Below are 140,681 nucleotides of genomic sequence, written 5' to 3'. Positions count from 1 at the left end.
TCTTCATCGAACCCTTTCGCCAACGAACGGAGGCCTCGTACCATTTAGCCCGATTTTCTCTCCCCGTGATTGATTGTACGACGCGCAATTTTCCACACCCGATCTCGATCCGAGGGAAAATCGAATCACATGCATCGTCGAATGTAGCGTTGGAGATGCCTTCCGACGGCGATGATGATCGTGATGATGATCAACATCATCACCTCCAGCATGATATAATGAGACGGTAGTAGCGGGGCAGCAGGAGATCGATCCGTTTCGGTTGTCATTTGTATCGATTGAATAAAGGTCAGATTATTTCTTTTCCCTTAAGGGTTTGGGGGAAAGAAAAGCGGTGGCACACCTGTGTCTTCCCGGGAAGGGGGGAGAGAATCGGCTTGACTGAAGCGAAAAATAAGGGTAAAAAGAAGACAATGAACTTCTCGACGAATGAACCGATTTGTGATGGGAATGTTTTTCCATCAATCTCTTTACCACGAACTCCACCACAAAGTGAGCAGCACCAGGAGGTAGGGGGGGAATCGGGGAACTTCCTGAACGGAGTAATTAGACACAGAAGGTAGGCGAGTGATACAACCAGCAAACCGCCATGGGAACATTCCTTTCCTCAAGGCAGCGTCCGCCCTTATTTGTCATTCGAAGAATGGGGAGATCTACAATAGAGGGTGTGTTGTGTTGACGAGACAAGAGCCAAAGGGTGAGTTCCCGAAATCCATTCTTCGTCGTTCTTCTGTGAAGGAAATGTAGTACTTCAATGATCAATGAACGAACGTCTTTAAATTGAAACAAGGTCCGGGAGGGAAAAAACCGCTCTCGACAAAGCAGAAACCAATAAAGACAACATTAAAAAGGCTTCGCTGGACAATAAATGGAGCCAATCAATAAGCAAGAGCGAAAAACAAAACACGGAAAAGGTTTATCGCGGTGATTAGGTAAAGAAAGTAAAACTTTTTAACCGACCACTCGGGAACTCTGAAATGCGGCATCCGAGCCCGGAGTTGATTCGGGGGGGTTCCTCCTTCGGAACAGATATAGGAAGATTTGATTTTAAATATCACATAAACCTTCGCACCGTGGGTGCCGCCGGCCGGGCGCTTGCCCGTCTTCATTAGTGCGGCGGCGGTCCAATGTGCTCCTATCCCTATCGTAATCGATGCCCGTCCAAGGTCTGACACGCGGCTTGGGTGGCACATCCAGACCGACGGAGACTAGGGCGCCATTCCGGTCACTGCTTTGTGATGTTTTTGTGATGTGTATGTTTAGTTTACGGACCAGAGCGGAAACCGTACCCCAAGGGGGATTACGGGAGTCCGGCCCGAGAATCGAAACGAGATTCGAGCGAGTGGAGTTATGTTTACGTTGTCGGAAGCAAAAACGATCGAATGAGCGTTCTTCCGCGGCTCACCAGCCTCCCTTTCCCCATTCCGGTAGGACGTGGGTCGATTCCTTCCCAACGTTCAAGCCACAAATTATAATCCAACAACCTGGTGAAGAGGCTTCCTCAAGCATTTCGGCTACTTCCGTCTCTTTGGCGAGTGAGAAAAAGCTAGACCCACGTTGTTGGTGGTGGTTCTTCTCCAATGGATGGGAGAGGGATTGATTCGCGGGTTACGGCGGGTGTTGCGTTTCGTTAATGTGTTTGCAAGCGTTTTCTTCTGAGCTCCCAAAACCTTACACGCGACATAATTAACTTCTCCTTTGAGTTAATACTACAGCTAGTCGAGGCGATCCGTCCCTCGATCATTCGTTCCTTTCATCACCAATGTCCTTCCAGAGTGATCACACGAAAATGCACACGGCAAACGGCTTAACTAACTTCTAATTTTGCTCCGATCAATAATTATACCGCCCCGGAGCGGAAAGATCAAGGTTCATTTAACCTTGGGCAGGGCTTGGAATTACATTTAAATACTTTCAATACATCCATCCTTCGTCCCCGCGTGAGGTGATTCGGAACCGAACGTGTAAGAGACAAATGCTACCTAACTTATGACCTAAGAATAGTTCCGTGTTTTGGGGTTTTACGGGACGGTCGTCCCGTTTATGCTGCCTTATACCAGGCGATCCTGAATCTTTCGATTCCGACGCTTACCGGTGACGAGTAGGTGGTTCAACTGGTGCAAAATCTCCGCCCGATTTGCCGCAGCAGGCCCGGGGGTTGCTGACTCGGCCGCCTTGCGCACCGCACGCGGTCACACGCTCGTCTCGGAGTTGAGCTTTAGGACGAACTTGTTCGACTTCGGATCGACCACCTCCTCGCTGACGGTGAAGTGTGGTATGCGGTGGATGGCGACGGTGAGCGAGACGTCGTTCTGGATCAGCTGGAAGGTGCAGCCGTCGGAGATTGGCCGCGATAGCAGCTCGTCGCAGATGAGCGACCAGTTGTGGTTGTGCCGCCGTTCCTTGTCGTTCTGCAGCACCGGTGCCTCGACGAGGTACGGCTCGAGGAAGGCCCGGGGGGACATGTCGTGCTTGAGGCAGTGCCCGAGGTGCTTCAGGATCGACTCGACCGTGTGCCGGGGCTGCTGGCGGGTGACGCGCAGGTACTTTTGCAATGCGCGCGCCATCGAGGGAAAGATTGCTTGGGCCGCTTCCTGCGGATCGAGCGGGATGGCGGGCGGTGGAACGCCACCACCCTGTCCTACGCCGCCGCCACCATCCTGCTGGGAGCCGCTGACCACATCCTGTGGCTGCTGCATGCGCTTGATGTGCGTGAACGCTTCCTCGGCCGCCGTTACCAATCGCGCCCGGCGCTTCTTGACTCGTCGCTCGTACTCGTGCTCCTCGTAGAACCGCTCATTGTGGGACGAGTCACGGCGGCGAGCATGTGCCGCCAAGACGGCACGTGATTGACTATGCTGCTGAGCCGGCGTAGCGCCGTCCACGTCGTAGTACTTGAAGGAGGACACGGCTGCCGCCTTGCGCTGCGCCTTCGACACCGGGAGCCGCTCGAGGTACGGGTTGTAGATGGTGAACTCGGTGTAGTACCGCTGCAGCACCCACACGGCCGCTCGCTGGATACTCAGCTGACCGATGCTGTAGTTGTGCGACTCCCCATCCGGACTGCGTATGACCTTCACGTGATAGATCGGCTGCAGGTGGCGGATCTCGAGCAGCACAACCGCCACGTAGTGAATGAACAGCAGCGTGTCACAGTAGCTGGTCGCGTACGCCACCAGTGTGCGATAGTCAACCACCGACGAGCCGGACACGATGGCCCGGGCGCCCTCGTTCACCTGCACGATGTAGAACAGCCAGTAGGCGAAGGACGCGATCAGCACGAGCGCTAGGGCCGACGAGCGGAACAAGAAGATCCGCGGCATAGTGGCGATCGGTTTGCGGAAGAACAGCGCCCACAGGCCGATGGCAAGCAGCAACAGCCGGGCGGCCAGCGACACCAGCATACCCTTGCACTCCGCATTGCATGCCAGCAACTGCAGGCGCTCCGTTTGTGTCAGCTCGAGGCTTTCGAAGGCGGACGGGAAGAGACCGACTTTCGGCAGCACCACCATCACCAGCGGGCTCACGAATGCGATCAGACACAGGAGCACCGAGAGACCGCGCTCGAGGTACCGCTGGCAGGCAAACCCGACCCCCCGATCGTCCGCCATCTGAAAGTAGCTCACGTCCTCCATCGAGATGCTCTGCTCGGACGTGTTGCCCGTGATAGCCGTCGTATTGTCGCCCCACGTTTCGTCCTGCGGCAGGATCGACACCTCAATGATCTCCTGCCCGTCCCGCCCATCCTCGCCGAGGTTAACACTGGTCTGAAACGGCGCCATATCGGGGCGCTTGTTGTTGCTCCGCGAATGGTTGTTACTCCGATGCGAGTGTCGTGTCCGGTGCGATCCAAGTGTGCTGTGCTGCTGTTGCTGCGTAAGATTCGGCTGCCCACTACCACCGCCACCTCTCGATCTTCGACTTTTGCTTCCCGGTTCCGATTTGATCGACTCCGTTTCCATCATCGTCGTCGTGCCCATCGAGATGATCGAGGTGCTGCCGGTGGATTTTGCAGACGCCGTTCCGTCAACGTCATGGAAGGATGCGATGCACACAGAAACACGCGAAACAAAGTAGCCACTGTTGTGTCGGGGTAAAAATTGATTTATTTTCGGTGCTACTCCATCGAATACCCCGCAGCTAATGGCAATTTTCCGCACACACACACAACCCGCCGGGTTGCTCCTTTACATCATTCTAGACATTCCTTTCTTCTCCGGTCGGTGAATGTTTTTTTTCTACAGTTGCATATCCACGCGAATGACGGATTGCCGCCTCGCGCTGCTGCAGCATACACTGCGTGAGACGCGCGGTTGTATTAGTGGACGGTGAAACAAACGAAGAAAAAACCGGCTCTTACAGTTAGCTATTTTGCGCTGGAGAAATGGACTGTCGTGGGGCTGCAAATATGTCGGTCAGATTTTTTTCACCGTCCGTTCTTTCACAGTTCGTTCAAAAACAAGCTCCTTTCTTTTCCATTGATGGCGCTTCTTCTACGCATACGCCGTACCGTAGTGTCACGGGCAAAACGAATCCAAAGACAGGTGAATGAGATTCTTCACTACACAATCGCCGCGAGACGCGGAGCGCAAGCAATAGACCATTCACAGCGTTGTCTTACAAACGCTTCTTCCACTTTAATTCCTAACACGGTACGCACTAGACACAATTGCACAATGCGCGAAGCGAACCAACATCAAAACGGCAGAATGCCGTCGTTGGGCTGGCTTTCTTGCTCGCTCGCACACGCTCGCAAGCTGCCCGCACACCGCACAGTGCCTCTCTTTCCGAGGCAAGTTGAATGACTTCGACAAACGCGTCTTCGACGAGCGACGGTGAAAGAATCGATTCAAAAGGCACGCGATTTCGTTTTTTAAACAACTCCAATTACAGATGTAAACTACTGCGAACCACCGTGCGTGGTTTCTTCCGCGAAGCTAATTGTGTATCACCGCGTAGAACGAACACTTTGCTCGTGCACCACCATGTTTGATTCTACACCTTTCCTTGCGAAGCAGTTGCTTTTACGAGGGGCGGAGGGCACGTATGACGCGAGGGGAAACGCAACGTAAACCGCACGACCGCTTCGACCGGATTCGTCGACAAGAATGCGCTTGAAAAGCGTCATGCGAGTCAAGTGAATGGCCAAGTCAAGGTGTATATACACAAAGGTCTAATTCGCTTCGCTGTCATCGATCTGTCACGCAAGATGCCAACATTATGGAGCAACCTGTATGATTATACAAGCCGTAACTACCAAGGTAGGTACGACTGATTCTCTAAACTATTTGAATTTATCAAGTGTGTCGTGTTGTCTTGTTTGGATTGCAGTAACAGAGTTGTTTGTGTACCGGCATATTGCCTGCATCCGCTGGATTGCATGTAATTGCAGTGCGATAACGTTGAAGTGAGGATGATTCACTGGAGCAGCGCTAGTTTTCTTCCTCTTCGTTCGTGTCGATTCGTAATAGTCTGAAATATATACAGGGCCAGCAACAAAGTTGTTTGTTTATATCGCACTAGCTTGAAGTCTCGTTTTGCTATATTGTGCATTCGGTCACGTCAGCTATATTCAATTATCGACTTTGTAGTTTGCTGATCGTAGTAGTCGCAGTAGTTTCTGGCGTCACCAAGCCACTCGAAACAATTGGAAAAGCTGATGCAATAGCAGTAATCGCACAACGCCGCCAACATGTTACCAACGGTACGTATTTTTGCGGGACCACATTTTGCAAATTATCTATACTAATTGTTTCGTTGTGTAATAGGACAAGCCACCGACGGAAGAATTCGTCCCGAGGGACTACCAGGTTGAGATGAAAAATATCTGCCTGACGAAAAACACCATCATCTTTCTACCAACGGGTGCCGGCAAGACCCACATCGGCCTGATGGTGATGAAAGAGAAGAGCTACCAATTGCAGTCGTCGGTCGAGGAAGGTGGAAAGCGCATGTTTTTTGTTGCAAACACGATCGCCCTGGCCAAGCAGCAAGCGCAGTTCTTCTCCCGGCATATGCCGTTCAACGTACGGCTCTACACGAGCGAGGTGAACGTGGACGCTTGGAAGGAAGACCGCTGGAAGAAGGAGTTCGCTGATGTTCAGGTAGGGTACACCCAGAACCGTTCCTTCCCGATATCATGTACTTCAATCCTGGCTCGTTTGGTCTCCGGTAGATTTTCGTCAGCACAGCGCAGATTCTACTCGATGTGCTTCGGCACGGTTACCTCAGCCCGGTTAACATTAACCTAATCGTGTTCGACGAATGCCACCGTGCCGTAGGGCAACATCCCATGCACGCGATCATGAAAGAGATGATAACGGTATCGAGCGACATGCGGCCGCGAATTATCGGACTTTCCGGGACCCTACTGTTCAAGGAGCTTAAGATGGCAAGCTTGGTACCGGATGAACTAGAGCGCCTTGAAAACACCTTCAATTCGACCATAGCAACGGTGGGGGACTACGAAAAGTATGAGCATGTGCGAAGTTTCTCGACGGACCCGAATGAAGTCGTCAGCTTTTACCCGCTGCCTACTATGTTGTCAGTGGGAAGGTTTTGCGGCGAACTTGTTATTAACTATCTGAAAGACCTTGAAGGGGTCCATTTGCCCAACTACAAAACGATATCCCTTACCACGTTACGGCGGGGCTATGCAAAACCGGTCAAAGAGGTACAAAAAGCCCTTAAGGCTTTTTTGACACAGCTCACCGAGCTCGGTGTGTTTCCGGCATCCCTAGCCATTCTGGGTGTGATCGTGCAGCTGGAGCTCAGCAAACGTTCTTCGGAGTGCGATAAGGCACGCTTATTGATGCGCGATGCAATCCGCTGTAGGTATCATATTTTAATAAGATGGATTTTTTTCCGCAAGAAGTTGTAGTCTCAGTTAAATTGTGATTCGTTCTCATTGCTTGCTTCAATGCAATGCAGTTTGCGAGACTATTCGGCAGGTACTGGTATCCGCTATGGAGGGCTACAGTGTGCAACAGCAAGCGCTACAATTTTCCAGCAATCGCGTCCGACAACTAATTCTGTTTCTCGAGGCCGAGTACAAACAAACGGATGATCAGCAAAAGCAATCCTTGGTGTTTGTGGAACAGCGCTTCACCGCAAAAGTTTTGTACCACGTGATAAAGGTGTACTTCACTGGTATGATGAAAGACCAATCATTAAATCCTATCATTACACCCGAGTTTATCGTGGGGCGGAATGCGGCGATGGAAGAATCGATTGAGGAAATCATCACTCAAAAAATGGATCGGAAGGTAAGGGAATGCTAACATTACAATACTTGTTTTGGAGTTTACGTTTACATTTTTAACGTTTAATGGTTCCATCGTAGGTCATCGAAAACTTTCGCAAGCATAAGTTGAATGTGCTAGTTGCAACGAACGTGCTTGAGGAAGGCATCGACTTGCAGATGTGCAACACGGTGATCATGTTCGATATGCCCAAAACGTACGTTTCCTACATGCAATCGAAAGGGCGTGCACGCATGAAAACCAGCAAGTATCTTATGCTGGTGCCGGAAACGCAAAAGTCTGACTTTTTAAAGCGTGTTAAACTTTACGCAGAGATAACCAAAGAACTCCAAAAGGTAAATCCAGCTGTTTGGTTTCCCCGTGAGTCCCCGCAGTAAAGGCTCTTTTTTTTCCTTAGCAATTGGTCGGCAAAACGATTGATCGCCCATTGCCTTTGGAGCAAGACGTTCGGAACGAACTCCTGGACGACATCATTCCGCCCTTCTACACCCCGATCGGTGCTAAACTGGACGCACTGTCTTCGCTACAGCTCCTCAATCGCTATTGCATGAGTATGCCCCGGGATCTGTTCACGGGATCGAACGCCACATGGGAACGGCACGATGGGTTTGATAAAAAGATGCACGTCAGTGTTAAGCTGCCGTTGCAATCTTCCGTTCGCGAAACGATCCACGGCCAGACGATGGTGAATCTGAAGCTTGCCAGACAGTCCGCCGCGTTCAACGCGTGCAAGAAGCTCTACGAAGCCGGCGAGCTGAACGACCATTTGCTTCCCATCAGTAACGCGCACAAGGTGGAGGAATTGAGTGAAAAGTACTTCCAGCACTGGCAACAGTACCCAGGTGAGAGTCATTTTGCGTCAAGACGGTAGTCAAGAATCAAATGGTCATCCTGCTGTTTTTTGCTGTTTTTAGAGCAAAACCCCCGTATAGCCGGGACGGCCAAGAATGTTCGTGCGCATAAAATTTGCTATCCACGCGAAACCATTGGCTGCACACCTCGAGCAGACGGGGAAGAATGCCTCGTGTACGTGCTACGCGTTAAGGCCCACTTTGCCGCCGGTGTCCGCTACCCGCATGTGAAGGTGCTGGAGGATTTGTTTGCATCGCCGAATAACTTTGGGATACTGACACGCAAACCGTTACCCCCGTTGGCGCAGATGAAGTTGTTCGTTACGCTCGGCGGTATCGAGGTGGAGCTTGTGCCGGAACCGCTGCATGTCACACTCGCTTCCGACTCGGGGCAGCTGGCATTGCTGAAGCGCTTCCATCTCCTGGTGTTCCGTGATATGTTGAAAGTCTGGAAAGGGTTCACCGTGCTGGACACTGATCCGGAGGAGAACGGTTTCCTCATCGTACCGCTGCTCGGTTCGGAGACTATCGACTGGAAGCTGATCGAACAGTTCCCCTACCTTCGGCCGGCGACTGAAGCAAGCCCACGGGTACGTCAGCAGTTGCGCTTCGAACCGGAACGTTACCTGCACCGCATCATTCATCCGTGGTACAAACACGATGCGGACCAGCACTATGTGGTGGTGCGTGTGCGGGAGGATATGCGCCCGTCCACCCCGTTCCCAAACGAGCGGTATGCGTCCTTCGAAGACTACTTTGCCACCGAGCACCATCAGACGATATTTCGCCACGACGATCAGTTCCTGATCGAGGTGAAAGGCGTCTCGACCAGCTTAAACCGATTGCACCCGGGCAAGGAGGCGGATGGAGGGAGTAGCTCGAGATCGAAGCATCTGGAGTTCCAGGAGATTCTCATCCCGGAGCTGGTGCACAACTACGAGTTCCCGGCGGACTACTGGCTGAAGGCGACGCTTTTGCCGAGCACGCTGCATCGTATCCACTATCTGCTGCTTGCCGAAAGTATCAGGGTGGATCTGGCCACGAACGCGGACATCGGACAGCGCGAATACACCGGGCGACCGCAGGAGCTGCGGTGCGATCTACTGCTAAACAAGGTGGATCAAAAGCTGGCCGCAAAAGGTGGTGACTATGATGACGAAGAAGACGACGACGATGACGGGGAGGAGGACGATGAAGATAAAAAACAGAATAAGATTAACACCGAGGCGTTTCGAGAGCTGCTGGTGCAAATACACAGCGAATCGTCGGTGTACGATCGGATCGAGTTTCCTTGGCAGGAGAGCGAGGAACCGATCGATCTGGAGCGTCACTGGGATGATGTCAGCCGGATCGACATCGATTACTACTGCAGCTTCCTGAACAAGTACGGTGGCGAGGCGAAGAGTCTTGTCATCAAAAGTAATCATTCGCTAACGGAGACAAACCTCGAGAAGGAGCTCGGACAGCTGGAGCTCGACGAATCAGTAACAGTAGAGACCGCGTCGGACAGGGTGGAATCGTCCGCACCGTCAGTACCGTCAACGCCGCCAGCAATAGAGGATGGGTTCGGGAAGCCCGGAGTAATCCGCGTGCTGCAACTCAAGCCGGAAAGTACCGTTAACGTGTGCTTGCAGCAGGCGGACATTCTGGAGGCACTCACTACCAAGTCCTCCAGCGACGTGTTCAATCTGGAGCGCTTCGAGCTGCTTGGGGACGCGTTTCTGAAGTTTGCCGTCTCGGTGTACATCCTGGCGAGCCACGGTACCTGGCACGAGGGCTACCTGACGACCTGCAAGGGACGTATCGTGAGCAACCGCAATCTGCTCTACTGCGCCATGCAGCACGGGCTGCCGGGTATGATCAAGGTGTACCCGTTCGATCCGAAGAACGACTGGGTGCCACCGCTCTCGGTCGTCCCAGCGCCGGTCCGACAGCCCATGGTCGAGGCGAATGAATCACCGGCTTTGCTCTACAAGCTGGAGTTGAGTGAGGAGGAGATCCGCTCGGGTGTGGTACAGCCCTCCACCATCGAGCGCTTTTTGCCGCTGATCGAGAAAAACGAAAAACCGTACGGCTCGACGCTGCAGAGTGTGCTGCAGCAGGTGAACATTTCCGACAAGGCGGTGGCCGACGTGATGGAGGCCTTGCTGGGGGTGTGCGTGAAGACCGTCGGGTACGAGCGCTCGTTCCGGGTGCTGGCCCACTTTGGCATCATTCCGAAGGGGGCGGACGTGGCGAAGCTGCTGCGCAACCACCAGTATCCTATCGTCGACTACCATGGACCGCACCGGCTCCGGATCGATCAGATGCTGTGCGCACCGGGCAAAATTGAGCGGGTGTTGGACTACGAGTTCCGCAACCGGACCTACCTGCTGCAGGCGTTCACGCACGCCACCTACTCCGGCAATCTGCTAACCGGCTCCTACCAGCAGCTGGAGTTCCTTGGAGACGCCGTACTCGACTTTCTCGTCACGCTGTACATCTACGAGCGCAACCCATCGATGTCGCCCGGCCAGCTGACCGACCTCCGGTCCGCACTGGTCAACAACGTCAATCTCGCATGCGTACTCGTACGCTACGAACTGCACCGCTACATTCTTTCCGAGTCACCGATGTTGACCGCCGCGATCGACCGCTTCGTGGAGGTGCAGGTACGCAAGAACAATCAGATCGGTGACTGGGTGCGGTTGCTGTGCGAGGAGGGCGACACGCCGCTGGTCGAGTACGTCGACGTGCCGAAGGTGCTGGGTGACGTGTTCGAGGCACTGATCGGCGCGGTTTATCTCGACTGCGGCAAGGACCTCGACGTGGTTTGGCGCGTCTGCTACCGGTTGCTGCGGAACGAAATAAACAACTTCACACGTGACACCCCGATTCAGGTGGTGCGCCAGCTGCATGAACATCCGGATGCGAAACCACACTTTAGTGCACCGCACGTGGAGGACGAGGTGGTGATGGTGAAGCTCACCTACTCGCTACGGAACCAGCGCCTCAAAGTGTACGGCTTCGGGAAGAACAAGGAAGACGCGAAAAGGGCCGCCGCCAAGATTGCCTTAAGCAGGCTTAAAGAGTAGACTTAGAAGCCTTTTGTTTCCCTGGACTGCTTATCGTTGCATGCTCTCTTTTTCGCTTTTTTTCTGTTTTACCTAATACTACATCCACAAATGCTTTAAAATCATTAAATCAATCGCGCATGCCTTATTAAACAATGTATTGAATATCGTAATGTGAAACGCGAAAGGTGCTTTCGCGTCTACCATGCTTTAACCTGGGGACTGTCCTGTAGAAATGCCATCCGGTTAGATCCAGGCGAGGAATCAGGGGCCAATAGACGTCGGGGGTTTTGGCCGGTAAAAATCCGGCACTAACCGTGGACCCTTGACAGGAGGGGACCGGTTGTCTATCAAAGATTTCCTCCTTATCCAAAAAAAAAAATATATATCTAGGTGTCGACATAGGTATTTGATTGCGCTGTAAGTGCGCAAACGTATCATCCGCATTTTGGCAAATTGTCGGAGATGTTTTGCCAATTCAATATTTGCTTACACTATTGTAGTTGTAGTAGAAGGCATGTTTATGTCTTGAAGAGTTTAACGATACTTTACCGGGTATCGAACACGACACAATGCTTTTAAGGATAAAAACCTGCAATAAATATTAGTTGTGATAGTTTTTACCAACCGATAATATTATTTCTTCAATAAATCATTTATTATCTTTAAATTTTGTTTGTAAACTTAATAACAAGATGCATCTCTTACATACACTATCTCCACCAGTAGCCTTAATGACTTATTCTATGTTCGAATGCGGTCTTTGCACAAGAGGGAAAAATCGATTCTTATGAGTGAGAAAATAAATAATATTTTTATTCAAGTTTAACTTTTTATAATTTGCGTTTGTTATTAGTTAGCCAAGTCGAACAGTTTATGGGCGGACGATCAGATCTTCTCCGGTACGATCGAACGTTAACGTTATACAGATACACAGAAAAAGTCTTTGATCAGTCAAACGCGACTCCTTTCGGCTTGAAAAAGCTAAACGTAAACGAGATAAGTGCACTTTGTCAATTGTAGAAATCAATCAATCATACTTCTAGCGTCCAGCTACTATCTACAGTTCGGTTTCTGTTGTTTGTGTTGCTTAAACTCGACGCGCTGTGATGACGTTTTTATCGATCTAATTATCTTCCTAACTAGTTTTCTACACTCTACCTTTAGCAGCATTTTTTTTATCGTTGAAACATTGTTTCATTTAACATAGTGTACCTTATTGCCACGGATTGTTACCCTTCCATGTTAGATATATTTCAACTACGATCTTTACCGTACGGTACGTTGTATAAATACTAAATTGAGTATTTCCTTCCCCTTGCAACGAAGCTCCGAACGTTGGCGAAGCTGGACGGTGTTAGGTTTTATTCCGATTCATATACGATCGGTAGAACGCTACTAGAAACTAAGATGTAGACATTGTTACGGGGTAATGTTGTATGTGTTGGGGGATGGGGACACCCCCCCCATATCTGAACCGTATCGTCAACGTCTTTTCTAAGCTTTTAAAATAATTTCGTCAACTTTTTCTTCGTGAATCATTCCCAACCCGACCATGACTTTCGGATTGGAATTCTCTCTAGGGTCGATCATCCTATATCACAGAGTCCCTGCCGATGCCAGTGCGGTGGCGCCTATTTCCATCGCCCACTGCCTCGCCATCGTTGTCGTCACAGTTGAGTGTGATAATGCTCGAGTCGCCGATAGGCGCCGCCGCCAGGACGAGATTCTCCATCGAGTGCCCCCGGCGCAGCAGAGTGTTCCGTAAGGTTTGCGTAAAGCCTGCGGCAGTCGCCGGAGCCAGTGGTGGTGGTGCCGTAGCCCCACCGATGGTGGCCGGTCGTAGAATTTGGCGCACATCCGATGCCGTTAGGGGTTGGATCTGCTGTTGCTCGTGTGAAGCATTTGCGTCCGCGTTTGCGATCAGCGAACGATACCGTCGTCCGCTGCCGAGTGTTGAAGAGTTGTACAGGGCTCGGGGTGGCCTTGCGAGCTCGAGTGCGGTTATCGCTCCTTCCAGCACCGGCGGCCCACCACCAAGCTGTTGGAGCACGGAGCAATAGTCCGGTGGTGGTAGTTCCCCACCGGACGAAGGGTTCGCACCCTGCGACAGATCGCAATGTTCCATGGTCGTTTGTGGCAGAGCTGCCCGCTGTCGGCTATACCCCATTGCACCACTGGTAGCACCGGTCCCACTGGATTCTCCCATTATCCGACGAACGCTACGGCGGATACTGTTCCGTAGCATCTTCGCAATGCGAGCTCCTGTTGCCGTCGTGTAGGAGGGTGGTGGTGTGTACTTTGGCGGTGCATCCTCTGCATCCCGAGGCCCGCGAGAGTCCAGCGAAAGAGAAACAGCTCGATCGGATGATGAACCGTCGCGCTGGCCAGCTGATGAAGTGTTTCTAGTTCCATTAGCTGCGGTTTGCTGCGCGGCGCTTGAAACGGCAGGACGACGGGAGTGAATCGCTCGGATTGGATTGCTCGTATCACCATCCACCGGTGGCCGAAGTAGGAGATCGACACGCTGTGGGAAAAATGGAAGGTTTTCGATCAACCTCTCGTACAAAACTTCTCGCTAGGGCGGTTTACTTACATCCAATATATCCGGTGGACCACTGCACAGGTAGCGATAGATTTGCACCACCATCACGATCGGCACTAGCAGGAGGAAGCTCACCTGCACGAACCCACCGACCTGGCGGGCCCATAGAGGCCAGTAGCTGCCTACTTGCCCCGGGCCGTTCGAACTGGGCGTCGATGGCCAGTTGAAGAGGGCGGCACTATTCGACAGCCGGTACTGGATGATGCACAGGAAGATGAGCCCGATCGGAAGTAGAAAGTTCCATGCGAATGCTATGAACGCCGAACACGACTGAAGGAGCTGCAGGTCGTTGACTAGAATGTCACCTGCAAACGAAGGGAAATGCTGTGAGTTATGCGTCTTTTTGCACTATAATCCAAATAGCAATCACTTTGATCGCTACGCATTTTTCATTTTTAATCTGTCGAAAACGGATGATTTTTTTTTTCAAAAGATAAAAGGCTTTTCTTAACAGTAGTGTTCAGAACGGAACGGCTGGTTTGAATTGTGTAAATTTGTAACGAGTAGATTCGAGTAGGCGTTTCTTGAGTGCGTTTCAAGGGTGCAATTTTTGACCACCGCAGCAGGCTAGATTAAGTTTTTTTCTGTATCGTAGCACTCTCTTGCGTTTACCATTTTTGAAAATAGAACACAACGTAGGAATTAGAGGAAACTAATAGCGATAGTTTCAAGAGGTAGTTTCGAACAAAACAACTAGAATACATTATTTTATGGCCGCTCTTATCAACACGCTATAATTTCGTCATTTTTGGTAATTTTTCTGATCCGCAAATGCCTACTTTTTGGGTATATTGACTTTTTTTGGCGCATTTGCTTTTTGATTCACCATACATAAATTCAAAAAGACCGTTAAACACGATCAACTCCTACTCACTTGTAAACGGTCGACCGCGGACGAGAAACAGCGCCAATATGTGGCCGATCCAGAGCAACAGCAACCACCAGGCCGCACCGAGGATCGTGTCGAGGTAGTGCACAACATTGATGCCACCCTCGGTCGCGAGCGGCATTCCGAGCAGCAGACCGGTCACGCAGCTCAGCAGAATGGAGGACGGTGCGTCACCGATGGCACCGGCGATCGGTTTCCACATGACGCACAGCTGACCAACGCCGAACAGCAGCAGCGCCAGGTAGGCCAGCAGGCCCCAGATCGGTTGGATGCGCTCGGGCGACGCGACGGCCAGCGCGGCTGGCAGTAGCTCCGTTACGAGCCGCAGCACCTGGTAGCCCGACTCGGATTCTTCTCTCGTACGCCGGAAACTTTCACCGACGACGGTCGAGTAGCGGACAAACCACCGGCTCGGGTTCATGGTGCTATGCTGCGATGGAATCGGTTGGTTACCTCCGCTCCGTAGGAAAACATTCGTGCCAAGATGCTCTGGAAATGCGAAAGGAAGTGATAAAATGGTTCCAAAGTGTTTCGTGAAGTTCGTAATGATTTGTGTTCGAAGCTGGAGAGCTTACCATAAGATCCAGGCGAATAGTAGTACCCCCGACTGCTGAGTATCTGCACGCAGGCACTTCCGAGTACCGCAGCCAGCAGGAGACCGACGAGCGTGACGAAAGCAACCACAAACGCGTCCCGGCGCAGTTCCCGTCGGGTGCGTATGTTGCAGCTACCCTTCCGGTTGCTTCTGCAGTTGAGCGCATAGATCGACACTCCCAGCAGGCCCCAGGTGAGGAACGCTTCCTGTGCCGCGCATGTCCAGCTGATCGGGTTGAGGAAAAACTCCTGCCAGTTCGTGGCCGGAAAGATGCTCTGCACGCTGTCGTAGTTGATGAACGTGAGTAGCTTCGCACAGGCGGCCACCAGGGCGGGCAGTGCCACTATAAACAGTCCAATGACGACCTTCCCGAGCGACCGGATGCCTCGGCACAGCGCGATGAACACCAGCGTCCACACGATGGCCATGTTGAAGGCAAGTTGGAACCGAATTGCACCAATACCGGAGATCGCTCGCGGAAGCACACGACCGCCGGTGTCGAAGGCGGGACTAGCCGGTCCCGGCTGGTAGATCAGATGATACCGCTGCAGCACCACGCCGTTGAAGTAGTCCGCAACCGTGTCCGGCAGGCGGTAGGATTGATTGCCCCCCTGCCCGATCCCCCGGTACGCTTCGAACCGTTCCTGCCAGCGATACTTTTCGTTGTGCGTGATGAACGCGTCCCGGAAGTACACGAGCACCCAGGCGAGCGAGATGGCCGAGTAGAGCGTAATGAGGGCCTGGGCCAACAGGAGCGCTATCCCGATGCCCTTGCAGATCGGGCTGACGCGCCACATCGTCACTGGGCCGCCGCGTATGCGCGCTCCCAGCACCATCTGCAGCCACATCATCGGAATGCCGAAGAAGAGCGAAAATATCAGAAACTGCACGACAAAGTTGGCGCCGAAGTGCACGCTGAACACGGCGAACCGGGAGATGTTGAACAGGCCGAGCGTGCAGAAGGTGGTCGCGAGGGGACGCGAAATGGCATGCGGCCACCGTGCCTTCGGTCTTCCATCGTTCCGCCGGCTACTGCGCCGTGCCGTCTCCAGTTCCGACTCGTCCTCCAGCTGGTCGTCCGTGCTGGTGGACGAACTGCCAACGGGTACGCTTGCATCCGTCGCCCGACCGGAGACTACCGCGGAGCCACTCCGTCGTTGACCTTCCGTTGCAGTGGACATTCGGTTCCTCCGGCTGTTGGCAGAGCTGGCACTAGTGATGGTAGCCACTTCCTGCGCCGATCCTCCCGCCGATGAACCCGGGTTTTCTCCTCCTTCGCGAGTGTTTTCCATCGATTGATGGTGACTCCTGCAATTTACCAGAAAAACCAACCATAATTAATCGTCTTCCACAATACTCACTACATAAAAGCGTATCCATTACGTATCGAAAAGTAACGAAGAAAACGGATTCTTCACACCATTATAGAACATCTTCAACTACGCCAATGTCAAGGACTAGGTCAGGTTCAGATGGTAAAGTTTTGGGTAGAGGCCACTATTAGGCCACACGCCAACCGACAAAAAAAAAACAAAAATGCGCACACGGACACGGACACCGACGACTAGCTAACCAGACTGCCGAGATACACCAAGGTGCAGTAAGGAAAATGTCAATATGCACCAGAAAAGTGTGCCACGACTTTCTATGGAAGTTTGTTGATAGCGGTTGCCATCGAAACCTGATACCATGCAGGGTTATTCCAAAGGGAGGGAGAAAAATCTATGGTACCTTGCAAAGGACTCTGTAAAGTCGCTTGGGGTCATATAGACCAGTGTCTGTTCTAAATTATTCATACCTTACGAGCGCATGGGTTGTTGTGAGATAAGTCATATGTTTTTAAATGTGTTTCCAGTTAAAATCACAGGTAAAAATTCAGTCTGGAATATGAAAAATGGTGATAAGGGGAAAATTTGCTAACAACTGTTTATGTCTGTGCGAAAATGATTGCTTTCATTGTGTAGTTTTTTTAAATAGATAAAATAATTACATCCAAAAACGTTATGCTTGCTGGAGAGGAACTGCGGATTACATCACCCTCCAAGCGGTTCATATGTTATCCATTATTCATCAAGGGCTTCATTTTTTCCCGGTTTTGTTATTGTCAATTCTGACGAAATACTTCCTGCTATAAAATGCCATTTTCGTCAAAAAGCTAGCGATATTGATGCTGTTATCGAAAAAGATAAGATAAGTACGTATGTGGTATGTATGCTTCGATATGAAGGAAGAAAACTAGTGACAAATAAAATCCAAAGAATATTGTCGAATAAAATATTATGGTTGCAATTGTGATGTAATATTGCGTTATTCGGTTTCCCTTTTCCAGCGGAGTCTGTTAGGAAAATTCACATTTTACATTTAACTGAGTCCGGTAGTTTTGTTTTTGATAGTGCTAACCTATCGAAATATTGCGTCCATTTTTGCAACATCAAGTTTGCAAGTCATCAGTCAACAAGAAAGAAAATGATACTTTCGCATCAGGTCCCTGTTACCAACGACAGATGCCATTTCCAAACGATTCAAAATGTGCTAACCATCGCTTCCTCTAGTGGAAAGCTTTGTTTGAACGATATTTTGCCCGTCATTCCCGTTGCCAAAAAATAAATCCCGGTACATGTGATTGCACTCAAACATGCAAATGCTTGAACCACGGTTTTTGGGAGATCAATCACAAAAAGAAGCGTCAAGGTGCGTGACTCATCTGCGGCAAACACGTACCGGTCTTCGGCATTTTCGGCCGCCGACGCGATCGAGCTGTAGGTGGTGGTGGTGGACAGCAGCGAAACCGGGCTCGGATTTCGCGAGCTGCCCAACGAACTGCCCTCCTCCGACTCCGGCGCCCCGCCGTAACGATGGTGACGTTGGTGCGTCTGGGACGCTGGCGTTTGCTGCTGATGCCGGGTTGACTCGGTGGAGTAGTGTGCTCTGGCGTCCTCACGAGGTGGCGTTTCGGTGACGCCACTTGTGCGGATGATGAGCTCGTTTGTGGCCTCGTCCCGCTCGACGGTAATGGATCCGATGCGGGGTTGCGATAGCGCTCGTCGACCTGTTTGTCGCGGTCTAGCCTGCACCAATTCTTCCTCCCGGTCTAGATCCGTCTCTAGAGGGGGTGGCAGGGCCGGAGTGTGATGGACGATCGGTTCCACATCCACCGGGGGTACCGGTGATGGTGGTAGGGCGACAACCAGGGCTGAATGCCTTTCGATGAACATATCCTCAGAAGGAGTCGAAACTGCAGGTATTTCCCCGACCGGAAGTGTGCTGATGGAGGTGTATTCGTTCGTCTCATCGCTCAAGTTTCCCAACGAACCGCCACTGGCCTGATCGTCGTGAACAGCAGATTGTGGGCCTGCCTCCAACGGGCCCTCGGTAAGCTCTTCAACCTGTTCCGGCAGTTCAATCAGGTGCTGTTTACGCATCGAATTCCGATGCCAACTAGGATGGTGACGTCGAAGCCGCTCATGATGCTGCTGCTGATTATCAAGTGCAGGAGCATCGTTCCCGGATTGACCATATAGGGACACATTGGCCGGGACGTTGTTGTCTGGAGGACCGGTTTCAGCTGCAATGAGAGAAAGAAAAGTTATAAATTAGGAAAAAATGAATAAAACTCAATCTAACTTCAATCAAACGTACACGCACACACGGAGCAAGGTTTGTGTTTACACATGTACGAAAAAGAAGATAAGTAAATAAACGTAGCATACAAAAAAGTACATCCTCCAACGTTCGTTCCAGCACCAATCGGTTTCAACGCGCGTTAGACCCTTTTCCCTTCCCGTGCCCTTGTTTCGTTATCTTATTCCCAATTCATGTCCACCAACGATGGCTGGTAGTGTTTGTGCTGGCGGTGTAGCTTTTTGAATGAATTGTTTGCGAATGTTTCGCTGACCGGCTGGAGTCACTTATAAGGTTTAACATCTACGTTCCGGCAACGCAGTACGTTTTTAACCACGAAGCAGCGCACATCTCACCAGCAGTGTTTTCCGGGGGACAAGGAAATAATCAAAGTAACCGACTTCAGGGCGGTCAGAAGATAGTCTCGAAACTCAACGTTCTTTAGCTGTGTGTTTACGTGTAGGAATAAAAAAAAAGTTAGCCGGGATGGAGATAAGTCTGCTAACGTTGGCGCTGGTGGTCGGGTTGTTCGTGCTAGCGTATCGGTATTTCACGAAGAACTACTTCTACTTTGCCGACAAACCCATTCCGTCGATGAAGCCCTCGTTCCCGTTCGGCAATTCGGGCCCGTTGGTCATGAAGAAGGTGGATCTTTTCGAGCACTTTAAAAACATCTACAATGCCTTTCCAAACTCAAGGTAAGACATCCACGTAGCCGCGATACATGTTATTTGCACAACCGATTTCTCCGTGGATAGAATTAATTTAATTTTCTTCTTTATTTATCTTTTTTTTTGTGGTGAAGCATTTTTGGAATGTTCAACTTGCGCCAACCGGCGTACATCGTTCGCGATCCGGCCGTTGTCAAGCTGATCACGGTAAAAGACTTTGATCACTTTGCCGACCATATGATTACTGGTTTTGAGCAGGACGATAACAACCACAACGATCTGCTATTCTCCAACTCGCTCGTGTCACTGCGGGGACAAAAGTGGCGCGACATGCGGGCCACACTTAGCCCAGCCTTCACTGGCAGCAAGATGCGGCTCATGTTTTCCCTTATTGCCGAGTGTGGCCAGTCGATGCTGGAGCACTTCCGGGCGGAGGAAAAGAAGGCCATCAGTGGGGGCGCGTCCGGATTGCAGTTGGAAATGAAGGACGTGATGCAGCGCTTTGCCAACGATGTGATCGGAACGGCCGCCTTCGGTATCAAAGTGGACTCGTACCGGGATCCAAATAATGAGTTTATCACCATGGGCCGTTCGGTAACTGACCGGTCGTCACCGATGAAGGCGCTGAAGATGCTAGGATTCGCTTTCGCACCGAAGCTGATGACGCGGCTGAAGATCGACTTCCTGTCGCTAGAAGAGGATCAGTTCTTCCGCCAGACGATCCTGGAGACGATGCGCATGCGCGAAGAGAAGGGTATCTTCCGACCGGACATGATTGAGCTGCTGATGCAGGCAAAGAAGGGCAGTCTGCGACATGCACAGAAGGCGGAAGAGGCAAGCCAATCGGCATCGGAAGGGTTTGCGACGGTGGACGAGTCGCAGGTTGGTCGCCGTGCGCATGACCGCGTGTGGACCGATACCGAACTGGTCTCGCAAGCATTTATCTTCTTCTTTGCCGGATTTGAGACCATCTCCTGGACGCTCTCGTTTGCGCTCCATGAGCTAGCAGTCGCAGAAAACATTCAGCAGCGACTGTATGAGGAAGTCCGTGATGCCGAGGAGGCATTAGAGGAAGGTAAGAGCCTCACCTATGAACAGCTCCAATCCCTTCCCTACCTGGACAATGTAATCTCTGAGACGCTCCGGAAGTGGCCGATCGGCACTGTATTGAATCGAGAGTGCATTCGGGATTACCATTACGATGATGGCAAGGGAACATCGTTCACCATGGAGAAGGGAGCGAATGTATTCATACCTATTATCGGATTCCACTTTGATCCGAAGTACTTCCCCAACCCGGATCGATTCGATCCGGACCGGTTCAACGAGGAAAACCGCAAGAACATCCAGAACGGCACCTATCTTCCATTCGGTGCAGGGCCTCGAAATTGCATTGGTAAGTATCACTCTCCCCGAAGAGGCCACTCGAAACTCCAGTGCATGACCACAACATCTATGACCATTTCTTTTCTTTCCCCCAGGTTCCCGATTTGCACTGATGGAAGCGAAGGCGGTGCTATACTATCTCTTGCTACACTTCCGTGTACTACCGTGCGAAAAAACACAAATTCCCCTAAAGCTGAAGAAATCGTCTACAGAGTTCGCGACAGAAAAGGGCGTCTGGCTGGAGTTCCAATCACGCAAAAAGTGATCGACCAGCACAGCGGAGAGAATTTAGTTTATAGCAAACCAGTCTAGTGTAGACCATAGTAAATAAGAATAAACATTATTTATTTACTAAGTCCGCTGGGCCTCGATGATTCCTTCCTAAAACTGACCTCAGCAAGGGTGGAGATTCTTTGATCTTCCGCTTCTACTGTTTCCTGTCGAAAGAAAATTGCCCGGAGTTAGTTAACCATGATACGCTTAAGACGACATTACCTGAATTTTACGGTTGGGTTTAACTACATGATGCCGGCACTTTGTAATTAACATATGACATCTGGCCAAATTTTAACGTATGCGGATGAGCGATAGCCGTGATAAATAAGACGGTATTCGAAAATATGCTGAGTCAGTTTTGAACCCTCAGCGCTCTGGTTCTTCTTTTTTGTCATCCCAGAGTAAAGGCCGGTCCACACGCTCCGTTTTGCACAACGTTTTACCTGCGCAGTTCAAAACGTTGCAGGTAAAACTTTGCGTGTGGACAGGAAAACTGCACAGTTTTGAGCTTCGCGCGAGAACTGCGCAGTTGCAGCGATATCTGAGCAAAATTGCTTTGAAAACTGCGCAAACTTCATGACTCAACCGGGCTGTACGAACATGTCGATGGATATTGATGCTTTGTTCAATGTGTTCGATGGAAATTTGTTCAATTTTTGACAGTTTTTGCTAATAACGCGACAATGGCTGACCTTTGACAATGTTCTCAAGAATTTCTAACGGAATTTATTGCTCTTTACTAAAGCTTTCCACATGTTTGGCGTGTAAAACCGAAGGATTACAGAAACAGGGAGAAAATAGGAGAAGCCTACGAACAATAAGTGGACAAATACAGGGAAATTGATGGAACTGCCAATAGGAAATAATTGTGAAAAAGTCCATTCTCCAAGTAATTTTACCAGTCATTAGGTTCATCGTGTAATTCACGCAATAATCTAGTATGGGAAAAGTTCCGCCGGTTCTTCTGAGATATTCCAATCTTTTTTTTCAACAAGACAACCCGCAAAAGCTGACCACAGGAGAACCTCCTCCATTGCGATGTCACCAAAAACTGAGTAACAGCACGGATAAGACTGTGCCGTCTGGACGCTCACTATTGCAACGTTTTCATTCCGTCTTAAAACTGCGCAAACTTAAAACGTGGTGCAAAACGGAGCGTGTGGACCGGCCTTAACTAATGAAACCCGAAAAATTAACTCCCACCTAAAAAAAAAACCGCGGTTCCCCCCCACGGCTGGAATACGCGGTTGAAGGTCACATCAATACAAGCCGGTTAATGTGAGCGTGTTTGGATGGCGACGCACATAATGACGACCATGAATATAATGTTTCCATCGTTTGGCGTTCCCGTGGATATATTCATTGAAGCGAGGATAGAAAACTTGTCCGGCAGCTCATTCAGTGCTCGGTAACACTTGGCACGGGACGGTCGCACATCAGTTCGTTCAGCAGCAACGAGATCGATTTTTCCCTTCATCCAGCAAGCTGTTAATCAATTGCGCATCACAAATCCAGGTAAGCACTGAGAAGTGTTGTAATTTTCTCGAGAGTTTTGAGTATTTGGGGAGCGCTTTATTTGCCGAACGTGAACGTGATATTGCAACATTTGTGACGCGCATTTAAAAATTGACCAACGTTTGCTTGGTACATGTGTATGTGTATGTTACCATTAGTGCTGTCATTGTTTGTCCAAAAGTGAGATCATCGACGGGAAGCGGCGTCAGATGGCCCAACAGCTCGGTGTTCCATGGGTTCTTTTCGCTACATGTTCCAAAAATAAATCATAATGTATGCTGTCGATTGATAGAGGAACCACACTGTAAACGACTCGTCTTTTCGTATGTTTGTGTGTATTCATCTGACGGTAAATTTGTGAAAAATTTAGCTCATTAGTTGTACAGAATATCTAGCTTTTTGGTACTGTAGTGAAGCTCAGAAAAAAATGTCTCTGCTCACTTTGGTAGAACACAAAAAAGCCAGATTTTAAATTGTCCATGTCCAGCTTTACAGTGTGACTATTCCAGTGTGACTTCCAAAAAAGGCCTTGTAAACACCTCGTAGCGTCCATCACAGCTAAAACAGAGAACATACGCTCTCTTATAAATTTGATAACGTTATCTGTAGACCACCCGGGGAATCGCTGGTCTTGGTGGTAAATAAAATTCTTCGGCCGGTTGTTTTAACTTTCCATGCTCAGTTTCGATTCGCAAGCAGCCAAACGAGCAAACGAACAGAAAGGAACTGAAGCTTCATCATGGCGGTTGACATGGTAACGGTGGCGGCGTTGCTCGCCATAGTGGCGTTGGTGTACTACTATGTGCAGAAAAAGTACCAGTACTTCCTCGACAAGCCGTATCCGCATCTAAAGCCGACCTTCTTGGTGGGCAATTCAGGTCCCATGCTTTTCCGACGGCGCGACATGATAGAGCACATTAACGTGCTGTACAACAGCTTTCCAGATGCCAAGTAAGTGCTATCTTGAGTTCAAAGCTCAGGTGTGGAAGGATTGAAGTGGTTTTCAATAAAGTATTTTGTTTACTTGCTTAAATATAAGGTTACTTGGTGCGTACGACTGCCTCACGCCGAACCTGATGATACGTGATCCGGAAACGCTAAAGCAGATTGCGGTCAAAGATTTTGACTACTTCACCGACCACACACCGTTCGTACCTAATGAGAAGGATACGCTGCAGAGTGACAACATGTTCCTCAACTCGCTGTTCATGCTGCGAGGACAAAAGTGGCGCGACATGCGGGCCACCCTCAGCCCGGCCTTCACCGGAAGCAAGATGCGGCAGATGTTCGAGCTGGTGTCGGAAAGTGGACAGGGTATGGTGCAGCATCTTCTCGCCGAAGCCCGCCGAGACGGAGCAACGCAGCAGTACGAAATGAAGGACATTTTCTCCCGTTTCGCAAACGATGTGATCGCTTCCGTGGCGTTTGGCATTAAGGTGAACTCTTTCACCGACCGGGAGAACGATTTCTACACCAAGGGTAAAAAGCTGCTGGATTTTAACTCGTTCATATCGAGCATTAAGTTCCTGCTGTTCATAACCATGCCACGATTAATGCTGAAGCTGAACATCGAGCTTATGGATGCGGTCTTATGTAAGCACTTCCACGAGATGATTCTCGATAACATGCGGGTGCGTGACGAGAAAGGCATCGTGCGGAACGATATGATCAACATTTTGATGCAAGTGAAAAAGGGAGCCCTACGGCATCAGAAGGACGAAGTCGACACAAAGGATGCCGGGTTTGCGACGGTAGAGGAATCGACCGTGGGCAAATCGGCGATCACACGTCAGTGGTCCGACAAGGAATTGGTGGCTCAGTGCTTCCTGTTTTTCTTGGCCGGGTTCGACACCGTTTCTACCGCACTTGGGTTCATGTGCTACGAACTAATGATGCATCCCGAGGTGCAGGACCAACTCTATCGGGAGATTTGCGAGGTGGACCAGTCTCTAGAGGGTAAACCACTAACCTACGATGCTGTCCAGGCGATGCGCTACATGGACATGGTAGTGTCGGAGACACTCCGCATCTGGCCACCGGCGCCGGCGGTCGACCGGTACTGCAACCGAGACTACACCTTCGACGATGGCGAGGGACTTCGGTTTAAGATCGAAAAGGGTCGTACCGTTTTTGTTCCGATTTCAGGATTACATAGCGATCCGAAGTACTTCCCCAATCCGAAACAGTTCGACCCGGAGCGATTCAGCGAGGAAAACCGGCATAACATTAACCCGGGAGCGTACCTGCCGTTCGGAATTGGTCCACGGAATTGCATCGGGTCACGCTTTGCTCTGATGGAGGTGAAATCGATTGTGTACTATATGCTGAAGAGCTTCACCTTCGAGCGATGCGAGAAAACGCAAGTGCCGCTGAAGCTGAAGAAAAATCCGGCCGCGATAAGCACCGAGAAGGGTATCTGGATTCGTCTGAAGCCGAGAGAGGTCAACAACTGATTGCAACAGTTTTGCCTGATAAGAATGTGACGTAAAGTTTATACTTGTTTATACTAATACATGAATAAATCGACTCAACTACGATAACCTGATATTAGATGTCTAATTTTCATTTAAAGATCCATTTTTATTTTAATTATGTTTGAGCAGTAACTTACGAATGAGTATATAGATTAGGAATCAAATCCTGAAATTGCAAGAAACACGCTTTATTCTGTAACAGCTTGCAACATCCAAGAAGTTAAGTCCGTAAAAGGAGCTGACAGGGAACATTAGGGTACGCCAGATCTCGCCAGAGATAAGCACCGTCTAGGGTTTATGGAGACGATTTAATTCAAGGAAGTCTGATAAGATTAACTCGAATCGTAATCCCTCACCCAACCCTACACCAGATGTTTTGATCGAGTGGTATACGCTAAAACATATTGACTAAGGTCAAATAGAAAAAAAAACAAAACGGAAGAACTGAAAGACAGTTGCTTATTTTTCTATTTTATCAGCAAGTGGAAGCAAGGCAGATGATTCATACTTTTCCTTTTATGGCGCTAAGGGTCCTAGACTGCATACCGGTTTTTACTGGTTCTAGTTTCTGCCGCAACCCCACTCAAACGAGCGCCAAATTAGTCCACTTCCTTATCCCGGCTTCAGTAGCAGCAACGCTTTCCTTATCTGCCGTAGATTCCAACCATGGAAGAAGCTTATCACCGACACCATTCCAAGCGTATATGGCTATCAAGGAAATCAATTAAAAAGCTCGGTAGCAAGTCATCGCTAGCATGGAAGCAACAACTCGATCAATTCTAGTTACTGACACACGACAAATTGAAGACATCTTCATGCAAAGGTTGCAAGTCATCGCTGGTAGATGTTATAGTTCGTAGGGGGTTTTTGTACTATAAAGTGTACGCAGTAGGCATCGGAAAGCACGTTCCACTTATCTCTAATATCAACAGCAAGGTAAAGGGTGAGCATTTAATAGCATATGCCAGATAGTGAAAATAAACAATGCAGGGAAGCACTTACATCTCATCTGCACTCTGCCCGGTTATTCAGCCATCGGTTCACAGTACCCGACACTATCGCATCGGATATGAGCTGGGCTGGGTTAGTTATCAACACTTAATTGGATAGAGTACACCAAGGGTCAAATTGAGCTGCCTACTATGACTGCTGATGCAATTAACAAAGTGGGCGTAGAACTTCACCGCGAGAGTAGTCGTAGTGCAAAAGCCGCAAAAGTTTGTTATTGTATGACGTATGGCCCATACCAACGTATGATTTAATTAAATGTTTAGACATGTAGCTTCTCTTCTCGTCTTGTTCATAAAAACTAACAAGAGTTAATCGAGATACGCTATTTCAATGTTATTTCATCTACACAGAACTGAAGTATAAAACCTATAGGCGCCAAACGAGGAGAATAGTGTTCGGGGAGCAGCCACGCTCTCGTCATTGTTAGGAAATGGAATTGAATCCGCTGTACGTGATAGCGTTTGTGTCGGTACTGCTGGCGCTGTACCTTTACCTTACAAAGAACAACGGATTTTTCAAGAACCACCCGATACCATGTCTTCCGGTGGAGCCCCTGTTTGGCAGCACGCGTCGGTTGATTCTGAAACGGACGTCATTTCAAGATTTTGTTCGCGCAAGCTACGACCGCTTTCCGCACGCGAAGTAAGTAAGGTACTCCTCCTTGGAGCCAGCGTTACTGTTTATCGTGAATTTAACTGATTGTTATATTTAACTTGATCTAGGATTTTCGGCATGTTTGAAATGCTAACACCCATGTTCGTACCGCGCGATGCCGAACTCATCAAGCGAATCTTGGTAAAGGACTTTGACCACTTCGTGAACCATCGGTCAATGTTCCCGTCGAACGATGATCCAGATTCGACCATGCTGCTTCCGAAGACTCTCTTCGTGATGAAGGATCAGCGGTGGCGCAATATGCGCACAACGCTAAGTCCCACGTTCACTGGGAGTAAAATGCGCCAGATGTTCGAGCTGATCGTGGAGTGTAGCGAGCGCATGGTGCAACACTATCGCCGGGAGGCGGAGACTACTGGGCCGCAGGAGTACGAGCTAAAGGATGTGTTCATCCGCTTCACCAACGACGCCATCGCTTCATGTGCGTTCGGTGTGCAAGTTGACTCGTTTGAAGATGAGAAAAATGTGTTCTTCCAGTACGGCAAGGAGCTCACCAACTTTGCCCGACCGCACGTGTTCCTGAAGATGATGGGCTACCAAGTGTTTCCGGCACTGATGGCCCGTATGCAGATAGATCTCTTCGATCGTAAGCACAGCCAGTTCTTTACGGAACTGTTTCACCAGTCCGTGGAAACTCGGGAGAAGCATGGTATCTTGCGGCCCGATATGGTCCACCTGCTGATGCAAGCCAGGAAGGGCACGCTACAGCGGCACACGGAAAAGGAAGCGAATGAAAGCTTTGCAACCGCATACGAATCTGAATGTGTGCAGAATACGGAGGTTCCCTCGGAAACACTCGACGAGACGGCAATGGTTGCGCAATGTATTATCTTCTTTGTGGCCGGGTTCGACGCGGTTGCAAACGCCATGACGTTTGTCGCCTACGAGCTGGCCATTGCACCGACAATTCAGCAAACCCTGTACGACGAGATTCTTGCGACGCACGACGCGCTCGATGGGAAGTCGGTCACCTACGACGCACTCCAGAAAATGCACTACCTGGATATGGTTGTTTCGGAGACGCTGCGTAAGTGGCCTCCAAATCCTGCCAGCGATCGAATGTGCACCAAAGAATACAAGATAGTCGGTGAAGACGGAGAGCCAGACGTTACCATTCCGCAGGGTGCTACCGTGTCTATACCCATTGCGGGACTCCACTACGACCCCCGCTACTATCCGGAGCCAGAACGTTTCGATCCGGAGCGGTTCAACGAGGAGAACAAACACAAGATCCCGCAAGGAGCGTACCTTCCGTTCGGACTTGGCCCAAGGAACTGTATCGCTTCCCGGTTCGCCCTGATGGAGGTGAAAGCCATCATATACCATCTGCTGCTGAACTTCAAGTTTGAGCCCACGAACCGGACACCGATTCCGATGCGGCTGGCCAAAGGATTCTCGACGCTGAGAGCGGAAAAGGGAATGCACATGAAGTTGATACCACGAAAGTAGAATACGGATAAAAATCTACGTTCTTTGATTTAAGTGAACCATAATAAATATTCTCTTGGTCAACGCATGACTGTTGTCTCATTAAACGCACTTAAATATCGCTAACGCACATAATATTTGCAAACAAAATGTACCCTTGCATTGTAAAATTACGTTTAAAATAAACATGTTTAAAATGTTCTGTGGAAATTGTCTATGTTCATCCCCTTTTTGATTCATTTTCCAATGCTCAATTATCCTCCAGGTGTTAGTTATTCAACATGGCATTCCTGCTGCTGACTTCCGTGCTCGTCCTACTTCTGGCTTATACCTTCTACGGCTATGTCACTAAGAACAACAAATACTTCGAGGGAAAGCCAATACCTTGTCTACCGATCGAACCACTATTTGGAAGCACGAGGCAACTGCTCACGAGAAAAATTTCATCGCACGACTTCATGCGGCAAATTTATGATCAATTTAGTAACGTGAAGTAAGTGATGCACGCCGCTTATGAGCTGGCCTTCTTTAAATTTCATCCTATTTTCTCTCTCTTCGTAAGAATTTTCGGCATGTTTGACCTGGTCACTCCGGTGTTTCTGGTGCGTGATCCCGAGCTGATCAAGCAAATCGCCGTGAAGGACTTTGACCACTTCGTGAACCATCGGCGCATTTTTGGAAGCAACGTGGATCCCGATTCGGTTGCGCTATTTGCGAAATCCCTCTTCGCCCTCACGGACCAACAGTGGCGGGATATGCGGGCGACCCTTAGCCCTGCATTCACCGGGAGCAAAATGCGTCAGATGTTTGAGCTGGTCGGAGATTGTAGCGCCCAGATGGTCGAGTTCTATCGTGAACAGGCGGCGACGGCTTCTTCCAAACTCCCATTGGTTTACAATGTTAAAGAAGTGTTCTCACGCTTCGGCACGGACGTAATAGCGACCTGTGCGTTCGGATTGAAGGTGGACTCGTTCCGTAATCCAACCAACTCGTTCTACATCAATGGCAAAAAGATGGTTCATTTCGAACGGTTCAGTGTGCTGCTGAAGATGCTCTTCCACCGGGTGTTCCCGTGGCTTATGGAGAAACTGCAGATCGACCTGTTCGATCGGGAGCAGAACCGTTTCTTCATCGACACCATCCGCGAGACGTTACGGGCGCGCGAGGCACAAGGGATCGTACGGCCCGACATGGTCCATCTGCTGATGCAGGCCAGGAAGGGCACACTGAAGCACCACAAACAGCAGGAGGAACCGGTCGGCGAAGGTTTCGCGACGGCGCAGGAGTCGGACGTGGGCAAGGCGGAGCTAAAGGACCGACGTCCGATGAGCGAAATGGAGCTGGTAGCACAATGTTTGGTCTTTTTCCTGGCAGGTTTCGACACGGTCTCCAATTGCCTTACGTTTCTCGCCTACGAGCTGGCACTTAATCCGGGCGTTCAAGAGCGACTTCACGCGGAAATCCTCGCCGCACAGGCATCCCTCCAGGGTAAACCACTGTCCTACGATATCATCCAGCGGATGAAATACATGGACATGGTGGTGTCCGAATCGCTCCGGAAGTGGCCACCGGTCCCATCGACCGACCGCCTATGCACCCGCGACTATGTAGTTAATGTCGACGGGCTGGAGTTTACCATCGACAAGGGCACGTCCATCTTCATTACGACCTCCGGACTCCACCACGATCCGCAGTACTATCCCGAGCCGGAAAAGTTTGACCCGGAGCGGTTCAGCGAGGAAAACAAGCATCGCATCAATCTGGACACCTACATTCCGTTCGGTGTTGGGCCGCGCAATTGCATCGGGTCGCGCTTTGCCCTGATGGAAGTGAAGGCGGTCATCTATCACCTGCTGCTGGTGTTTTCCCTCGAACGGGTCGAGCAAACGGAGGTTCCGGTGCGGCTGAAGAAAGGATTCGTGGCGCTTACCACCGAAAATGGTGTTCATCTTGGGTTTAAGCTGAGAGATGCTTCACCATAAATGGAGACGGCTGGCAATTGATAAAAACTGAACCCTCAACCTCTATCAGTTCTTTGTGATCCTTTTATGGATCGAAAATATCTTATCAGATGACCATATAAGTGTCTAGGTTCAAGCCTTTTTGACTCGTTATGTTGGCAAAAACTCTTATCTGTAACCAGACTGCAATCACTGTGAACAGCAATAACCATGTATGGTTAGTAGGGTAACGATGCTTTGATAAGGAATTTGGTTTTGCTATCTAGGTTTGAAGCGTAAACTGGTTTAATTAATCCTCGAACTGATAACATAGGCATTGTTTAATAAAAATAATTTACAGTAGATTAAAGATTCTATAAAAAGGTTTCATTAGAGAAGATTTCATATTATTTCGCACTTAACTTTGACTGTGATGAATTAGCCTTTCATTATAGCCTTCACTCAGGAAATTTACATCTCGAACGGGATTTATTATTTATATTTTTTTTTCGAGTCATCGCAAAGCACACAACATATCAGCCCATCGCTTCCATCAAAGGATCTAATAAAAGAATCATAAGAACATCAAACAACCGCTACCGGTAATACGCAAATAAAGTTTTTTGACAACCAATACTACTGTTACTATTACTTTCCATATCACTTAGCACCGATTATCAAATGGAGAGTGGTTTGTGTTTCTCGTTGAAAGGAGATCAAGCACATTATTTTAAGCACACAAGCGGTGCACAACTTCCCACCACCGGAGCTCGATATCCGCGCCTTATGACTCATTGTGTTTGCGAGACTTATTTCGTTAGTGTGGAGAATGTGACCGATTTGCCCTTCTCTTCTAGAAAGGGACCCTATGTCACCGAGCCAGTATCGAATTTACTCGGACCGACTAAGGGCGGGCGCATAAACGTCTGATTCTTGAGCTTTGTTAACGAGACCTACATTAACATCGTTACGCTTTCGCAACATTCTTAAGACCGTATGCCTCCCATTGCCTAACGCTCGTCTGTTTGTTCAAGTAACAAGTTCAAAGATTAAACACATCGCACCGCCGGGCTCGCTGTTGTCTCAGCAGTGTGGGTGGCTGTTAACCGGCCATATTCCACGACTCGTTAGCGAATTGCAACTGGCAGACTCGCATAACACGAGCCGCGTGACAAACGGGCGCGTGCGTTCAACATGAATCCCATTGTTGCTCCCATTATGTGGTGGATGAATGTTTCAATTTATTGAATTTGTTAGGTTGCCCTGGTCACGTAGGTTCATAGTCTTGGCATAAAACGATTAATTTGGGTCAATTGAGTTTAACCAAATTATCTTATCAATTGGGCGATTCTCTGTACGACGAAGAACGTATTTAGTTTTTACCATTGGACTTTATAGTGAACGGATCAAATGTTTCGTCTTTTTTTAAGTGTGTAGTACGGATTTCTTTAAACTATTTTTAGCCTCTTCATCCTGCGGACCAGCTCCACAATATTCGGAGCCCGATATTGACCCAACCGGGACCGAAGTGCTGCGTTCTCCTGCTCGAGCAATACCACCACCCGCTTAGCTCGTTCAATTTTTGATCGTAGGATAGCCAAATCGATCGTTTTTCGTTCAACTTTTCGGCGCTCCCGATCGTTGCGGGCGGTCGCTTCGAAGAGTGCCATCTTTTCGTGTAACATTTCCCGCTTCACTACGGCCCCGAGCCGCCGAAGCTCGTAATCTGTGGCCTGCGCCATGACGAGATCCCGTTCGCCCAGTCGTTGCTCGAGTTGGAACGCTTCCAGGTTTACGCGCAGCGCATCGCTGTCGAGACTTTGACGCTTCTGGTCCAACAGCTTCCGCTGCTCGGCGTTCGCGCGCACAATGGTCCGTGTTTGATGGCGAACCCGCTCGGTTGCCGTTTCACAACGCCGTACCCATGCGAGGCAGAACGCACGGAACTGTTCAAAGGGGAAGGGTGGTGCGGGCCCTGGATGGTGCAGCTGCTTTCGGCGATCAATCAGAGCCTCGAGAGCGGCGACAGCCTTATCGGATTCCTCGATCGAAAGATGAAGGTCTTCCAGCTCTGCGAGCCGTTTGAACAGTGTCTCGAATTCGGCGGACGTGGACGTATCCATTTTCTATCTCGTCCCGCCGCATTCATACACGTTCATCACAGATCACTACGATTTTTACGGTTCATCAGAGTAGACGGTTTATTTCGATGTCAAAACAACCGCTGTCTTTGATATCATAATATTACATCGCATTCTCTGGTTTGAAACAATCCCTAAAAAAAAAAATGTTCTAGTAATTCAAACAGAACACTCACCATTAGCAATCCGATTGACATCCGCTGAACACCCACCACCAACGGCGACTTCTGGAACGTTCATAGCACCTAACTGACGCTCACTTTCAGTATCAACGACGACAGTCCTTCGCAGGGAGGTACCTCGTTTAAATGCGTTCAGAAATTGCGTACGCTTCTGCTTGGGTAGCGTACAGAAGTGCTTGATATCACCGTATCGAATGCGATCGTCCTGATAATCGCCCGCGAGAAACCCGTGCCGTTCACTTCCCCGCTCGTCCGCGCATCCTTGGGCCGACGGTGTCGGGTGATAATACTGTAAACTTTGACTGCAAGGGTCAACTGGCGCTGGATCAACCACCACCGAGTTTAGTCCCTCCTCCTCCTTTCCCTCCCGGTCGTTCTCGTCCGGAGTGGAGTGAATGTCACTGGCGTCACTTTCACCACTCTCGTCGTCCACACCGTCCATCTCGTCCAGGTACGCGTCCAGCTCGGACAGATAATCCGCCACCTGGGCGTTGGGATCTTCCAGAAAACTTTCCACAAACTTCCGATTGAGCTGGAACTTTTTCTTCTTCAGCGTACAGTAATCCCCCGCGAGGGCTTGATGGGGTCCTTCCGGGCGTTTTCCATTGTTCCCCTCGGTGACACTTCGCCAACCCCTACGTCCGTTACGTAGTGTGCAGAAGTTACCGAGCCCATCCCCCCCGGTGTCACCCGCGATGCTGGTGTCAGGATCACTTTCCGCCGCCCGCTGCAGTCTCTGTTCACTGTTGCGTCGCTCGCAAAAGTTCTCAAACGTACACATGTTCTGTTCGTACAGCAGCCTTTGCGTCGATTCCGGTTGCTCTTCGCCGGACGACGCATTGCCGGTGGCTTTCGCCATCCTCTGTCCCATCGCTACTGCGTCCGTGGGAGATTGTGGCGTGCGCCGATCACCAACCCGTCCAAGGGTGTAATACTGCCCGTGGTGTAGAACTCCGGCCCGTTCGGTTTCATCGCTTCTCGACGACAATCTGGCCGGTCGCGGTAACGTGCAGTACGAACTGCTTAGGGGCGCCTCATCCGCCATCGTTTTAGCTGTTGATTGTGAACTTGCTAGCTGATTTACAACGTGCTCCCCGCGTTCTTCTTTGCTCCGGTCACGACTACCCTCCTCTTTCCCTGTTGCTAGTTCACAACTAGCTCGGTCCGGGCCGATGGCAGCCATCAGCACTCTGTTGTCTCGTTAGCAGCGACGGAAAACCGCAAAAACCGACGAACTTTTGCAGCAGACCACTAAGCAGCTTCACGTGCCGGTGTGATGTTGGCCCCGCGCTGCTCCGATCCGAACGCTTCCTTCTTGCCGGCTTGGGATTTCACTGTGCCGTACATCGTTCTTTGCGCTGCACTGAAATGGAGAGATGGAATGAGAAAACGACATCAGTAAACGGCACATTTCACGCTTGTTTTGCTAAAATAGGTTTTATGTGGGATTTATTCCCATGCAACAAATGTTTATTTATATCGGTTGTAAGTTTTAACGGACTTATCTTCTTTATCGTACTTATTTAAATTTGAATTTTGTACTTTACAATGTATCATTTTAAGACCATGACTAAACAGATGATTTGTATGACGGACGCTTATTGCTTTATTGCTTCGACTTCATAATTTCATATTATAAAAAAAAAGTTTTCTAAACCCGACGAAAGGTTATGAAATACCAATTTTAAATGCTAGCCTTTTTGCACTTTGGATCAGAGCTCTAAATTCTGCTGTACATCTGAAAAAATAATGATGTTGAATAAGTTGAAGATCGTTCTAAAAATGGGATTAACGATTACTTTCAAATCAAATGATCCTTAAGCAGGTTTATACCACGATCGGATCAAATTGAGGAAGTTTTCAGATCATTCCCTCCTCATTGCACACCACAACCACAGAAAACGAAGCACTTTGAAATGTTGCCGCGTTAGAAAGGTAGGTTAGAGTTGCAGAAAAACTAAACCCATCGACCCACGACTCGCAAATTGACCCTCAATTTCGACTCCACTTTGCGGAAACGTTGAATATTTTGCCCAAAATCAAAGCAAGCCCGAAACCGATCGACCGCAGCAGGTGAACGAGCGGGCGATCACTTACATCAAACGGTCGGAGGATTGAAGTCGAAGTTTCGATTGTTTATGACACCCACGAGAAGAAAAAAAACGCTCGCTTTTCCACGCCATACCGGGTGCGCATTGGGTGGAAAAAATATGCACGAAGAAAAATGGCGATGTACAATTTTAATGTGCCGCACCGGTCGGAGAGAAACCTTCGCCACACAACATGTCATGAACTATTGGAAACTGATTCGGGCAATAGGGTACGTTAAGCGAAAGGCCGCCGATGGGTACGGTTTACGAAAAATTAAAATTCGAAATCGAAATTCGATCGTAATTGGCAAGATTGGTTTGAAAAGTGGTGATCCAAGATGCGGAGAGGAGTATGTTTTTGCTTTTTTAGTAATTGCATTTTTTTTGTTGTCTTCTATCCGATCGTCAGAATAATGGACGATTGTGTTGTGGTTGTGCAGCCAGCGGAGCTTGGAGAGTTTCCCCAACCGCAGCAAAAAGCCAGCAGCTGCAACATTACCATTTGCCGTTGCCTCACCTCGTCCAATCTCGTGGCACCATCAACCATCAACCAACGCCAGCGTGAAGCCATCTTTCCGCCATCAAAGCCCGCCGGAATGGGTCGGTCGGATGGGGGCGCACTGTTTGTTGCAAACCGATATAACCCACGGGCCGAAAGGAAGAGAAACTCCTAGCGAGTCTGTGGGGAGTGGAGGAAAAAAAAGGCAACATTCACTAATAACAACCCGCGCCGAAACTCGCTGAACCGTAACAGGAAACAACACCGAACGGGGCGCGATGGTTTATGGTTTACATTACCAGGTTTACCTTTGCCCGTGGCAGAGACGTTCTTGCCGCTGGGTGGAGCAATCGTGTCTGTAAACACCGACGGCGGCAAGCGGCCCCTATGCGGCGGGGGAATCCATACGAGGGCGCATTGTATTTATTCTGCGTTGGTCATGTCTGCGGCGTGGGTTGACAAGTTTTACGATGCTTTCATTTGTCGAAAACATTAAAAGGTAATTTAAAATATCAAACGGAGCACAATAGTTAATGACATTTACAAAAAAAAACTTGTCTTGAAAGAAGGGATGAGAAGATGCAAGCCCACTTAGGAATCGATCCGACCGATACAGATCCTACCTGCAATCCATAGCAATTTCCATTGAATCCGAATCACGGACTTTGAGAATAAAAGATCCTAATCCCAAGGAATCTGAATCTGGATCCTAGAAGATCTGACTCAGGACTCTGGAACTGCATCCCAGGAGAACTGAATTAAGACTCTAAATGTGGATCTCAAATAATTTGATTCTGAATTATGGATCCCAATCCTGGATTCAGATTCTGAGTATCTCAGATTGTGAATCTCGGATCAGTCCCAAATATAGCAATGAGGAAACCCCTTCATGAACCTTATTCTATGCACGTATCAATGCAGGCGCGACTTGTAATTAATCAAGAACGGACACGGCGCCCTGTTGGTTTTGGAAAAAAAAAAACACAATAACAGACAACTACCAACTTTCAACAAGGGGATGTTACACGAACCCTCACGAACCCACGAAAATTGTCCCCGGCACGTACCGGCACGAGAACGATTTCATTCGTGCGCAAGCGACGAACCCCTTTTTTCGACATACCACGCAACCAGAGACTAAATGCACGGGAAATGGACGGTTCGAAAACACCCGTTGGCCGGATATGAGTATTTCGGTAAATTCTAACGCCTTACCCAACATGCGCGCGTCACATTCCCTTTGCGTTACGGAACACGCGCTCGTGCGATGGGGCTAATGAAGGCGGAAATTGGCCAGAACATCGCGGTGTCGCAAACGCAAAAATGAAGATGGCTGGATGGAAAGAAATAGAACGGCGGCAAAACGGTAAGCCCACCAAAGGTATTACGACTTATAGATTATGGCACACGGTGGGGCCCAAAAGGCAATCCCCTTGGCCAGAGAACCCGAACCTGCACCTTCAGGGCTCATACATATGGCGTTGTTTCTCCAGATCGCAGCCGCGGCGCGTCGTAAACAGGCCAAGAAGTGAAAAGAAACCCCATTTCTGCGGCTTGCGAAGGAAAGGTGCAAAAAAAAGGGAAAAATAATGCTATAAGACAGTGGCCAGAAAACCCGCACAAGACATCACACACCGCCACCATCACACTACTACTACAACGGAAACCCGTAACGGTTCCTTGTTGAAAACAGATTTCACTCGAGTGTGATGTTTCGCTTTTCCACACTCGTAGCCGTTTTTCCCCGAGCGGTTCCCCGAGCAAAGGCCGCGGTGGAAGCAATTTTACTATCGTATATTGGCGTTTATTTTTACATTTCTTACGAACCTCCACCGGTCGCTTCTTATGCCTTCACCGGGCTAAAAAGCGGCTCGAGACCATCTTTCCCATTCCCATTGTGGTGGCCAGTGTTAATCACTTTGACGCTCTCTTTGGCCTTGTTCCACAAAAGGCACACACAACGTGTCTTGCACACCGTCCTGGAGTCCAGGGGCCTAGTTTTCCTTCCTGCGCACACAAACACCGGCACAAAAAAACCCGGATAATTAATGAAGAAAAGAATTTCTCCTCTAGCTGAAGATTTTGTGTCGGATTGTTTTAGCCTCCTCCGACGGCTCTTCTCCAAGCGGAGGGAACCCCATTCATCTGGACATCGATTATCTCCTTCCTGTCGGCAGAAATAATTTGGCTCAATTTTGCCACAGAATCTCCTGCCGAAACTATTGCGAAAAGAAAGAAGGAAGGAGGAAAGTTTAGATGAGTTTCCACCTTAATTAGTTGCTCCTCATCCCGAATCGATTATTCGGCCGTGGTATAAATTAAAATGGGAACCTTTCCGAAATGGGGAACGTTTTCGAGGGGAAATTGGAGAAACCAATAGCAGAATGTCGATGTTGCGTGATTTGAATTCTATCCCGTTAAATAAGATAATCATGCTGGTGTTTTTACGAAGTACTAAAATTAAATAAAAATAAACAGAGGGACATTGCGTGCAAAGAAGACTCTCTATTCGGAAAACAATCTACCAAATATTAGGGTGTAAGGAAAGTCGTCTTAGTGGAAAAAAAGGATATAGAAATTACATAAGTGTATGACAAATGAAAATTAGTCATTTGACAAGGAGAAAGCAATAAAAAACGATGACGATTAACATTACAAACTCACCAAAGTAACGGATATTCCATCATATGATTCACAACCGACTGCCTTCCCTTCAAGATGCGTCACCGAACATTTGCTCGTAACGCAATCCAAATCCCACCCCACTAAACCGCCCCCACCCCCTCCTCCTTCTACCTGTGCACAAAATGCAATTCGATGCACCGAAACCGAAAGCGTGCTCGATTGCGCGGAAACCATCATCATTGCTCATTGAAACAAGAGCCATTCCGTCTTTCTGTCGATCGCTAATGTTGCCATTCATCGCGGACGGTTGAATGCCAGAACGTGTGTACCATTGGCACCTTCCATGGCCCACCCCACACCACCCCCACCATAAATTGCACTTTCCGCCATCCAAATGGACAAATTTGTGTGTTGCGTTCCGTTGTTTGAATCTTTTTCTGTTCGTTATTTTTCTTCTGTCCGCATGGACGTGGTGGTACAAGGGGACACCCCACGAACGACAATGTGCATAAAGAGACAATAACATAATAGTGCCAAAGATAAGATGCATTGCTGACCCGGAGAGCCGGTTCGGGAACGCCCGGTGACAATGGAGTGTTGATGAAAACTGTAGCAGAAGGCGCTACCCGAATTGCAATTACGTAAAACCTACGACGAATGGTTGGAGGTGAGAGTGTTGTAACCGAACAAGTAGACAGTCAAAAAAAAGAGACAGAAAGACACAAGAACCTTGAATTAAATTTCGACAAAAACAGCAACAGTGGTCGCGGAGCCACGCGTTTCTATTTTTTGCACAATTTACATTGCCTTCATCGTTCCTAAAAATAAATGGACACCGAAAAAGAAAAACGACGCCTTTTTGTGCAGGGGAGGTCGGAGGGGGGGGGGGGGGGGATTAGTGCAGCCAATTTTCATCACGAAAAAGCGTCCGAGCGGCGGGTGTGTGGTCAACGGGCTGCAAGCCACGTTTTGTTTTCGCGTTTCACGCCGTTGTTTATGGGACGGCTTGGTACGACGGGGAAAGAAAAAGGGAAAATGCAACCAACAAGCAACTAACCCACCGTGAAGACGAGTTGGTCACAAATAAAGAATGAATTTTAATTTTCCAAATGCCTTAAATGTTTTGGTGCTCTTTCTCTTCTCGGAGTAGCAAATTTATAAGTGGATAAACGACTAAGTAAACAAAGAGTAAAATCGTTCGTCTGTATTGTAATATTTACAAATCATACTGAAACATAATATAAATTTGCATTAAACAGTTATGAAATCGACGAGCTTGCAAATTGTGTACATTGCACAAACAAAAATGCCAGATCCCTCTTTTCTTTCGAAGTTCCTTCGAAACATGATTGAACACGATGCAGCAAACTCAGTTGTGTTCCGATTTACTTGACACCAAGTAAAAAATGAATATAATTTACTTTGCAGCACACACTGCAGCTGAGTTTTATTGTCATTATGATGCGATGATGCATTCACAATTAAATAGAAAGGAAAGCAATAAAAGAATACTTGCAAGATCGTGCGTGTCCCAGCTTGGGGTAAGCGCGTGCGTAGGCTTACAAAGAAACAAGAAGCAACGTTTGGATCTGACCTAGTACAGACGAGTGTGTAGTTGGAAGGAAATGGTCTTATCAGCTTCCAGCATACCATGACCAACCCGTTCCCTCGGCACTCCGCATTAGTCACACAAACTTCTCGCGCTAGAGGTTTTATGCTCGCCGCGCGCATCATAAAGCTGGTTCCGCGTGGCCTAGTTTCACGTGCCGAATCACGAGAGGGCAAACGGACGGGCGCGGATGCCACTAAATAGAAGCCTCCTCCTCCTCCTCCCTTCCCATCGCCCTTATCTACCAAACAGCAGACCCGGAGGAAAAACCTACACGCGCACACATCCAATCTCGCGGGACGGGCAAGATTTATGCCGAAGTTTGCGTTGGGTTGCTTTTTGTTTGGACATGTTGGTGTTTTTTGGGGTATTTTTTCTATCCATTTCTTTTTATTTCTTTATGCGTTTTCAAACCATTTTTTTTTTCTTTATTATACCTTTGTGAATTTTCTTTTTGTTACTTTCTGTAAGAAGTGTTGATCATTGCCAAACCCATCGGTGCGTGAGGAAAGTATTGCTTTTTCCACTTTCTTTCAATTTTTAATGACGTTTATTTGATGGGGCAAGATTGTCCGCACATGCGGATGATGATGGTTCCGAGGACGGAAGTTTTCTATAAGGAAAGGTACCGGCCTCACCAGCATCACATACAGAGTTTGGCAGGAAACACGGAATTGGCTGGAATTTCTACATCCTTCACCAACCGCGGGGCGATGAATTGTAATGCTTATCTTTTACTTTCTTACTCTCTCTCTCTCTGTCGCGGTCGATTAGGTCGAGCTGGTTGTGTTAAGTACTACTCGTGGCCTTCGCGAACTACGAGTAAACCACGAGATGAGGCAGCAAGGAGGACAATAATAGAGCCCGGTGATGATCACGATCAAGATGATGACGGTGATTGCAGTATGTTGAACTATCAGAGATCAGAGAAGCTAGAGAGAGAGTGATTTCCCCGCGACCCTGGCGACCCATCGATAGTGACAAGATCACGATCTCCGATGGATGACGGTACCGATGGTAGCCCCAGGAACGTGTGACTCATAACGGGTTTGCACAGCAGCGCCACGATGACCTTATTAGAACACGGAAATAGGCAATAAAAAGAATCAGAGGTGTAATTTGTATCCAACGAGAAGTAGCTCTGCGTGAGGATTAATGGTTTTCCTATTTTATCACTTTGGCCTGAATAATGTGCATTATCCGCATAGGACTAACTTCCTCATTCGAAGCAAATATGCTTAGAGGTATTTAAGGAGATTTCCCATATTGCTTGCATGTGTATTTAATTGTAGATATTTAGTTGCTCTTGTTTATTCCCTCCAATGTTGCACTTCAAACCATATTTTAACCGTACATTGAATAGAACTAAAAACTGAAACTAATTTAAAATTCATACAGATCGAAGTAGGCGTTACTTATGACCAAAGAACTTCTACTCCTTGAATCTACGGTATTTCCCTGATTTACGAAACACGTGTGCCTCTTGAGGTGTTGTATGGTTTATGGTCCGTGACAGTAAAGCTTGCATGGGAAGAGAAGTTTCCGTTACCTTCTCGTCGCTCGGCGTACTCAGGTAGAACCGGGTGGAAATTACAAACAAAATTCCATCCGATTTTCCGCACAAAACTGTACGCGGTATATGGAAATCGGTACAGAACGTGGCAACCACTGTTTCCGAAGCATGAAGCATTGAATGAAACAAATGAGGCAACGTTCCCTTTGGAAGGAATCGGCTTCCCATGGGCCTGCGAGGAACTTGCAAGCGGACTAATCTGTGCCTTCTTACGTTCGCCCAGAAGACGATCGGGGTATGGTAGAATGATGGAGAAAAACAACCTCCCGGTTCTCTTGGCTCGCTGAAACCGGTGGGAAGTAGTGAGAAGTGATTGTTCGCGTAAACCGCGTCTTTGCTCCGACGTTGCCCGAATCGCCGTATAACCAGTCTTCTGGCAGAGACCGACAAGCAGAGTTGGCCGGGTTTTATTGGCTATATAATAATTGACCAAATCGGGTTTGCTTGTTGGGAGTTGGAAGAATTTGGCAGGAGCGGCAAGAGAGGAAGGCCCCAAGGCAGGTAGGTAGGTGGTACTTGTTCCCGCGGTAAGAGTCGACATAAACCCAAATCCAGAGGAACCACAAGCATTCGTCAGGATTCAGCTTTGGATCGTGGCCGTTTCTCTTTTACCTTCGAGAGGGAAATAAAATTGAACATAAACCGGTTCATTTCGGGGTTTTGTTTTATGCGATTACCCGGCGATAACGAAACCGGCGATGGTTCTCGGTGACAGATCACCACCGGGACTTACCGAACGGCGTTGAACGGCGCAGGTTACGAGCTAAGGTTAACTGCCTTCAGCTGAACAAACAACACTCCGGGGCTCTGGTAGAAACTTCTCCGCGCTTTCTGCCCATCGGCCGGATAATGACGAGAAGGCGCGATGTGATGACGATGATCCCGTTAAACCGTGATGAGCTCACAAAGACTACGGACGATGCACACACCACTCAATCGCTGGTGCAATCGCACTTGCAATCTACAAACCCTTTCGAGCAAGACTGGACGCTTAAAACGCACCCTTGTGACGCTGGCTCAGCGCATTCTGAGATGAATCTTCAAGATAAGGACGATTCGCTTCGCACAGACGGATGCACTACACAGACGCATACAGGCTCACTAGCGCGCACGGTGGAAAACGGTTTCCATGGGGATCGTCGTAGCAGCTCAACGTTATTCGAACCGCTGAACAACAACGCATTTATTCTTGAGATGTGGAGTATATTAACTTATGAATTTCATCACATTATGCCCACTAGCATAAGAACACAAACACAAACTCACGCGAACTCTCTTTCTGGAAACTGTACCAGCGGGAACGATTTCTATTCGAACCATATATAGAGTGAGGACACTTGATACACACAGCACAGATGCTGGGCCACCTTATTCCCTTTTAGCTGCCCATCACCAGCATCGTCAGCATCATCATCTTCATCATCATCGCGCACTTGCTGCACAAACTTGCATGTGTGCTACACTCCGACGGACGGATAACCCGGGACAGATGCTACGCAACGCACGAACGACGGCGCGTTCACCGGAAAAAAGATCGTGTTGAGGCAAAGAGAGGTCATTGAATCTTTCCTTGATCGCTCGACGGGGAATTATGGAGTCGAGGAGTCGACGCAAAGCGGCGTGTCACGATCGCTGGAACCGTGTTTTCGATCTGGGGTGGTTCGAGAACTAACCTTCTGATTCGGGATAGGTCACGACAGGGATGTTTGTTTCTTAGGCACAACTCCGACGGAGAAGTTTGTCACTTGGTCACAGCGAACGGGTAATCATGAATGCCAGAAGAACTGGCCCCGGATGGCTATTTCCTCATCGATGATAACTTTAAACACTTTCTGAATGTTAATTCGGTCTTCAGCGAAGCCACTCGCTCGTCGCCGTGTACCGCGTGGACGTGCTTTTGTCCAAAACCAGCTACCAGGCTGTAGCTACACCACCACGTCGCGCAAACTGACTCTGACTGCCACACGAAGGCTACACGCGAGACGCGATCGCACCCGCACGCGGAACGGAACGGAACGGTCGGACGGACTGGTTGCGACTGGCCGCGGCTGTGTTTGTTTGCCCTTTTACCATTTCCTAGGCAGCGCAGTTTTTGGTTTCTTCAGGTTTGCTGCTGTTGCTTCGCGGTGGTTTCCAACCTACCTCTTCTTTGCGCCGCAGCTACTCCACCACCAACACAGAGATAGCGAACCGTGCATAGAGCGATGGCTCTCTGCAGACTGTGTCGAAGACGCCCGAGCGATCGAGTGTTGGTGGTTGCTCTTTTTCTCAAGACATCTGACATTGTCGCGGATTCCGCGATCTTCGCGTTGATCGAGTTGATTGATGTATAACGTTTAGCCTCAATACTTGGAAGATTGAAAAAGGTTGTTCACTCTATAAGTAAGGTTCAAATGATCTATAGAAGGTGTGATTTGTTTTACTTATCGATCGTTCGAAGCATAAATTACAAGGTTTCCGTTGTAGGACTTCGAAAGATTTGTAATTTCTTCGAGCAATTATTTATTTTTTAATTGAATTGGTAGCATAATGCATCATGCATCTATCCGTCAAGCAGCTGCAGCATATTTTATGCTACTGCGGAAATCGATTGAGTTTGACACCCCTGCGTCGGACGGCGGATTTACACACACTGTACCAATTTATGCACGCTCTCTGGCTCTCTGTTTTTTCTCTTCATTACATTTCTTCTCTTCTATGCATAGGTAGGTTTTTTTTCTAACATAAGAAGTTGCGGAGAGAGCGTACGCACGATCGACTGAACTCGTATGTAATTGCAGTTTGCAGTATGTTGGTACTTTGTGTTTGTGTTCTGTCTGGGCACCGTGTCACGGAAATCCGGTGAGTTCATCAATACCACACAAGTGCACAACGTGCTGTAAGTATCGCGCCGGTTTTCTATTTTATTTACTTTATGCTACGATGGGGGGCTTTTCACCCCTTCAGGTGAATTTAGTTGTGGGGATTATGTTAGTGCTCAATACGTCCTTTTTTAAACGATTGTTGTCATGCGATTATAAGTAAAAGCCCTTCAATAGCAGAAAACTTTATTTAATGGCTTCAGTACACATAACAAATATTTTAATTTACTCTATGAGGGGTAGGCAATTGCATTGTTGAGAACACGATAACCGTGCTGATAAAGGCTTTGATATGATAACTGAATATCTTCGTCGTTCAACTAAAAACCAATAAGAAAAACATATTTAGATAAGAACTCGCGACCAGTAGTGATGATTGCAAATCGTATTTATTGGTTTTAGTTCTAGTGTATTTTTGAATTTGAGTTTCATGTAGTATAATTTAATGCTATTGCAGATATTTTAAAACGGGGGGAATAACATTGCACGAACGGGTAACAAATAAATAGTCTTACGATTGGTTTTGCGATTCCTGATATACGTAAAACACTTTGGTAATTGTTTGATCATAATTCTACAAAAAAAAAAAACACCCTTTGAATATAAGTGAATTTTTCTTAAATGTTATTTTCCGAGTTTAACTAAAACTTACTAACGGGAGCAAAGGACTAAAACTTCTTAAACGGCTTCAAAGGAAAAATTGCGGTACACCCCCCGCAAACCAGTTTTTTGTTATGAATTGTGGAACATCTTGTTCCTTTTCTTCAACCTTTTGCCCCATCAGAGTGTATTCTTCCTACATGCTTGGTGACTTATCTCACCCATACATGAACGTACGAAGAGTAAAAACTGGTTCGCGGTCCAACAACCTATAAAAAGCCAATACTGGGCACAACACCGCTTCAGTTAAGAATTTGAAAAGACTAGTGCTGTTCCAGTGTCTCGCGTATCTCTGGTAGGTAAATAGCAAAAGTACACGATAAGAGTACCTAAGGCTGTTGCGCGAGGCTGCGGTGTCGGTGGTAAAAACGAGGTCAATGTTAAGTTCATCGTAGAAACCATTACCAGAGCCAAAAGTGAAAGTGTTTAGAGCAGAAGAAAGGTGCCGTAAATTTGAAAAAAAATGGGGATCGATCTGTTGTATCTCGTACCGTTGGTGATGATCCTTTACGCCCTCTACTGCTACATCACAAAGGATAATAAATACTTCCACGATAAGCCGATACCTTCCATGGCAGTGGAGCCTCTGTTTGGAAGCTCCGGTCGGTTGATGAAGAAAAAGACCTCGTTCCATGAATGGATCGTCGAAATCTACAACAAGTATCCGCTGGTGAAGTAAGTGCTAAGTGAAAACCATATCATCTCCGATCAATGATGTGCATAAATTGCAACTGAAATGTCTCCTCAATATTCTTGATTGTTTTATCAGAGTCTTTGGGATGCACGATCTTACAACCCCCATTTTCGTCGTTCGCGATCCGGAGCTGATCAAGCGCATTGGCGTCAAGGATTTCGATTACTTCGTCAACCACCGACAGGTATTCGGTAATACCGAAAACAGCAACCCTCAAGCCCTGTTTGGTAGAACGCTTCTTGCGCTGAAAGATCAAAAATGGCGTGATATGAGGGCCACCCTTAGTCCTGCTTTTACCGGAAGTAAGATGCGGCAGATGTTCGAACTGGTTGGTCAATGTTGTGAGAATATGGTGAAGTTTTATAAGGACGAAATGCGCACTAAAGGTGGCCCACAGGAATACGAGATGAAAGATATGTTTACGCGATACGCCAATGACGTAATTGCTACGTGTGCGTTCGGGATTCAGGTTGATAGCTTACGTAATGCCGAAAACAATTTTTACATGATGGCCAAGAAGATGATGATGTTGCAGCGACCGATCGTTATGGTGAAACTGATCTGTTTCCGGCTGGTGCCGAAGCTGATGGCCTGGTTAGGTCTTGATCTATTCGATCGCGAACAGAACAGCTTCTTTATGCAGATCATCCGGGAGACGGTGCAAACGAGAGACGCCCAAGGTATAGTCCGACCGGACATGGTGAACCTTTTGATGCAGGCCCGCAAGGGAGCCTTGAAACATCAGAAGGAAGGTAAAGATGAGGATGAAGTCAAAGGATTCGCCACCGTCGAGGAATCGGAAGTGGGCCAAGTTCAAGTTGGTAAAGGATTGGAGATGTCAGAGACGGAGATGGTGGCCCAATGTCTCATCTTTTTCCTCGCTGGATTCGATACCGTTTCCACCTGTTTGACATTCCTGGCGTACGAGTTGACTCTAAATCGTGATGTGCAGGATAAGCTGTACGAGGAGATACGCGAAACAAAAGTCTCCCTCGGAGGTGGTCCACTGACCTACGATGCCGTGCAAAAGATGCAATACATGGACATGGTCATCTCAGAAGCCCTACGTATGTGGGCACCGGCTCCTTCTACCGATCGGGAGTGCGTGCGGGACTACGTGGTAGATGATGGGGAGCGCTTACGGTTCACCATCGACAAGGGAACCTGTGTGTTCATTCCCATCGCCGGCCTTCATCACGATCCACAATATTTCCCGAACCCGGAAAAGTTTGATCCGGAGCGTTTCAGTCCGGAAAATCGCGATAAAATTAATCCTAGCACGTACCTTCCATTCGGAATCGGACCGAGAAATTGTATTGGATCTCGCTTTGCCCTCATGGAGGTTAAAGCGATCATCTACTACATGCTGATGGATTTCACGTTCGAGAAAACATCAAACACTCAGGTGCCACTACAGTTGGCCAAAGGTTTTGCAGGGATGCGCAGTGAGAAGGGAGTGCATGTAGAACTGCGGCCACGAAAACATTAAAGTATTGTTATGCAATCAGTTTCCTATTATAGTTTTAAACAAAATAAATTATGAAATGATATTAGAATGATGAAAAATGATGTGTATGTTTCCTTCTCTTTGACGAATGAAAAGTTTGAAGCAGTTACAATTTATCATACGGTATCGGGACAACCTTGAACTATTATAAAAATTGAAAACGATAGAAGTAGCAAAAAACTCAGAACTGGTAAGGAAGCATTTTGCGTGCAAAATACGACGCTCTGTGCTGATAAGTTGATTGTGGTTCTTGTGACTTCCATCAGCTAAGATAAGGACAACAATTGCCTTATCGCTTACTTTGAGAAACTCAACAAAAGTAGAAGCAATCTATTTGAAGAAGTGCATCGAATAGATTGAACGACTTTCTTTTACGTTTTATTTATTCCCAAATTTCAATTTCAATACGTGCCACTAATTTTGCAGCTTTACGAATAAGCTTCCATATAATATTTGCTTTTAATAACGGTTTTGCTAGATGCTGCGTCATGTGCGCCGTTGTATTAATTTACCAACACCATCGGATGGACAAATCTGCTTGTCATCATCGCATTTTTATACTCTATTTAAATTGGTTAGGCAGAGGTTCACAACCTCTTTTTGTTTCTTTCATGGCAGATAAGTCAAGTAAGATGTTGTTAAATATGGATGATTGTTTCTACGGTTGTCGAATTATGGTGAGGTTCTAGTGTTTCCTTTGAATTGATGGCGTAGTAAATTTGGCACAGGTTGAGAATCGCTGGCATTCAATTTTGGCTCTCTCACTTCCCATCATGCAAAATTCTTGCCACTCTCTGTCCGAATTGTGTGGAACATTAACACGTTGGCCCCGGTTGAAATGCGCTATAAAAGACCTCTCCCGTTATCAACACCATTCAGTTGGGTTGTAAACTTTGCCAGAGTGAGTGGAATCAGTAACTAACAACAGAGCAATAGAGGAAAGAGCTTGTACATTGAAATAATTGGTCATATACACACATTTGAAACATGGAGATCGATTTGGTGTACCTGTTGTCATTATTGACGATCCTGTACACCGTCTACTATTACCTTACAAAGGATAATAAATACTTCCACGATAAGCCGATACCTTCCATGGCAGTGGAGCCTCTGTTTGGGAGCTCCGGTCGGTTGATGAAGAAAAAGACTTCGTTCCATGAATGGATGATCGAAATCTACAACAAGTATCCGCTGGTGAAGTAAGTATTGTGTTAAAAAAGTCCTTTTCTCAGAATGCTATAAGATTAAGATAATTTGTTTTCAATTTATCTCCGTACAGAGTGTTTGGAATGCACGATCTAACGACACCGGTGTTCGTCGTTCGCGATCCAGAGCTGATCAAGCGAATCGGCGTCAAGGATTTTGAATACTTTATCAACCATCGTCCGATTTTCGGTAGTTCCGAAAACAACAACTCGCACTCGCTCTTCAGTAAAACATTGGTTTCCCTTAACGATCAAAAGTGGCGTGACATGAGGGCCACTCTTAGTCCTGCCTTCACCGGAAGTAAGATGCGGCAGATGTTCGAACTGGTTGGTGAATGTTGTGAGAATATGGTGAAGTTTTATAAGGACGAAGTGCGCACTAAAGGTGGCCCACAGGAGTATGAGATGAAGAATGTGTTTACTCGGTTCGCGAATGATGTTATCGCAACGTGTGCATTTGGCATCAAAGTGGACTCTCTGCGTAACGCTGATAATGACTTCTACGAGAACGGTAGGAAAATGATGATGTTCCAGAGGCCGATTGTGCTGGTAAAAGTATTTGGCTTCCGACTGGCACCGAAATTGATGGCATGGTTGGGACTAGATTTGTTTGATCGTGAACAGAACAAGTATTTCACCGAGATTATCAAGGATACGGTGCGAACGCGAGATGCTCATGGAATCGTCCGACACGACATGGTGAATCTGTTGATGCAGGCCCGTAAGGGAGCATTGAAAAATCAAAAGGATACCAAGGAGGAAGAGGAAGTTAAAGGGTTCGCAACTGTCGAAGAATCTGAAGTGGGCCGGGTTCAAGTCAGCAAAGGAATGGAGATGTCAGAGGCGGAGATGGTGGCCCAATGTGTTATCTTTTTCCTAGCCGGATTCGATACCGTTTCTACCTGTTTGACGTTTTTGACGTACGAGTTGACACTCAACCGGGAGGTACAAGATAAGCTGTACGATGAGATACGTCAGACAAAGGCATCGCTTGGAGGGGGTCCACTGACTTACGATGCCGTCCAAAAGATGCAATACATGGACATGGTTGTCTCGGAATCCTTGCGTATGTGGTCACCAGCTCCATCTACGGATCGATTGTGTGTCCGGGACTATGTGGTAGATGATGGAGAGAATCTGAAATTCACCATCGACAAAGGCACGGCTGTGTTCTTCCCCATCGCTGGCCTACACCACGATCCGAAATATTATCCAAATCCTTATAAGTTTGACCCGGAGCGTTTCAGTCCGGAAAATCGAGATAAAATTGATCCTTGTACGTACCTTCCATTCGGAATCGGACCCAGAAATTGTATTGGATCTCGCTTTGCCCTCATGGAAGTTAAAGCTATCATCTACTACATGCTGATGGAGTTCACGTTCGAGAAAACATCAAACACTCAGGTGCCACTCCAGTTGGGTAAAGGCTTTGCAGGGATGCGCAGTGAGAAGGGAGTCTATGTAGAACTGCGGCCACGAAAACATTGAAGTGTTGTTGTACAATCGGCACAATCTTATTGTAAATATAAATGGTAAATAAAACAAATTATGAAATGATAATGCAAAAATGAAAAAGCTTGAGTTAGTTACCTTTTCTTTGACCTCTGATATTTAAAAAAAAATCAATTTGTCATAAGCTATCGGGACAACCTTTAACTGTTCTAAAAGATATAAATGCAGCTGGTTGGGAAGCATTTGTCCTGCCAAGTACGACATTTCTTGGTGCCTTCCTACATTTTTGCTTATACATTGAAATTTCAAAGATTTAGAAATATTTTTCTATTAAATTTTACGTTTTGGAAATGTTCATGTTCCTCTGTAAATCCAGTGGCATATCTGGAGGAAAGTTTTCATTATGCATAGTTACATCTTAAATTTAAGCCTTAGCAATTTAAAGCTTAGCTCATGTACATAAATTCGATCATTTTGTTTCACACAATAACAAATTCCTTTGTGTTTAATTGCAACCCGTTGCATCGTGGTTTTCTTGCAATTGATAAATTATTAGGTATTTTGTGTAGCAAATGTTGAAAGTTCACCTAGTATGCTTGGATGCCGCAATGCAATCATTACTAATTGTTCGGGGAGTTGTTGCAAAACAGTCTTTTATAGTGTGTCTCAGTTAAATTAGGATTGTTTTCAATGAATTTTGAAAGCTGCGTTGAAGGAAAAACCGAGTGGCACCTCCTTTCACCTGCTGGTGGTTTGTCTTGGTACAGCAAAATGTAAACTCTCGTACAAAACATATGACTTACCCGGGTAGGCGGTTGTAGATTTATGGGGTAAAAATCGAAAAATGGTGTAAAAAAAAACTTAGAATAAAAATAAAAAGTCTGTTTTCGGCAGAACGATAGCAAACATGTTGCTAGAGGCATTCCAGGAATTTCGAGTCGATACAACTGTTCAATTCGAAGTAATTGCAAAATAAAAGGGCAAAACTTACCCAGGTAGGCGGTTGTAAATCTAACCAGTTAAAGGTTAAAACTTCTTCAACGGTTTCAAAGGAAAAATTGCGGTACACCCCCCGCAAACCAGTTTTTTGTTGTGAACTGTGGAACATCTTGTCCCTTTTCTTCAACCTTTTGCCCCAACAGAGTAAATTCTTCCTACATGCTTGGTGACTTATCTCACCCATACATGAACCTACGAAGAGTAAAAATTGGCTCGTGGTCCAAACCTATAAAAAGTCAATACTGGGTACAACACCGCTTCAGTTAAGAATTTTCTAAGAGGCGAATGTAGCCGAAAGGCTCAAAGTCTCTATAAAAATCATCCAACAACAACAGTTAAAAATGTGAAAAGACTAGTGCTGTTCCAGTGTCTCGCGTATCTCTGGTAGATAAATAGCAAAAGTACACGATAAGAGTACCTAAGGCTGTTGCGCGAGGCTGCGGTGTCGGTAGTAAAAACGAGATCAATGTTAAGTTCATCGTAGAAACCTTTACCAGAAACAAAAGTGAAAGTGTTTCGAGCAGAAGAAAGGTGCCGTAAATTTGAAAAAAATGGGGGTCGATCTGTTGTATCTCGTACCGTTGGTGATGATCCTTTACGCCGTCTACTGCTACATCACAAAGGATAATAAATACTTCCATGATAAGCCGATACCTTCCATGGCGGTGGAGCCTCTGTTTGGGAGCTCCGGTCGGTTGATGAAGAAAAAGACCTCGTTACATGAGTGGATCATCGAAATCTACAACAAGTATCCGCTGGTGAAGTAAGTGCTAAGTGAAAACCATATCATCTCCGATCAATGATGTGCATACATTGCAACTGAAATGTCTCCTCAATTTTCGTGATTGTTTCATCAGAGTCTTTGGGATGCACGATCTTACAACCCCCGTTTTTGTCGTTCGCGATCCAGAGCTGATCAAGCGCATTGGCGTCAAGGATTTCGATTACTTCGTCAACCACCGACAGATTGCCGGTAATACCGAAAACAGCAACCCTCAAGCCCTGTTTGGTAGAATGCTTGTTGCGCTGAAAGATCAAAAGTGGCGCGATATGAGGGCCACCCTTAGTCCTGCTTTTACCGGAAGTAAGATGCGGCAGATGTTCGAACTGGTTGGCGAATGTTGTGAGAATATGGTGAAGTTCTATAAGGACGAAGTGCGTACTAAAGGTGGTCCACAGGAATACGAGATGAAAGATATGTTTACGCGATACGCCAATGACGTAATTGCTACGTGTGCGTTCGGGATTCAGGTTGATAGCTTACGTAATGCCGAAAACAATTTTTACATGATGGCCAACAAGATGATGATGTTGCAGCGACCGATCGTTATTGTGAAACTGATCTGTTTCCGGTTGGTGCCGAAGCTGATGGCATGGTTAGGTCTTGATCTAATCGATCGCGAACAGAACAGCTTCTTTATGCAGATCATCCGGGAGACGGTGCAAACGCGAGACGCCCAAGGCATAGTCCGACCGGACATGGTGAACCTTTTGATGCAGGCCCGTAAGGGAGCATTGAAACATCAGAAGGAAGGTAAAGATGAGGATGAAGTCAAAGGATTCGCCACCGTCGAGGAATCGGAAGTGGGCCAAGTTCAAGTCGGTAAAGGAATGGAGATGTCAGAGACGGAGATGGTGGCCCAATGTCTTATCTTTTTCCTCGCTGGATTCGATACCGTTTCCACCTGTTTGACATTCCTGGCGTACGAGTTGACTCTAAATCGTGATGTGCAGGATAAACTGTACGAGGAGATAAGCGAAACAAAAGTCTCCCTCGGAGGTGGTCCACTGACCTACGATGCCGTGCAAAAGATGCAGTACATGGACATGGTCATATCAGAAGCCCTGCGTATGTGGTCACCAGTTCCTTCTACCGATCGGGAGTGTGTGCGGGACTACGTGGTAGATGATGGGGAGCGCTTGCGGTTCACCATCGACAAGGGAACGTGTGTGTTCATTCCCATCGCTGGCCTTCACCACGATCCTCAATATTTCCCGAACCCAGAAAAGTTTGATCCGGAGCGTTTCAGTCCAGAAAATCGTGATAAAATTAATCCTAGCACGTACCTTCCATTCGGAATCGGACCGAGAAATTGTATTGGATCTCGCTTTGCCCTCATGGAAGTTAAGGCTATCATCTACTACATGCTGATGGAGTTTACGTTCGAGAAAACACCAAACACTCAGGTGCCATTACAGTTGGGCAAAGGCTTTGCAGGAATGCGCAGTGAGAAGGGAGTCTATGTAGAACTGCGGCCACGAAAACATTGAAGTGTTGTACAATCGGTACAATGTTATTGTAAATATAAACGGTAAATAAAACAAATTATGAAATGATAATGCAAAAATGAAAAAGCTTGAGTTAGTAACCTTCTAATTGATCCCTGATATTTTGAAAAAAAATATCAATTTGTCATAAGCTATCGGGACAACCTTTAACTGTTCTAAAAGATGTAAACGTAGCTGGTAGGGAATCATTTGGCCTGTCAAGTGCGACATTGGTGTTGATAAGTTATTTTTTCTTCTTGTGACTACTATCAGCTAAGATAAGAACACAAATTGCGTTATCTTTTATTTTGAGGAATCTACCAATTTAAAGAAGTACATCGAAAAGATTGAAGGGATTTCTTCAATTTTTTACATACTCCCACATTTCAACACGTGCTACTTATATCACAAACACGAATACGCATCCGTAGCGGTTGTAATAAATATAAGCACAGGCTTGAGTGGGGGCATCAAAGATTGCTGATTGACTGTTCAATATTCGCTTTTCGACCGGCTTTGCTAGTTGCTGCATCGTGTGCGTCGTTGTATGAATTTACCAGCTTCATCGGATGGACTAATCTGCTTGTCATCATCGCAAACCCCTTTTTTAACTTTACATTGTTTGGTCGTTAGACTGCGGCAGTGGTTCACAAAATCTTTTTGGTTTCACTCGTTTGCTAAGTGAGAAGATAAGGAAAATAAGATGTTATCTAGAAATTGTTGTTGAACGTTGTTCAGGTTATAATAGTTCATTGAGCGCAGTGAGGTAATTTATTTCGTGTAGGTTGAGAATCACTGACATTAAATTTTTGCTTATTCACTCCCCTCTATGAAAAATTCTTATCACTCTATGCCCGAATTGTGTGGAACATTAACACGATGGCCCCGGTTGAAATTGCGCTATAAAAGACCTCTCCCGTGATCAACACCATTCAGTTGGATTGTAACATTTGCCAGAGTGAGTGAGATCAGTAACTAACAACAGAGCAATAGAGGAAGCACCTTTTACTTTGAAATAATATTGGTCATATCCATACATTTGCAATATGGAGATCGATCTGGTGTACCTTTTGTCATTTTTGACGATCCTGTACACCGTCTACTATTACCTTACAAAGGATAATAAATACTTCCACGATAAGCCGATACCTTCCATGGCGGTGCAGCCTCTCTTCGGAAGCTCTGGTCGGTTGATGACGAAAAAAACATCTTTTCATGAGTGGATCATCGAAATCTATAACAAGTATCCGCTGGTGAAGTAAGTGTTGCGTAAAAAAGGTCCTTTTAATTGCAGAATGCTATTATATGATCCAATTTGTTTTCAATTTATCTCCGTACAGAGTGTTTGGAATGCACGATCTAACGAAACCGGTGTTCGTCGTTCGCGATCCAGAGCTGATCAAGCGAATCGGCGTCAAGGATTTTGATTACTTTGTCAACCATCGACCGATTTTCGGCGATTCCGAAGTCACCAACTCGCACTCGTTGTTCAATAAAACACTGATCGCCCTCAACGATCAAAAGTGGCGTGATATGAGGGCCACCCTTAGTCCTGCTTTCACCGGAAGTAAGATGCGGCAGATGTTCGAACTGGTTGGTGAATGTTGTGAGAATATGGTGAAGTTTTATAAGGACGAAGTGCGCACTAAAGGTGGTTCACAGGAGCACGAAATGAAAGATGTGTTTACTCGGTTCGCGAATGATGTTATCGCAACGTGTGCATTTGGCATAAAAGTGGACTCTCTGCGTAATGCCGATAATGACTTTTACGAGAACGGTAGGAAAATGATGATGTTCCAGAGGCCGATTGTCATGGTGAAAGTATTTGGCTTCCGACTGGCACCGAAGTTGATGGCATGGTTGGGACTGGATTTGTTTGATCGTGAACAGAACAAGTATTTTACCGAGATTATCAAGGATACGGTGCGAACGCGAGATGCTCATGGAATCGTCCGACACGACATGGTGAATCTGTTGATGCAGGCCCGTAAGGGAGCATTGAAAAATCAAAAGGATACCAAGGAGGAAGAGGAAGTCAAAGGATTCGCAACTGTCGAAGAATCTGAAGTGGGCCAAGTTCAAGTCGGCAAAGGAATGGGTATGTCAGAGGCGGAGATGGTGGCCCAATGTCTCATCTTTTTCCTCGCCGGATTCGATACCATTTCTACCTGTTTGACGTTCTTGGCGTACGAGTTGACAATCAACCGGGAGGTACAAGATAAGCTGTACGAGGAGATACGTCAGACAAAGGCTTTGCTAGGAGGAGGTCCACTGACCTACGATGCCGTCCAAAAGATGCAATACATGGACATGGTCATATCAGAATCCTTGCGTATGTGGTCACCGGCTCCTTCCACCGATCGATTGTGCGTCCGGGACTACGTGGTAGATGATGGGGAGAATCTGAAATTCACCATCGACAAAGGCACGGCTGTGTTCTTTCCCATCGCTGGCCTACACCACGATCCGAAATACTATCCAAATCCGTATAAGTTTGATCCGGAGCGTTTCAGTCCGGAAAATCGAGACAAAATTAATCCCAGCACTTACCTTCCATTCGGAATCGGACCCAGAAATTGTATTGGATCCCGCTTTGCCCTCATGGAAGTTAAGGCTATCATCTACTACATGCTGATAGAGTTCACGTTCGAGAAAACATCAAACACTCAGGTGCCACTCCAGTTGGGCAAAGGGTTTGCAGGAATGCGCAGTGAGAAGGGAGTGCATGTAGAACTGCGGCCACGAAAACATTGAAGAATTGTTTTCAAAAATAATATTAAACATGTCTATAGTGAATACTGCTGCATACCGCCGTATGCACCAATGATGTTAATACCAATGTATTAACAGTGATGCAGTGAATGTACATTGAACTGTAAAACTTTTATAAATATGTTGTAAAATAAAACACCACGTTCACCTCAGCCTCCGTCTTTTACTGTGTAACGATTTTCTGCAACAATTCCTGGTTCTAGTAAGAAATATCGTCTGTTTAGATCAGGAGTCGGCAATTTCCAAGCCAAGAGGAACACTTGGATGCGACGAAATATGAAAGGTTGAATATGCTCATAAAAGATTGGCGATATTACGTTTCTTCCCAATACAGATTATTTAAGTCATTGAATATCGTCTGGAGTATCTAGCCCCTTAAGGTTTTTATGCTTTGATTAATAATTCGGCCCCTTTTGCGAAATTGTGTCGACCCCTGAGTAAGAGTAATTTAATCAATTGGATTATTTGCTAGTCATTTTGGTCAAACTCTGTTGGCTTGATGCTGGTTGCGAGCGGTTTATTTAGTCGAGCTGTATGTCAATATAAAAACGACACAGCAGGCCTCGTTTTATTTCGCTAAGTCTGTGTGAGGCCAAAACAAGTACCATCGTTTTCAGCGATTAGCGGGCAAGTTTAGCAATAATTGGTGAGTTACTATTTTCTATTTTAATACACACCCTCAGAACATCCATTGGAAAGTAGCTGTAGCTGATATTAGTTGCAATTATATGGAGGACAACTAAGTATAGATGATTTAAGGTTCACGGGATTGTTAAATAAAAAGTTCTCAACTGACAGCTGAACAATAAGATGTTCTTTACTAAGTCCTAAGTGCAGTTATAACCAATTCGTAGGTTGCGTCAATGAATAACATAGTGGTAAAGGCAAAACAACAGTCGCATAGTAATCGATTCCCGTAAAATAACATCAGATTCACAAATACAGACTCAAATGATAGCCATTAGTAAAAATTTTCATTAAATATAAAAGAACAAAACAAATGCATTACCAAACATTCTTGTCTGATCTATTGTCGGAAAGTTCGAAGTGGGTCTGGTTCAAGGTAAATTATGAATGGGTTACGTAATGTGTTATTCATCTCCTCTCCGCATTCACCACGGTTTCCTCCAGTCTAAAGTTCGTGGCTTATGAGTTGGCTCCCAATCGAGATGTATGGCACAGACTGATATGATTCAATTTGCAAATCGAAGGAACAGGCTCGGCGGAGGGTCATTGACTTATGGTAAAATAAAAAGATGCAATGGACAGTTGATGGAAATAGTTCTATGATAGATCAACATCATAATGAATCATTCCGGATTAGAAAACATCAATAAATCACAAAATTTTCGAAGACAATTTTGTCTCAATATGTGATCGGTTTCTATTTGTGTTTGAATATCAGCATCAGCACGGCTCATCCCCACAGTCAACATTGGCGACCACCCCCCAACACCCACTCCGTTTCTACGCCATCTAACGATCTTTTATAAAATATGCATGTCATGTTGGGTGCCTGTATGAGTCATAAGGTGGGTTGTTTTCCGCACAAACGCCTGCAATTCCATATTTGGGCTATCTAATCTCACTACCACAGAAAAGCCCGCGTTACATACCTCCCGGGGCCACTATAAAAAGTATTTCGCGAGGGCGTCGCCGTTTCAGTGTCAACGTGAAGCCACAACCGGTTCCGACGGTCCTGCGAAGTGATTGATGTGATTCGCCGCTAAAGTGAAGCGACTCTCAGCTAAAGCTCTAAAATGAGTGTTCTGGTGTATCTGGTGCCGCTGCTGGCGATTGTGTACTACGTCTACCGAATTGTGACAAAGTATAGCAACTACTTCAACGATAAGCCCATACCGGTGCTGAAGGGAAAGGAGTTGTTTAAGAGTTCGTTCCGTTTGATGACGAAAAAAATATCATTCAATGATTGGATTATCGACAACTATAAAAAGTACCCGACGGCGAAGTAAGTTTTGCATCGTTACTGATTTGTTGTACAAATTTTATGAAGATAATTTAGTTTCATGATCACACGCAACGATAAGTTGAAAGACGCCACTCGGACTAATTCAATGCTTTTCTGGTGATCTCGTTTATGTTAGAGTTTTCGGCGTGCAGGACATGGCGAGGCCGACATTCTTTATTCGCGATCCGGAACTGATCAAGCGGATTGGCGTAAAGGATTTCGATTACTTCGTCAACCACCGGCCTTCGTTTGGAAATATAGAAAACAGCCACCCTGAAGCTTTGTTTAGCAAGACTCTGATCGCCCTCAACGATCAAAAGTGGCGTGACATGAGGGCCACTCTTAGTCCTGCCTTCACCGGAAGTAAGATGCGGCAGATGTTCGACCTGGTCGGTGAATGTTGCGAGAATATGGTGAAGTTTTATCAGAACGAAGTGCGCAACAAAGGCGGACCACAGGAGCACGAGATGAAGGATGTGTTTACCCGCTTTGCGAACGATGTTATAGCGACTTGTGCGTTCGGCATTAAGGTGGACTCGCTGAGCAACACGGAGAACGACTTCTACCAGAACGGCAAGAAGTTAATGGACTTCCAGCGTCCGAGCGTCGCGTTCAAAATATTCGGGTTTCAGATAGTACCGAAGTTGATGGGTTGGTTGGGAGCGGATCTGTTTGAACGTGAACCAAGGGAGTACTTCACGGAGATCATCCGGGAGACGGTGCGGACGCGAGATGCTCATGGAATCGTTCGCCCTGACATGGTGCACCTGTTAATGCAGGCCCGTAAGGGAGCACTGAAGCATCAGACGGAAAAGCACGAAGAGGAAGAAGTGAAAGGCTTTGCGACCGTCGAGGAGTCAGAAGTGGGTCGGGTGCAAGTCGGCAAGGGTATGCAGTTGTCCGAGATTGACATGGTGGCGCAGTGTGTGATCTTTTTCCTTGCCGGCTTCGATGCCGTATCTACCAGCTTGATGTTTCTGATGCACGAGTTGACCGTCAACCGTGATGTACAGGATAAACTGTACGAGGAGATCCGTCAAACGCAAGAATCGCTCGGTGGAGGGCCACTGACGTACGATGCCGTGCAGAAGATGCAGTACATGGACATGGTGGTGTCAGAGACGTTACGCCTGTGGCCTCCTGCTCCCGGTACGGATCGCATGTGCGTCCGGAATTACGTGCTGGATGATGGCGAGGGTCTACGGTTCACCATGGACAAGGGTACTATCGCATTCATTCCAATCTTTGGTCTTCATCGCGATCCACAGTACTTCCCCAATCCGGATAAGTTCAACCCGGAACGGTTCAGTCCGGAAAATCGTGATAAAATCCATCCTGGGGCCTACCTTCCTTTCGGGATCGGTCCAAGAAACTGCATAGGATCTCGGTTTGCTCTCATGGAGGTTAAGGCCATCATCTACCACATGCTGATGCAGTTTACGTTCGAAAAAACACCAAACACCCAAGTGCCGCTGCGGTTGGCAAAGCAAATGGTTGGAATAAACAGCGAAAAGGGTGTGTTTGTGGAATTCCGGCCTCGATAACAGTGGGCGCGTATGGGTTTGGTTATCTTATCGCGGCCAGTGTAACATTTGGAGCAACAGACTTGATAGAAAGCTATTTATAGTTAAAGCTAAACATAATAATATTATTACACATTAAAATAAGGAAAGCTTTAACAAATTGTTTATTTAAGATGAAGTTGATAATTGGGTTCTAATAAAATGAAATTCTAAATATTAATTTGCACAGGTATTATATTAGGTTCCTTTCGTGTGGGAAGACAACTTTAAATTTTTCCAATCAACCGAATGATGCTATTTTACAATATTTTGCCGTTCCAGCTGTGATTCAAAACGCTTGGTTGTCAGAACCGTTTAATCAATTGGACCTTGAATACCGCAAGTCATTTTGGACGAGCGCTGTTTGCCAACGAGTAATTTATTTAAATTCACAGCTGGTCGACCAGTATAAGAGCGACATTGAAGGCGTGACTCTGTTTCAGTATTCCTGAGAAAGCAAACCATCTCAGTTGGTAAACTGTAGTTGGTCTTGAAGTAGTGTCATAGAAGATGGAGATCTATCTGATTTACCTTTTGCCGCTTGTGGCCATCGTGTACATCGTCTACCACCACATTACAAAGGATATTAACTACTTCCACGATAAGCCGATACCTTCCATCGCCGCTAAACCACTGTTCGGAAGTACGTGGCGGTTGGTTATGAAGAAGATTGCGCTGCATGAGTTTATCATCGAAATTTACAACAAGTATCCCTTAGTGAAGTAAGTGTTAGCTTGGGTACTGGTTCGTGCTTATTTAATTCAATGCTCGGATTGTTTACTTGTATGTAGAGTTTTCGGAATGTTCGACATGACGACACCGGTGTTCGTCGTGCGTGATCCGGAACTGATTAAACGGATTGGCGTGAAGGATTTCGACTATTTCGTGAACCATCGATCCATTTTCGGCAACACGGACAACAACCACCCTCGGGCTTTGTTCAGCAAAACACTGGTCGCCCTTAACGATCAGAAATGGCGGAATATGCGGGCCACCATTAGCCCTGCCTTTACCGGAAGTAAGATGCGGCAGATGTTCGACCTGGTTCGTGAATGTTGCGAGAATATGGTGAAGTTTTATAAGGACGAAGTGCGCGCTAAAGGTGGTTCACAGGAGCACGAGATGAAGAATGTGTTTACGCGCTTCTCGAATGACGTGATAGCGACATGCGCCTTCGGTCTGAAGGTGGACTCGATGGGCAATGCCAACAACGATTTCTACACCAACGGAAAGAAGATGGTAGCCTTCGACCGGCCGATTGTGATTCTTAAAATGTTCGGTTTCCAAATGGCACCAAGATTGATGGGTTGGTTGGGTTTGGATCTGTTCGATCGTGAACAGAATGATTTCTTTACGGAGATCATTCGGGAGACCGTTCGTACACGAGAATCAGATGGTATCGTCCGTCCCGATATCGTGCACCTGTTGATGGAAGCACGGAAGGGAATGCTCAAACATCAGAAGGAAACCAAGGAGGAAGAGGAAGTCAAAGGATTCGCCACCGTCGAGGAATCGGAAGTGAGCCAAGTTCAAGTCGGTAAAGAAATGGAAATGTCAGAAGCGGAGATGGTTGCGCAGTGTCTTATTTTTTTCCTCGCCGGCTTCGATACCGTTTCCACTTGTTTGACATTCCTGGCGTACGAGTTGACCCTTAATCGCGATGTACAGGATAAACTGTACAAGGAGATACGCGAAACAAAAGCCTCCCTCGGAGGTGGTCCACTGACGTACGATGCCGTGCAGAAGATGCAGTACATGGACATGGTCGTCTCGGAAGTCCTGCGAAAGTGGGCACCGGCTCCTTCTACCGATCGCGTGTGCGTACGGGACTACGTGGTGGACGATGGGGAGAGACTAAAATTCACCATTGAAAAAGATACGGTTGTGTTCTTTCCCATCGCTGGCCTTCACCACGATCCACAGTACTACCCCAACCCGGGAAAGTTCGATCCGGAACGGTTCAGTCCCCAAAATCGTGATAAAATTAATCCTAGTACGTATCTTCCTTTTGGAATCGGACCCAGAAATTGTATTGGATCCCGCTTCGCCCTCATGGAGGTGAAAGCGATCTTCTACTACATGCTGATGGAGTTCACGTTCGAGAAAACTCCCAATACACCGGTTCCATTGCAATTGGCAAAAACTATTTTCGGTATATCAAGCGAAAAGGGAATGTACGTGGAATTTCGACCTAGAGTGTAAGAAAATGTATCGAAAAAAAACAACTGCCTCGTTATAATTTAACTTACTTTTACTTGATGAAATAAAGAAAACAAAAAATGGAAATATTACACCGGGTAGTTCAAAGAACAAGTCTTTCTAGTCCAAAATAAATAATTCATCTCAAGAAAACATGGAGAAACATACTTAATTCAACAACAAGAGATCACGACTTTGCTCACATCTGCCCGTGCATGGTGCGGGAAGCTTCATAAGCTAACCTGCAACCCTACGTTTGCTACCGTTTTGGCAATTAGTCAATAGTTCTACCTACGTTTAGTCCTTTTTATCTACTTTCAGCTAACTGATGCGAGGTGATGCGTGGATCTTTGATATTCCTCACCGCTACAAGGATGAGGAAAACAAGATCAACGATTCAGCTGCGAGAGATACTCTTCTGCCTGTTCGCGTAGTGCATCAACTTGTTCCATAAGTTTCGCCTAAAAGTAACAACAAGTAGTAAGAAAATTGTAAGGTTGTAAAGGAGAAATGTAGAATCAGCCTCGACTGTATGCATGCGTTACCTTCGCGCTCAGTATCAAATGGTTCGCCGTGCGGTAGTTCATGTATTCGATGGTTTCTACCAGCTCCTTCGATTTGGCACGGGCTATCGAGGCGAGCGTGGTGTATCCGGCCCGGTACAACTGTTTGGCACGACCCTAGAAAAAAACAAACGCAACGAGATTAATTTCGCCACAAACAACACGCGAACGAGATCGCCACTTACCAGCTTCACCGAGGGCAGCTCCATCAGTGGCATCAGCTCGAGCTTACAGTAGTGCGTCAACCGTTCGGTCATGCCCGTCAGCAAATGCTTGAACGCCCACAGTTCCGGAATTTCCTCGCACATCCGCAGCAAACTGTACGCCGTCCCGGCTGTGCTGGTCATGAGGCTCTGAATCGCACCCGCGTTCACGCGGTACTTGAGGGCAACTTCCTGGAGACCCATTTGCCTCCATAGGTCGTGCACGATCAGCACACGGAAGAAACGCTGCACCCGGAACATTGCCTCTTCGGGTACGGTGCGGCGCGCAAGAATTTTAGCTATTAGCACGTTATTGATGTTGTACCGTGCGGCGATTTTCAGCAGTTCATCCGAGAGTTTAGTGGTCTGGAAAAAGATTTGCAGTCAGTAAATGGGCGTATTGCATTGTACCACTTTTTAATGCAAGAAATCAGGAGTATAATCAATCTGCACGATTTTTTATCCATCATCTTTAGGGCTTATTCCGAACGAAGTCGTCAACGCTAATCGATCGTATAGCAAATAGACGGTCATCTAATAAACGGCTCGAAAAAGGTTTCCCGAACGAATTTCATGAACGATCGTTAATATGATATACGATCGATAATACAATAAGCTCGAGCAGTTTTAATTTCCCTCAATGCTCACACATAGCTTTTTGGCGACTGTGTTGCAACTAGAATAGCGACTATTTCATCTCCTTCTTTTCTCGCCGGGCCGTGACATCCAACACTGGGCAAAAATATCGGTTAGCACTAGTGTGTATTCTTTAGATTCATCGTCGCGCTATTGAACATGTTCGTCGTGGGTAGATCAATGATCAAATCGGACGCTTTCTCATGGACAGGTTGGCGTTATCGATTGCTTTTTAGTCATCGACAACTTAACGGTCGTCATTGCTGTAAATTAAGCTTATGTGATACCTATAACGATCGTTAACTCAACTGCTCGACAAATTTACTCACAGATGGCAGAGCTCAAAGGATTTTATTGACGATTATTTCGACGATCGTCTGTTTGAACGGATGTGATAGGTTTGCAACCGATTTAACTCAAAACGATCGTTTATTTATGGTTTAACGATAGTTTACCTTTGACGATTTCGTTCGGAATAGGCCCTTTTGTTGCACTGAACCAAACGATTTTCAATCAAGATCTTTAAAAAGAGCGGTTGAGGAAGACCGTTGCACTTGATTTCGGCAACATCCAAAATATGCTGAGTCACAACTGGCACACTTTGATCCAGTATTTCCGATGACCTGAATTGTTTAAAAGATCGTTGCTTTGATTTCCCACAAACGATTAATTCTTTTCCTCCAAAAAAGCAATCGAGGTGACAGCGTAGTCTTCCGTAATTCGCTTCTAGTAGAAGCAACTCTAAAATCTAATCAAATATTATTTGATCCATCACGAACCTTTTTTGAACATACGATACAACAACAAAACAGTTGCTTTATAAGAAATTTAAAAAAAGAAAGCTATCGTACGGTTTGCTCCATTGAGCTATGAAAACTAAAAGTGGCAGATTATGCAATACAAGAAGGCAAAGAAGCACTACATATACATTTCAAATTTACAGGAACTTGTGGTTCAACGTGCAGTGTTTTACGTTTAAGGATATTTGCTATCCTTTACAATGGGCTACTTACCAGAACGATCAAATCATCCATTTTGAGATATACTTCCCGTCCGTCCTCCAGCAGAATGAGGAAGAACAGATCGAACTCATCGAGCACACACAGTCGTTTGCCTAGTTCCTGCATCTCGTCGTAGAACCGGACCGCTCGCTCCATGTCGAACCCGGCACGGATGGCCGCCTTGCCCAGTCGGTTCACTTCCAGCGGGCTCGTTCGATCGATCGTTTTGATAACCTTACCCGGACGGGACGGTGTCTTGTGTACTCGAATGAACGCCTGTCCCACCGCTACCTCCGATCGTTCATCCCCGGGCATAGGGGCCGTACCGGTGACAGGGATGTTATGGGCACCACCTGCGCCACTGATTTCCACTACCATGTTCGGTGGATTGCGCAGACAGCTATCGTGCGTTGCCTTGATCGCATTGCCCTGGTACAGCTGCACGATCGTTTCGTCGGTGATGGCCTCGAGATCGATTCCGCGTCGCTTCGCTTGCTGCGCAAGCAGCGTACTTCCAACCATCGCTTGCAGCGCATCCCGTGTCACACTAAGATCGAGCCCGATCGAGCTGAGTACGAGCGATTTGAAGCAGGCCCGATCGTCTTCGATGAGCGACGACTCGGCGACGTCCATCGGTGAGCAGAGCATCTCGCAAACCTGCGGTATATCGCGCTGAGCGCAAATAAGTATGGAATCGCCGGTCTCGCCGAAACCCGCACGCCCGGCCCGGCCAACCATTTGTTTGTAGCGACTGAGCGTTAGAAAACCCGTCCCAATGTAGGGCGACCGGATGATCACTCGCTTCGCCGGAAGGTTCACACCGGCGGCCAGCGTTGAAGTGCACACGATCAGCGAAAGGATGCCGGCCCGGAATGCATCCTCGATCGTGCGCCGCTCGTCCTGCGTCAACCCAGCATGATGGTAAGCGACTCCGACACGGAACGACTGCGGTAGGATGGGTGCAACGGACCCATCGTCTTGGAGGGACTTTATAATCTGTGCTTTTTCCTCTGCCCGGTGCTCGGCAAACGAACCCGGCAACTTGTTCGCCAACATGGCGCACAAACTTTCACACTTGTTTTTGGTAGGACAAAACACCAAACACGAACTCTCAGGAATTACCTCCATGATCAGACCGATCACATGGTCCTGATCGATCCGTCGCAGTTCCTCACTGTAGTTAAACTCCAACCGTCGCTTCTCCCCGAACACGTCATCCATACGTTCGGCCTGGCCGCGCACCTCGAACAGATCGTCCCCACACTTGACGTACTCCTTCAACTCTACCGGCCGGAAGTCGCGACAGTAAACGTCGGCCAACATGAAACGTGCCACTTCACCCAAGTTCCCGATAGTGGCACTCATTCCCACGATCTGAATTCCGGCCCGCAGCGACTGCACCTTTGTGATCAGCATCTCTAGACTGGCCCCGCGTCGCTGCTCTCCGATCATGTGCAGTTCGTCGATCACGATCAGCCCGATCTCGTTCGCCCGATCCGCCTCGATGAGTGAGTCCATGAGGAGAAGCGATTTTTCGATCGTACAAACAAAAATCGTGTTTTTCTTGCGCCGTTTCCGTGGTGGACATTGTCCCCTTCCGCCGGTGTACTCCTCCAACAGAAACTGCAGCTCGATTGAGAACGGACTGAGCGCGATCACCTTCTCCTGAGCGAGTGAAACGTACGGCACGATGAACATGACGTTCCGCAGCCGGCAAATAATCTCCCGTAGCATAAGAATCTCCGCCACCAGCGTCTTTCCGCCGCTCGTGGGCAATGCGTAGATCAAATTACGTCTCTCGGGGATCGCCGGCAGCGCCAGGCACTCCTGTTGCCAATCGTACAGCTCGCCAATCCCACGAAAGTCTCGCAGGATTCGCTGAACGTTGCTCGGTAGCCCAAAGAACGGACCCTTCTCGAGGAAAAGCGACGATACGCGGGGTGCGGTAGATTTTGGCTTGGTAGTCTGGTCTGAAATTTCCTCATCCCAATTAATGGCCGCTAGGGTCGAGTTGCTGGCCCTCATCCGCGGGCTTCCCTCATCGATCGCCACCGCCATCGGCTCGATGTTGGTCATGTCGTGCAGTGTACGTTCACAGTTTTCGAAAATCCGCTGCACTTCGCTCACCTGTTGCAGCTCGAAGGCCCGTTCGGCTTCGTCGGCTACCTGTTGGATCTGTGACGGACGCTCCGGATGACCCATTTGTGATGCACCGATCGCGTCGATTCGCTCCACACCTTCGTCCACGAGGGACTGGTCTAGCCGCATGTACTGCGAACAGATGTCCCGGTTCGTGTACACCTCGAACCCGTTGCCCTCACGCAGCAGGTCACCGACATGCGTTACTGGTTTGGACGACCCGATCCGCCTCAGTTTATCCTTGATTATTTCGTCCGTATCAACTTGATCATGACTGGCGATCTGTTCCTGCCCGCATGGTAGCATCTCTCGGAGGAATTCATCATCGTCGTCTTCCAGCCCGGACCACAGATGATGAACCGATGGAATTTCCTCGTTCACAACGTTTGATCGATTCGATGGCTGATTTTCATTACAACCACTGTCCCTCTCCTCATCACTCACCTCGCCTCCGTCCATGCTCATTTGTAGCACATAAATCTGGCGGCTACTAGCAGCTGATTTTCGCCGTTTCGGTGTACTGGCCACAATTCTACTCTCAATGGCTGTAACAGAAAAGCAGTTATGAAATGGAGCAAACAGTATCTCACAGCCTACGTTGTTATCAATCGTCGAAAGCGTGCACCTACCTCCTAATGAGTTGGAACGTTTATGAAACGATCTGATCGATTGATCCGCTGCGCCGCGTTTCATATTGCCATCCGATGAGGTACGTGGCTTCGAAGGTTCGATCTGTTGCTCAATGCTGGCCAAATCGACCGCATTCAGCAGCGTGTTGTCTAACTCCATCAGTTTCGTACTTAATTCATCATTGCGTTTGCTGGTACGAACTGCGACCGGTGCCCGGAAATTTGCCGGGTTTGTTGCCGGCGCTGCTGGTGCTACGCCACCAGCTGCCGGTCGTTGATCCGGTGAGATCAAGCATTTCCTCGCCTTTGTGGGAAGGTTCTGTGGAATGCGGAAACTTCGATTTCCCGACATGGCTGTTGCTTTAATTACAATAAGTAATGTAAAGCTTTAATCTAAATAAAGCCGCATGTACTGTACACTGAATTTTATTGTTGTGTCTAAACAATCTGCACCAGATTGATCAATTGACAAACCAGTTGATCACCAATGAGTTAGAAGATAGAGGTATGTTCTTACCTAATTTGACAATCATTGATCGGATATGTCGCATCGACTATGTGCTTTCTTTTTGGGGAAAATGATAGTTTCTGATAGAACGGAAATAATTTGAGGACTTTAGTTAGTGTAATCAGATTTTAAATATTTTTTACGTGTACAGCGTTCGTAAACGCCATCTTTTATCACACCATTTTGAAATGAAAAGAGCCCACCTCTTTGTTGTGCGCCTTGGTTGGTGCGGCGAAGTTTTTGCCCGTGTGTCTCTGCTACAATGGTGCTACGATTCATGTCTTTGCTTACTTTATGGTAAGCATAAGGCGATGTTTCTTATGTTCCTTCTTCAAGATTAAGTAAAAATAATTCTTTGTCAATAAATTACTTTTTAAAAACTGAGGAGAATTCAGTAACCATAATCTATGAAAATATTGTAAAACTCTTGCAGTGGAACAGACGTGTTCTCTTCAAATACATATTCTTTCAATAATACGACAAGTACAGAAGAATGTTTTATTTTAAATTATTTATTTTGACCATTTTAGTTTTATGAACAGAGTAAGAATAAGTTGACGATAAATAACTGCGTCGTTTAGTAGAAGCTCCTCAGACGAGCCTAACCATGCCAAGGGGTCATTGCATGGCGATCATTTTCCCCCCTGCCTTGTGGAAAACGCCCAACGTGACCACATAAAAAAACATGCGTAATTGCTACCAATTAGTCCTTTCTTTGCTGATCCCTGACTATAACATGCTTCCGCTTGCCTGAACCGGTTGCGCATTAAAACGGTGAACTAACATTAAACGCTCATTAACATTAAACGAAAGTGCACCAACAAAAGCTTAACTTAGTAGAAACGAAGATAAGTCGAACACCGTACGCCGGGGGAAAACGGTACAATATTTCTAAAACTAAGCGTTGTAGTATTAGGTTGGGAGAAGTAGTGTGCGGCGTGGCACTATCAATACAAACTTTACATAACCGTTGACGAGAGTTCGTTGTAGGAATTCTTTTTTATTTGTTATCCGTACACTTATTCTAGTAGTAGTACTAGTAGTAGAAGTAGTAGTAGTTCTGTGCATTTTCCGCGTTTATGGTATAGTACAACAATATAATCCTATTTTTTACCATCGAAATCCATTGAAATCCTGTGTTTCACACTAACAAAAACTGCATGTGTGTTCACTTGCTCTATTCAGCATTGTTTTGTTTCCGTTTTCTTTTCGTGTTTTGAGCGCCTACTTTTCAACAGTCTGAATTTTCCGTTCGTTTATGGTATAAAACTCGATGTATTTTTTCATAACTTCTTCCTACCCACAGAAGATTTCACTTTGCACGCATTTCTTTTTCCTTATCTTCATCCAAAACGGGTTCTTTCCCTCTTATGTCTCGTTTTTTCCACTTCCTTCCTACCCCCGCAAACTCTTGCTGATAATTTTGGTATTCGTTTGTATGTTCGTATAAATAAAATATAAATTCTCTTATTTAAGACTAGATTAACAAAAAAAAAAAAAAGATGGAAAGTACCATAAAGAACAACCCTACACTCCTCCCCATGTGTGTGTGTGTGTGTCTCGTCGGTTCAATCAAATGCGCCAAAAGAATGCAATTCAATTACCAGAAGAATATCTTTCCTATATTAGTTCATTTCTGTTTTCTTTTTTTTTTAAGTAGGTAGTGCGCGCTTCATTTTCGTTGAAGATTGTCAAAAATGCTCCCCTTTTTCTCTCGCTTTCTATCGTTTGCATCATTTATGAACAATTCTTCCTCTCGTTTAACTGCCCCTAAGAAGTTCTCCCCTTCCTAGTTGGTTTAAATGCCTATTTCCTTCTATTAAACTGTATGTACATGAAAATAGTTACAAAAAGATTATATCCACGCTATTCACATCTCTCTCTCCTATTCTGCCTTGTGGCTTCCTCCTCCGCTTCCGGTGTGTAGTATTTTTCTCCTAACACCATATAACTCACTGCTAGTTGTTTGATAGTTTCCTTAGCTCCTGCTACTGGTTGAGATCGGACTGCCCTAAAATTTAAATCTCGTGCTGTGTTCCACGTGTGTATCTGTGTGTGAAAAAGGTGCATTGATGGTGGTGGTATAGACCGAGAATCGAGGATCGTTCATGGCAAAACACCGGAAAAGTTACCACCTTCATTCAACGAACGCCACAACTGTGTGTGCTTGCTTAACTAAGATACAGTTCTCCTATAACCTACTTCCCATTGCTTCTCCAAAGGCGAAAAGACGGAGAGAGACCGAGAGGGTGGGTGTTGCTGGGTGCCTAGCATAGAACTAATTACATTGTCGGCCCGCGATGACGACTCTACTACTCTCGGCGCTCGAGAGATGGCTCTTTTAGTAAATCCAATGCAAATGCAGCTTAGCAGCTTCTGAATTCTAAACCTATGTTTGTGTTGTAATGGCATTGCTCGAGCGTTTTCTTTTCCTTTTCTTCATAACTGCGCTGTTTGTTATTTGCTTTGATAAGTGTATAAATCCCGGCAGCTAGTTGGGCTGTTTGTGCGTGAAATGTTCCGTTTGTATTTGTTGTGGAGTTGTAAATGGTCTGTATTTTAGTAGTCTCTCTTTTCTCTTCATCCTAATGTTGTGGGAGGGAGAATGTGTCCCTCCTCTTCCCGCCATCTCTTCTAATATCATTCTATATCTACTTCAATTTTTCACAAACAGTCCCCTTTCTCCTTTTTCCCTCCATCTTTTCCTTCCTATTATGCTTACATTCGACTTACTACATTTTCTTTGGCAATAAACGGCTACACTCTAAAAAAAAAACAACTTAACGCACAACTGTCCATTGGTTATGTTACAGGGTCCATAACCAGAACGACACTAATCTTGCTTCCTCGAGGGCGTAAAGTTTTCCGGCTGCCGCATCCTATTTAACCTTTCCACATTTGTTATGCATTGGGCACCTTCTTCCTTCTTACTATTTGTACAAGCGTAACTTTTCTTTAACAGTATATCCTACATTTTTTTTATTTCAGTTAGATTTTTTTTTGCTTTTCATTTTTCGTTGTTGTTGTTGTTGAAAATTATCTTAAATTTTAAACAGTACATAGGCTGTGTAACGGCGTGCACAGGGTGAGCACCTGAATATTCAGTTCTTTTAGGAAAAAAAACCCTCTCCAGTATCTAGACAAATGCAATTGCATCGTTGTATCTTCGACGTTGGTGTGCAAGAGGAGGGAGGGAGGCGTACATATCTGAGAGGAAATCAGCTGGAAGCAAAGTGCCACCTTTAGAGCTAACGAACAACTCTACCAACAAACATCTTTCCTCCTCCAAACCCCCCCTCCTACTACAACACACCAATGTTTTGCTCGAAAGAACATGCTTTGACACTTTTCATTTGCTTTCTTTTCCCTTCTTCTCTCCATCTGTGTTCTCTCTCTCTCTCTCTTTCTCTTTCCCTATTAACTATTGTGTAGAATTCAACGCGCACGGTGGCGCACCGCATTTACTACTTATCATCAAAAGCGTATGTAGTTTCCGATTGTTTCTTATATTTTTTTTTATTATTATTTTGTGAATGTTCCTACTTCGTTGTTGTTTCATTCAGTGTGTGTTCTTGTTTCTTTTTCTCCCTCTCTCTTTTTCGTTTGTAAAAAAATCTATGATTTTATATCAAATTTCAGAGACTTTCATCATCTCTTTTCTTTTGTTTTAACTTTACAAACAAATTTATCAAACTTTTAGTTTTTTTTTTTTATAGAAAATCCCCAATGAATTAGAAACGAACAAGAACATTTTAAATGAGGAAAACAGTCGAGTATAGAGGAATGAATGAAAAAAACACAACAGTAACAGTTGTTTTATAAGAAAAAAGAAAATAAATTGCTCGCAAACAAACTAGAATGAAAAATGAAATCTAAACTGTGGCCACACCGCTGAACTACGGAACCTGAATAAGACTGACGGTGACGGTGACGACGTCAAGCTTGCGCTTACAAGCAACATTGTTCTCCTACCGAAAGGATGGCCCTAACACTATTTACAACAAACGGCCGGAGAACAGCGCGGCGATAGAAGAGCGCAGCCCCATGGAACTTGCTTGCGATCTCGTCACGGATATCCGCAATAACACCTTCGGTCCGTTGAGGGTAGTGGGTCATGTTTTTCTTTTTCAGCGTGTGTTTTGCTTTTTCTTCGAAAGCCGATAAAGAAAATTGTGTTCCCAACCAGAAAGCTTCTATCGCCAGAGAGGTACGATACATGTATGCCGTCAAAAGAGTTGGTTGTGGTGGTGGTGTGGTGGGCTTTCCTCGTCGTTCGCTCACTTTTCTTATCGTGTGGCCCGGGGCGTTCTTTTGCACTTTCTGCGCGCGCCGCCGAAAGGTTGGATAACGAGAGACCCAAGAGGAGGAGGTGGTTGGTAAGGTAGAAAGTGAGGAACGTGAGGGGGGGTTCATTCAGTCGTCTCGGGGTCTCTTTAAATGCTATCAGTGTGGCTCCTTTTCATCATCGACGTGTTGCGCTTGTTTACTTTCTCCCCCGGGGGCCCTCCCTTCCTCCTCGTTCTCTATGGTTAATTTTCTTTTCCTTCTCTCTCTCCCTGCCCCCTCCTTTCCATCCAGCAGCATGCAAGCAAACAAACATATCGTTTTGTACATTGTCGCGTCGTCGTCGTCGTCGGCGTTATCGCAGTATCACGACCCATTGGCGCGAGCTGCTCGTGAGTGGCCAACACGCCGCCGTCGTCGCCACCGAGCAGTTATTATTAAGAGGATGCAAGCAAACAGAGCAAAAAAAAAACCCCGATAATAAACTGTACCATTGATGGTGGACGTGTGGTGGTGTGGCTTCTCCACCCTTCTCTCTCTCTCCCCCCCCATACAACAACGTAACAACAAGAAAATGTGTGAAAATTTCAAAACGCTGCTAAATCGTGTTTTTCCTCTCCCATCAAAATGTATCAACAGTTTCATAGAATCGAACACAAAATGCAAAAAAAAAAAATTAATGGAAAATTCTCATAACTCTCTCTCAGTAAGAATAAGACCGAATGATAATATAAGCTAATGGGGATGCGGTGTTGCGCGGATCCTGAATGAATGGGCTTGGGGAATTCCTAGTAACTTCTAATATGTACAAAACGGGCGCGCGGAAAGCGTTCTTCTACCCCCCATTGCGCCGCCGGATATGGGGGGAAAAGCGGAATGAAGCTTATCCAGAGCTATGTATAGCTATAGTAATGAAGTAAACCAACTTAAGACCTATGAACCGCACACGTACACGGTGTGCGCCAAGCGCAGTTTGTTTGAGTGAAATCCTTCAATTTGTGCGTGTGTTGTGGGTTTTTATCTTCGATGTGTTTTTTTGGTGATCAAACTCTTTCCCCTCCCCGGTGCAACCCGTGTTCCTGGTTTTTTTTTTTCATTTCGTATGAAAAACTTCGCCGTCTTCATCTCTTTACAGTCCGGCGTCTTCGGCCCTTTTTCCGACGCAGGTGATGATGGATGGGGAAGCGAATGCACGTCGTTCTTATCAATGGGCTGACCTCAAACAACTCCATCGCTGCCGGTAGGAGGTGGTAAATCGGGGCCATTTGCTTGACCTATTAATGATCACACTCTCTTGCAAGGGGGGGGAAAAGAATCTGATATTGGGAACTGCGGAGCGCCAAATCTCGTTTAGAAGTAGATGAACTGCACGTCGGTTGGCGTTTCCGGTTGCTGCTGCTGGGGCGGCCCGCTGCTACTGTTGGCGGTGGAGGCGGACAGCTTCTGGGGTGCCTGCTGGTACTGCTCCTTGCAACTGCTGCCGGCCGCTGCGAGCTGTGCCTGCTGCTGGCACTGCTTGTCGGCGATTTCGCGCGCTACGATCTCCTCGATGATCTTGACGATGAAGTCGATCTTGTCCAGGGCGTGCATCGTCACCCGGCACAGGTCGTAGCCGACGGCCAGCTTCGTCGAAACGTTGAGACCGCGGGTGGCCGATGCGATGCACGACACGGCCAGCAGGGAGGGTTCTACTTGCATGAAGATGGTTTCTGTAAACGAGAAAGGGAAAAATAACAACGTTAGAATTGCGTGTAGTAACAAAAATGATTTTTATGACAAAACTTTCCTAAAATCAAAAACTATTCTCATGTAGTTTGTGAAACGAAACGAATGGGAAACAGAAAGAAATGAAACAGCGATTTTTTTTATTGCACTATGCTGTTTTCTTTTCTAGACCTTTCCCAAGCACTCTCAATGATTTCAAGAACGCAGGTAAAATTTTAAAAGTTCTCACAAAACTAATCGTCGGTGCAAAAAGGATACTCAAAACGCACAGAAGAAAGTCCAAACTTTCCGTTTCTCCAGCGCTTGTGTGCGTGTGTCAACGCCGCCAGAGAACAGGAAGAGATGAGCAAAGATCGGACACCATGTACAGATTTTTCCTTTTTGCTTTTCGTCCTTTCATTTTGATGTTTTTCTTTACTCAAATTTCCGCCCTGTCCTTCACACAGTTTGCTTGCTTCGAAGTTTTCTTTTGCAACATTTCTTTATACACAAAAAAAGGATGACATTGTCTTGCTTCTCAGTAGAAGGATAATAAATAGTGTATTGCATATCTTTTCGTGAGGCTGTGTGTAGCAATGCATCTTTTCGTGAGTCTGTGTATTTCTCCCTCTTTTTCGTACTGGAAATCAAAACAAAACTCGGTAAACAAAACTCGAACCCAGCTCGGACACAGGATGTAATGAAGGAATTTTCGTCCGGCCACGAAAGGAGCGTAACAAGACTCTTCCAAACAGCCTTTCCTCTACATAAAGGCAGGCTTTTATTTAAATAGCACTCATTCCGTACCAACAAACCATCGTTAAAATATAAATATCCTTCCCAGCCCTTGATGTTTTCCTTATCTTTATCGTACAAGAACTCATATGAGAAGGGAAAGAAACGACCAACATTCGGCGTGCAAAGGAATTATAGAAGAGAAAAAAGAATTATTGCCTCGAAAACATCGCCGATAAATAGGTAACAAAAGCCGCCCTAAATAGAACCATAATTTTAGAGGCAAAATAAACAATAAACCGAAGAAGAAGCGTAATGCCCATGGGCAGGACGGGAACGTTTCCCTGTTCGAGAGAGCCGTGTGCTGTCAACGCAAGGATCGTGTGGCAAGCGTTTCATCTAACAATCGATTGATCAATTCGAGTTGTTTGCGTTTTCGTTACGGTTTCCTGCGTAATCTGGGTAAATTTGCAGTTTTTTTACGACCATAAGACTGGGCAGGAATTCCCCTTCCACAAAAAAGGTCCCTAAAAGACTAAAATCGTTTGATTTAAGAAAACGAACGAAGAAAAACGCATCGGCAAAACAACTTTTTCCCTTTTGGTCCTTTTTCTCTTAAAGGCTGTCGGCTTCGATAGTGCAATTTAACTGTTTAAATTGCCCATACTTTTATTGCAACAGGGATGCGATGCAGCAAAGGCATGGAGGACCATAACGCAAAACAAATCCTCCCGCCGAAAGGCAGTTTACAAAAAAAAGCGTTTTGCTAGAGTTAACGGTTCTTGCGCGGCTCATTAGAAAATCAATCGAATATGGTCCCGGGGGAGCCTGGGGTTTATGATCTTTTCTGCCATTTGACGAACAAACAACACTCGGGGGGAATAAATCTTTATTTACTTCCACAAAGCGAACGAAAATAATTCCGAAGCTAACGGAAGAAGATGCAACACACAAAAAAAGAAACGCCAGTAGTAAATTGGCATCCATTTACAAAGGAATGTTACATATTGCATGTCTTTAAAGGTTCCGTCGAGACGCCTGGCTCAAGTTAACCGCTTATAGCGCTAGAAGTCGACGGGACTACGCCCAGTCGAGACTTTGCCCACAGCTGGATGAGGAAAACCCCTTATCCAGCTCGTTCGCATATGCAGCTCAACAACAACAACAACAACGACGAGGCCGCCCGACAGCAAAGGAGCGGAAGTGTATCGGATTTCGGAGGTGGCACACCACCACATGCACTAATAAAAATGCAGCGAGCGAAGAATAAACCAACGGGCTTAACGTGGAATGTCTAAACAGCTCACCCAGTACACTCCCCTCTCCCCTCCTGTGTTGTGTTGCATCACATCGAGAGCGCGAATTTATTTTTGCTATCTTATCCTGCCTGCATAGGAAGGGAATAAGTGTCACAGATAATGTCCACGCGCTTGTATGTAGCAATTAATAATAAAAAAAAAGAAAGCCGGTCGCACCATCAAAGCTGCAGCTGGAGAGGTCTATGATGGACATCAGGGCACGTCAGAGATACTAGGTGCCGATTGCAAAACAACTGGCATTTAAACGATATCCGGCTGTCGGAATCCGCCAGATGGTTGCTGCAGCGGGCTTGGAGGAGATCCTCCAAAAGGCTTCACGCGAATTACTCAGGCCGGTTTTAAAAGGTGCAAGATATCTCCAAGGAAACCACCAGCATCATCACCAAGACAACAAGAGTTTACGAGGATCAGAGCAGGCGCCAGGTGTTTTTCGTCGTGTTTTTCTGCGATCCTCCACTCCTTCTTTATGTCGACGCATTAAATTCGCAAGAAAAAGCGCATGATGATGGACACACGCCGTGTTCCACACTCCTGCGCGTTTAAATGCCCTCCTTCTGAAAGCTGCGGGCTTTCGGGAGACTGCAAATTGGCGCAAAACGAAGCGACGACCAGTTGGCGGGATCGATTTTGTTTACAAACAACGCAGGACATCTCATCTCTGCCACAACAAACCCGGGGACGAAAACATAACCTTCGAGGAGATTGTAGCACATGTCGAAGGCAGCGTTCGGTGGACGTTTTGTTGTTGCACCTTCCAGCCGGCCAAGGATTGCCACCAATAAGACAAAGCCCGGGGGAAAGCGCACCCCAAGGCAGAGGAAGCATATTTTTTGTTGTGTCTGTAACGTCAGCCTTATGCTTCCCGAAGGCACGCAAGGCACCTGCTCTCGACACCAAACAAAACGACGATTGGTGGTCGTAATTTTCTGTTTTCAGTTTTTGTTTTGGCATTTTGGGGTCGCTGCATCCGCCACAGACGACCCGCCGATCGAGCCTCGATACTCGTACGTTTCCGAGTCCGCGCGTTTATCCCTGTCTAAAAAACAACCTAAAAACGCACCACACGCGCATGATCATCTCCGCGCGTCCACCTGCCTGGTGGTGTTTAAAATCCCATTGGTCCTTGCAACGATGACGAGCCACCTGCCTTCGCTTTTCTGTTTTACTTTATTCATGTATATGCTCGATCGGATGGCGATTGCACCTTCAGCTCTAAGAACGCTAACGCTAAAAGAATCGAAGGGAGCAAAAAGAAACGGGACCTAAGCGTCATTATCTCAAGTGCAGACCGGAGAGCTTTCGTATGATGATCCGGAGTTCCCTAAGGGTGAGTTCTGTGTTCTGCCTGTAGAAGTGAAATGGACCCAACCACTTGGAGGCTTCTGTTTTGAGGCAATTTGAAGACGTATTCATTTCAAAAACCCCCCAAGGGTTTGATTTTAAGCCTTGTCATTCGTGGGGTAACTTTTGAACATAATTTGGCAAACGATTTCCTCTCTGGCTTTGAGGCACAATTATTTTTGGCACACGCGGAATTGATGGCTACTGGTACTTTCTGACTTCCGGTGAACTCCTTAAGGGTTTTAATGGTCCCAATCGGTAGGAAACTATCAAGAATAAGTCTCCATTGCAGGGTAAATGTTGTGTCTATCAGCAACGTACCGAAGCGTATCAACTCCTGCTTGAGAGATCACTCGCGAAACATTTGGGGAAGAAGATTCCCCTCGAAATGGCCTCAAAGAAGAAGCCCACTCCAGCGGTACTAATTACCGGTGTAAGTTGTGGCGACTAACTTTTATCAGAGGTTCGGAGGTCATGGTTCATGGGCAGAAGCAGCTGACCCTTTGCAGCAGAGGAATCGACTGTAGGTAAAGAAATCATAAAAAATATCAAATAGGTGTCATTTGTAACATGGAAAAGGAGACGTTTTTTTCTGCTCTTCTTGCCGGAGCCAGAGGAGCCTCCAACTATCCGGACCCTAACCGGAAGAAAATAAAAAGCGTCCTCCTCCCTCTTCCTGTACACAAACGGGCGGGTTGTGCAAACAGCGGAAGTAAAAGTACCATTGCAAGAAAAAAAAGAGAAGCGGACGGGGAAGTTCAGTAGGGCAACAAAAAAAAAGTAGGGACTGAAGCAAACGGTTATCTAACCGATTGATCAAAAATGATGATCACATCCATCCACACACACAGATGGCCAAAGCCCGGGGTTTGTGCATTGTGACACGCGTGTTAAATATCCCTTCTTCCAAGGGTATTTTTTCGGGGAGAAGAAAGGAAACCAAGCTGAAAGGTTTTTCGCCCATGTGTGTCGTCGTCCACCCCTGGAAGAATAAGAAAGGCACCGGACCGAGCGAAGACGATGGCGACAAATGTTGCCACTGCCTGCGCCTCGTCCTACCTGGGACATCGGAGACACGACCTCCTATTCTTCCCTAGAATAGGGTTTTTTTCCAGCTCGATAAATTCAAGTTCCCCCCCCCCCCCCCCCCCCCCCCCCCTCAACACTACTACCCTTATTATTATTACTTCGCTGTGCCGCAATGCTAACGTCTTCACCACCTGGTGTCGTCCTTACGCCCGTAACCTACGCAATTCTATCTTGATCGTAGGGCACACATTTAATCGGAGGACGAACAAACGAACGAACGAATGACGCCACCTTCGACGACTCCTACCTTCCCTAGGGGTGTTGTTCAGGGGCTTTTTACCTCCAAGGCATATGTTCGTCTGGTGACGCTTTTCGGAAGCGGAAGAAAAGGTGGTGCTCAAGAATATGCAAGTCCCTATATTCCGAGGGAGGAAAGAAAAGCGATCCATGCCGTCGTTAGTTACATTTGAAAATTAAAAAAGATCGTTTAAATTCGAATAGTTTGTTGCACGACAAAATGGGGTCCTTATTCCCGTGTGTCCTTATCGAGCTGTATGAAAGCTCCTTTTCTTAGGACTTCAGGCGATCCTTAGCTTACGATGAAGGAACGACGCCTTCAGGACCCGTCCGTCCTCCCGCAATGCATCCTCCTCCTCCTCCTGCTTCGTGTGTTGATTGTAAGGTTATTTTATTTATTTCCTTGCATTTGTTCTCGTCCTCCTGTGGTGCGTCACACACACCTTTCGATTGAGGCAGAATTAAACATCTGCCATGCGCAATCCTCCTTCCCTACGCCGCACATTTGTGCAATAAAACTCCAACGACTTCGAACTTGCGCTGTGAATGCAAAGAAAAACCACCTCCTTCTTCCAACAAAAGTGGAATTGGTGCCGCATTTGAAAAACTCCCCTCGAAGCAGCAGGGTTGGGAGAGTACAGGAACACAATAATAATACCTCCCCGGTGGTAAAGCACCTTGAGGGAATATAAAACTGCATTGGCACGAAAGGAAAACTGCCGATTGGTGGAAACAATATATTGCCGCACGCGCTGTAAGGAATTTTTCATTGGCTTCAAAGAGAAAAACACGAACGTTTTGGCAAATACATATTGGCTGGCTGGCGGCGTGATTATGCTTTTGCGGAATAAAAACGATCACGAGATAACGACCACTTCCCCCCTTCCACAACAGCCCGACGCGGTGGTGGTTTTGAGATCATTCCCAATTGCATGCATGATCAAAGCAAGAATAAAAAACGATCAAACCGAAAAGATTCCGAAAGGAAAGAGAACCAATCTTTCTTATCTGTCGATTCGCTTCGTAATGTCTTCGTTGGTCGCTATTTTTTTTTCGTCCCGCAGAAAGGACGAAAAACGAACGAAGGTCAACCATTTTCCGGGGCTAAGGAAAAGGAGGTAGGATTCTTCCAGGTTCGGTTTTTGGCATTGCGGAGAGAAAACAGGCAATCACCAAAAAGTAGCATAGAGAAAGATTTCGTGCAGGAGAGTTCTTCCCCGGACAGCAAAACCTAACCTCCTAAACGTTTGGGTTTCCGTTTCGAATCGCACCGGATTCGATCCGATTCCCTCTTCTCTTCCCCGGGAGGCGCGCATCCTCAGGTGTTGGGTAAGAAAATCCAGAAAGACCTCACACAATATGCCAGAGTGTGCGTGCCTTGGTGCCAAAAGTGCGGAAAGAAGCTGTGCAGAAGAGTCCGGACTGGTTCTCCTTCCCATGTGGTGTTTGGTTGTTTGGCGAGCAACGGTTTTTCCTTTCGGTTTCTAGAACGGCCCGACGCAAGGAGAAGAAGGTGTAGACGGGGCGGGACGGTGACGATCACGAACACGCAGAAACATTTCTTCTCGTTACCCCACGGGGTAGGTAGGCAGGAAGGAGAAAGATTCTTTTCCTCGCGTTCCTTCTTACTTCGCTGAGGAGTGGTTGGGGGTTTTCGTTAAGGATCCTTTTCGCAAGCAGAAGAAAAACAAGCAAAAGAAAAACCCCTAACAGTGAGTGCCAAGAGCACAAAAAAAAACCGCACACACTACAAACGAAAAATGCCGATAGCGACCGGGAAAGGACTCAGACTACATTGCCTTGCGGAAAAAGAAGGCAAAGGTTTGCGCATACATAATTTGCATCACAGCGACGTGTAGAGAGAGAGGTCGGTCGGTCGACAAGAGAAGCTGAGTTAGGTACATTTGTTTCGTTTTCTACCACCACTGGACGAGACTCGTGTTTCAGGTACTTTGAAGAAAATCGACTTCGAAAGGAAGGAGGCTCTCGCTGAAGAGCGTTCGGTCCTTCGGAAATATCCGCACGCCATAAATCTATGTTTAACCCCTTTTTTCAGCACCACAAACCAAAAGCTCGAAGGCTCGAAGAAGGAAGGCTGACTACCTACTAGACGAGATATATCGGGGGCTCTATGTCTGGGCGAGCTCCTTCTTGAAGGTTAACGTGTTTCTTTTTATTTCGCTCGTTGTTGCTTCTTGGACGTCATGTTAATCTCGATCGCACACTAATAATAAAGCGTTAGAGAGAAGGTCCTTCGTCTTCCTCGTCTTGATCTTCATCTTGCGCTTGCGATCGCAAAGGGTTACCCCCTTGTGTGTCGGAGCTCTCTTTTTGTCTTCTTCTATCTCCCTCCGTGTCTTGCCATTCGTTTGATCCGTCCGACTCGTGCGAAACAGGTAGACGGGACGAATCCGAAAAAACCTTAGAGAGAACCTCAAGATGTGAGACGATGGCGCCCCGATGGTGGCACTTCTTATTCCCGTTCGATATATCCCCCTTTTTCTTCGATTGGCAGGCCAAAATTATAATATTTGTAAATATTGGCCTACGGGCGAATCCGACACGGTGCCGAAAACTGGTGATCGATTCGGCAAAGGGTTACACACCAGAGTGAGAGATTTTTATTACCATAACTAACCCCTTTTAACCCTCTTCAACGGAGGTTAAAAATGCTAACACACTGAGACGCTGCGACAAAAGATGGCAGTTTTTAATATCCCAAAAATAAATTAGCTTCTGAAAAGGATATTTAGTAGCGCACACCTCTTGATTGGAAGATCGTAACGAACTCTCATTTGCCTGATTAGCATAGGGTTTGAAAAAAGAAATTGAGGCGCCCCTCGTAGAGTTGTGAAACTGTTGTTCTGTGGAAGTGATTTTTGAAATGATGAGAAACCAAGCCAGAGGAGGAGGATTGGGTTAGTGTTTCAAGATGGTTTTACTGTACTGGCGTCCTCTTGATACTCTTCTCCTTCAACCTTAAAGAACCAACCAACAGGACGGGCGGGCGGGCTGACCATAAAATCCTGGCCGGACCGCTTTCTCAACCTCGTTACGCTTGGTCCAGAGCCAGTGGTCCCTCTCCCATTGAGGAAGATATTGCGGGAGAGTCGAGCAAAAAAAAAAAAACTTTCCTTCCAGGAAAAATTCAAGATCGAAGATCCCGAGAGGTACGGAATAGCGGCAACACTCGGGAGGACTGCAAAGAAGGAGAGAGCCTTCTTCTCCGCGCATTCGCATTGGGTTTCTTTCCACTTCTTACATCCTTTTGGGATTCGAGCTTGGTGGCTTTCTGTCGGTCGGTTCCCAGGGCCCTGAATGCAGACCAACTTGAATGCTTGCGCACACACTGGCTGAGACGAACTACTTCTTCCACACTCCGCCACGTAAAGACGGCGCACAGCGCGTTTGCGTATCACTTGAAGGCAAATATAAGAAAGAAAAAGGCTGCTGCACACGAAAGCCGGAGGAATGTCCAAACAGTGCAATGCATGTATACAACATGCGCGACCGTGCACCATATGTTTCTCCCCGGACTGTGGAATGGCCTCGAGACAAGCAGGACGACCGACGAGAGAGCTCACGTCGTCCAGATCTTTTGGGTAAACAATTAGATGCAGAAGAGGCAGCAACTGGCCGGAGGAAGAAGACACACGCTGTGTGTGTGTGCAAAGGCATGGCAAGTTGCAATTGCAAAACGCAACCACGTACACCGAATGGACCCGGGACAAACACAAACGCACGCACATGAGGAGGTAGAGGGATGTGCGCCTCTAAAGCAATGCGATCACATAACCTCAAAGTGGCTTCAAGATGGTCTCGCACAGATTTCTGGAACATGTTTTCTAACCCAGTAGGCTTTTTTTAGGGATATTGAGTAAGCTTGCGGATTTGTTGCGTAGATTTTCGATCATACCGATCCTTGTTTAGAAGTTACTTAAAGGAGAAGTATTACAGGACCCGAAATACTATCGAGAATTGAACCGTATTTCTGATCTTTGTCGACTAAACAATTTTGGGACGAAACTCAATTGTTGATGTTATGTCTGCAAAGGATAAATCAAGAACCATTAGCTAATCGCCACGAACACAACATGAAGGCTGCAAGTGTTTTTTATCTGGCAAAGTGTTGCAACTCGAACAGCAAGAAGAAAGAACCTAACCTTTATGAGTAAAGCACTTCAACAAGTGATCAATTATCGTTCGTTTTACTCCTAGCAAAGATAAAATAAACCACCGGACTACATTTTCTCGTGTACAGCATATGTCCCTTCGGTTTCCGTTCCGATTCCGATGATGGTGGTGGAAAATCGATGGGGATAAAGACGACGACGACGACGATGATGGTCAACGGCATTGCTGGCGTTTCTTCGCCGTCCGAGGATCGCCTTCAAGGAGGACCATGTCTCTGACCGACGCTTTCTTATTCTTATCGACGACAACTACCACCAGCTTGTTTTGAGCCAACAAAAAACCCGGAGGTTGGGGGGCCTTTTGTCCTACGTTTGTTATTTTAATTATTTATGTGCATACATCAGAAACCGAAAATGAAAAGTGGTTACGGGCGGAAGCGCGGCCAGAAGGAAAACCCGCAGTCCAAGCGAAACGGCGGGACGGAGAAGAAGTCCACGCCAAAATGGTTTAGAGGGCTCTTTAAAACACCCTTTTATTTCCACCCAGGGCACGTGCGCTTGGTCCGTCCGTCCGTCCGTCCTGTCGTCGTCTGGTGTGTATTTTCTGCTATTTCAAGGCTTTCCTCCTCCAGTTTTTGTTAATCGATTCGCGGCAATGGTGGTTGCGCGGCGTTCCGATCCTTTAACCATCTCTCGCGCTACACGAAAGACATTATGTGCTATTATGCTTGTCGGCCATGGGTTCCCGTGCCGCATGTGGTTATGCTGGGCGCATAAAACTAGAAATCAATAAGCGTGGATGTGGGGGGACAAAAAAAACATACCGGCCTCCCCCCATTTAAAGGGACAATGAGTGTGTGTAATTGTAATTGCTCCAAAGTGGGATATGGTGGGAAAACGAGAAAAATGGTAATACAACCGCCCTGCTTCGTCTGTGTCCTTTCCCACCCCGTCCCCCCTTCGCTAGCCCCCCGGGAAAGAAAATGACCTTCTTATTCCATTTTTTGCTATCGCGGGCATCGATGGAAGGACTTTGGGCAAATGGCGGGTGGAGAGATGGGGGCCGGGGGAAGCGTCTGACCGGTTGGAGGATGCACATGTCCTCCGTGGAATATTTCATGCATTGTGTTTTTATTTCCCTCCTGTCTCGATTTTAACGATCGAAGACGAATGATCGAAAGGTGTAACAGAAAACACGACTCGACTTAAGAAAGAAATAAAAACAAAGCCAAGCGAACAAGAAAGCCAGACCGGTCACATATGCAAGCACCATAATGTGTGCCATTGGCACGGAATCGCATAAACACATATCGAGATGGTGCGCAAGCTGCAGAAAATTAAAGCTGCAGTTATTCGATACTTGCGAAGTACAATAATTAAACCAACGGATGAAAAAAAAAACGGATCGCAAGAGAGTCATGTCAAAGGAACGAAGGTCTGGTACGGGACGTGATTTTAAATCGGAAATAATTAAGAAGGATCTGGTTGCTTGCCTTCCCCCCCTCTGTTGAGATTTGCCAAGGAAAGGAAGAAAAAAAACGGTAGGGTCACGCGCAACGGAAAACGTACGCTTCGTCACACCACATCGAATCTTAGGGGAGTCCTGCAAGGAATTGGCCAGGTGTGATTTTTATAAAGATTATTTTTTTCACTTACAGGAAAGTTGTGTTTTAAATCAACGAAAAAACACAGCCATCTCACATTTCCCGGTGTTGTTCTACTCTATTCGATATTGAAAAACTTCGTGAAAGTGATTTAAATTATCCTTTTTTCTTAAGCTTCTTTCCTTGTGACTCGCGATCGTTTTTTGTAGTTCACTTTTTTATGACGAGATTCATTTCTCTTGTCGTGCGTCAAAGGACGACAATGATCCGAAAGGGATTCTATTCTGCTCCTCGACAAACAGCGTGTAAAAAAAGATCTAGGAAAGAGTATTTTCTCCAGTTTGGTTTTCCATCTCCCCAGTGAAAGCTATCGTTTTCAAGGGGATGAGTCAAATAATGCTGAGTAGTGCGAGCTCGTAAAACCGAAATTCGGTGGCAATTGATTTGGATTTGGATTATCATTTGGACATTTCGCCAGCAAAAAAAAAAACGATCGTTTTCCCCCCTGGGTGAAGGATGATCTTTTCTTTTTTCGACACCCTTCATTTGTGTTACCTCAAGAAGAATGTGATTTTTTATTTTCTCCCAATGAAATGTATTTTTTCGAAGAAAAAAAAAATGAATCAAGAAGGATCGTTACATTTGAAGTAAGAAAAAATGTGCAGAAAAACATAAGTGCATTATAAAAAAATCAACTGGTTTACACAAGAGAACAGCCGAAAAAGAAAGCATTCCTTACCGACTAAATGATTGAGTGGTTTTCCCTTTTTTCGTCGGCAATCTCTAATTAATTTTCTCCGTACCCTAACGCGGAGAATAATAATGCATGTCGGGTGAAGATTTGCACGGTGCATTTCACTCATTGGCACACACACACACAACCGTGTCCCGGGGTCCGATCAAGGATTTATGGTGGGTTTCTTTAAATCTTGTTGTATTTTGTTTCTTCACCATCTTTTGAATTATTGCCAAACCGAGAAAGATTTATTAATTGAAGGAAACACTCCCGGGTAACCCCGTTCCCCGGACGGTGTTATCTTCTTGGCGCGCCCGGTTTGATTGAAGGAAAATCTTTTTCCCTTTTTCCTTCCCATCCCGAAAGGGGAAGGACATTGAAAAGGGTAAGTGGTAGGGAATTTTATTACCCAAAACATGGATTGCACCACAACCGTTTGCTTGGCTTGGGGAGGTGTAATTAATTTATTGATCATGCGGTGTCCCACCAGAAGAGAGCAGCCAATGCTGCAGTCGCGGGAAAAAGGAGTAACGAAAGAAAAGGGGTAATAAATTTATCCCGTTGCTCGACAGCTCACAGGACGAATCTCCAAAACTAACCGTTATCCGTGGCGAGAAGCAACACGGCCGGTTGTTGTTGCGGCTTTGTCCGGGTAAGGGAAGAAAGTGGTTCCTTTTGGGTAGTTGATTTCGGGGACAAGTTCGAGTTCGGGCCCGGGGATGGGTTGGATTGGATGATAGCGCCAGGGAAACCCCGGAGGAGGAGGAACGAGTTTTTCCTTCCGCAAACAAAAGGAGGCCTGGGAAACTGGAACCGGTGTGTGCCAGAGGATGATGTCCCAGTAAAGGATACAACAGGACAGGACAGGACGGGGAAACGCACTCCATTCCTGATTTCTTCAGCAGTCCCCTGGTGGGAAAACTGGTGACATTTCGGTACAATGTTGCTCCTTGGAGTTGCTTGTGTATCATATAGTACCCAAGGCTCATTAGCAACGACAATCCGGAACGTTACCCCGGACTAACCGAGGCGCAATCGAATCCGTCCACTGCCAATCAGTCCCAGACTCATTCATTAGTCCTCGGGGCGAAAATGAGGACCGGATTTTTTCATACTAAAAAGGGACAATATTCCATGCACCTCCCCCCAGCTCCAAACCCTCCCGAAGTTCAGAAAATTTGCCTTCGTCTCGAGACACATTTGCGACGACGACCATGGAGTAGCAGGAAATCACCATTTACTGGACCAGCTGGCTGGGTTGGTTGACGGACAATGTGGAGAAGTTGACGAGAGTTCACAAGACAGTGTGTGTTGTTTGTCGTCTCCGGTATGATGAACGTTTCACGCACCCCCCTCCCTCAACCCCGCGCCGCAGCAGCACAAATCTCGGTTGGTTTTTTAACCGTATCAGCAGCGCGACAAACAATTGCATGAATTGCAAAAATCGCTAAATTTAGCCGAACCACCGGCGAAGAAACCGGTCGGTGTTGGCAAACGGGGAGATCCTCACCGTGGACGTGTGTGCGCAGGAAAGAGATGCCAAGTCCCCCTGACGATATGACGCTATGGGGATTGTATCAATTTGTAAAAAACGAACCAACAGCAGATGTGTATGATCGTTCACATGACTTTTAAACCGGTATAGTTTCCATAGCTTCACATTTCAATTCCTTACAGCAAACCATTCTCGTCTTCCCCTTGCCAGGAGGTACTGGTGCTTTAGGGAAGATAGATGGCTCATCGATTTCTTAGTCAGGGTTAAATCACAGCCGCCTCGGCTCGGGCGCCGGTAAGGGTTTCCCCATGAACTACCTGGAACTTGGCAGATGGTTTCGTATCGTAAGTTCTCGATGTAATCCATTTCCTGATATCGCACACAGCCAGCACGCCGCAAGAAGTTCAAATAATGGAATTGGTACCGCGCCGTGGTGTGTATATATCGAATGTCACCTTTTGGAACTTCAAGATAGGTTATTTATTTAACTGGCCGCAAACCGATAATAGCGCACGATAAGATCGCAAGCTGCCTCTCCGGCACAAGGTAGGTTGTAATGGTGAAGATGAGGACATTGATACACGGCTAGTTACAATTCTGTACTCTTAGTCCGCACCGCTGGAAACATCGTTGTAACATTGTTGCAGATGCCAAATTATTGGGTCATTGCACTGAACAAACGATGTAGCAGTCAATCCCGGAAGAGAATCGAAGACTTGGAACAGGCACCGAATGTCGAATCTTCCTTGGTGAAGAGAACTCCGCTTTAGGAATTCGCGTTTAAAATGTCGGTGGAGCGAAGGAACAGAGGACACACACCATGCTGCTTTTGACGCCACTTCATCAAAACGATACGCTGTCGAGCCTTTTATGAGGAGAGGCGGTTTGCGATTTCCATAAAATGCCGACTCTCTTCTGGAACGTTGCCAGTAAGTAAAGGCTCCATCGTTCCCATCGGCAGGGAAACGGTTATAAACACTACCACCATCGGACAAAGCAGTCGCGGGAAAGTGCGCGGTGGAAAAACTGGCACTTCCCTAACGTGGAAAATGACCCTCGCGATCGCGACTCCATTTATGGTGGTGGCATGTGGTGTGACGTGTGGAGCTTTCAAAAACGGGCACGAACAAAAACAAAAAAAAAAAAACTTAAGTCACCCTTCGGCAGGTTCAGAAACCCCAACCAACAAGTGGCCACACGGCACGCCATCAGCAGGTTGTACCGTCAGCTACAGCAGGACTAATTGTCTCTCCCTGTTCCTGTGCTTGACACTTGAGGAGAGTTGATCTACTTCGATTGGCCGTTGACACTTGTGGAGGACGGACTGGACACTAAAAATAAACGATACTTGGATAGAAAAAAAGGAGGAAAACATAAACTAAACTGAAAGGATCATTAGAAGGGATGTAGAGGAAAGACCGGTGGGAGGGGAGTTGAACAACCGGAAATTAACATAAATTTCTCCCTCAACCTGCGCGCGATCGAGGTGTCGCGATAGGACAAATAAGCAGCCAAGCGGGCAAGCGCGACCCGGGTTAATTAAGGACACGTCCGGTTCAAGAGTGCAAAGAAGGAAACGGACCAACACCTGCATGTTTTCCATCCGGGTGTTGCGCGCAGGGTTTACGTGCGCCTTGCGCTAAAGGTAGGAGAGCAAGTCAAGTAGGTCTTTGCCCGGGGTTTAACGTTGAATATCCTGCAGAAGCTGAAGGTGTGCGCAACAGGCTGTCCTGCAGTCCAACTGACCGAGCACGAACACATAACCTGCCCGAAGGCGGCCACGTTTCCCTATCCTGGGGGTAGTTTTATATTTTATTTTTAAATAAACTTCGTATGAACGCGAGGTGCATCGGAATCGGTAAAAAAAAGGATTCCGATACACGAACCCACCACAACGAAGTGCTGGTACTCAACACAAACACTTCCCCCAACTTCTTCACTTCTGGGTGCGCACCATTACACATTAACGACGTCGATGGCAGATGTTTGATATCAAACCCAACCACACCGGGAAGGCGCAAAAGCAAAAGAAACCAACCAACCACTCGATTTCGATTTGAATCGAGTCCGTTTACCCTCTTGACGATCCACAGGGCTAGGGCTTTCCGTAGGACGAAAAAAGGATACACGGTGGAGAAGTTGAACGCGAAACGATAGCAGATGTTTCTTTGACCTCGTACGGGAAAACGGGAAGTACGGTAAATTCCGTTGGACTTGGAATACTTCACTTGGATCCCAAGGATGTTCTGTTTGTAGCATTAACTAGAGCGAGGACTGAAAGTGTACAACAAAATTAATATTTCTTACGTGTATAGATCCTTGGACTAACTTTTTTCACAATTGGCGAGTCTAGACAGACGAAGTCCTTAAGCAAAAGACCCAACCCATGTCACTCCAAGGACCAAGCCATTTAATTCCTACCCAAAAAGAGCCCCCGACGTATGGAACATCCTCGACGTCTCGACCGAGGAAGGATCTCTTTTGTCGTTCAACCCCTTCGAGAACCTAACCCATTACCTCGTTTCGTTCCAGAATAGCGAACGAAACATCAACACATATACGTAAGGAGGGCCAAAGTCGTCGATCAGGCAACAGTCCCCGTCCGCAGATTCTCGGAGGACACGACGGGGCGCGTTCGTTCGTCGGGGAGGAACGCAATCAACAGCACACGACGCACAGGAATCTGGATCGCTTCCGCTCAAGCAAGTCGCGGTCTGAGTGTGGTGTTGTTTTTTATTCTTCCCTCCCCTACCCCCGGATACCTTTCGGTTTTACCTTTCGGTGCCCTGTTAAGGCTTCTTCTGGTCTACGGCGTGCGCGCGCGCGAACAACCGCCGCTCGCGATAACCTTGAATTTAAATATCCCCGAAAATGAATGGCACATTAAACGTGAAGAGGCCGGGGTAACGGGGCGAAAAAAAAGGAGCCACAGACACACACACACAGACTCTAGCAAAAGGGAGAGATTCCGTCGTGATGTGAGATTCGATCGAGTGAATTTCAACCGTCCTCCTCCTCTCCCAGGGCTCCGGGGGTTCCTTCCGTCCAACTCCGGTTCGGATTGTGGAGAAAAAAAAAACAAACCGAATGGAATACACAACACACAACAAGGCGGCAACACAGGCATTGGCATTGAAATCGAAGAATAATTGTCCTCGACACCGCGCGCCGTTGTCCTCGACGACGGAGCAGAGCATTTGAGGAAATCGAAAAAGGAATCCAGACGGGACCAAGGCAAAAAGGTGGTGGATGGATCTCGCTCCTCTTGGCGATATGCTGCTGCTGCCGTAAAAAACGAACGCAAACATCCGAACCTCCAATACCCGAACACGTAGTGAAATGGTGCGCGTGTTTTTGTGGCTGCTGCCTCCTCTTTTATTTGCTGCTGGCTCGAGATGGTTGCTAAATTCCATCGACCGGGACGCGATTCCATCGGCATCGGATCTTCGGTCGGGCTCTCTCGCGCCGGGTTCGATGCAGAGGGCAATAAACGGTTTGTAGTAAAAGAATTTTATGAAAATGACCTCGAATTAGAGACCTCTTCTTCCGCGCGGGTACGACCGAGGCGGGAACTTGGTTGACTCACACACGGAGGCAATTGGAAGGAGATGCGCGATGGTATATCCCAGAGATGCCCAGAGTGTTGGTCCTCTCTTCTGGGTCGCTTTGACAAATCAATCCAACGGACGGAAACGCGAATTGTCGTACCCACCCCACCGTTCGACGCTACAGAACGATTGGAAGACGAGGGGGACCCACGTTTTATTACGATCATTAATAACATAACCTTACACACCAGAGGTTCTCGAAGCAGAAGGGAGCGCTGCATTCCATCACATGTTTGGAGCGTTTGGCAACGAGAACCTAACGCATTATATTTGACAATTCTTATTTCTCCCATAGAAATGGTTAATTGCGACAGGAAGTCCTTGTGTGCGTCACCGAACAATGACAGTTGCGAAAGGACGATAAGACAAGCCCAGGGAAGGACATATTTTTGCCTCGAAGATCCACACACACCATCTGGAAGCAACCGTTGGGCAACGTTTTTTGTGTCCTTCCAGCAATTGTTGCAATTAACTGACCTCCGTGGTCACCGTGATCCTGTGTACGTTTGCGTCCCTTCTTCTTAACGATTTCGTACCATCGCCATCCTGACACTTACCGGTATTGCAGACGTGTATCAGGGTGTGCGCGTGCTCACGCAGCCTGGCGTCGTCCGAGCCCCATTTGGCGCGCTCCAGAATATGATCAACATAGTCGTACGCCGTCACCGCGTTGATGTTCCACTCGAGCTTGCTGATCAACAGCAACTCCCAGTTCTAAAAAGGACGGAAAAGGAGAAACAAGAAAATTAATTAAAAAAAAAGTGCGTTAAAGAATTAAAACGATAAAGGATAATGGAAGGATAAGAGAGTAGACTTTACGAGGCGATGCCTTGAGCGGGCACGCGCCTGCCGGACATCTGTTATTATGACGTGTGTTCCTTTATTTCTTTTTTGGGGCCAGCCGTCTTTCTTCGAAGGACTTATAATGGGTACAAAATTGTGTAGGCCGAGAAACGGTTTTAAATTTATTCAGGAACGTGGCTTAAGTAATAAGCAAAGGACGTGCTATGAGCACGTGCCCACCAAAAAGGAGTGGAGTATCCACGAGCCCGACACGAGGGCAACAATAAGGTTATGTGCATAAATTTCGTGCGCTGTCGATCGTGAAAAGCTGACGAATGAATGCTCCCCCTCCCGACGATCCCAAGGAAGTGCAGTGGGCAACTTTCCATTTCTTGGCCAACCACTACCAACTGTCTCGCAACGATCGTAATCGTAATCCTACGCCACACGACTCACGAGGAGTGCGATCTATGAATAAAAAGAGTATAATTTCGGTTTAAAAGAAACTCAAGAAATGGACAGGATAGTAACCGACCCCTCATAGGACCTTCTTGTTGTGTTTGAAAGACAAAAACCGTTAAATTAAATTGAACATCTACGAACATGTCCCTTCTTCTGAAAGTATTGTTCTATACATTTCCTGGGATTAACGCTGCCTGTCTTGGGTCTTTTCCCTATCGTATCGGTCAATTTGAGGTTATGCAAATGTTAAAACAACCCTCAATGAAATCGCTCCCGAATGCAAGAGAGAGAAGGATAGGGTGACAGGATTTTATGTTCTTGACCGCAAAATTATATGCCATCATAAATCGTCTACGCGCTTGCTCATCGCCACCCAATCCCCGATGTGCATCATCATATCAACGTTTTAATGCACCAAACGGGGAGAAAAAGGACATTTGCAGCAGCAGGAAACGGTGGTGTTCTTATGACTGATTGTGTACGTCGGGATTTTTTGATTGATTAATATCTGCTGCCCGTCCGCGGCGTAGCCACCGAAGAACCGAGCGCGACACAACATCATCATCATAATTTCGGGACGGTTGTTGGTGGTCCCATCTAGAGTTGCATTCCTCTCGCTGCACAACATCAAGAAGGACATCACTCTTGGGTTTCTCCTCGTTGCCAGCATCCGATTCCATCGGTCAATGTAGGGGATTTTTTCAACCCATACACACCATACAACATTGCTGTTTGAAATGATGTTGTTTTGCTTCTTCCCTTCCCGTGGCGGGACCCTTGTTTTCTTCCCCCGTTCGGCAAATATTACCACACCGTTATCTTTCCCCAGCGGTGAGGGGCGTTCCAAGATCCTTTGCTTGGTTTTAATCGAGGGGACACAAGCGGACAGCACCGCATAATGCTGATGAATGGTCGGGTAAAGGTAATCTCAGAAGCGACAACATTTGCTCCTCGTCGTCGTCCTAACGAAAGAAAACCAACGCCGGTGTGATCTTCCATGACCCGGACCCGGGTTGTGTGGTTTTATCCTTCCAGTGGAGTTTTATGCGTTTATCGTTCTTGCTGCTGGTCGTATCCTCGGGTAGTTGCGTTTCAACTGCGGGTTGTTGTTTATCGCCCGTTCAAGGATGTCCATTATTATTAAATCGTAGTTCTTCCTCGTGATCTCTTGCATCGATCGTAGACATAATCCAGTGACGATCTTCATCATAATGGCACCAACACAACTGCTACGCTAAAATCAAAACACATTAGAAACTGCTCGTGATCATGAGAAAAGGGGGGGGCTTCTAAAATTATCCTCCTCCTCGGACGACGAACGGACGATTGATCCAATCTCCGGCGATCAGAACCGGCTCTTTAGAGCCCCTAACCATCGTCATTTCTGTGGTGATTACGCGTGAATAGTTCTCTCACAGGCAAATATGTCGGCGCGGGATGATTTATACCTGCGTGTCCTGCCAACAGCACCGACTCACCCATCCCATCTCTTCCTTTCAGATCTTCGCAGCATCGAAAAAGGAGTGCGCCATGGGAAGAGATCCTTACTGCAAAAGCTCGACCAGTTCGCCGGTTGGAGCGGGCGAAAACAAAATTTATCCAAATCATCATCATCATCATCAGCAGCACGAGAGAGGTCTCTCGTCAGGGAACAAAAAATAAAAATAACGAGAATGAATCCAAAACGAGACCGATGCCTTTTAAAAATAAAGCGGCGGGGGCCCACTACCGATTTGACCAATGCGGGACACACAAAGCATCGTCGTCACGTCCCGTCCGACCTCCACCTTTCTTCCCGCAACTCGACATTCCACTTACGAACACACACACACAAAAAAAGAACTATGCGCCGTTTGCGTGATTCTCAAGATCGTGTGTTACATTTTTTGCTGCCGCTGTGCTCCTTTATTTTACCTGCCTCCTTTTTAAACATATTTTCATATCCTTCAGCGAAGGCGCTAAAGGGAATGCCGCCCCGTCGATTCCCACACCCCCGGGGGTTCACCTTCGCGTCCACAATTGAAAAAGAACTGTTGCTCCTCGATGTATGAAAAATGTTTTTTTTTCGTTTAAGAGTAGCACCTCAAAACAGGCGATCCTCCCTCCTGCGAGATGGTGAATGCCGGGTTTCTTTTTTTGTTCGATACGGTCAAAATTCGATTTTCGCCCGACGCCATCTCGACTCCCCTCCTCCTCTCACCCCTTCAAAGGCAGGGAGCCGCTCAAATTCTGCGCTCAGGGCACGCACTTCCTTTTCGGCGCCTGTGGCCGACCGGGCGTCTTTTCTATGGCCAGATACACATACACAGTGTCGAAAAAAAGGCCGTGTGTAAAGGACGACTCTCCTTGTGGTACACGTAGAAATCGACCGTCCGCGTTTAACTGTTGCTGCTGCTTCGATTTGATTGATGATCGGGAAGATAACAGGGCTCGGGACATCAACCAACCGGCAAAGCGGCAGAAGACTAACGTAGCATCTCTTGTTTCTTCCACGACCCCCACCCATCCTTGAGTCCCTCCGGTTGGTTTTCCAAATTGGAGAAGCCCGCGCTCGGGTGTAAGTGTCCGTCGCTTCAGAAGAAGGCGCTCCACCGAAAGTAATGCCAAATCGCGCAAGCAAACTCCACATTATGCCACATTTCCTCCTCCTCCTTCTCACTCCAAGTTCTATAACGACCTCCACACTCGCCCCTCCTCCCCTCTCTCTCTCTCTCGTGTTTCATCATGCACTTGAACAGAACACCTCCAAAAACATTATCCAACCAGCACCGCAGGACGAACGACACGACACTCGAGATCTTGCCTCGATCAGCAGGGCTCGGTCCATGGTCCGCCCGCGTCTTCTCACCTTTTCGCTTGTCCTTCCCTCTTCGCTTGGGGAACTAACGGACGCGCGGGAATCGACAAAACAAAAAAGAAATCAAACCGAAAAAGTGAGGACAGCATTCCATTCACCGTGGAGTGGTGGAGGGGTGGTGGACGGAGAGTGTGGGCAGTTTGTTGTGTGGCCGGATTTCGCGCATCGTGTGTGTGTTTGTGTATCCGTTCCTCAGCAAGGAGAAGTTTGTTAGAGAGGACCTCGATCGGTGGGAAACACACAAAAAATAAATAACGAGTACAACGACGACTTCAGAAACGACCGTGAAGAGGGGTGTGGTGGCTGGTTGGGGGTTGGGGGTTGGGGTTGATTCCCTGTGCCGAAAAATCTGCCGACCGCCCAGAACAGACCCCGTCGTCGCAATGTCGATGATCGTCGATGACAGCAAGGACGAAGGAGGTCCGGTTCTCGCAGCGCACGCAAAGAAGACGTTCCTTCTGCTCGGATCTCTCTGTCACACCCACCCCTTTTCCGTGGCCACATTTTACATTCGTCGTAGACTTCTTGGAAATCGTAAAAAAGAAAAGGTTATCTCGTGCCCGGCTCGATCTCTTCCTGTTTATGGAGCGCGCGGGAGACCCGAGAAGAAATTCGCCGACGATCTTGCGCGCCCCGGTCCGTCTGCGTCTGGGAGGGGGTAGGTGGGGGTGAGAAAACCGTAGCGAGGGAAGATCTCTCACCTCATATGATCGGTTTGTTTCATTCAAAATTAAAAGTTCGCCGAAGCTCGTCCTTTTCCCGTCTTTCTCTTGATCTTTCTCCTTCGATTCACATTCTTCGTTCTTTTTGTTTTTCTTCGCTGTCTCCTCTTTGCCAGTTTCTTCATTTTTTCTCCCCCTCTTTATCGTCGGTGTGTGGTGCGTTTCATGCCGAATTCTTTAAAACTATTTATTTTTTATTATTTATTCGTGAATTCGTGATTTTTTTTATCATTTTCTCGTCGGCGGAGCCACATTTTCCGATCCTCGCGTGCACTTGGATGAAGATTGAAAAAAGAAAACCATTACATATCCCCAAAAACATTGCCTTTTAGGTAAGAAGGAAGAAAACACTCGGCAAACCCCGGCGCAGCGCAATCCATTTAAAACGCAGATATTCTAACCATGGTGATCTCCGAGAAAGAGTGAGAGATGCTGTTGTGATCGTCTTCTGTTTTGAAGAAATACCACCCGAAAACTGGAAAAGGCTAACTGAAACTTAAGAAAACCAAAAGAGAAAAAAAAATGACAATCCTTCACGCAGCCGCAAGATAAAACATGGCGCATAGGCACCACCACCACCACCACGATCAGAGCAGCGGTCTGCAAAAAAAAATTACGTGCAGCCCCCAAAAAGAACCGACCGAGAATGAGTCGCAAAACGAACAAGATAAGGAAGAAAAAATTTATATATCTCGCGAATACCGCGCCTGAAGACTTCGGTACACCATGAGATATAAACCTGCGAAGAGACCAACCAAGAGATCATGCTAAAGGCGAGGACAGAAGGAGAGAGGCGCGCAAAAAAGGCACCGACAGAGGCTTTAAAAGCTGTGGCCCTCTTCTGTGTCTCCTGGACCTCCGCTCTTTTATCCCTTTAGGTGCCCTCAGCAAAGCAAGCAAAGACCAACCAAGAGAAACTGGTCGCAGTAAAGTACGCGAATGTAAAATATCAAGAAAACACAGATCTTACTTTTTTAAAAGGCCAAACCCTTGGCCAGAACGGTAAGGGAGTGTGTGAGTGTGTGCGTCCCGAATCTGAGAGCACAACACGGACAAGTAAAAACGACCCCGAAGAAGGAAACACACCGATTGAATAACGTGTGAAAATGTTGTAAACTCATTTTTCAGGATCTTCTCCGACGGCGACGGTGGGAAGGACCACTGGCCAGAAATAACAGGGACACAGGCGAGAAGGATCGTGGGGGAACCCAAAGAAGCAGAGTGCGATAGAGCGAGATTCCCGATATCGGGTCCTCTGCGATGCCCAGTTTTGGCCTGTGGACCTCCTCACTTAAGGTTAGGTTAGGCCGCACATACATTGCGGATGGACTCTTCGGGATCCTCTGGATCTTCCATCCCGAGCCCTCTTCACCGGCTCAGGAGTTGCAGACGACACATACACGCGCACACACACACTTACAGGCCCTCTCTCTGTCTCTCCCACGCTCCACACGCACGCACGCGCGCGCCGGTGGCAAATTCATTCTGGATTTTTATTTTTTTGTAAATGTTTTTTGGTCTTCCCTTTTTTTTCTGGGAAACAGACGATAGGAATGTTTCAACGAGGCTCTCCTGTTACCGACCATCGCACACACCGCGACCTCTTCCCACCAATCCGCAGATATCGCGACGGTGCGGCTTTTGGGCGCGCGCACCACAACATATTCGCGATCTTCACGCGCGCGGTTGGACGATTTTTCCTCCTTCTCCAGAAGTTGTCCTCCTTCCTTCGCTGGGGGGAGGGAAAAAAGAAAACCTCTGCACCGGTAGAAGTCCCAACTTGCGCTCTAATACACACATTATTGGGGATTGGGCTTTCTCTTTCCCTCGATCCAAGAGAAGGAGGGGGGGCTGGGAAGCAGGGTATGTGCATATTTTTGCGCGGTTTTACCGAGGATGGTTTTTATGCGGTGGGCTCGATATTTCGGACATACACAGCCAAGCCGGGAAAAGCAAGTACCGTAGCCACCCCAGCGCGCTATTTCCCATGGAGTCTCTCTACTGTCGTCTCCTCCAGACTCCGTTGGAATCTGGGTACTTGCATCCAAAAGTTCGGAGTGTGTGTGTCTTGCATGTCGGTGCAGATACTGGATGTCATCGTCGTCGTCGCCGGTGGTTACCATGTCCTCCGGGAAGGAAGAAGAGATGAGTACCAACACCGCAAAACCGACATACCAGAGGAATTGGGGGGACTTGCTGGAGGAGATTGAAGCAAGACCAACTCCAACCAAACGAACGCTGGAGAGATGGATGGAAAGGAGGACGGGCGCGAATATGCTCCGGTGGTCCTTCGATTTCCCGCCCAAACCGCTTCAAGCTTAACGCTCACGCGAAGGGAGCGAGTGGTTATTGCGCGCGAGTTTTCCAGTTTTCGTTCTCAATTGGCGGTTTTGGTAGGTCCATGAAACCTCCACATACCAGGACGGTGGAAGACTCGTTAGAGTGTCCGTTCCCTTCCAGAAAGGGCCGAGAGTAATAAAGGACCCCCATTGCACATCCTCCAACCGTCGATCCAAGGGACTCCCAAAAAGGTTTCAGATGAGTTCCCCCCTACGGGCGATAGATGGAGAAGGATTGCGTTCTGCAAGAGCAGGACATGGAGCTCTGTGTCTGCGCCAGTCGTAAAACAGGAAACACACGGATACACTCGGACATTCCTGCCCGGCTGGTCGGTGTGGTCCATTGAAATTTGAGCGCAAGATCACGCCCCAACCGAGCCCTAACTAAGCTCCATCGCTAGCATCAGACCCCCCGACCTCGAGAGAGCGATGCTTTTATCCTGTTTTTAATCCATCCGAATAAAACGGCCCCACCACGGATGTAGATCTTGGATGCGAGATTAGAAACGATTGGGCCACCCCCCGTGCGAGAGAGCGTCTTCCAAAGGTATCGTCGGATGGGGTCTTAATGCCAAGTAAGACCAGGTCCTTGCTATTGTGTGCGACAGGAGATCGAATTTTGATTCAAATTTCGGCGATTCCTCATCAACTTCCTTGTGTGAGGTTGGCCATCGCACTGGGACCTCCTCTCTTCTCTTCTTCTTGGAACGTTTAGTGTCGCTGCTGCTACAAAGAATCTGCGGATTGAACATATTTTGCTAACTTCCCAATTAGTACCACATGGCGGCAGAGCGCTCGGCTGAAGAATCTCACCACCGTCCCTCCCTCCCTTCTTTTTCCTCCGAATCACGACAGACCCAAATACACGACCGACTCTCGGGCGATCACCTCCGCCTGACGTGGATCTCTCCACCATTAACATCACCGACTTTGGGGAAGGAAAAGGAGCACCAGCAGAAAGGCACGCTCGCTGGAGGAACACACACGAGAGAAGAATCCACAAACCATGAAAACCCAAGCCGAAAAGATCGCGCGCGCAACTGCCTGTTGAAGCGCGCCAGATTTTACGCTTCCTTCTGCCGGTTCGCGCGCTCAACTCACTCAAGTTCTGCGCGCGATTTTCATTGAGAAAAAAAGGCGAAGCGCCGCACACAGCCACACAACTGCTTGAGGTATGATGAAAAGAGCCCCACCGAATGGTTGGTGGTACACATATGGCCAGCGGGACACCAGCATACGATGGGCAGGTTATATGCTGAGTTGAGTTTGTGCCTTCAAAGATCGGGTTTTGTGCTCTCTCGCATGTGAGATGTCGTAGAATTGATCGTCGAAAGGAAGAAGAGAACCAAGTGGAGCTGACATGGTTCCACGCTGCTCCATCTCCAACACACCTCCCTGAACCCGGAGGGGCTCGTTTATTATGAGCCTCTCGAGAAATCACTAGGCACGCCCGTCGGGGCTCTGTGAGCTAAACATGCCACATAATGAATGTAAATCTTCCTCACCCCGGCCTCCGTGCCATCACCAGTGAATGTTGAACGCTGAGTTATCGACTGAAGATCGAGTGTCGATATCTTACCGAGAGAAATTGGACATTGGAGGTTAAAGCAGAACCTGAGTTCAAAAAAATTGGCGCACCGGAAATCGTGAGATTTACGGAGTCTACAGTGGAGAAAAGATCCAATATATCCACCAAATTTCATCTTCCGGTGGCGGCATGGTGTCACGGTCCTGACTCTGATGAAGATGGATATAGCTCGTTTCTTCACGCTTTTCACATCCTCTCTTACCCAGAGCTCAGACCCGCGCCATCCGTGCTAAGGGACTGCACCACGACTCCAATATCTTGCCGTCCTCTGGCACGGCAGAGACACAATAATGCATATCCATCCATATCCAGAGAGGCCGTTGTGTGTACCCCACCCTTCAGATCCTTTCCCGTTTTTAGCAACCCGCCGCCGGTAGCTGCACCTTCAGAAGAAGCTGGACCCTGATCGCATTCTCATTGACAATACGGGCTGCTCCTCCCGCTGGTCCCGTGATCTGCCAGCCACTCCCGCGAGAGATTGTGGGCGATGTTGTCCACACCGAAGAAAATTTTGCGCTTAATTGGGTTTGATTGATATCGTATTACCGTCGTTTTCGGTGTTGTGGGGAGGTTAGTTCCATGCATATACAAACACTCCACTCCAAAAGGATAGAGGACCGCATCTCGCATGAATGCCGCACGAAGGCATTCGAAGTTACTCTCCTTATTCGCGCGAATTTGCCTTTGGGCACTCTTTTCTGACCCAACAATGGTGCGGTTCTGGAATGGAGAGTGAGGGAGTGTGCAAAATTTTCAACACGATCCGGAATACACGGGGAGGAGGGTGGCTGGGCTGGTTGTTACACACATCCGTTTCACCAAAAATATTCTTTTATTTTTGGGACTAAATCGGGACACAAACGGCAATTGGGCACGACCGACGACGACGACGGCGACAACGACCCCGCACGACCAACGTCGGCGGCGTCATCCGTCCCGAGGTTCCCAAACGGAGAGACGAAAATAATAGCAATAATACATAAACCGGGTCCCGTAGAAGGAGGTCCGTTTCGTTTCGTTTCGGGCGGGAGGCTGGTGATGGATTAGCGTCACCACACACAACATCCGGGGCGGCGGGCGAATCATATAGAACACACAGAGTGCCGCGATCAGCGAGACATCAGCAACCTCTCCTACGTGGGCTGCAGAAGAGAGGGTTTACAACAGCACAACACACACAATTTTTGGCAAATTCTGCGCCCCTACCGATGATCCACTTTGTTCTTCCTCTGTGCTATCTTCATATATCCATTCTCGCGTGTGTTTCCACAGGAATTGCACATCCTCGGGGCATCGCTCCCGAGCGGCCTTACGCACCCGCGGGTAAAAGTTGTTGTCTATCAACCCCAGGATTTGTTTAATTAAGGCCCATTTCGGCGGATGTCCTCCTCGTCGGCTCCCGAGATCCTAAGCCACCCAGAACCACTACACCACCGAACCTGACGTCTGTCCATTCTAATTGTGAACCTACTGTGTGTGTTGTGTTTGGTTGTGCGCACCCTGCTCGTATTCGGCGCAATGTCTTTCGTGTGTGTGTGCATTTTTTCACGGGTGGGAAGCGTGGGAAATTGTAGAATTTCCTTTCGTCGGGTTGCGCCACACGATGGTGATGTGTGTTTGTGTTGCGCTGGAACATTTCAATTTTTTCGCCAAAAATTGATGGCGCAGCGGCGAGGCAACAAAATGATCATCGTCATCAGACCCGACCATAGCAAGAGGCAAGCAGACGAAACTTTGCATCTCAGCCGCAGGAGGGCTTGGGGTTCACTAGGAGGAGGTTGGTGGAGGAGCTGATGATCTTTGCCTCATCTCCTCCATGGGGCGATGATCTTGGGGTGGTTCTAAGGGACGGGGCACGGCGAATCGGATGCGCCAACCAGCGGGTTTGCAAATTGTATGCGCGCACGGCTTGCGTCAATGAAAGTTTTGCACACTTCGGGCCGCGCGCTTTACGCCGGGGAGCTCTCTCCCCACCAAGGGCACCCACACACACTCCCTCCACGGAACCGGAAGCGGTGGAGGGTAGTATTTTTTATTATTATTAGTTTCGTTTCGCAGACTTCTTCCACCTCGAAGCGAATTTCCACAAGAGGTTCGTGTTTCATTGCTGCTTCTTCTCTCCGGGTTCTCTTGTGCCGTGACTAATAGAACACTTATTCGCAACCATTTCCTCACAAGTGTGTGGCGCTGCTGGCAGCAGGCGGGCAGTTCTCGCTGTTTGCGGTTTCATATATGCATGAGGGTTAAAAGCGGGTAATAATTTGCGATTTTGCTAGACAGAAGGCGATGGATTTTTTCCTCCTTCACTTTCAGCCTTTAAATGGCGCTTCTTCTTTTCAGCGGCAGCTCCTGCTCGACGTCGTGTCAGCGAGATGAACGTCCGGACGGAGGAAGGACGGTTCTCTTTAAATGGCCACACCACGCTAACCAATCTATGTTGCGCCAACGTCCGATGGGGAAAACTGCTTAAGGAAACGAGTGTGTGTGTGTGTCCGTGTTTATATCCCCGATGGAAACATGAGCTGTGTAGTGAGAGTTTGATTCCAGGTCGAGTCATCACTATTTGGCCGGTGATAATTATTCCTTCCTTCCTTCCTGCCTGCCTTCCGGTGGTCCGGACCGGAATAGGTTTCTCCGTTTTTCCTTTTTAAAGATCCCCTTCGCACCCCGGTGTGTCCGCAAAACTTCTTGCGTGTGGCACAGTAAACTCCGTGGCGTGCGCGGATGACCGGGGACTAGAATGAAGGATGATTGTTGTGAGTTTTTCTCTCGCATAATTGTAACCGACACCTACACCACCCCCCGTCCATCGACTCTTGCGCCGCTTGGGGGATGTTGTTTTATTGTGGGGTGGCCGCCACCGCCCAGGGTCCGGTCGTTCGTCTGATGCGATGGGTGTACTTTTTTTATATCTTTCACGGTTCGCTGGATCTACCGTCGTCTTGGTCACGATCACTTCCTCCACCGCCAGGAGGGTCAGGTCTTTAAACTGCTACGCGTTTCTCCGCACAACTGAAAAACTATCCAACCGGAGACGGACCACAAACTTGACCACAAATTTCTGCTGCTTTCCCCTCCCAAAACAACATTACAAATTAAACATACTCTTTATATTAGGGGGTGTCATAGGCACCCACTTACCGGGAAATAGAAGGACGACTTTAAATGACAAAAGCGGACCACTTAAGTAGTAACACTGTCCAGATCATCTCTTCTAACTACGATTGAGGGGGGAGTCCCTCTGAAACGGAGTGCTGATAAAATGGCTTCTCTAAGGAATGGAGGATAATATCGTGCTCCTTCTTGGGTCAGTAATCGACCAAGCGTTATCTTTTTAATGGATTTCCGTGTTGCTGTAGCTGGTTTGTTTTAGCGTGTGCATCAATCTTCTGGTGATCCAAAACCCTTCCCCAACTATCACGCAATATTTTTGCATGATGTCCTCCGCCCCGTAATGCTCGAGATCGTTTTTCCACCCATAATATTTGCTTTCTGAGCTCTGAACCTTTTTGCAAAACGGCAACGCAATTAAACTGCGAATGGGAAACGAACGAAATGATGCAATGTAGGAGAGTTCAGGGCCAAAGAACCGATCTTGCTGATTCTGAGCGGAAATCTAGCATATGTTCGCCACAAGAAAAAAAAAAATGAACGATCAATTGATCGCATTTCGATTCGCTCGAACTTGCGAAAATTGCGAAACGGCCCGCGAGAGAGCAGAACCCGCACCATCGAGAAAAGGTAGAAAAAAAAGATGAACTCACAGGACTGGGGATGATTTGTAATTTCCAAATGGCAAACTACGCCGGCAGGGAAGGATGAAGAAGAAGAAAATTGCAAAACACACCCCCAACACAACCATATTCACCCCAATCTTCAATTGTGCTCGTCTTCGTTCGCGTTCGCGTTCGTGCTTCCTGTCTATTTTTCTATTTTTGCTACTTTTTCTGCCTATTTTTTTTGTGTTAGGGCTATTTTTCGCAAGTTCCTTCCCCTTGCCTTGTTCTGCTTCTCCGCTCTTCATCTCCAGCCGTATTCCACCGGCCTCGGTCAACCCCTTTAAATAATGACGAGAACAAAAAAATTAACTGTCCAAGTAAATTGTAACTGAACACGTCTGAATAGACACAAACGATCGTTCTTCGTGTTTTTTGTTGTTTTCGAGAGACATTTGGGGTGGACATGTGTGTTTGTGTTTTATGGGTATGCTCTCCCGTCCCGCATGTTTCGGTGGGCAGCTCACTAATCCACCCCGTGGGGAAAACTTAGAACTAAGAAACATTGGCGGATAAAGAAACACTAGGTAAGGTTAAGAAAGAACAAGTAAAGCTTCACAAGTCTTCATGTATGTACAACTCCTCAGCGCGAGCCCATTTATACATATGGTGCCAGAAGCTCCCCAACATGGCATACCAGAACCACCCCTCCCTCCCTGCCGCCTTCCTCCCCTTCACCCCATCTAACGCTCCATACACATACACATAGAGGAAAATCGCGAAAAAGTACGGTGGTGTCGCGATTTGTCGACTCTCGTCGACACACGCCATCATCACCACCACTAGCTAGAGCTAGGGCCCCTCGCTGCCAGCTCACTTACCCTTATCTGATCCGGCGAAACCGCATGGTCGGTGTAGGCACTCAGCACGTCGACCGTTAATGGCTGACATTGGCGAATTTTGGACGCCAGCAGCAGGGTGCAACAGCCGAGCAGCTGCAGGTGGTAGCGATCGATCGCCAGGGCGCACAGGAAGCGATCGAAGAAGTTCACTGCCAGTGGAAACGTTTGCTCCTCGCACTTTTGCTCATCGCAGACCTGTGGCGTTCATCGAGATGACGGCGATGATGACGATGATGATGGCCGCGATCAGTTTGTGCCCGTTCCGGTGGTGGTGTTGGTGCGCGATCATTAACACAACCAGTTCCGCGAGGTGGCGGGCGGCGGCGCGCGAGGATCGCGCGAGGAAAAAAAAAGTAAAAAAAAACATTAAAAATTGGCAAGGTTATTAGAAGAACGGTGGGATGATGACTGTGGGGAAGACGGAGAATATTATGGAGAGAACAGAGAGACAAAGAGATGAGAAAGAGAGAGATAATGTTCGCGATTGCCAAAAATTCGCGCATCGCGCTTTGTGTTGCGCGAGCGGGGAGCGAATTTATGGTACGCAACACAGCAACCCCCTCGAACAACGGAAGGGGAAGAAGCACAACCGCACGCAACACACAACCCCCAGGCGCTCCAACGTTGGCGCAGAGATCGCCAAGAGTCAATGCTCCCTTCTTTGGAGCTCTTTAAAAATTCCCTCAGTCCGCACACGGTGTACGCCGTGGCCACTTTTTGCCAACTCTTGCGTTTTCTTCTTCTTAGCATATCTAATGGCAAAAAGGGAAGAGGACGAGCTGGAGGTAAAACACTTCTGTTGCCTCTAGCCGATCTTGTGGATACACGTGGATCCTGCTTCTCGGCGCGTGGTTGCCGGGGAAAGGGATAACAAGGGGGTAATTCAACCCATGGTCACACCGCCGGTGGAGGTCAATTCAAGAGAGTGCGAAAGAGGGGGGTAGAAGGAGGGCGGGAGGAAGAGTTGGATCAAGTGAATGGCTTTATGGTTTTTTAATTTTTAAAGTCCTCCACGCACCGTAACGCCGAGTGCGCGGAGGGAAAAATAATACATAGAAAATGAAATGAGGGAAACCCACAAAATTGGGGACTTGCGAAAGTTGGTGCTCCGTGCCGGGCAGTTACGCTACGTTAGCGATCCAAAAGGGGGGCCACAACATTACCTCCAGCATCCACGTGGTGACGATCTTCCGCATGTTCGGCTTGATGTCTCGCTGAACGTCGAGGAAGTAGTTGCACTTGGGCATGGTGAGCCGCTCGAGCCGCATCAGGTTCGGGACGACGCGATCGTCGGCGATCATGTGGCGGTCCGGTTCGGCGAACCGATTGTCCACCTCCGCGTAGATGATCTCCCCGCAGGACAGGTGACTGAGGCCGAACTGTGTCGTCGTGCTGCTGTTGGCCGAGCTGGACGACGGGGACGAGGAGATGCTGCTGCCGAGGGCGGAGTCGGGTGTGGAGGCTAGTAGGCTGGTGCTGGCGGTGGATGCGCCGGTCATCGCGGCCGTCGTCGGGACGGCCGTCGCCGTTGCTCCTTGCGGTGCCATATCGTCGGTACGTGTAACGTCGTACCTTCTACCGCACACACCTAAGTAGGCGCCGGCTCTTGAGGCGATGGTTTCGAAGTGAAAATTTTCGCTAAAAAAGAGCCAGCGTGTTCTCGCGACTGTTCGACGGTGTTGGAGCAGGTCTTCTTCGGTAAAATCTTCTATATTACGCGTCACCTATTCGCGCGTGGTGTTGGTGTGGTTATTGGTTCACAACCCTCCTCTAATACTGTGCTGCTCTGCTGCTTTCGGTGACCGTCGATGTTCTGCAACAGAGTCGTCCGTCGAGGTGGAACCAGACACACTACTGAGCACACTCGGCTTGAATTTGGTTGGCGAGCAAAAAGTGTGAAAGTGCTTCTGTCTCGCGACGTAGATGATGTCGACGGCTGCTTGATTTTTTCGGGGCCGGACGTTCTATTCTTCTTCACTTCGTTTGTCACTTCACTCACAGAATGCGGCCTACTTTAGCTAGACTTCCGAGAGGGTGCAATGAAAACGTGTTTCCGCTGAACGGAAGAACACCGTCAAATTCACTACTGCCGTATGTCCGGAGTCTTTACAGTCTTTTGTAGGTATCTTTTGTTTTCACTTGCTTCCTGTCTAACGATCCAGCGGTTTTGCAGGATTCAACCGGTATGTTCCTGCGGCAAGTCGTTCCAAAGTCCAAACACACTGGGATCTAACTGTACTCGAAATGCGGAAAAGAATGTTCTTCCCGTCTCGTTCTCTTTCGCTTCGGTGGCATTCGCCAATCTGAAAACAGAACTGGATTAGCAAGCAGGACTTCCTGGGATAGGTTAAAAATTTCGGCTATCGGGACCTCTTCTTCCACATCCACCCGGAGGTGGTTGTCTTGCGAAAAATGTCGCAATAATACAACACGTCAAAAAAACAAAGTCCCGTTACGACGTGTCTCGATGTGTTCAATACACCAAAGAAAAGTTATACATATATCGGAGGGGGTTCTAGTTGTTAGTACTCCTCTTCCTTGCTTCCAACAATTCGGACCGGCCGGCTGATGGCGATACAATGTGGTAGTGGGGCTGTCGCCTCTTCTATCGCGGTATCAGTGTTCAGGGTGTGTAGGAAAAACACTGGCAAGGCCAGCGCGGAGGGGGCGAAGAAAAAAGATCGCACTGTAAAGATCCGTCCGTTCAGATGATGATATACAAAGTATATGCAGCGCTGGGCGAGAGAGCGAGACCTAGAACACATACACAAGAGAGCGTTGAAATCGCAGGAATTCAACACTTCACCAGCCAGGCTAAAACGTACCGGTGTGGTTATGCACATCAGACACGACACATCAGCCGTGTACACAAAGGTCGACACACTCGATAAATATTAAAGCGGAGAGCAGTAAAGCAAAAAAGACAACAATTTTGCTCGTCCTTCTTTGCCGAGCTCGCGCGCACACACACGCGCGACTGCGCGGCTTGCTTCGATTCCGCTGTCGCCGATGTCGTTAGCTGGTATTGTTTTTCTTGCCCGGTATGTTTTCTTGTTTTATTTTTGCCGAATATTTTAGCGAAAAGACCCCAGAGACACACACATACACACACGCACTCGCAAGCGACTTCCTTCGCGGCGCACCACGTTTCGGCGCCCCGCGACGCGGTTGACAGACCGGGCAAGGGGTGGTGATGGTGTGGGTTGTCAAACCTTAAACAAACCCCCCGCGCACGCACTCACCCGGAATCTACCCCCCCACCTCCCGTTCTAAGTAGCTGTCAAGTTTAAAATCCACCGGCACTTTCTACCGGCCACTGGTGATCATGATGATGTGTATGGCAAGCGGGACGTCAACAAAACGTGTCTCCTCGCCGTGTCGTCGTGGTTCGCGGTTGCGTGCGTGGTTGTATGGGTAGCCGTCGCCCGGATGGCCGATAAGAAGAAGAGTTTTGCAAGGTAATTGCTTTTGGTTTCGTCTGGTTACAAATTCCTTGGGTCAATTTCAATAGAACCACACATTGTCGCGGAACACTATCTCGTATCAGTATCGGTACAAAAGCACACACACAGACACACAGTCTCTGCCGAGGGCTGGAGGGTCACACGTTGCACGGTTATGCACTTACTGTTGAGAACAGTCCGGAAGTTCCACCGGCACCGGTAGTTCCGGTGCTGCCTACCGAAAGGCCGATAATGCACTATTGTTGATGCGATTTTCACACAAACCCGCACGATCAAAAGACACACAGCGGAACAAATTGTCTAACAAAAAAATTTGAGTACGTCGTATTACACTACCCTCGAACCAATGTCACGAGTTCAGTGTAACGCGCTCCACCACCACTTGTTCGCGTGCGTGTGTTTCTGGGCACGGTAATTCTTCTTGTTGCTCTTACCACGAATTTCACATGTATTCAGTCTGAATCGGTTTGTTGATTCATAAGCGATAGCGATTGATGCGCTACTGTGCTACTTTGATCATCACCACAGTCAGTGTTACCCCACCTTCCAGGGAACTACACTGCACACTGTTTCGGCTGTGTTTACTTTTTGCACTTCAAGATCGTCTAACCAGCTAGACCATTACCGTACGCTCTGCTTGCTCAGGCGCTTCTGACTTGGCTACGTGAGCGGCGCATGCGACTTACTTGAGCAGAACCGGTACGGCGAACGGTGCGGAAACGGAATGCCGGTTCATCGGCGCTTGTTGTTGTTGTGTTTCGCAGTCGGTGCTGCTTCCCCTCGCGCAGAGAAGCGCGCGTCGAATGGAAGGGAGCAAGGAGTACGGGTGCAAAGAGCTAGAACGAGATGACTAGCCCCGAGGCGCCTCGGAGGAGAGGGATGAGCGAGATGAGACATTGGTTTCGAAAACCGGTACCGGTTCAGCGCACGGTGTTCGTGTCTGCGCTACTTTGGGCCAGGCGAGTGAACAAGAAGAAAAACGCAGCCTCGACGCCAGTGTGTTTGTGCGTGAGCGGGATCGAATGCGGAGAACAGCTGAGCTAGAGCAAGAATGAAATTTCGTACCTTCGCGAGTGCGGTGGAATTTCTCAACCGGCTCGCTCCATACTCACTGGAAAGAGTGAAATGGGGTGAAAAGGAAGAAAGAGACCGGTGGCACTGAAGTGTTTGCTCGGATCTTTCCTGGAAACCAACAGAAATGGTCGCACAAGCAGCCCGCGGTTCAGGTGAAGTAATAAATGCAAGAAAATATGGTTAGCAAGAAGTGTGAGTAAGAAAGAATTTCTTTACGTCTGGCGCAAGATGGTCCACCCGAGAAGGCGAAAAAACCCCAAGAAAAGCAATCGCAGCAGCTCAGCAAACGTCTCGCATGAAAAGAAAGGATTCCTGCGGCTAAAAGTAAGTAAAAGAACGGCCCCGTTTCCGAACGGAGCAAGTTGAAATAAATCGCCGGTTGCCTGACAGTCGCCGGTGAAGGCAAAACTGCGCGCCGGCTGATCCAGCAACGCCTGCTGCGACGACCATTATTATTAGTGGCCAAAGAGATTCGCGGCGATGACGAAGGTGACGAAGACGGCGGGAAAAAGTAAAGAACGCTCGAACGATGATTTCTGCGCCGGATGTGGCCTGCGCATGTGTGCGTACGATAGTAGTGTCCAATACTGCCTCCACTCTTCCCCTATTCCGCGGCCTATCGCCACCCTTTCCCTATCTAACCGGCAGCAGACGGTTCGTTCGCATTTGGTGTGCGAAATGTGCTGGATGAAGAAATCGTTCGAAACCGACGAGAAAGGAAGAAAAAGGATGAGGTGCGTGTGCTCTTGGGACGGCACGGCTCTGGATCGGCCAGGGACGGCGATCTCGAATGGAACGATTTGTAAACAAAGCGAACGACGGCGGCGGCGACGACGACCACCCCGGCAAGGATTGTTATGCGGTTGACGGTGCGGCAAACAATCTTCCGCTTCTTGTTGGTCTTCGAGCAAAGCGGCACGAACGATCCTCTTAGTGGTCTTGCTGTTGGCCGTTTTCGCTCATAAACCAAAAAAAATATAAAACACCCTATCGCCAACTTAATTCTCCGCTAATAGGAATTGTCGGGCGGGAGGTGGAGTGGTGGAGTTGGGGGGCCGAATGCGGCACCGAAGCTCTGTCGGTCGGCCACACGGGGCCGTAAGATATGTTAATTTTTTGCCGTACCATTCATAAATTTGGAAATCGGTTCCCACATAGCAATAAGGGTTTGGTTGGTAACCTAGGTAACAACCTAACCAGGAGCAGGAGCATAACTTGTTTCGTTTAACATAGGAGCGTGTATTAGAAAAAATACCCTTTAAGATAGGTCAGAAAAAACGGCTGAATCCGTATTATCTTGTGCAATCGGCGTGAGGCAGTATTGTAACAATGCGTAACAAAAACATCCTCAAGTGGTTATTAGATATCGAACCAATTACAAATTGACTGTGCTTCCTTCGATCGCGCAGTCCGAGGACGGCTTGAAGGGCACCTTTAATACCTGTGCTTCTTTGAACCATATAGACTTACGCCACAGTCTTAAACCGGCTCTAAGACGGCGCCGTGGGGCACGGATCAGCACTCACGCGTTTGAAATCAACCCTCTGGCCGGTCTGGCCCTGCAATCGGATGGTGTTGGCTCTTGTTTAAATTGCTTTATCTCCCTATCATGCCTTTACAGCCTGAGCTTGTAGGCAGCTATGTGTGCCACTCGTGTCAAGTGTCCGCTTCCTTACAATGTCTGCCCGAGCAGCTGCGGACAGGAGGGTGCGGCGGGGAGGTTAGACCATCTATCGCACTATCACCTCTCGCGAGATTCCGGAGGCTTTGGGATTGATTTGTATTAGAAAAACGACCGGCAGGAAGTGGCCGAAGCGAAGGAAAAGAAGAATAAAATAATAAAATACACTATCAGGGAGAAACACGGACAGATACACACACACGTTCGTTAGCACCGGGGCCTACCCCTACTACATGGGGTGGGAAAAGAAGGTGAATCTGAATGCCAACCATGTGCCTCCGGACATCATCTTCCACCCTCACACCCACCCCCTGATCAGGGTCCCACCAGGCCCGCTGTAGTGACGCGAAGTCGCGAGAGTTCAGTGAAACACATCCTCAAGGTCAGACGGCGTTAAATGAGGCAGTGTGTTGTGTCCGATCCCTGTGTATTCGGTTTGCCCGGACCCGGTGTGTCTTCTTTGATGGGGTTTTGTCGCGTACTGAATTTGCCTATGCGGAACTATGGAATACGTGAGGTGTGTTCGAAGAAGTGCGAAAGGTTTTTCAAACTGGAATGAAATGGTATTACTTAACGATCACCTTTTTATCACCTAGAGCGGGGAAGGGCGATCCTCAAAAGGACACGGGTAGGGTATTTTTACGTCACTTCGCATCATTGTTGGTTATTTCTCCGACACCTAGCCTCAGGTAGGTGTGAAAGGATCAGAATGGTCTTAAGAGGCCGGCCGAAGCGAAGGGACATCATTGGAAGATAAGAGGTACTGAAGGAATTTACGTGTGGATGCGGACAATTTGACCGTTTTGCATCCTGCAGCTCCGCCATCAGTATAGCTGGGACGGATGGGCTGGTCTTACTGTAAAACCAGGTCATTGGGTACCATAGAATTGACTTTGAATTGCTTATGTGCCATAAATTAGCTCTTGGACATGCTGTTCGTATGAGCCGCATATTGACAACAGATTTTCCGGGTGTGTACTCCCGCTGGAAAGTACCCGTTGTACCCGGTCGTAGATTCGAGAGGGGTTTTGTGCCTGGAGTTCCCGTGGAGTTTTCCGTAAACTTCAGCAGCCCAAAACCTTGAAACGTCCCTGTAAAACGCCGAACAACTGATTACCCGCGGAGAGAGTGAGCGCATGATGAAACACCCCAAAAACACAAAGCACTTAGACTCAGGACTTTCTTATTTCGTCATTTTTCGCTTCTGCCCCATCTCTGATCTTTAGCCCAACGAGTGGTTTGTTCTTCCGTTCGTTCCAAAAGTTGTGAAGAAGCAGAAACATTGAATAGACGCCCTTGACGCGATGGTAGAAGTTCTTTAAACACCATCGCAATCAATCCCAGTATTGCAAGACGGGATCGAGATAAAGAGGGGCGGAGAAGAATAGCAATAGTGCTAGGGTGATTGTAAAATCTCAAGTACCGGCGTCTCGAAAGAAGCTTTACCCGAAATGTGTGCCCACCGCTCGGTTACAGGATTCCCAAAGGAAAACGGAATGTTTCATCACGCCTACACCGGATGGAGTTAAGGCAATTTCATTCATGTTGGAGAATGCAGCATGATTGAAAGAAAATTATTGGACACATTCAATTATTTTTTGAAACACACTGGGGGAATTTTAACATGTAGTCTTTTACCTCCTTCCAGACAAAAGACGTTCACACAGTCCCCGAACTTCCACCGAGGCATCTGGCAAGCAAGGTTTATCAACAAAATGGGTAGACACTCTGACATCGATGCGGACCTGCTTTTGATACCGGCGAGTGTTATGGTACGACCCATTATGGTGTTATGTTTATCGGCCGTAAAACAGCCGAAGCCGTCTTTTTGCCTTTCGGGAGACAGTAAGAATGGGGGAAGAAAAACAACGCCTTGCCAAACAAGATCATCAACCTCCCAGAAACTCGTTTGTCAGCACACAGCCGTGCGGAAGGATGGGACGTTTGGCAACGCGGCATGCCACGAATGCCAGATGGACGCAGGAGGAAGTTTTTCGGTGAGTAATGAATGGATCGAGATGGATCGCTGACAGGGCCCTCTCGAACTGGCGCGGCACTTTTTTTTATTTCGTGTGGTTTTCTTTTGTTTCAGGAAGACGCTTTCTTGAGATGTCAACAAATTAGTGCAACCCTCCTCGATAAAGGGTCGGAAGGGACGCACGGCGTTCTGTTCGCTGCGATGATAACCCTCCAATTCTCTAGTAAGAGTAATTCGTTATGAGCCAGTGAGTCTGGCGTAACCTGACGGCGTCACATACGCGACCAAGCATTCGTTGTGTAGATCGCATCGAAACAAAGAGTGCACACCGGGATAACACCCGAGCGCCGGATGTGGATGCATTTGCCCATCCGGGCATCACGTTCCCCGTTGTACAGCGACAGTTGTGGCGAGGAAAATGAATTAAACGTACCGCCCGATCGGCATCAGGGATCGTCGTAATGGACCGCAAGCCGGTGAGGCCGAGAGGTCACGCGGGCTCAAAAGCGTGCCAGGAAGGAACTTGCGTGTTCCTTGTAAGCAGCATGTGGAAAAGGGGTCGTGTTTTCGTCCACCAGGAGGTACCGTTTGTTTTTTTGTTTCTTCCTTAGAGGCTAAGATGTTAATGTGGGAAGGTGTGAGGTGGTGGTGGTCGCGAGCATGCAGGAGCAGTTCCTTCCTGAGCCGGTGCTACTGTAGGAGGCGGCATAGTCTAGAACTGGCACACAATGGTTGCTCTAACCTCCGTCTTAGCATGGCAAACGACCCAGCAGGGAGATCCTGAAATGAGGGGAAACTTTCAACAATGACTTGTGTTCGCATGGACCCGAGGATGGCGGTGGGGAAGCGCACCGCTCGAAGGAGTTGAACCAAAGAAAAGTTGGATGAAGTAGCAAGCGAGACTAGGGGCCATCGTCTCCTGGGGGAAAACGCGACTAAACACCTGGACCTTTGGTTAGTTGTATTTTTTCAAGTCTTCCCTTTGCTGCCACTCCAGGGTGTTTGCTGCAATCAGCTCGAGTGAATCTAAAAAAAATGAAAAAACAAATCGGAAGAAGGAAAAGTCTCCCTTGCTACCAAGCTGTCGCGAACCAACGGATGGCGATCCTTTCAATTTTTGTGACCAAAATTCTTTCTCCCTTTCTCTGCCGTTAGATTTCGATCCGGTTGGCGTTATAATTTTGAGCTTCGATACACGCACACACACACACAAAACGATTGGAACCAAAGGAGTTGTTGAATGGCGTTCCATCACACGTTTTCGGTTGCCCGGCACGGGTCTTTGATGGATCGAAGTAAGGCAGTCCAACACTGGAGGATGGGCCAAGCGGCAGGGATACTTCCCAGATTGAATCGATGGGAAACCAACACATGTGGAGCGCAGGATGGGGAAAAGGGACGTTCGGAAATCGGGCGTCCCCGGACTCCATCGCCGTAATGTGTGTGAACGGCGCCATTTGGCTGAGGAAGAAACGATTCGTAAGAGTCGAAGGCTAAGAAGTGCCTTCACCCAGCGAACAACGAGAAACGAAGGACCAAATAGCGAAGATTGACCTGCGAAAAACAAAGGAAGAGAACCGAAGGGACTTCCGAGTAATTTTCATCCTTCGCTCGATCGTTCCTTTTGCCGTTCCGCTGGAGAACTGTGTAGGAACAACAGAGATAGTGCTAACGTCAGAGCCGCATGACTTGAAATTCGGTGTCGTTTGAATGGACGTATCGAGGACGAAGGCGACAGGACGGTCCCCGGGTGAGGGAGAAGCACAAATCTCAACCCAACCACCGCGATCACTCGTCAGCGAACCTCCGGTCCTGTCCGGTCCATCTACAAGCATGTAACAGCAGCTTAATCTGCTCGCCCTTAAAAGACCCGTGCGCTGATCGGGCGCTACATCCGCCGGGGCCACCTTTTCAAGCTCCTTTCGGATAGTGGATGATGAAGTCGTTTTTCGTACGCATCCACTTATCGGCCGATCGATCGATCGACCCGGCTCGATCCGATCGCTACTAACTAACGACCTTAATGGGCCCAAGGAAGGAGCCTGTACCAAATGTGCGTTTGTTACAATCTAACAACTTAATTGTTGCCGCCCGGCCCGGACCGATCCGCCAGCCTTTGCCGTTTGGAATGTGCGTTTGTGGTGTGATTAGACTTTGTCTTGTTTGAAGATACGGTAAGAGTGGTACTTGAGGTAGAGTTGAGTACGATATTATTAGACAACGGACTCCGGCCACGCAAGTCACATCTCTTTAAAATCCTTTTTTTGTTCACCTGTTAATACAATGGAAAACGTCCAGCGGACGCGAGAGAAGATTCTTCCATTCAATTCCGAAAGAGCCGAGGGATGAGCAGAAATATTTGAAGAAAATTATTTACCTACTAATTCCCAAATTCCTCCCTCATTCCACGAGAGCCCGGATGCCGGTAAAGGTCAGTGCGTAATGTACACGTTGTATTTTTAGCGTCCCACGGATGCTAAACGATGTTGTTTGAACGATGGCGGAAAAACAAACGTCGCTCCTTCTGTGAAACTGGGTGTTGGGTTAGGGAGTCCTCTCCTGTGAAAAGAAATACCCCGGGATTGCACCCTCAAAAGGAGGCCTGCCAGGATCGTCCGGATTCTCCTGCCGAGGCGGTTTCTTTAAGTCTCTGATTAAACACTCCGGTTTAATGATGGACGAAATAAATCAAACCGTTGTTTGATGCCGTCGATATTGAAAAGCCTTGCGTTGCTGGGGTTGGCTAACCGTGCGCACTCACCGTTCTCGGAAGATCTTCTCAAGATCGGGATCTTTCCCACTTCAGAGTCGCCTTCGCTGCAGGCTGTCGCCATCCGGTATCCTTGATCTTGCGACTGACGATGCAATGCAAGATCTTGAGCGCGTTTCAATTCAAAGGAAGCCTAAAGGAACATTTTTCCCCACGCCGATGTCCATTCGCAGGACCTCTTTCGTTATCTAACTTTAGCCTCAAATGACGTCTGTCTGTGTGTGTGTGTGTGTTTGTTGGGCAAGGCAAATAGATGGCGTTTGTACGGGAATGTGCAAGACAACGTGCGTTCTCATTCCCTAAGAGGGCCACCCGGACCGTCGGGTGAAGGTGTCAATTTAAAATCGTGATACTCGCTTTCCATCGGCAAACCCCGGTTGATTAAAGGACTTCGAGAGCGAGAGATCGGGTCCTGCAAAGAAGAAAGGAAAACACTATGTTTGGTGAATAAATAAATAGACGTTAGCGTGTGAGTCAAGTAGAAACCCTAATCCGACTGGGCGAAGAATGTTAAAAATAACAATATAAACTTTTCAGACTCACCTTTCCAGTTTTTTTTAGCCAACGGAATACGTTACCGGGGCTCCGTTGCAAACGAGAAGCTTGTTTAAGGTGCGCTCGTTTGGATCTTCCCACAGCACATGGTCCGGAAAAATCAAGCCGGGGGAAAAAAACGCTTGCAGTTCCATCTGCAGCCGATGTAGCTTGCGTTAGGTCGCGATAAACGGTCCGTCTTTGTACACGGAAACCAGCTATGCACTGACAATTATTTGCTTTTCTAATCGTACCCCGGCGGGAGTTGGTTTAAGGTATATTTTAAGGTAAGGATCCTGTCCGAAAGGCCTTCGACGAATGAGCCACGAAGGTGTGAAGGGCCAGGAGAGAAACACAGGACCACGAAAAAGGCACGTAAAGGCACAAAATGTTTGCATTTCTGTTTCCAAGCGCTTCGGAACGTATCGGCTCGGCTTGAGTTTCAAGTCCGCTTTCCGTCTAACCATATCTAATTTTTGCCGATATTTTCGGTAGATTCATCGTTCGCTGGAACTCCTTGTTGGTGGCGGTTCGTACCCTAATGGTCCATTCTGTCCCCGGTGAAGGATCGCGCAGCGGGCAGAAAGGTGTACTTTCCGTGTCCGAACGTGTGGTCAACCTCTGCACTTGATCGATCAACTTCGTCAGCGTGATCTTCGAGGTTGCTCCGACGTGCAATCCTTTTCGGTTGTTTCAGGATTTGAAGCATGATGGTCGTGCTACCTCTAACCACTCCATACCTGACTCGAAAGAGATAATGATTACCGTGCCAGTTTTGTGCCCCTTTTAGCCTGACTATATTGATTCTTTTTTTGCTATACAATCTCATTCATTTTGTTGTAGATGAAGCTTTTGAGGTTATTCCATAAAATTTACTTTTCTGCCACTTCACGTTTTCTTGTACGTTCTAACTATCAAAGAGACTTTCGCTACATTTTATAAACGATCAAAGTTCTTTTTTACACAAAATTGATCTGATAGTCTCCATCACTGTTAGTTACTTTCGATTTAACCTACTGGTTTCAGCAAGAAGCTTTAAATTTGCTTAATCGATGTCGAAAGAACTTCGACTGGATAACCAACGATCGAAAACAGACACAACGACGAATTGGCCTTCCGTACGATCATGTGAAGATCGGGTGATCTTCAGGCATGCAAAATACCGAAGACAACGTGCAGCGGATGTTACGGGCGGATTAAAGGGGTCGGCTTCCACCGCGGTGTGTTCCTTGCGATTTGTCTTGGCTCCTTAGGAACACTTTATTTTCCTTTTCGTTTGCTTTTAATCCTGCTGGCAAGAGACCTCGGTTTGCCTGATAGCATACGGTGAACCATCCAAAAACCCTCACCCGCGCCCGGTGGTCGGTGGCCAGAGAAACAGCAAAGTGCCTAATGCGTTCTGTCACTCTTTTCCTTTTACTTTGCGCATTGAGAATAAATGTTTATTCCTTCGTAGTCTCCGTGGCTGGAAAGGTGAAACGTGTAAGTGGCGAATATTTTGGATTCGGTTTCGAATTTCGGGTTTGGTGAGGTATAAGTTTGATGCGATTAGCACAGGTAGGTGTAGGTGAGCGCAGAGATACCCCGTCGTATCCTAACGCTGGACTTTCACCGTTTCGTTGGCAACAGTTTTTTGGGACGAGGACATAAATGGGATGCATGCCTTGTAGGAAGAAACCAGTTTGTCAACGTCAAATTCTGGCCATTGCGTTGTTTCATAACTGTTTTCGTTTAGTTGCTTTTAGATAACACTTGTGTTATCCCAACCCATAAAGGATAAGGAATTTTAAGCGAAGAATGTGTCATCGATAGCAACTCTAATTTTTATTTTATCTTTTTTCAGGTCCAGCCCTACGGAAAAACGATCGTCACGTCACGATTGACCAAATTATCAACAACTTCTTGCTCCATGATTCACTAAAATGATTCAAATCCTGCCTAAAACCGATCGCTTCAGGTATTTTGTTACTACAAGAATTCCAATTTGCACTGAAGGAACAGTTTATACGATCATCTTACCTTACTACTTTGAGCACATTGTTTTGCTGCACCTCATTAGCACATTCACTTATCCAAACACCGTTGATCGTTTTGCGGATCATCGGCCAGCTGCATCACGGCGCAGTTGCAGTTTTGTCGTACACCTTTCCGTCTTAATTATTGGGCAGCTTATTCTTCGTTGGTTCTTTGTGCACATTTCGTGCTTTTTTTAATTCTGTTTTAACTTTAACAAATATTAAAAGAAACAGAAGAAAAAAACACGGGTATGGCCGCTTTATCCGAATCCAGCGACCTTCGCGTCTTCGTCGTTCGTCTGGATGTGGAAGCTTGTGCATACTGCAGCATGCCACCCTCCCGCAAGACTGATGGCAGCTGCCAGCAAGCAAAAAACGCAACCAAACCAACACAAAAAGCGACAAAAGGAGTTTGCAAGTGTAAACAAATAAAACCCCCGTGAGCATGGGCAGTCACAGAAGAGAAAAAAAACAGCTAGGAAACGAGAAGGATGCATAATCCGGTTGCCCGGTGAGGCTTTTGTTGTTGCGCCATTGCGCGTGTTGAATGCGTATTGCGGCGAGATGGCAGATGAAGTTGGAAGATGCTGCCGTTCGGTTCCCCGTTGCTCGCCCACAAAAGGGACGCCCTTCGAGCGAAGATCCTCGGTGCGAGTACCTCAAGATATCTTCAAGAAACAAATCCCGAGACTTTCCGAGACCATCCCAAGGAGTAAGGACACAAAAGGGCCACGTGCTGCCGAATGGTATGCAATCAGAGCAGTCATCTTCTCGGATCGGAACACCTGAGGAACACCAGGTGTAGGAGAGTACGTCCAACTGGTGGACAAAGTAGTAATTTGCTCTCAGCGACACACGCCGTGGTTCGAAGCCGAGGTCTTGATGGCAAAGGAGTATCCAGTTCTACTTCATACTTCATAATTTATAGTGATCGTCCCGAATTTACTTCGCTGCCCTTGGATCAATGATCAGTAATTTTTATTTCTTACTGGAAAAGGCTAGGATAGAAGACATTGTTAGGACTAGAAGAATTTTGGAACTAGACCACGTCTTCGAGTCTTTCCCAAAAAAAGGAAGAATGCCAAAGAGATTTTTATGTTTTATAGGAAAAAAAATCCTTGATAGAGGATTCACCTTTTCGGGCATCTGAAGATTACGATTTTCATCCACCCGAATCGAGGTTCCGAAAGGTGTTCGAGAAACGAGCATCGGTGGCCGGCTGAGGCAGCCGGTTGGAAATGGAACCTCAATGCATTTCTAATTAGAGCACGAACGTACAAATCGTCGTTAAAGTACCTTTTCCTTTCACCTCACTTTCATTTTTTTCTTTTAGATCCCTACAAACCGAAAGATTCCCGGATCCAAAGGAGGACCCAGAATGGTTCAACATCTCGTAACTCACCTCCGGAGAAGGGCCAAGATGGAGGGAAAGTAAGTAAGTAAAAAAAAAAATAGATCAATCTCAGCCAAACGGCCAAATGCTCTAATCTGGCAGGAATATCAACTTGAAATTGCATCCGGAAGGAAAGCGGGAGGATCGGCTTTGCGGGGACTGCTCGGGAAAGACAACGGAAAAGTTTCTCGAAGGGAGCCGGTGAACGTTTAGATACACCTGGTTTCTGGCGCAACCGAGCCTCCTCTGGAAGGGTCTTTGATAATGTTTTTATTTGCTTTCGATACCACGGGCCGAGGCCGGGGCTAGGAAGGACTGCCTTCGGGACGGCAGATGATGTGGCAAGGGACACTTTCTTTCACGCCGTTGACGTTGAACGGTAAGACGATGATTATAACCGGACGGTGGTGACGAGAAGAAAAAGGAACTGATTTTTTTCCCCCTTCCGATCCGGGATGGGTTCTCCCCGATTGAGGGAAATTTATGAACCTCAGTTTGCTTTCCTCCCGGCCCGGAAGAAAGGTCCCGCGGGTTCGGTAACGGACGGGAAACGACGACGTTCGAAGAAAGTCGAGGAAAGTTAAGGGACACTTTCGTGCAGAAATCACTTTCGGTACGGTACGTGGAGAGTGCGTTTCCTTCTTCGATCTATTGCATACGTTCCATTTTAATTCCGTTGGTTTTTTTTTGCTCTGACAAGGGGAAGACCCTCCACGCTTCGATCAGACCCCTCCGTGGTTGGACGCGTCCTGCCGGCTGAAGGCGATCGGTCTGTTAAGGATTCGGTTCGGCTCGGTTGGTTTGTCGTAAAATTTTATTTCCTGGATATTTCGCTTTTTTGATTCTGTTTAAATTGCTTCCCCGGGTAGGCGCGCCGGGACCTCACTGTAATAATGAAAATAGAGAACGTTTTTTACGATTACTTACCATGCCTCCCTTCGTCCTCCGGTGGCGCACCCGCTTGAGGTAGTTTCTTAAGGACACTCGTTAGGATTTTTATTTAAGAGCAATTTTTATTTTCGCAGCCGTATTTTTTTCTTCAATTTTTCACCATTTGCTTGACTTTTTTCCGTTTTCTTCCTTGCCCCTTACCGTTTACCCAGCTTAAGTCACACGGAAGTTGAGGGCCCTTAATTAACGTGAGGATACGATTGTGCAGCCAATTTGGAGGCTCATTGTCCGTAAGCTGATTTGCCTGTGAATGCGTGAACGTATTTTGGTACTATTCGAAGAAAAAAAATGTTATGGGAATTTTGAATAGAATGGTCTATTTTCTTACGCAATCAATAATCGATGGTGAGAAATCATGGGAAAATTAGTTCTTGATCATTCCCTTGTTCGAATGAGAATTGCTTCTCAGTTTGTGAATGTCATTTTTGCTTACCAAACTTGAGTAAAAAGATGTTTTTCGAAATTAGTTGATGTTTTGTGTGCGTCATTTCAGTTTATGTTTAAAATATAATGCATTTAAAGCCTTTGTTCTTAACAGCCACCTCATCTTCTTACCGAGGTCCTTCCAATTAGGTTATTTACCTCGAAATGAATACATCCCTTGACTAATGCACCGTAATCCGATCGATCCAAAATTTAAATGAAAAGACCACCAACAAAGTGATGCTGATCACGAAAAGTCCGTTTGGGTCGTTTTATGAATGAAGCCATGCGCAATTTACGTTAGAAGCGACAAGGAAAGTGCAACAGTATCATCTTCAAGCACTGATTTTGGTTCTTCTTTTTTCCTTCGCTCAACTTAACATGATACGATACTTTTAGCTCCTTTTGAATGAAGTATATTTTAAACGCCGTAAAGCAAGATTTCAGTATCTGATTGCAAAACATGGAAAACTCTCGTCGAGGGCAGGTTCTACAAACGGTGTCCGTGCGAGCAGGTTTACCTAAGTCCACGGAAGCCCCTGATGATGATGATGGTGATGGTGATCACCCAGACGATCCTTCTGTGCGTGATCCTGCGTGCGTTAGAATTGCGCACTTGAAAATATCAACTTCAAACTGGAAACTGGATCCTTCTTGACCCCGAACGGTTTCAGTCGTCGGAGTTCCCACAGGACCCATCGGTTACAGCTGGTGCTGCGGGCTCCTTTCGGAGGAGTTTTTCGCTGGTCTAAGGGAAAATGTGTCGTCCCGTGACTCGGACGTGATGTTTTCTAATGGAAATCGGATACTTTCCCATCGCATCTTTTTGCTCATCCCTGTCAGCGTTTGAGGGAGTCGTCCTGCTGCACCGCGCCGTTTTGGGTGCTTCCTGCTGTCTTGTGCTGTTGTCACCCCCCAGGCATGATCCGAGTCAGGGGTGTGGATCTCATAATGTTTGGAGAATTTGATTTTCTGATGGCTATAACCACCGGCGAAGTGATCGTGTATCGAGCCGTCGAGGCGGTGAAGGATTGATTTTGGACCAAGGAACCCTAGGATCGCTTACGAGCTGCCGAGGGATCCCTGTTCACACCTCCACACAACGAAGTCAATACCCCTGGTTGGGAGAAGTCAATACCCCGGAGGTACCTTAGGGCTAAGGCGATGTCATCGATCCTGTGCTGTGGGAATCTTTCTTCGTTGCTCCCCAGATGTTCCTCTTACAAGTTCGTATCTTCCCAACATGCTCAAGGTGCATCTTTGTGTGGTGTAGCGACAAATAAGACACAGGGGAGGAAAACACACAAAAACCACAAACGAACTATTATGATTGTTATTTGCAAACAGACAACGGAACAAGTACCGGCAAGCGGAAGACGTTCCCCAGCTCGCCTCTCCACGCACTCCCCTTCCCAACGGAAACCGTACATTTTAAAACGCTTTATTTGCTCCGTTTTGCCGGCAAAAGCCCTGTGAGGTTGCAAAACATAAAGGCCAGTACAAGAAACTCAAAACTTAAGGCGAATTTGTTGTGCCTTCTTCTGCTTTATGCAAATAGCGACAGATGCGTTGGGCAGTAGATGCCGGGGGTAGGAGAGAAAGAGTTTGAAAACGCGGTAGGGCGCAGGGTACTGTTTGGTTCCGAGGGCCTTGAAGTCCTTTGAACTCTCAGTGTATTGGCAAGTGGGCAAAATTGTGCTCCTATTCTTCTGCCTTTCCTCACGGAGGACGGAGTCACCTTTTGGGGAGGTCATTCTTGAGGATGGAAAATAACAAAAACATACAGGAAAACAAGTACCGGGGTGAATAAAAAAAAACATTGCCAGTTGCAAATGTCGTGCCGAAGGATCCGAGGTAAAGTAGTACCCCCTGGCCGTTGCGTCACAACTGATCGGCTATAGGAAGTCCTGGCGTTTTCCCTGGTTAATGAACGGTAAAACAGGAACGCCCCGGATTGTCCGACTTGTGCAGCCGGAGGCAACTTGAACTCCGGATTCCTCTGGAGCCAGTCTAGGGGGAAAGCTTGCTGCTACTCTCGGTAGCAAGCGAACATGACAAGCGAACAACTTGTGAACATTAGAGCAGAAGAGGTGGAGGACCTCCCGGGAGGAGAGTTATTCCATAGCCAGTAAAGGTTGATGGAAAAAAAGCAAAACATCATCACACGACTCGTTTGACATCGCTTGCACAAGGAAGTAAAGGAAAACGGGATTTAAATCACCCATCAATCACAACGGGAAAGGGCGAGCGTGATTGGGAAGATCGGTGCAAGATGAAAGCGTTAGAGTAAGACATGTTTTCCCGGACTGCATTCGGGTGGCCGGGCTAGACTTTCACATGCCAAAAGGGATGTATGCAAATGAGAAACTGCCAAATGGAAGCACCGATCGTTCCCGGGGTCTCTCCCTGTGTGTGAGATGATGAGAAGCTAATGAATTTTTGAGTTGCCTGTATTTTGCCCAGGCCAGTACATTTTTTTCCTTTGTTTGACGACTCCTTGTGAGATGTGAGAAAGCAAAGCTAGCAAAGGGATTAGCCGGCAAGGACGATGACGGTACAAATCTGTGTCTTTTTATCGATAATTTATGCTTAAGTGTTGGTACGGTGTTTTACTTTACATCTTCGATGTGCAAGGCTCTGGATCCCTCATACAAGTGATGCTTAAGGTGCACGAAGATCATATTTCGAAACTTGTTTACATACAACTCACAGTTGAGGCTGAAAAACTCATTTAAAAATTCTAACGTTTATCGGTACGAACTAATAGAGAAAACGAGTGGCTCAAAATGACTCGATCGGTTTTGAGCGCAAGGAAGATTTAATAATTAAATCTCTTTCATCTTTCCCAGAAAAGGCAAATTGTTTAATTTCATGCTCTTCAGAAATCTATGAATTTCGTCAAATGATTTATTATTCATGGAATGAACACCAAGATGCACCGAAGACGATGATAAATTCCTTTTTCATGGTGTGCCCTTTCGTGGCCCATGGTTTGCATTTAGCGCCGCCATTCCGGCCGCACAGGGAAATGATCGATTTAGTTTTCATAGAAAGCGTCCCGAAAATGCGGATCATAGTTCCCCCATAGGATTGAAGATGTTACAGAGATGACGCTGGCGATATGTCACTCGGAAGAAGTTTTTGGTTTCGCTCTGGAGACAAATTGGCGATTGGCGAAATTGTGGAAAATCGTTTGCGCAAGAAAAGACTCATTTCTCCTTCGGCACACACGGCAACACGCACACAAAGACTTCGATTCCAGGTATCGCGTCATCGAGGAGAGGAATCGAAGCGTGACACTAAGGATCTGTAGGAAAGCGAAGGACGCTAGCAAGGGTGCCTCGAAGGAGGGTGAATTAGCCCGAAGGTGTCAACAATGGGTGTTTTTGGCTGCAGCTGTCGGGTCCGGCCGTATCTTCGATAATGTCCCAGCCAAAACCTCATCCTTCGATTTTAAGAAATATAACTGCACCCGGTGTCCTTCGGGCGATCGTACACAATGGAACCTTAACTAATCTAATGTCAGCAAAGAAGAAATCGGCAGAGCAAGAGCCGACCTGAATCGCGTGGCAGAGAGAAAGTGTAATCCCTCGGATCGTCCCTCCAATCCCTGGGCGACCGTTGGTTGGTTCTTCCGTTCTTCAGGCCTCTCGGCAACGATGCAATTTCTTCAAACGGAAGGCAATAAAAGCTAGATATGCATGTCATTCTTGCCGGTGCGAGATTAATGGCTTTTACGGGGTTTCGGAACAAGCTGGAAGAAGCTACATCGGACCCAAATTTGCCATAAGACACCGAGAAGCGCCGTGGAAGCCCCGATTCCTTGGTCCTGTGGGTTGACCTTTTGTCGGTCGATTGCACGGATGAGACGTGCCCGGTGAAGATCTTTTCGTTTGGGAGTTCCTTGTGCATCTTGGATTTGATTTCTTTGGAGGTTTATGGTTGGAAGCTTCAGTTACCAGGTAGCCTTGGAGTATTTGGATTTGTTCCGATTTAACTGAGGTGGTCAGTAGCAGCTGCCGAAGGTGTCGGTGACATATTCTTGACAATTTCTTTCAGGGTGGTGTTGTTTTTGAAAGCATGCCACGTGGACCATGCGCATTGTTGTGTCATACACGCGTACTCAGGGAAGGTGAGATCTGTTCATTATTAGGAACTGTGAGGAAGATTTAGGAACGAAAGTTTAAGTCTGAACAGATGTGGGGGTATTAGTATTTTCCAGGAGCCTGCCATTTGACTAAAAGGATACATCTCTTTCTTAATAATAATTTAGAGTAGATTTTAAAAGAGAGTTGAGGTTTAAACAGATGTACACACTTAAAAACAGTCCACTTTCAACCACTGGGAGATTCTGCGATAAAGTCGTCATTTGACTGTGTCAAAGTGTTGTGATAGCTTGGGAACAACCCTCAATACAATTTGCTTCAATTAATTATCCTGGAACACGCAAGCGCACTCTGTGGTGGCACCCCCCAGGCCAACCGAAATAGCTTAACCTACAGAACAGCAAAAACTGGAGTCCCTTTTTCGAGTGGGAAAACTGACCGCAACATAATTTTCCATCGATTATCATCATCGATGGGGGGAGGAAAAACTTTTCCAAACTTGCACATGCAAACGCCTACGTAGCGTGGATGACTACAATTAAGGCACCGAACGTTTGCGGTACGTCCGGCTGCATATAAGGGCCGAGGTGGTTGTGTTTTTCTTTCCACCGATGTGTTTTTTTCCCTCTGCCGAACGTTAGACGATACTTTCGAAGGTGGATACAATTTCACCAGTTGAAACAACAAGGTTTGGTCGTCAACCCATGGTGCTGGTGGAAACGGTCTATTATTTTTATGAGCCTGAAGTCCTGCGGGAACTGACCGATCGGTAATTAAGTGGAAAGTCGAAAGTCGATGAAGGTTTAGAAATGGTCGGATGTTTAATAGAGAATGGCAACGAGAACCCATTGAGATTTGTGAGAGGCTCGGCCATTCCTGCGTTCTGCCAATTACTCCCGTTAGTAGGTCTCGGTATGTTTCTAGGTCAGGGTCTCGCACTCGCCCGGAAGTTTCGGAAAAAAGCGGAACAAATTTATTGCTTTACAATTGATCGCCAAAAACACTTTCACCAGCGGGGATGCGGGTGGGATAGTTCCCGGAGTTCCCGGCAATTTGAGACGCGCGTTCCGAGATTATTTACGACCGGACCTGGAGGACCGAAGCGTGTGCGGAAATGAAGATCTCATCATTTCGTCGGTGCTACCGAGAGCATCAGCGGGTTGGTTTGGGTTCCCATGGTGGAAGCCACACATTCACGAGCTCCATAAGTTGGTGGGACGCCGACGAGGTCCTGCGGGGTGTTCTGTGTAGAACACGGAAACTTACTCAGAAGTATTTTTCGTCGGAGATGCAACCCGAGAGGATCGAAGGATGGCAATGGTTGACTGCGCAAGAATCAAAACACGTCAAAAGGAACGTTCGGCGAGCTGAGAACGTTCTCTGCAATCTCGGCTGTACATCCCGGGGGGCTCTCTGCCCTGGACATGGGCAAGTCGTGAGAAACAAAGTCACCGAGATCCCGGGTGCCGGGAGCTCCCGGAGGTACCGAGTTAACGAGCGATAATTGTGCGCACAATGGCTGCACTCGGGGTTGCCGCTATTACACCCTTTCATTTCGGTCCAGATCCATAATTACATGCCAGCACACACAGGCACACGTACACACACACATACACGCTTGCCAGGGAACTTGGCACGACAGTTGTTTTGCCTACCCTCCTGGTCGAGCACGGGTTCCAGGATATTTCCTCTTGCGTGCACTTTTCCGGATATTCTCTCACACCGCTCCCGTCCCGAAAAGGGGTGCGTGAGAGAATAGGGAGGAGAAAGTGTCACACTTGGACTAATTTTCTAGATCTGAAAAATTTGTCCTAAAACCCTTCCCGGTGGCTGGTGAAAGGCATGTACGTAACAACATCTAGAATTTCCTCCGCCGCGGTCTCGTGGTGCGTTGTTGCTGTTTTTCTGCTCCCGGTTCCGTGCGCCGGTGAATGGGAAAACTCATAACGGTCCAGGATCGGATCACAACATCCTGCGAGACCCCGCATGCGATTGTATGAATTCTTCGTCGAGGCCTACGGAACGAACAATCGACAACTCCCGCGGTGGTTGGCGGTATGAGTCCTTCGGAGGCGCAAGGGTTAAGCGCAATGTCAGCATTGTTTGGCAACGTTGAAATTGAATGTGAACGGTTTCGATTGTGTTCGGATCGATCGATATTGAGTATGAGAGTAACGGAAGTAACGTTTTAAACCATTAACTTTCGAATGTAATTTCAATGATTTCCTTTAGATGTTGTTCTTTACTTATGAAAACAATTATAAAGTAATATGAAAAGCTATGTTCAAAGGATGAAAACGAAGATATCTTCAAATTAATTTCGACTTATTAGTAATCTCAAAGTTTGGAAGTGATTAAAATAGTAATGTAATAGATATTGCGCAAAAATTAATTCTAAAATTTGAAAAGAAGTGCTCAGTGAATCTAAATTTAATAAGGAAAACTAAGTTTAAAAATGTAAAAATTGTAGCTTCGTTTTGTTTATAATCTTGTCCGATTCCTTTTTAAATGATCCGAACATAATGAAAATCACCACAATACAACCGTTTATTGTCGTGTACAATGGTTGACCTCAGCGAATTAAATGGTCCGATCGCGCCTTCCAGGTCCTTAAACCCCTTTCGAGGGGCACTTAAAACGGGCTTGACCAAAGGACATCGCGAGGGAAATAGCCACCGTGAAATTGAAACGACCACGATCACACCGCGGATCGTAATTACAAAACCTCTCGTGAGACCTCTGCTTTAAAAGGATTCCTCGCGGTTCACAAGGAGGTGGCGGTCAGGTCGCGAAGGATCCCGGTGTCCATTACGCGAAGTGTGCGTGAGGTCAATGCGCGAGACACGGCATTCTTTATCCTTTCTCCCGATACATAATCGACCGCGGGAAAATATGCGCGAGGATCACTTTCCCTGCACTACTTTGTTGATGGTTTCCAAGGACCCCTTTAGAAGGAGGTTCGCGGTGACCAGGACGAATCGGGGAAAGGGTTGCAACCAGCTCCTCAAGGTAAAAACAATAAGAAAAAACCATCCCGTCCACGGATTGATCCCTTGACCCTCGGTCCGCGGGAAGGTCCTTCCCTTTCGGCAAGAGGTTAACGGACGGAACGTGATTTATCCTACGGCGCAGGACCTCGCGCGGGACCATGCGTCCATTTTGGTCGCGGGGTCACGAAAAAAGGACCCGCGATACCAACCGCTACCAAACGCAGCGTGAACCATTATTTGTCTAACCCGTCCCGTTTGGTCCGTTAAAAATTGACCGAACGATCGTTAATTTCCGGTACGCGTTCGAGAGTGTCCTTCTCTCTTCGGTGACACATTCGAATGCAAGGACCTTTTGCCCCCCGAGAGACGATGCGGTCGCGTTATGGAGTGGACCAAATTTTTACTATTTGTTATTATTAATGATGATGACGGATCGGTTCGGCGAGTGGATGGACCTCCGTTTGCGATCGGGACATCCCTCGAGCGTGCCATCGACGGGGTCTGTCTTTTGGAAAGGATAACGGTGGAATCTGCGTAGTGGGTCCCTTTTCGGACGAGCGCGGCCTGTGGTTTCATCGTCATTAGGCACATGACAATCGACAATTTACGTGTGGGGGATATTCACCTAACCCTTGAAGGAGTGGAAAAAAATATTTTAAACAAATAAAAGATTTAGTTAGATATTTATTTTTTATATGTTTTATTATGAAATGTGTGTATTTTGTAAATATTTTGCTTTAGTAACTTATCATTTTTAAACGATAAACTATAGCTAGCAACTTCCATCAACTGCCTCTGAAGGTTAAAAGCGTTGTCCATTTTTGATCCATATGTCCTTCCAGACATGATGACACACACCTCCAGAATAATGTGTTCACCTCCTCCACGTACCAGCACACGAAACACGCGTCGACTAAGTGTTATTAAATTACGTGGTTGTGGCTTATGGACTTCTCCTCCCTCTACTTTTTTTTTCGATCGAGCGAACAACGGAGCGATGAAAATTCGCTTTTTCATGCAACAATTACGTTGATGATCGCGATTATAAAAAAAAAAAACCTTGACACACACACACATACTCTCACACATTGCCGATAAAGAAAACATTAAATGAAACACGTAAAACACGCTTATCGGTGCATCGGTCAAACGCAACCGGGTTGACAATGAGTTTTCCCTCGCGCGATCGCTGGAACTGGAGCATGGAGGAAACGTTCGTCGTGTGTCGTTATTTTCAAATGTCGCCAAAACAAATTACACTACATCTGCCACTACATACCGATGATGATGATGTGGCACAAAAGTGTCGTTATTTGAAAAATGTGCTGCTATTTTTGTGTGCGTTTTTGATATTGACCTGAATTGCAGCTGTGTGCTGGAAGGATATTTTCCGGAAATGTTGGTGAGAAAATCCACTCAAAAGAAAACACCGTATTAGGGTATACCTTAAGCTTCTTTCGCTAATTAAAAAGAATTATGAAACAAGAACAACCAAAAAGGGGTCGCGGGTTTTCTTCCTCTTGGGAAACGATTTACTGGCAAATTATAAGGTTTGCACAAACGGAAAATTCGGTACCACTCCTTCTTCTTCCATCGATTGGGCTCTATTTCCTTTGCCTCCGGGGGAGAAAACGGATGTCTAAAGGAACACAATCGAGTGCAATTTATGCGTCGTGTGCATAAATAGCTGCATTTTCCTCTGGGTGTGCCTCCCGACATTTCCCTTCGCTTCCCATTATAAATCCGGATCCGGATTTCCATCGGGGTTTTTGATTTACCGTTAAATTTCGCCATCCTTTTCGAATTCCGGGAGAGGAGAGAGGGTATTGCGTTGCATCATCTTCCCTTACGCCCCTTTTTTCCCTCGAAATATCGAGATTGGTGGTGGCGAAATGCTTACGGTTGCATTTTCCTACCTCAAGAGGATCTTTTCTTTCCATTTCTTCCTTTCGGAGCATGGAGTATGGGATGAAATGTGATCGAAATGTATCAAATGGGTAGCAGTTTTTTTTAATGTTTTCTAGATTATCTTCCACCCTTCCTCGCTTTGCACAGGACGCCTTTCCCTTCCTACCCTCAAAGTGGAAGCGATTTTGCGCAGAGTAAGTTATGCATGCGCTATAAAATGGTTCATTTCGCATCGTAGGAAAGGATGCGTCGTCTTGTCGAGAGGATGGTTGAAAGTATAAATCAAACCAATTTGAGCACCGATACACTAAGTACCTGGCAGCGATTGGAAACCAAAGGAATTCATGACCTTTTGTACGCATCGGATGTGCAACAATGTGCAACGGAAAGGAGGGCACTGGGTCCGGGGATAAATCAGTTGAGTGATTGCTTTTAATTTCCCATCAGATCGCAAATTGTAGCTCATTCTTTTTGGAAAACCATTTGCTTTTGTTAACTTGTGACGGGTTTAGATAAGTTTAAGTGGTTTGATGCGCGAAGAGGAGAAGATCGTAGAGAAGAAACCAATTTTTTTTGAGGATTGGAACGAAGGAAAATTGTGTAAGTCTCTTTTCTATTCTTAAAATATAAGTCCATTTTACATTAACATTAAAAATTGAAAAGGGTTATGAAAACTTTAAAGGTTAGATTTGGGATAATGCAATTCATTTAATTTTTCTTAACATTCAGTTTGCTTTACTACAAATTTATTGCTTGTTAAATTACATTTACATTTTACATGTTTGTCTTCATTAGCTTCGCTAATTTGAGACTTCATACTTTATGTCACCCAACTTATCATTTCTCCATGCTGATAATGAATGCTGTTTGACAAATTTTTATTGCCTCTGGAAAAACGAGAGCAGATTTCCGACTGAGAAGCGACTACTGACCGCAATAAATTGCTTGTAAGTCGTCGCCAAAGGAGGAAAATGCCGTTCCGAGTTTCCCTTTTTTCCCGAGTGACCAGAGTGGCCAGAAAAAAAGGAGTTGAAAACCCGTTCCCTCGAGGTTCGTTGGTGGTTTAAATAAGTTTTTTTCCTTCCTCGTTTTCCTCAGCAAGGAAGATGTCGGCACCGGAACACTTCCGATGCTTCCTTGCCCTCGTCCTGCCCAACCTTGTGTAACCTTTGTGGAATGATGTTTAAAAATAAAGGGTTATGAGAAAAAAAGGAACCAGGAAACCGTCGTCCTCGAGAAGGCAAACGGAGAGAGCGTCCTTTTAAGCCGTTTCCCAGCCCAATCGGCACAGCGGCGTGTTCGCTGCGAAAGGATCAAGCAAACGGTTACAATTTCTTCCTTCTTTGTGTGTCTGTGTTTGTGAGTCGTCACTTTCGAGGCACGGTGCGTTCCATCTTCAACTGTTTGTCCGATAGTTTTCGGGGAGTTTGAGAATCCTCCCTATTCTGTTTTGCCATAGACACAGCATTTTCTTTTGCATTCGTTTTCCTGCCTGACCTAGCATGGATGCCTTTCTTCCGTATCGGTAGCAATTATTTTCGGTTACTTCCTTACTCCGATTGTGCAACGGGCGATTTGTCACTCATCCTTCGGTTCGGTTCAATTTTCGTCCTGATTTCTTCCGGAGAAGGTTTTTTTTGTGTTTAATCGTTGGACGATTTGCTATCAAATGGGTTCGGGGTGTCAAAGAAAGCGGGCAAAGGTAATTTATTTGCGTGAAATATGAAGCATTCCAGTGATGGTTTCTATAATGGCTCTTTGCGCAACCCTTTTACAAGAATACTTTTGATAAAAACTGTGCCTGGATGTTTTCTAAGAATTAAGTGTTCAATAAGTATGTTTTATAAATTCACACGATAGCGTATTTGATCCAATGAATCGCTTATATTAATAAATGAAGTAGACTTAAAACAAAACTCCTTCAAAAATTTCGGATGATCACCAACGTATTTCGCTGACGTTAATTTAGTTTAAAATTTCAAACTACCGGTTCGGTATCTTGTACGCAACCTATATCTTGCACGCAACCTGTATCTTGTATTCAACATTGGACGCAAGGTTTCAAACAGAAAAGAGAAATTCTACTTGTTTGAAAAAAGGGAACTTACAAAAACGTTAATAAAATTTGTAAATCTCTTGGACGGTTGGTCGAAATCGTTTCAATGTGGAATCGATTTGCTGGCGATTCGATGTTAACCAGCCAACTCGCTCAAATTTATGTCACTATCATCGGCTGAAACACAACAGAAACGATAGGCAAACATTTTTGCCTGACCGATGGAAGATAGCTTCGAGATAAAATTGGTTTAGTTATGGTTTTGTGTTCAAATAGTATGTTAAAATTATTCCATCATTTTCTCTTTAAAGTTGTTTAAAGTTACTTTCCGGTTCTTGTTTGCTTCGAAAAAGTTTCATTATCTCTTATTCATCAGCCAGCATCGGTATGATCAGCTTTACCAAGAGACGCAACTTTCCGCCAACCGAATTGAATGTTTCATACGATCTAAAATTGATTCGTTTTTTTCCCTGTCGCAAGCGTCTGTAGCACTATATGCGAGGTTATGGTTGACACCAAGCGAACACGCCTCCAACAAAGACGAATCCGGCAAGTAATGCAAATTCGCTCGTGCCTCCGATTGCGGTACGTTCGGTTTGGCCTTGTAAATATATTATCACGCACGTTTCTCACACCGGGACTGACTTTAAAAAAAAAACTTCTTGCCAAACGCCGGTACAAAGTTTCTCCAAAGGCAGCAAAAGTTTGTCGCCAACGGTTTTTACCGGCGGTGGAAAAGTTTTAAAGTCTTTCTGCCGTTTTGAACCGGGACTGCAAGGAAGGAGGAAAACACAAGTGGAGATGCTACTAGCCGCAGCGCAGTTAGCACCAGCTCGACGGTGGATCCCTCGTGGGGCCTTTGCGGTAAGGGCGAGAAGATAATCGTTGCTATTTTCCACATCCTTCCACTTCGTCGTCGGTTGGTTTTTAAAATATTCATTCCTGCGCTTACTTACGCTTTCAATTGGACACCGGTATTGGGTTCAGGCTTGGGGAAGGGCACTCTGGGTGGGCAAACATGTTGGATTTTTTCCTGGAATTTGAAGCAAAAAGGACGGAAGTAAAGCAGGATGGAAAAGAGAAAAATAAATGGTCTCACGAAATAGTAATACGAGAAATATCAGTCGATGGTAGTTGTAGCGCCCTTTTTGGATACTGTTTCCGAAAGCTCCTGGTATCAATTGCTCTACAGCGGACCAGAATCGATAGGTCCCTTTCCATTTACCTTTCACTTTCCTATAACTAGCTCCAAAAAGCATTGGCAACCCAAACCAGCCAACAAACGGTTCGAACAGAACCATCTCGTTCGCGCCAGATTAGAAATGGCGTGCATTTGCTGCCAATAAAAATCCTTTCTGTACGAGATCGTGTCCCCCCCCCTCCCCCACGCTCCAAGTCCCTTCGCCAAACGGAACGGATGGATGGATGTTTCCGGCGCTCCGAATCGATGGATGGATGGATGGAGAAATTCATTGACCTACAAATTATTCATCATGGCAAACAGCATTTTATTATTCAATCTTCATTTTCTATTTATTGCCGCGCCGTGCAGCCGTAGTTGGGCTCGAAGTACTGATTCCAAATAGCTCTCCAGAATCTGTTCGCGAAGCCGTAATATAAAAAAACCTAGCCTTGAAATGGAGGCCTAAATTCCTGAAAGTTCAACATCTACAAAAAACGGAAGAACATCGATTGTTCATCCATGGGACCGATTGGATCAAGTAAAGCCCGCACACAGAGATTCAGATGTGCCTTTGGAGGATGAAAAACAGACCAGAATTTTTCGCGTACCTTGAATGATGGTTTGGGGAAGTTAGGTAGGAACGATACGAAAAAACTCAAACGCAAGAGTGGTAGAGTTATGTTTATAGATAAAAAGGACGCCCATCAATCCCGTACCGGTCATCGGGAACTAAACGAACCAGGTTTCCAACCGGCAACTACGGAGTTTTGGAAGAGGTTGGAGCCAGTTCGAATCGTACGTTCGTTTATCCAATGCCTCCACTAAACCAAATGCTTCCTTTCTGACCAAGAGGACACTTGACAAATTCGGTGATTCCATCTCTTCGTACCGCTCGGTCAGGATATTGATTTATGCTCTATCCCGTACAGCACTGGACGGTACAGGTGTTGTGGACAAACTCCTTCTCTTCCTCTTTCTGGAAGTTAGGCTACGGAAAAAGCCGTCGCTCATTCCCAGACATTTGCACATACGCTTCCGGTGGGTCTCTTGGGATGCCTCTACCGAATGTCGCACCTCCGTGTCTTGGAGAACCTTCCCAGTGTTCCCCCCACCCCATTCACATGTCAAACAGAGGAACAATGTTTGCCTTCGGACTGCGATGATGACGAATGGGGGCGTTTTTAGGAACTTTTTTGTGTGTTTGCTGTAGGACGGTCCGACGAGATACCTCACGGGATTTCTAATCCTGCTCTCGTGGTGTAGAACGGCCGTTCCGGATTTTGGAAAGTCCTAAATTCTGAAGGCGAGACAGCTACGGTGTTTGAAGGTGTTATGGGTGTATATTAACAAATAATGAAATCTCTGGACTCTGGACGATGCCGATGTTTGACGTACCGTCCGGTGGCAGTTTGGTAAAAACAAGGAAGCTAGAGGCTATATCCGTCTGTGTCAGGTGAACAGACCGTTTCCTTCCAGTTCCGAACGATTCCATTCCACGTCGGTTTTTCGAAGGGAACATGCGAACTCATTAGTTCTTCAAACATCGCGGATGGGCAATGTGTGCCATAGTCAGTGGAATGTGTACGTTCTTTTCTTTTCCGATGGGATACTACTGAGGACGAATCCACGATAATATTTACCCTTCAAGGCGAATGAGTATAACACCAAGTTTTGGTGCAATCCCAGTGCCATCGACCCTACAAGCACGTCTCACCTTTGGTAGCCTTTAACACTGTAGGTGGCGAAGTTTGGTGGGACAAAATTAATTCAGCGACAAAATCGAACGTCGTAAAGTTTTATCGCCATTTTGTGACAACCGAAGCCGGGTGGCCTTTTCCCGTGTCTCGTATGCGGGAAGGTTCAATGAAACCACGATGAGCCGGTTCTATCCGTTTCCTCACGGGTAATTGAAGTTTCACCCGAGAGGTTAAGGCGTTCTTTATGAAGTTCAGGTGACTTTTGGGGGAGCTGATTGAACCGTATCGAGGTGGACGTGGTGTCTGTAATTAGACGCAATCTGATATGAGACATGGAGAAAGTACATGTGGGTTTGGTAAGCTATTGGGGATGGGAGCATCTATTTTATATATCCTTTCCTTCCAACTGTCGTTTGTGGGAAAGAAGAGAATCTGACAAATATTAAAATTTCATTAACACCTTCCGGAGTCCTCCAGGAATCCCTTTGCGTGACTTTAGGAGTACAGCTTTATGAAGCATTTCCAAGTACGATTAAGCATCTGATGTTCGAAGATCTTTCCCGGTACGTTAACACCACACACGTCGGGCGAGGGTTAGAAGAGAGCCTATCCTGCCAGATAAATCTTGCTTCCTGACACGCACCCCTCGGCAGCGGCGATGTACAGCCTCGAACGAACGACGCGTCTAATATTTCCTGATTGATTATTATTATTTCACGATTGTCATCCCGGGACGCTGTTGCTCCGTGCGCCTAAAGGCGGCCTTCACTTCAGCTGCCACTTCACTTAATTCGTCCGCAATTTGCAGCCCATCCTGTGCAGGATACCGCAAAGTCGCATGTTTTTATCCACTTCCATTTCTTACTCCTTCACACACTCTCTACTCGTGGAATCTCTGCAGGACGGTTCGAGTGTTGGTGGGGAAAAAATGGCGAATGGGTGAGAAAAAGAGTGGACTCCAATGGACGAGAAAACAGAGAAATAGATGTCTACGGGATCGGCCAACTCGGATGATGGCTGTACAACCAGAGTGTATGACAAGTGTTCGAATGTACATTTTTTTCTCCGGCCTGCTTCGGTTGACGGGTGTTTTGTTTGTCATGGATGATGTTTTTTTCCTTCCCGTCGCCTCCCCGGTTGTGTGATAAATTATTTATGTAATCCATCTGATGATCAGGATGATGTGGAAATTTATCGTTTTGCAATCTTCGATAGCTTACTCCCTTCCTCACACGGTTTGGAGGAAAGTCCTGTGAAGAATGATCCGATCCGATCATTTGTCATCTGTGGGTTAGGCGTTTTTCTTCTCTTTCTCTCTTCCATTAAACCCACGAGCAGGCGTTGTTTGTTGGTTTAGAAACGTTAGAATGACACTCGGCACTCTCCTGCCGAGGTCGGGCGGCAAAGGAACCAGACCCAGGGCAGGGATAAATCAGACCCAACGATCGTGGCATTCGATGAGCTGGAATACGACATCACTCCCGCACCAACGAGGAACGACACCGATCTGGTGATTGAAGGCCATTCCCTCAAGAGAGTGAGAATGAGGAACAACGTACCAACTGTCACAGCACGTGGCGGGCACACGCCAGCCTCGCCGGACTTTTGCGCATTTCGTGTCGTTGTGGCGAGTTGACTGAAGTAACAGCGAATTGGAGCACGTGTTGCAGCGTCGGCAGTGTTTTGCGGGACCAACTGTCGCGGCCTATGCACACTCCCGAGGGCGCTTCGCTAATGTTTTACCATAACCTCGCCTCGATGGTCTGCGAAAGGTCAAGAGGCGGTGCTGGTGGTTGATGGAAAATTTTACGGTTAGCAACACATGTCTCTACCAAGTCCTGGGGAGACCTCAGCGACGTATAATTTTCCGGACCTGTGTAAGATGGAATTATTAACGGGTGATTCTTTCTTAGTGTTAGCGCCGTAAAGTAGGCAAAGGATGCCCCAGTAGCACAGTCCTTTGCATAAGATAATTATGTTACCAGTAGTAGATATGTTAGTGATAGATAAGTAATAAGTGTTTGTGAAATAAGATCTAGCGTTAAGATAACATGTAAGTTACATCAATAAATGTATGTTAGTCTAAGCTGAACCATCGACTTGAGCTATCGGAAACACTTAGTAAAGAGAAAATGGCGTCTGTGATAAATGATACGCAGCTTCTTCGCAAACTCTTTATAAGTCTTCACTGCTCTTCTTTACTCCAAATATTGGTCTATCCTCATTCCAATGTAAGGTAAGATGAGGCAATATGCACTCACCTCCAACGAAAAACTTTGTTTTCTCCCAGATCATTCATTCAATACACCCCAGATTCTCGTAATTCGATTCCCTACCAATGCCTTTATAATCATAAATTGTCCAAACAGCATACAAAAATCGTTAAACGTAACTAAAACTAAGATTTTAACAGATAAAAAATCAAAACCGTGAGAAACATTTAATCATAACTATTTAACGAAAAACTATGTATTTGTTGAACGCTGGTTCGATTAAACTATGTTGTATTAACATCCGTTCTGATCTGTCTTGAAATTCACAGATCTGTAATATATTTCAACGAGAACATTATTTTACTTCACATATTTTCTAATTGCGTTTTTCACCAGATTGCCCCACTCGTTCTCGTTTTATCAGTTTTTACTTCAATCTTTATTCCACTTTATAACATCGGGTCATTTTTCCAGGCCATCAGATGAGACTAGTGGACATATTGGACTACTTTCAGAAGGACGGCGTCTGCTCGCAGTGTTTATTGCCACATTGGGGTTTTATTTTTCATTCACTTAATCCTTTTTCACAATAAAACATTCTTGCAAAGGAAGGAATACATTTTATGGGTGAAATGAAACGTTCTTTCAAACATATTAAGAAACTTTTCCTTCCCTGTTAGGAGGGTAAGCTCAAGGGTTAAACACGTCCCTACCACACTATCATACTTTTCTGATTTTAAGGACCTCCATTTAAAACCCGTTGCACTTCCTCAAGACATATCTTCCGGTTTCTCGGACGAAGCTCGTATGCTCCCCCCCATTTGGTATCGGTCAGTGGGCAATATTTTCCTTTTCATAAACAGAAATGTTCATCGTTAGCATCTCCTTAGGACCGTCGACGGCCACTTGCCTGCTGCCCCGGTTGGTTTGCCTTCCGAAACTTTACGATCATTGCGACCCGCTCGTGACATGTGGGACGCCATTTCTTTTCCGCTCCATTTGCTGCATCCGGGGAGTCGTTTTTATTTGCTTGTTGTGCTTATGTTCAGGTTTTCCACAACTTACGTACGACGTTGGGATCCACAGGGACGTGTGCTTTTCACTGTCCATTTGCTGGATTTTCCCAGAAGCTGAACACGGCTGAACTTTACAACATCTCTTGACTTCCGAAATTGAGCAAAAGAAGGCAAATCGTCTTCGAGACACCAGGGCGCGCCCACACTCTGGGAGAGACCGGGTCCCTTTCGTAAATCCGTCCATTTTACGAGCAACAGAGTGGTGGAAAATGGGCCAGAAGATGATTTTAAATAAATAAGCAGTCTATAATCGCATCATTTTCCTCACATCGCCTCGCACTCGGGCGGTTTCGTTCGTCCGTGTCCCGTCTGATTGTTGTTTTAAGTTTGTCAGAAGGGAAGAATTAGAGATCTCCACCGTTGGTCGTCGTTGTGGCGGAAGCGGGTGGGGGTTCCTGTCGATGCCTAACGATGTCTAATGAGACCTCGCCAGTTTGCAAGGCGTATCGGGCATCGCCAAGCAGCCACACCGAGCACCGGCCAACAATCAATCATTTCTCTAATCAGCCTCACGCAGCCGAAGTTCTGAACGCTCGCGCGACGATGTTGATGTTGAGGAGATCTCCCCGTCCGCCCCGTGCGATCGCCCGAACCGATCGAATCGTGGAAGCCATAAAATGGGCTAATCAATCAATTAATTGGGATCCTTCCGGAAGCGCACCGGGGCGGATTTTTGAGCCTGGAATGATTGCGCCCGAATTCTTAACCGTTGACGGACAGCCATGAGGCCTGTCAGACGTGGAACACATGTGTCACCGGCACGGGAGACTCACGGCTCTTAGAGTGCGGGTCTGGAACCAGCTGGCAGACGGTGAAGATGCGGCAGTTCCGGCCAGTTTTCTCGCAAAAATTCGTTAGACTAATCGAATCGAGCCCCCCGGCCCGTTGTAGGCGAAATTAATGTCAATTAGTGCCTTCTCTAGATCAGCTCTCTAAATCATGCACCTTCGGCTCGGCAGTGAACGTGGATGCCTCGAGACTCTCGTCGCTGCGTTGTCGACATTCCCGGTTTCCGGTTGATTGTCTTGTCAGTGCTCATGAGTGGGACATGAGCGACACTTGGAGCAAAACAAAAAAAACAGCCCAACAATGTTTGTGGGGAAATGGACGACGGCTCTACAGCCTGGTTGCAGATTATGATTCGTTTGGGAGGCCCTAGATGGAAACATAGTGTTGCAATTAAGGGTTCCCCTGTTCTGCTCCAGGAAGGCGCCTCCACATAGCTCCAAGTCTAATGTCAAATGATTACCCTAACAAAAAACCTGGAGCTACGGGGAAAAACACCAAAGCAATTCGAAGAACATACACCAACCTTTTCCACCGACCGTTCGAGTGTTCCCGGACAATTTTCCCGTAGCTTTTTTGGTAGCGGTGACATTTTTCCGATAACGTCCATTACCGGCTCCCGGGTTTCGGCTCGTAGATTCTCGCATCGCGATCGTTTGTTTCAATAAAGGACCCGGTTCCTCCCAATGATTGCCAATCCGGGAGTATCCATTTTTCCTACCTTTGGCCGGTACGCTTTTCCCGGCTTAGGTTTAGTGACCATCGAAGGATTTTCTTTTTGTTGCAACGGTGTTTTTTTTCATGTTGCCGTATGTTTGTTTGGTTATTGCAGTGATAATTTCCGGTGGGTCGTTTGATTTTTTTTTTCGCTTTCGTTGTTGTTGTTTTTGTTAATTTTCAACCTCACAAAGGACACACGCAAGGGCCCTACGCAATCGGGAGCCTGATGTTGTTTGAAGAGTCTCATAAAATCGGCCTTCGACGAGGGAGGGGGGAAGGGAAATAAAACGTAGGAAAAAGAAAACGATTGCAAACCGAACACGTGTGATTCGATTATCGAAATGGTTCGGTAGCTTCGTTCCAGGAAGCGTGTGCATTCCTCGTGAAGGAGGGAAAATCCCGTACCACGTGGCACGTGGAGATGGAAACCGGCCACACCCGGGGATCATTGGAAAGTCCCAGTGCAGTTCGTCCGTTAATTCGATTAACTTTTTGGTTTAAATCTTTTCCTCCCCGCCACGACTTCCTCCTGCCAACCCTGTTTGGTTGGAGTGATAGTGATTTGTTTTTCTTTTGGGTGTGTGTTGCCTTCTCCCCATGTGCGGCAGGGTGTAAAGTCGCGCGACAGAGGAACACCAAAGTTTTTAGGTGACATTATTCACACCGTTCAAAAGCGGACTTTGCAAGGGACTAGTTCCAGGAGAAAATCACGTCCCTTAAATTAGCTCCATAAATCTTCATACTAGCTGCACACGCTGTCGGTTGGTTGTGTTGCATCGTCTTTGCCGGGTCGTAAGATGTTTACCATACCCGGGGAAAAAAGTACACCAACAACGGGACGAACGTAAAGCTTTTTGCAGAAGTTTCCTTTAAGCCATAGTCGTGGCAGAGGAAAATTATCACCGTTGAGGTCATTAGGGATTAATTTCCTGTAAGGAGCAGGGAAGCTTTCGAAGGTTAGTCATTATTTGCATAATTATCCTTGCATGAGACAAGGCAGGGAAAGATTTTTATTACATTTGTTGTGGAAAATAGTGAGCGGAAATATCAGACAACAGATGTTTTGCTTCACTTTGAGCTATATCTTGCTAAGACTTGCATTGAAGTAAAAATAAACAAGTCTAAACGTAGTTGATTAACATATTTACAACCTCTGTGGTATTTTTTAAATGTAACAAACAAAATGCTCTATATGACCTATAACAAAAAAAAAACGAAGTCAATAAATCGTTGGAAAACAGCTAGAAGTAGAAAAGAACTAGAACTAGATAAATATCTACTAATAGAGATTCGATTACACAGATCACCTGATAAGAACTCCCCTGGACGCAACCTACACGTTTAATCAGGATATAATATTAAACATATTTTCAGTTCGTGTAAGGGAAACCCAGAACATGAGGGCCTCAACTGCAACTGCAAAAAACTCCTGTCGGAAAACCAGCAAGAGGAATGTCCGCCGATTCCTATCTGACCCTGAGGAATAGTTTAGCTCGGGATTGGTTATAAACAAATAGACGTCTGATAGAGGGAAAAAAAAACCCCGAACCCGGTGTTGAGAATCGCACAGCGTGAGAAAGCGCATCCCTTATCCGGCCGCCCGTGGAAAAGCCCGCACGCTGTGTGCTGTGAGAAAATCGAGGGAAAAAAGAGCAGCCGAATACGACAAAAAAGGTGATTTTCCGAATCAAGTGAAAATGAATTTTATCTCAATTCCCGATGGACCAACAAAACTCAGCACTTCGGCTGAGAACTGAATGGAGGGAGGTTTGTGTAAGTGGTAGATTGGAATGGCTTTTGAAGAGGGAGAGGGGAACGCGGGTGCGTACACTTGTACGGGACATAAAAGGAAAAACCCGGGAGGTGTAGCCGACATCCCATCCCTTAACCGTGCGTTCCGGGGTCCGAGGCGCAGGCATGGCAACATAAAACACCCCTCCCTAAACCCCCGTGGTTTGGAGGAACATTTTATGCGGCGTGCGTTCAAGTACTTCACGCGCGATTTGGTGTGTGTGTGCGTGTATGGTGATATCATCAAAATTCACCTTACATTGCCCGGTTTATGTTGCTACTATTATTGCCATCTTCTGTGATCTTTCCTTTTTCCGACGGCTGGTAAACGAAGACAACCTCTGGACCGTTTGATAAGTTTTTGTAAAACTGTGTGAGGGATGTATACTTGTTTAGTTTTACTTATCCTTTAAAAAAGGAGTTGAAAATCACCTTAAAGTAAAGGGCAAGGTATGAGACGGCCCCAAAGTTGATTTAACTCGATCATATATTTTACTCTAGATACTTATCAGCCCACCCCGTACGTGATAGATTTACCTAACCAAAGGAAATATTGGTTTCGCCGAGCCAAACAACAAACGCACGCGAAATGGTTGATCCGAGCAAGCGTGTGTCACACCGCTTTGGGAAACGAAGAAACATGAATATAAAACATATTTATGACAGATACAGAAACTAGAACACCGTCAAACAGGAGGGTAGAATATCGGATACTGCATACTCACATTATCAAGCGCGGGAAATGGAAACCCTTATTGTGGATGTGACTACTCTTTTGTGGAAGAGTGTGTCATAGGAGGCTGGTTGTCGATAGCAACCGCGAAGGACGCTCTGTTTTTGGGAAAAAAAGAAAGCAAAAAAAACCGAGAGGGAACTTGTAGAGCACTTGATCCTTTCCCTAACTACACCTTGTATGTATAAATGATAGCCTTTGCTTTTTTTCCGAATGTATTTCGTTTTGTTTCCGGTTCATTTACCACTCTTGCATAGAACAAATGCATGTGCAGAAGGGAAAGAGAAAATCAGTCACATTTTCCGGACAAAGGAAGGAAACATAATGCGCTAATGCGTCACCACGGCGTTCCGGAATCACCGGAAAAGCGTCCCCGGATCGTTCCCGGTCTGATCGAACGATAAATAATAGTTTGACTAGCGACTGCATTTGCGTAGTATGTCACGCACCGTGGCTGGTAGGGAGTTAGGGGGTTTTCCCACCGAAAAAGGACTCTTTGCCACGCGAAAAGGGGTGGACTAGATCCGACTGAACCTATGCACTTGTTGTCGTTTGGTGTTTGATGGTTTTTTTTCCCCGGGAGTTTCCCTCTCCGTTAGGATGCGACTCCTATTTCTCCTGGGACAAGTGCGTGTTCGTGGGAGTCGCGTGTGGTTCTCACGACAGGTTGCCGCATGTGGAAGGACG

General features: G+C 47.1%; 13 protein-coding genes across 19 annotated transcripts; 9 read left to right on the top strand and 4 right to left on the bottom strand.

Annotated features, from left to right (window-relative positions):
• Positions 1-1,661: 1,661 nt before the first annotated feature.
• On the bottom strand, positions 1,662-5,101 carry LOC131271807 (vang-like protein 1). Of its 6 annotated transcripts, none has more exons than XM_058273355.1 (2): positions 5,002-5,101; positions 1,662-4,400 (listed from the first exon to the last, which is right to left on the bottom strand). In XM_058273355.1, the coding sequence occupies exon 2, from the start codon at positions 3,978-3,980 to the stop codon at positions 2,193-2,195; it is 1,788 nt and encodes a 595-aa protein (XP_058129338.1). In that variant the 5' UTR covers positions 3,981-4,400; positions 5,002-5,101; the 3' UTR covers positions 1,662-2,192. The 6 variants fall into 6 exon arrangements, with proteins under 6 accessions (XP_058129338.1, XP_058129341.1, XP_058129340.1 ...); XM_058273358.1 differs by having other exon boundaries at positions 1,662-4,080; positions 5,002-5,099; XM_058273357.1 differs by having other exon boundaries at positions 1,662-4,296; positions 5,002-5,095.
• A 234-nt stretch (positions 5,102-5,335) lies between these two features.
• On the top strand, positions 5,336-11,708 carry LOC131271800 (endoribonuclease Dcr-2). Its single transcript, XM_058273345.1, has 7 exons — positions 5,336-5,704; positions 5,775-6,104; positions 6,176-6,830; positions 6,931-7,265; positions 7,343-7,597; positions 7,660-8,104; positions 8,177-11,708. Exons 1-7 carry the CDS (start codon positions 5,693-5,695, stop codon positions 11,185-11,187), a joined length of 5,043 nt encoding a protein of 1,680 aa, XP_058129328.1. The 5' UTR covers positions 5,336-5,692; the 3' UTR covers positions 11,188-11,708.
• Positions 11,709-11,954: 246 nt separating this feature from the next.
• Positions 11,955-42,937, bottom strand: LOC131271799 (sodium-dependent transporter bedraggled). Its single transcript, XM_058273344.1, has 7 exons — positions 41,705-42,937; positions 32,570-33,933; positions 17,977-18,820; positions 15,236-16,563; positions 14,646-15,149; positions 13,763-14,076; positions 11,955-13,693 (listed from the first exon to the last, which is right to left on the bottom strand). Exons 2-7 carry the CDS (start codon positions 33,756-33,758, stop codon positions 12,761-12,763), a joined length of 5,112 nt encoding a protein of 1,703 aa, XP_058129327.1. The 5' UTR covers positions 33,759-33,933; positions 41,705-42,937; the 3' UTR covers positions 11,955-12,760.
• LOC131271812 (cytochrome P450 9e2-like) lies at positions 19,363-21,271 on the top strand. The gene is made up of 3 exons (XM_058273364.1): positions 19,363-19,574; positions 19,682-20,943; positions 21,029-21,271. Exons 1-3 carry the CDS (start codon positions 19,363-19,365, stop codon positions 21,196-21,198), a joined length of 1,644 nt encoding a protein of 547 aa, XP_058129347.1. The 3' UTR covers positions 21,199-21,271.
• LOC131271810 (probable cytochrome P450 9f2) lies at positions 23,464-25,245 on the top strand. The gene is made up of 2 exons (XM_058273363.1): positions 23,464-23,675; positions 23,764-25,245. Exons 1-2 carry the CDS (start codon positions 23,464-23,466, stop codon positions 25,175-25,177), a joined length of 1,626 nt encoding a protein of 541 aa, XP_058129346.1. The 3' UTR covers positions 25,178-25,245.
• LOC131271814 (probable cytochrome P450 9f2) lies at positions 26,640-28,425 on the top strand. The gene is made up of 2 exons (XM_058273366.1): positions 26,640-26,851; positions 26,932-28,425. Exons 1-2 carry the CDS (start codon positions 26,640-26,642, stop codon positions 28,331-28,333), a joined length of 1,614 nt encoding a protein of 537 aa, XP_058129349.1. The 3' UTR covers positions 28,334-28,425.
• A 2,018-nt stretch (positions 42,938-44,955) lies between the features above and the next one.
• LOC131269689 (probable cytochrome P450 9f2) lies at positions 44,956-46,675 on the top strand. The gene is made up of 2 exons (XM_058272179.1): positions 44,956-45,167; positions 45,262-46,675. Exons 1-2 carry the CDS (start codon positions 44,956-44,958, stop codon positions 46,673-46,675), a joined length of 1,626 nt encoding a protein of 541 aa, XP_058128162.1.
• Positions 46,676-47,680: 1,005 nt separating this feature from the next.
• LOC131269678 (probable cytochrome P450 9f2) lies at positions 47,681-49,386 on the top strand. The gene is made up of 2 exons (XM_058272168.1): positions 47,681-47,892; positions 47,973-49,386. Exons 1-2 carry the CDS (start codon positions 47,681-47,683, stop codon positions 49,384-49,386), a joined length of 1,626 nt encoding a protein of 541 aa, XP_058128151.1.
• A 1,514-nt stretch (positions 49,387-50,900) lies between these two features.
• Positions 50,901-58,902, top strand: LOC131269670 (uncharacterized). Its single transcript, XM_058272157.1, has 6 exons — positions 50,901-51,112; positions 51,207-52,608; positions 53,736-53,875; positions 53,958-55,310; positions 57,143-57,358; positions 57,495-58,902. The coding sequence occupies exons 1-6, from the start codon at positions 50,901-50,903 to the stop codon at positions 58,900-58,902; spliced, it is 4,731 nt and encodes a 1,576-aa protein (XP_058128140.1).
• Positions 53,664-55,441, top strand: LOC131271813 (probable cytochrome P450 9f2). The gene is made up of 2 exons (XM_058273365.1): positions 53,664-53,875; positions 53,958-55,441. The coding sequence occupies exons 1-2, from the start codon at positions 53,664-53,666 to the stop codon at positions 55,369-55,371; spliced, it is 1,626 nt and encodes a 541-aa protein (XP_058129348.1). The 3' UTR covers positions 55,372-55,441.
• Positions 58,903-59,430: 528 nt separating the features above from the next.
• LOC131269663 (probable cytochrome P450 9f2) lies at positions 59,431-61,122 on the top strand. Its single transcript, XM_058272146.1, has 2 exons — positions 59,431-59,642; positions 59,712-61,122. Exons 1-2 carry the CDS (start codon positions 59,431-59,433, stop codon positions 61,120-61,122), a joined length of 1,623 nt encoding a protein of 540 aa, XP_058128129.1.
• Positions 61,123-61,153: 31 nt separating this feature from the next.
• On the bottom strand, positions 61,154-66,643 carry LOC131271801 (helicase POLQ-like). The gene is made up of 5 exons (XM_058273346.1): positions 66,291-66,643; positions 63,535-66,206; positions 61,868-62,251; positions 61,665-61,799; positions 61,154-61,580 (listed from the first exon to the last, which is right to left on the bottom strand). The coding sequence occupies exons 1-5, from the start codon at positions 66,640-66,642 to the stop codon at positions 61,509-61,511; spliced, it is 3,615 nt and encodes a 1,204-aa protein (XP_058129329.1). The 5' UTR covers position 66,643; the 3' UTR covers positions 61,154-61,508.
• Positions 66,644-67,790: 1,147 nt separating this feature from the next.
• Positions 67,791-106,559, bottom strand: LOC131271825 (G1/S-specific cyclin-D2). 2 transcript variants are annotated; one of them, XM_058273380.1, is made up of 5 exons: positions 106,460-106,559; positions 103,616-104,755; positions 102,432-102,647; positions 89,641-89,797; positions 67,791-72,791 (listed from the first exon to the last, which is right to left on the bottom strand). In XM_058273380.1, the coding sequence occupies exons 2-5, from the start codon at positions 103,997-103,999 to the stop codon at positions 72,433-72,435; spliced, it is 1,116 nt and encodes a 371-aa protein (XP_058129363.1). In that variant the 5' UTR covers positions 104,000-104,755; positions 106,460-106,559; the 3' UTR covers positions 67,791-72,432. The 2 variants fall into 2 exon arrangements, with proteins under 2 accessions (XP_058129363.1, XP_058129362.1); XM_058273379.1 differs by having other exon boundaries at positions 106,351-106,537.
• Between the last annotated feature and the right edge of the window lie 34,122 nt (positions 106,560-140,681).

Source organism: Anopheles coustani, chromosome 3, assembly GCF_943734705.1.
Source record: "Anopheles coustani chromosome 3, idAnoCousDA_361_x.2, whole genome shotgun sequence".
Classification (NCBI taxonomy): Eukaryota; Metazoa; Arthropoda; class Insecta; order Diptera; family Culicidae; genus Anopheles; species Anopheles coustani.
The sequence above is the reverse complement of the archived record's forward strand: the minus strand, read 5'-3'. Positions and strand labels throughout refer to the sequence as shown.

Coding starts and splice junctions, on each gene's coding strand:
- LOC131269689 (XM_058272179.1), top strand. CDS start 44,956: ATGGGGATCGATCTGTTGTATCTCGTACCGTTGGTGATGATCCTTTAC. Junction 45,168..45,261: donor AACAAGTATCCGCTGGTGAA/GTAAGTGCTAAG, acceptor TTGTTTTATCAG/AGTCTTTGGGATGCACGATC.
- LOC131269670 (XM_058272157.1), top strand. CDS start 50,901: ATGGGGGTCGATCTGTTGTATCTCGTACCGTTGGTGATGATCCTTTAC. Junction 51,113..51,206: donor AACAAGTATCCGCTGGTGAA/GTAAGTGCTAAG, acceptor TTGTTTCATCAG/AGTCTTTGGGATGCACGATC. Junction 57,359..57,494: donor AAAAAGTACCCGACGGCGAA/GTAAGTTTTGCA, acceptor CGTTTATGTTAG/AGTTTTCGGCGTGCAGGACA.
- LOC131271810 (XM_058273363.1), top strand. CDS start 23,464: ATGGCGGTTGACATGGTAACGGTGGCGGCGTTGCTCGCCATAGTGGCG. Junction 23,676..23,763: donor AACAGCTTTCCAGATGCCAA/GTAAGTGCTATC, acceptor CTTAAATATAAG/GTTACTTGGTGCGTACGACT.
- LOC131269678 (XM_058272168.1), top strand. CDS start 47,681: ATGGAGATCGATTTGGTGTACCTGTTGTCATTATTGACGATCCTGTAC. Junction 47,893..47,972: donor AACAAGTATCCGCTGGTGAA/GTAAGTATTGTG, acceptor ATCTCCGTACAG/AGTGTTTGGAATGCACGATC.
- LOC131271814 (XM_058273366.1), top strand. CDS start 26,640: ATGGAATTGAATCCGCTGTACGTGATAGCGTTTGTGTCGGTACTGCTG. Junction 26,852..26,931: donor GACCGCTTTCCGCACGCGAA/GTAAGTAAGGTA, acceptor AACTTGATCTAG/GATTTTCGGCATGTTTGAAA.
- LOC131271800 (XM_058273345.1), top strand. Junction 6,105..6,175: donor AGGAGTTCGCTGATGTTCAG/GTAGGGTACACC, acceptor GGTCTCCGGTAG/ATTTTCGTCAGCACAGCGCA. Junction 7,266..7,342: donor CTCAAAAAATGGATCGGAAG/GTAAGGGAATGC, acceptor GTTCCATCGTAG/GTCATCGAAAACTTTCGCAA.
- LOC131271813 (XM_058273365.1), top strand. CDS start 53,664: ATGGAGATCGATCTGGTGTACCTTTTGTCATTTTTGACGATCCTGTAC. Junction 53,876..53,957: donor AACAAGTATCCGCTGGTGAA/GTAAGTGTTGCG, acceptor ATCTCCGTACAG/AGTGTTTGGAATGCACGATC.
- LOC131271801 (XM_058273346.1), bottom strand. CDS start 66,642: ATGTCGGGAAATCGAAGTTTCCGCATTCCACAGAACCTTCCCACAAAG. Junction 62,252..63,534: donor TGGATGATTTGATCGTTCTG/GTAAGTAGCCCA, acceptor ATCTTTTTCCAG/ACCACTAAACTCTCGGATGA. Junction 61,800..61,867: donor AGCTGCCCTCGGTGAAGCTG/GTAAGTGGCGAT, acceptor GTTTTTTTCTAG/GGTCGTGCCAAACAGTTGTA.
- LOC131271799 (XM_058273344.1), bottom strand. CDS start 33,758: ATGGCTGCCATCGGCCCGGACCGAGCTAGTTGTGAACTAGCAACAGGG. Junction 18,821..32,569: donor TGTCAATCGGATTGCTAATG/GTGAGTGTTCTG, acceptor CTCTCATTGCAG/CTGAAACCGGTCCTCCAGAC. Junction 15,150..15,235: donor CTATTCGCCTGGATCTTATG/GTAAGCTCTCCA, acceptor TCGCATTTCCAG/AGCATCTTGGCACGAATGTT.
- LOC131271812 (XM_058273364.1), top strand. CDS start 19,363: ATGGAGATAAGTCTGCTAACGTTGGCGCTGGTGGTCGGGTTGTTCGTG. Junction 19,575..19,681: donor AATGCCTTTCCAAACTCAAG/GTAAGACATCCA, acceptor TTTGTGGTGAAG/CATTTTTGGAATGTTCAACT. Junction 20,944..21,028: donor AGGGCCTCGAAATTGCATTG/GTAAGTATCACT, acceptor TCTTTCCCCCAG/GTTCCCGATTTGCACTGATG.
- LOC131269663 (XM_058272146.1), top strand. CDS start 59,431: ATGGAGATCTATCTGATTTACCTTTTGCCGCTTGTGGCCATCGTGTAC. Junction 59,643..59,711: donor AACAAGTATCCCTTAGTGAA/GTAAGTGTTAGC, acceptor ACTTGTATGTAG/AGTTTTCGGAATGTTCGACA.
- LOC131271807 (XM_058273355.1), bottom strand. CDS start 3,980: ATGGGCACGACGACGATGATGGAAACGGAGTCGATCAAATCGGAACCG.
- LOC131271825 (XM_058273380.1), bottom strand. CDS start 103,999: ATGGCACCGCAAGGAGCAACGGCGACGGCCGTCCCGACGACGGCCGCG. Junction 102,648..103,615: donor TCACCACGTGGATGCTGGAG/GTAATGTTGTGG, acceptor TGAACGCCACAG/GTCTGCGATGAGCAAAAGTG. Junction 72,792..89,640: donor GATACACGTCTGCAATACCG/GTAAGTGTCAGG, acceptor TCTCGTTTACAG/AAACCATCTTCATGCAAGTA.